Raw genomic sequence first — 144,179 nt, forward strand, 5'->3', positions numbered from 1 at the left:
TTTGATAACTGCTAGATATAGGCTTTGAACTGACAATGGTACCCGAAGACCCAAAATGTCAGTGGGATATACCAGTCACAGTGGGAGTTCCAGTAGGTCAGGTGAGCAGTAGAGGTCCATCTCATCTTGGGTCCGGTGTTTCTGAACCTGTTATTATCCCAGTTCTGAAATTCATAGTTAGAATAGATATATTCAGCAGCTCACAGAACTCCTATATGGTTCCCTGAATGGTGCAGGTTGGGCTATTATGTTGGCAAAGGCTAATTGAAAGTCAATAGAGCTGCCCCTGCCTTGGAAAAGATGAAACCAAAAGTAACACTGTAATCCTGGAGAGCTTGCAGAGATTCAATTTGGTTCAGTTCTGTCACTCAGTTGCATCCGACTCTTTGGGACCCCATGGACTGCAGCACACCAGGCCTCCCTATCCATCACCAACTGCCAGAATTTACTCAAACACATGCCCGATGAGTCAGTGATGCCAACCAACCATCTCATCCTCTGTCATCCCTTTCTCCTCCTGCCTTCAATCTTTCCCAGCATCAGGTTCTTTTCAAATGAGTCACCTCTTCATATCAGGTGGCCAAAGTATTGGAGCTTCAGGTTCAACATCAGTCCTTCCAATGAACACTCAGGACTGATCCCCTTTAGGATGGACTGAGTGGATCTCCTTGCAGTCCAAGGGACTCTCAAGAGTTTTCTCCAACACCACAGTTCAAAAGTATCAATTCTTCAGTGCTCAACTTTCTTTAGAGTCAAACTCTCACATCCATACATGACTACTGGAAAATCCATAGCCTTGACTAGAAGGACATTGGTTGGATAAGTAATGTCTCTGCTGTTTAATATGCTGTCTAGGTGGTCATAACTTTCCTTCCAAGGAGTAAGTGTCTTTTAATTTTATGGCTGCAGTCACCATCTGCAGTGATTTTGGAGCCCAAAAAAAATAGTCTGACACTGTTTCCACTGTTTCCCCATCTATTTCCCATGAGGTGATGGGACCAGATGCCATGATCTTAGTTTTCTGTATGTTGAGCTTTAAGCCAACTTTTTCACTTTCCTCTTTCACTTTCTTCAAGAGGCTCTTTAGTTCTTCACTTTCTGCCATCAGGGTGGTGTCATCTGCACATCTGAGGTTATTGATATTTCTCCTGGCAATCTTCATTTCAGCTTGTGCTTCTTTCAGCCCAGCGTTTCTCATGATGTACTCTGCATATAAGTTAAATAAACTGGGTGACAATATACAGCCTTGAAGTACTCCTTTTCCTGTTTGGAACCAGTCTGTTGTTCCATGTCCAGTTCTAACTGTTGCTTCCTGACCTGCATACAGGTTTCTCAAGAGGCAGGTCAGGTGGTCTGGTATTCTCATCTCTTTCAGAATTTTCCAGAGTTTGTTGTGATCCACACAGTCAAGGGCTTTGACATAGTCAATAAATCAGAAATAGATGTTTTTCTGAAACTCTCTTGCTTTTTCGATGATCCACCGGATATTGGCAATTTGATCTCTGGTTCCTCTGCCCTTTCTAAAACCAGCTTGAACATCTGGAAATTCATGTATTGCTGAAGCCTGGCTTGGAGAATTTTGAGCATTACTTTACTAGCATGTGAGGTGAGTGCAGTTGTGCAGTAGTTTGAGCATTCTTTGGCATTGCCTATCTTAGAGACTGCAAAGATTAGTGCTATCAAAAAAAGTTGAAGGATGGAGGTAGTGATGATTTCCACCACATCCCCCTTCAGCTCACCTGTTTGGTCTGTACAGAAGACAGATGGATCTTGAAGAATTACAGTGGATTGTCGTAGACTGAACCAGGTAGTGACTTCAGTTGCAGCAACTATAACAGATGTGGTATAATTGTTTGAGCCAGTGAACACACCCCTGATTACCTGGTGTATAGCCCTTGAGCTGACAAATGTCCTTTTCTCCATTCCTGTCACTGAGGTTCAGCAGTTTGTTTTCAGCTGGCAAAGTCAACCATACGGCTTCACTGTCTTGTCTCGGGAACGAATAAACTCTCCACCTTATGTCATAATTTAGTTTGCAGGAATCTTGATCACTTTTTCTTATATAAGATATCACACTGAAAAAAAAAAAAAAAAGATATCACACTGGTCAATTCCACTGATGTTGTTAGGCTGACTGGATCTAGTGAGCAAAAATAGGAATTACTAGAGACTCATTGGGAAGACATTTGAATTCTGGAGGGTGGGAAATAAATCTGACAAAAATTAATTGACCTTCTAATTCAGTTAAATTTCTAGGAGTCTAGAAGCATGGGTCATGCTGTGATATCTTTTCTAAGATAAAGAATAAGTTATCGCATCTAACCTCTACTACAACTAAGAGAGAGACCCATAGCCTAGTAGGCCTCTTTGGATTTTGGAGACAATATATTTTTTAATTTGGGTATGATATTCCATGCTGTTTACAGAATGTCTCAAAAAGCTGAGTGTCTCCTAGAGAAGGAAATGGTTCTGAAACAAGTTCAGGCTGTGGTACAAGCTGACCTTACACTTGGGCCCCTGTGTTGGTAGCAAAGACCAAGAGTGAGTCCCCAGTAAAGCACCATTTACTGGAGTGATCAGCCATCTACCTGGTGGCTGGTTGATTACATCGGACAGCTTCCATCATGGACGTGGCAGCATTTTTCTTACTGGAATACATACTCACTGTGGATATCAGTATGCCTTTTCTGAATGTAATGTGTCTGCCCAGCCTATTATCCAGGGACTTACAAAATGCTTTACACACTCATTGTGTTGCATAAAACATTGCTTTTTATATAGGAACTCACTTCAGAGCAAAGGAATTGTGGCAGTTGGCTCATGGATTTCACTGGTTTTGCTGTGTTCCCCTGAAGCAACTGGCTTCATAGAACAGTGGAAAAATCTTTTGAAGACTCATTACAGTGCTCGGTCTTGTTGTTCTTCAGTCACTTAGTTGTGTTTGACTATTTGTGACCCCATGGACTGCAGCACACCAGGCTTCCCTGTCCTTCACCATCTCTTGGAGCTTGCTCAAACTCATGTCCATTGAGTCAGTGATGCCATCCAACCATCTCATCATCTGTCACCCCCTTTTCCTCCTGCCTTCAATCTTCCCCAGCATCAGGGTCTTTTCCAATGAGTCGGCTCTTTGCATCAGGTGGCCAAAGTATTAGAGCTTCAGCTTCAGTATCAGTCCCTCCAATGAATATTCAGGGCTGATATCCTTTAGGATGGTCTGGTTGGATCTTCTTGCAGTCCACAGGACTCTCAAGAGTCTACTCCAGAACCGCAGTTTGAAAGCATCAATTTTTCAGTTCTCAGTTTTCTTTATGGTCCATCTCTCACATCAATACATGCCTACTGGAAAAGCCATAGCTTTGGCTACATGGATCTTTGTCAGCAAAGTGATGTCTCTGCTTTTTAGTACACTTTCTAGGTTTGTCATAGTTTTCTTTCCAATGAGCAAGCAGCTTTTAATTCCAGACCCATGTCTCATGTGCTCCTGTATTACAGGTGGATTTAAGCCCATTGTGGTTGTAGAGTACATAAATTTGGCCAAAAATCAATGCTGTCAAAGGAGGAGTTAAAGATGCCTCTGAGTCTGTCAACTTTGCAGACTACAAAAATCATGGTGTCATGAATGGGAGCAGAGAGTTCAGAAATGTAATTTGCTCAAGAAGGTAGAGATAATGGATTTTGTTTTAAGATCCAGTTGAATATATATCAAAGGCGAAGTACATTCAGAAGTTAGATTTTGGAGTTGGACCATGGGGCAGAGTTTTAGAATGAAGATAAACATTTGGAAATCCTCTATTAAATGTAATAATTATGCTTTTTTTTAAAAAAGACTGTGCAACATCCAGAAGAAGAGAAGTGAAAGGAGAATGGGAAAAAGAAACAAAAGACTAAGAAATTCTCTACAAAGAAATGTTATGCTTAGGGAGGGAAAACAGGAAGAGAAATAGGAGGAGAAGGAGGAATGGAAGGAGAAAAGGAGGTCTTTTTCATATGATAACTTAAACCTGAGATTGAAAACTTCCCCTTATGCCCGATATCCGAATCCCCGAGCGGGAAGAGAGAAGGCTTCCAAGACAATGCAACTCGCAGGAAGGGAAGTTTATTACTGACTCGAGCCAGGACTCTCCGCCCGCAACCAACGCAGTGGTGCGGGTCAGAGAGCCCCGAGCACAAGCTGTTACACAAATTTATAGGGTGAGAAGCAGATTGGTTACACATTTGCAAAGCAATTTCATTGGTCAATACTTTCCCACGCGCGGGACTTTCCTGGGGGTTTCCGCCCCGTTCCTAATTGGCAAACATCGGGTCAGTGTTAAGTGAAAGCTAATTGGTCCTAATTGGCAAACAGTGGTCATTGTTAAGCGAAGGCTGCCTGATCTAAGTTGCGTTACTTCTGCTCGCCTCACACCCCTCAGTGCTTAACTAATTATCACTAGTTACGCATTTTATGGAAAAATTAAATTTCTAGTATTTTCAGAAAAGTCAGGATACTTTCACTGAAGAGAATCTGACTGAAAGCTTTAATTCATAAAAGATGTCTTTAATCCAAATCCATCTATTCCTAATTTCAAAGCACCAGCTTTAATCTGTTAGTTTTTCCTTCTGAGTAAGCACTCATACAATGTAAATCTATTCTCTATAAATTCCTTACAAATATTTAAGGCAATTTTCTTTCTTTTTTTTTTTTTTTTTACTGTTTTTGGTTTTAACTTCATCTGCTCTTTCAGCACATTGCGTTTATTCATCATTCTTTGTACAGTTTTGCTTCCAGTTCATGCAGAGAATGTACGTAGCTCTCTGAAGCTTTGTCACTATTCCTCTCACTGTGATATTGGAAACCAGATATGTTCCAGAAAGTGCTAGGTTATAATAAGTTGTTTTTTTTTTTTTTCCCCTGCCTGACCATTATCTATTCTTTCTTTCTAGCAACAGAATTTTCCTGGGGAAATCTTCTCCCCTAAAATTATTATATATGATCTAGAGGTACTTGTACCAATTCCTGTCACCCAGGAGCTTGTTTGACATTGTTACAACCAGACATCAAATCACCTGTTAGTAGTCATTCATCCGAGAGGCACTGGATCTAGGCTGATCAAATGCAATCAATCCTGGAGCTCTTTGGAAATGTTGAGAGGAGAGAGGACGGAGCTGAATTCCATGAATTTTGGAGCTGTGTTGATTTAAATCTCAGTTGCTGGGAGGAAAACCATGTGGAGAAAGTCTGTCTGAAAATGAAACCAATACAAAGGAAAGCAGAGTCAAAAGAGACTAGTTAATGATGACATGTTTTGAGCCTTTGAGGCTCAAGAGGGCGTGGAGGCAGCTTAGCTATGGGAAATCATATATTTCCTGTTCCTACTTAAGCCAATTTTGGTTGAATTTCTTTTGTCCTAATTTAAACAATAGTTAGTGGAATCAGCATGGGGTAATGAGTTCTGGAGGCACAGAGCTGGAGTTCTGCTTTTAATCCTAAAAGTTTCAGGATGGTAAAATTCCAGTGAAGTTCGTTAATGTTGCTTTCCATCTACTCAATAGACTACTGTTACTCATAGTCCAGGCAGTGGTGCTCCGTTGCAGCACCAACCCCCTTACCTGGGAGGTTATTAGAAGTGCAAAACCTTAGCCCTCCCTCTCCCTATACCTACTGAATCAGAATCTGCATTTTGAGCAGAGATGCGTCAATGTGCATGCACATTGCCATTATTTGAGAAGCATCTTTGTTAGCTCTTGCCTGGCATGCTTCCACTTTGGGGACTTTACACTGTCCATTCATTCCACCTAGAATAATTTTCTCACAGATTCTTGCATGTTAAGCCTCTTACAAATCTTTCTCAAATTTCACCTTTTCAATGAAAGTTATTTTTTTCAGCCTCTCTATGTGAAAAATGTGAACTCCTTAAAGCAAAGAGTTTTGGGGTGTTCTCTTTTGTGACATATCAAATTCAGGTGCCCAGAACATAGTGTGTAGTATATATTTGTTGAATGAATTGATAAAATTCTAGTACTTACCACCATAACAGCCACCAAGATTGGCACCTACCTCTCAGGCATCATCTTCTCTTACTCTCCCCCTTTTTCATTCTGGTCCAGAATATACTGTTTTCTTCCTTCTTCTTTGAGGAAGAGCTGCCCTGGTAGCTTAGGTGAAAAAGAATCTGCCTGCAATGTAGGAGACCCAGGTTCTATCCCTGGGTTGGGAAAAATCCCATGGAGGAGAAAAGGGCAACCCAGTCCAGTATTTTTGCCTAAAATCCCATGGACAGAGGAGCCTGGTGGGCTACAGTCCATGGTGTTGTAAAGAGCTGGACATGACTGAGTGACCTTCACTTTTCTTTCTTCTTTAATATACCAAGTTAGTTCTGTTCAAGGCATTTGTGCTTGCTCTTTCCTACTCCTTGCACATTCTTTACCCAGACCATCACATATATTTCCTCATACAAATAACAGATCAAATTTCATCTCTTCAGAAATGTCTTCTCTGATAGACTCCAATTAAAGATACCATCTCCCCACATTACCACTATCTGATATGGAGTCACTATTGTAATAATTTTTGTTTTTTGTTTTCTAAAAGCTTTATTGAGATATACTCCACATATAGTAAATGCATCTCTTTAAATAAAATGTGAAATCTGGTGGTTGTTAGTGTGTTCACAGATGTGTGCAATGACTGCTATTAATTTTAGAACGTTGTCATTACTCTTAAGAAAAACCTGTACTCATTGGCAGTACCTCTCTATTTTCCTTTTGCCCCAGCTTCTGGCACGCATTAATCTACCTTCTGTCTATATCAATTTGCTTGTTATGGACATTTTATTTAAATGAAATCATGGAATATGTGACCTTTTGTGACTGGATTTTTAAATTTGCCATCACATTTTCAAAGTTCATTCATGTTGTGGCATATATAAGTGCCTCAGTTGTCTTTATGAACAATAATATTCCATTATATGCTTAGTGTACATTTTGTTTATCCATTTATCAGTTGGTCAGAATATAGGTTGTTTGTACTTTTTTACTTTTAAGACTAACACTGCTATAAAGATTCTTATGTGGGCATAGATTTTTTCATTCTTGTGGGTATTTATGTAGGAATAAAATTGCTGGGAACTGTGGTGTTGAAGAAGACTCTTGAGAGTCCCTTGGACTGCAAGGAGATCCAACCAGTTCATCCTAAAGGAGATCAGTCCTGGGTGTTCATTGGAAGGACTGATGCTGAAGCTGAAACTCTAATTCTTTGGCCACCTGATGCGGAGAGCTGACTCACTTGAAAAGACCCTGATGCTGGGAAAGATGGAGGGCAGGATGAGGAGCAGACGACAGAGGATGAGATGGTTGGATGGCATCACCAACACAATGGACATGGGTTTGGGTGGACTCCGGGAGTTGGTGATGGACAGGGAGGCCTGGCATACTGCAGTTCATGGGGTCGCAAAGAGTCGGACACGACTGAGCAACTGAACTGAACTGAAAATTGCTTGAATATATGGTAACTCTTAACAGCTTGAGGAACTATCAGACTATTTACCAAATTCTACAGACAATGTATGAGAGTCTGATTTCTCCACATTACCAATTTGGTTCAGTTCAGCTGCTCAGGCATGTCCAACTCTTTGAGATCCCATGAACTGCAGCATGCCAGGCCTCCCTGTCCATTACCAACTCCTGGAGCCTACTCAAACTCATGTCCATACAAGACAATATATGAGAGTCTGATTTCTCCACATTACCAATTTGGTTCAGTTCAGTTCAGCTGCTCAGGCATGTCCAACTCTTTGAGATCCCATAAACCGCAGCATGCCAGGCCTCCCTGTCCATTACCAACTCCTGGAGCCTACTCAAACATGTCAGTGATATCATCCAACCATCTCATCTTCTGTCATCCCCTTCTCCTCCCACCTTCAATCTTTCCCAGCATGAGGATCTTTCCCAGCATCAGGTTCTTTCCCAATGAGTCACTTCTTCACATCAGGTGGCCAAAGTATTGAACTTTCAGCTTCAGCATCAGTCCTTCCAGTGAATATTCAGGACTGATTTCCTTTAGATTGACTGGTTGGATCTCCTTGCTGTCCAAGGGACTCTCAAGAGTCTTCTCTAACACCACAGTTCAAAAGCGTCAATTCTTCTGCACTTAGCTTTCTTCACAGTCCAACTCTCACATCCATACATGACCACTGGAAAAACCATAGCTTTGACTAGACAGATCGTTGTTGGTTAAGTAATGTCTCTACTTTTTAATATGCTGTCTAAGTTGGTCATAGCTTTTCTTCCAAGGAGTAAAGTATCTTTTAATTCCATGGCTGCAGTCATCATCTGCACTTATTTTGGAGCCCAAGAAAATAAAATCTCTCACTGTTTCCATTGTTTCCCCATCTATTTGTCATGAAGTGATGGGATTGGATGCCATGATATTACCAATACCACTTACTATTCTCTTCTTAATTTTAGCCTTCCTAATGTGGATGAAATGCTTTCATTGTATTTTTCATTTTCCTCATGTCTAGTGATGTTTACCAACATTTTCATGTCTTCTTTGGAGAAATGGCTATTCAAATTTTGAAAATTTTTCAGTTGGGTTACTTGTACTGTTGAGTTCTAAAAATGCTTCATGTATTCTGATCAGATACATGATTTGAAGATATTTTCCTTATTATGTACATTGTCTTTCAAGTTCTTGGTGGTGTCTTTTGAAACACATAAGTTTTTACTTTATTTTTAGTTAAAAAATAAAATTGGCCACAGTGTGTGCCATGTGGGATCTTAGTTCCTGGACCAGGTATTGAACCATATCTCCTGCAGGGTACTAACCACTGGACCACCAAGGAATACATTTTCAAATTTGATGAAATCCAAAATTCGTGAACAGCAGAGTCTGGTAGGCTATGGTCCGTTGGGTTGCAAAGAACTGGACATGACTGAGCGACTAACAATTTCATGTATTTATTCTTCTGCCATTTAAATTTTTGATGTCATATCTAAAAGGCATTATTTATCCCTATATTTTCTTCTAGGAATTTTATAACTTCAGTTCTAACAATTAAGTCTATGATCCATTTTAACTTAGTATTTCTATATACTGTAAGTTAGGGATCAGACTTAATTGTTTTGCATATAAATATTAAATTGTTGCCAGTATCATTTGTCGAAGAGAATATTATTTTCCTATTGGTTTTGCTTTTATCCTAATTGAAAGTTAATTGATCATAAAGGTAAAGATTTACTTATGGGCTCTCAGTTCTATTCTGTTGATCCAATATGTCTTTTTTTTTCATATTGTCATATTATTGTAGCATGTAATGTGCTTGAAATTGTAATACAATAATGCTCCAACTTAATCCCTGTTTTAAAATTTTTTTTTGATTATTCTGGATCCTTGCATTTGCGTAAAATTGTAGCATAAATAAAACTCTACAATAATAGAGTTTTGCCAAGAAAACATACTGGTCATAGCAAACACCCTCTTCCAACAACACAAGAGAAAACTCTACACATGGACATCATCAGATGGTTAACACCGAAATCAGATTGATTATATTCTAGGCAGCCAAATGTGAAGAAGCTCTATACAGTCAGGAAAAACAAGACTGGAGCTGATGTGGCTCGGATCATGAACTCCTTATTGCCAAATTCACAGTTAAATTGAAGGAAGTAGGGAAAACCACTAGACCATTCAGGAATGACCTAAATCAAATACCTCATGACTATGCAGTAGAAGTGAGAAATAGATTTAAAGGACTAGATCTGATAGACAGATTGCCTGATGAACTAGGGATAGAGGTTCGTGACATTGTACAGGAGACAGGGATCAAGATCGTCCCCAAGAAAAAGAAATGCAAAAAAGCACAATGGCTGTCTGAGGAGGCCTTAACAAATAACTGTGAAAAGAAGATAAGTGTAAAGCAAAGGAGAAAAGGAGAGATATACTCATTTGAATGCAGAGTTCCAAAGAAAAGCAAGGAGATTTAAAAAAGCCTTCCATAGTGATCAGTGCAAAGAAATAGAGGAAAACAATAGAATGGGAAAGATTAGAGATCTCTTCAAGAAAATTAGAGAATCTGAGGGAACATTTTGTGCAAAGATGAGTTTGATAAAGGACAGAAATGGTATGGACCTAACATAAGCATAAGATATTTAGAAGAGGTGGCAAGAATACACAGAAAAACTATACAAAAAAGATCTTCACGACCCAGATAATCATGATGGTGTGATCACTCACTAGAGACAGACAAGTGTGAAGTCAAGTGGGCCTCAGTTAGGAATCATCACTATAAACAAAGCTAGTGGAGGTAATAAAATTCCAGTTGAGCTATTTCAAATCCTGAAAGATGATGCTATGGAAGTGATGAAATCAATATGCCAGCAAATTTGGAAAACTCAGCAGTGGCCACAGGACTGGAAAACGTGTTTTCATCCCAATCCCAAACAAAGGCAATGCCAAAGAATGCTCAAACTACTGCACAACGGCACTCATCTCATACACTAGTAATGCTCAAAATTCTCCAAGACAGGCTTCAGCAATATGGGAACCATGAACTTCCAAATGTTTAAGCTGGTTTTAGAAAAGGAAGAGGAGCCAATGATCAAATTGTCAACATCCATTGGATCATCGAAAAAGCAAGAGAGTTCCAGAAAAACATCTATTTCTGCTTTACTGACTATGCCAAAGCCTTTGACTGTGTGGATCACAAAAAACTGTGGAAAATTCTTAAAGAGGTGGCAATACCAGACCACTTGACTTGCCTCTTGAGAAAAATGAATGCAGGTCAGAAAGCAAGAGTTAGAACTGCATATGGAACAACAGACTGTTTCCAAATAGAAAAAGGAGTACACCAAGGTTGTATATTGCCTCCCTGGTCATTTAACTTATATGCAGAGTACAACATGGGAAACACTGGGCTGCATGAAGCACAAGCTGAAATCAAGATTACTGTGAGAAATATCATTAACCTCGGATATGAAGATGACACCACGTTTATGGCAGAAAGTGAAGAAGAACTAAAGAGCCTCTTGATGAAAGTGAAAGAGGAGAGTGAAAAAGTTGGCTTAAAGCTCAACATTCAGAAAACTAAGATCATGGCATCTGGCCCCATCACTTCATGGCAAATAGATGGGGAAACAATGGAAACAGTGGTGGACTTTTTTTTTTTTTTTTTTTTTGGACTCCAAAATCACTGCAGATGATGACTAGAGTAACGAAATTAAAAGATGGTTACTGCTTGGAAGGAAAGTTATGACCAACATAGACAGCATAAACAAAAAGCAGAGACATTACTTTGTCAACAAAGGTCTGTCTAGTCAAAGCTATTGTTTTTCCAGTAGTCATGTATGGATGTGAGAGTTGGACTATAAAGAAAGCTGAACACCAAAGAATTGATGCTTTTGAACTGTTGTGTTGGAGAAGACTCTTGGGAGTCCCTTGGACTGCAAGGAGGTCCAACCAGTCAACCCTAAAGGAAATCAGTCCCAAATATTCTTTGGAAGGACTGATGTTGAAGCTGAAACTCCAATACTTTGGCCACCTGATGCGAAGAGCTGACTCATTTGAAAAGAACCTGATGCTGGGAAAGATTGAAATTGAGGGGAAAAGGGGATGATAGAGGATGAGATGGTTGCATGGAATTATCGACTCAATGGGCATGTGTTTGAGTAAACTTCAGGAGTTGGTGATAGACAGGAAGGCCTGGCATGCTGCACTCCATGTGATCGCAAATAGTCAGACATGACTGAGCAAGGGAACTGAACTGAAGGATCAACTTGTGATTATAGTCATTTAGTATACTAAATATTTCAGTCCATAAACATGGGATTTGTTTCCATTCATTTAGGCTTTCTTCAATCTACTTCATTTTGAAAAATTTTTGTGTACCAATTTTTGGCTTCTTAATGTACCACTATATATATGCATATATTCTTACTGCCACTATCATAAATTGTGTAGTTTTCTTAATGTCAGGTTTTGAGTATTCATTGCTAGTGTCTAGAAATACAAGAGATATTTGTGTATGGATCTTGTTTCCTAGAATTTTGATATACTCACCAATTGGTTTTGATAGTTATTTGTGGACATGTACTCCATTGTGATTTGAGAACATTGTGATTATTTTTGTTGACAATTTGTTTCATGTAGTGTATTACTTTACTTTTCCTGTTTTTAGTAGTCTCTGTCTTGTCCTTAGAACAGTTTTGTGGTGAGGCATTTAGTATATTTCTCATTGAGTTTTTCCTACGTAGAGCTCATTGAGCTTGTTAGCTGCTGCTGCTGAGTTGCGTCCGTCGTGTCCGACTCTGTGTGACCCCCACAGACGGCAGCCCACCAGGCTCCTCTGTCCCTGGGATTCTCCAAGCAAGAATACTAGAGTGGGTTGCCATTTCCTTCTCCAAGCTTGTTAGATGGATAGCTAAATGCTATTCATTAGAATTGGGAAGTTTTTAGCTACTATTTCTTCAAATATCCTTTCTGTTCACCTCCTCCTTCTGTGATCATAGTGGTCCACTTGATTATGTACCATATCACTGAAAGGCTCTGTTCATTTTTCTTTTTCAAGGAGATGGGGACATGGTTTCTGTTCCTCAAACTGAATAATGGCAGCTGACTCTTCTTCAGGTTTACTGATTCATTCTTCAGCCAGCTGATACCAGCTTCTGCAACTCTTAAAATTTTGTTTTCTGTTGCTTTATTTTTACTCTTGTATTTTCATTTGTCTGTCTTTTATTGATATAACCTAAGTAATTCTTTTACTTTGCTTTAATTTTTTAGATATGACTTCCATTAAGTCTTTGAACATATTTGCTTTTCTGTGTATTATCCATGCTTTCCTACTTCTTTATAATTATAATATTTTAAAATAATTTAAATTAAAATAATGTGGCAACCTGAGAAAGAAAATTCTGTCCACTTCCCAGAACCTATTATTATTATTATTTGTTGTTGTTACTGCTCCTGTTACTTAGTGATTTTCCTGGTCTAATTTTTTAAAGTCTTATTCTTTATCATGTGTGACTGTTGAAGTCTGCTCAATTAGCCAAGTGATCTGTTAATGATTGGGCAGAGATTTTTCTTAAATGCATTGAACCAGTAATTCTTTGAAAATTTTCGAAGACATTCTATGTGTCTGTTGAAGCTCAATTTTAATGCTTCAGCAAATAATAACTGTGTCATAGCTTTAACTTCCTGCTCATTGTCAACCTGAGGTAACAGATTAAGCCTTATCAGATCTCTCCTAGGCATGGTAAACCTGTGGATATGTGTGTGGCCTTCTGGATTCTCAGGGACTGTTGAAACTTTCAGGAACTCCTGTAGACAACTCATTCCTAAGTTTTTCATTTTCAATTTTTTGGCCAGCTGATTGTTAACCACAACTAGTATCTTCACCTCAGGAAGTTGTGATATTATACAATTACTGCTAACTGTTTCCATCAAACATTCTGGAAATATGGATACTTGTTTAGCTTGAGCTCTGAGTTAAATCAAGCAGAGGCAAACTAATTTTCCAGGGAGTTGCCAGAGAGGTTAAGTACTGACAATTTTTCTGAGGTTGGGACTTTGTCAAAGATCAAACATGTCCAGATCTCCTTGTTGTAGTCTGTCACTTTCATGGTTTTTTATGGGTTTCATGTAGATGTTGCTTATTTTCTTGGTTACTTCAGAGCTGGGGAGAGGGGGATAATAATATTTCAAGTTAAAACATCACAAAATTTATTGGTCCTACTGAAATATAGCTGTTTTCCTTGAAGAAACACTCATCTGATTGTTGCAAATTTTAGTTAATTTACAGAGTTATAACAAAAAATTGATTTCAACTTTTTTTCACTTCCTTTTTTTTTATAGAGGAGTGGATATTTTCAGTTCTTTCCTCTACCATTCCCTGTCTATTTAAATTTATATTTAAAATAAGTATAATTAAAATTTCAGTTCCTGTGTCATCAGTTCAGTTCAGTTGCTCAGTCGTGTCCTACTTTTTGCAACCCCATCAACTGCAGAATGCCAGACCTTCCTCACCAACTCCCAGAGTTTACTCAAACTCATGCCCACTGAGTTGGTGATGCCATCCAACCATCTCATCCTCTATCATCCCCTTCTCCTCCTGCCTTCAGTCTTTCCCAGCATCAGGTTCTTTTCAAATGAGTCAACTCTTCGCATCAGGTGGTCAAAGTATTGGAGTTTCAGCTTCAACATTAGTCCTTGCGATGCATATTCAGGACTGATTTCCTTTATGATGGAATTGTTGAATCTCCTCAAAGTCCGAGGGACTCTCAAGAGTCTTCTCCAACACCACAGTTCAAAAGCGTCAATTCTTCACCGCTCAGCTTTCTTTCTAGTCCAACTCTCACATCCATACATGACTGGAAAAACCACAGCTTTGACTAGATGGACATTGGTTGGCAAAGTAATGTCTCTGCTGTTTAATATGCTGTCTAGGTTGGTCATAACTTTCCTTCCAAGGAGTAAACGTCTTTTAATTTCATGGCTGCAGTCACCATCTGCAGTGAGTTTGGAGCCCCCCAAAAATAAAGTCTGTCACTGTTTCCGCTGTTTCCCCATCTATTTGCCATGAAGTGATGGAACCGGATACCATCACTATGCATCTGGTCCCATCCTATGTCATACTGAATACTTTTAAACTATCCAACAGTTACATGAGGCTGGTGGTTATTTTATTGGACAGTGAAGATATAGATCATTTTTTATTACCACAGAACCTTTTATTAGAGCTGTTTGTTGTGCATTAAGTGATTGCATAGTAAATAGTAGTTACTTATCCTTTATGAGTAGTTACTTATTATCCTGATCTGCCAGGTCTACTAATAGCTGCGTTTCTAACTTCACCGGTCAGGGCAACCACACAACTAACTTTGTTTCTGAGGAGCTGTAAAGATAGAATGGAACCAAAAATTGCTTTGTTAAGTAACTTGACTATTGTAGTCTTGAAAGAAAAGTCCATGGAAACCTGATTTTTAAAAGAACTTGAAGTCAAAAATTCCAAGTTCAGGCCTGGTATTTTCATTTGCAAGTTCATAATAATGGGTAATTGTTAATGGTCAACTATTGTGTTATGTTCAAAGAGCATCCCATGCTACATTAAAGCTTTATAGAATATTCCAGGATTCATAGATATTTTCTTTGTTCATGGGAAGAGTAAATGGTGTGATATTTGATACTTGATAGTTATATTCAAAGTCTGATATACACAGTTGGGAGAAATTGCAGGGTTCTCCTAAATTTTCAAAGGCTTTTGATATTAATGATCTCATTTTATCTTCATAGCAACTTTAATACTGGTTGTATTTTCACACTGACAGAGAGGTTAATTAGCTGGCCCATAAATGTAGAATTACATATGGGGAAGTTGTTTTGTAGCATATGTTTGCTAGCTTCCAGCCTTTTAGATATAAAATACAGCACCTTGCATAATGTAGCTCAGAACAATATGTCATAATTCCTTGATTCTAGGTTGACATGTACTCAAATATCCATCATTATTTTAACAACAATTTCTGTCAAGTTCACTATTATTTAGAAATGTATAATCCTTGTCCACATCACTTGGAAGATACATCTGGATTTCAGAAACAGTAAATACAAAAGAAATGTGAAAACACAATCTAAAATATTGCAATTTTCAAAGTCAAGGAGATGACTAAAAAACAAATGTTGTTTTACTTTTTTCTGATCACAATCAAAATTGTATTCATGTTATGCCAATTGAATTTTCTGGGAAGCAGATGGAAATATTTTTTAGGAGTTCAAAACTTTTGTTGGTTAGTAACACCTATGAAAGAAGGGCAATTAGGCAGGAAGAGTTATGCCATTTCATAGATATGATGAAGTGTCTGCCAACCCATGAGGGAGCTCTAGAACAGGAATTATCTGTTAGTCTTGCTTTGGGTAGAAATGACCAGGCCTTTGTGGTACTACCTTTCTCAGTCATTAATTGGGGGTCATCCTTGAGAGAACATAACCTTAGCTTAAAAAAAAAAAAAAAAAATGAGGCCACCCATGAAGGAGCAACTGATAGCAACAGAGACTAGAGACTGCCTGATAGCCACACCCCTGGAAACTGGACAGTGAAAGAGAACCTTGAAGGAGGACCTGAGTGATGCATCTGCATGTCTGCCACACACATCTATCACAAAATTAGAGTTAAGCACACAGATATCATCATGTTGTAGAATTTTTATATTCTGTATAAATATAAATATCCAAGAAAGTCATCGCAGTGAATACTTCTGTTATTACAAATAATATAAAAATGATCAGTCTCTGGTAGGAGTTTTTTTATAAACTCAAAATAAAATAGATAGATATTTATGTATTTGCAACCTGATGTTAATTACTTACATGTCTGAATCTTCTCAATTTTGGTCAGAGAATTTAATTTATATTTAGTAGGCCATATTCCCTAATAAAAACTGCAGACAAAATAGCAGACATTAACATATTTCAATAAATCTAAGCCATTACTATTTGTAAGATGCACCATTTTTTGCTACTAAAGAAAGCAATCAGTTAAGCAATGATGCAGTTGTATTTCGTGACAGCCATCATAAGATGTAATAAGATTTCAGAGATGTCAAAATGTGAAAAACATGTATGATGCAGAATCATAGAAATGTGATTCTTATATTTCCGTTGGTGACTTTGTCTCCTAGAGAAGCCAGTAATCATTCATTCTTCTGCCTAGAAAAAACTCAATGATGTATTGGAGAGTCTGGCTTATTATATACATTCCAGAACTACAGAATCTTCTCTTATCCTCCTACTACACTTTCCCTGGCTCTTTTCTTATTTTCCTGCCTTTAATTTGTTGCTAAATCCTCTGTTATTAGCATAAGCTAACATCTCAGTAACTATTGTCGTTTGGTTTCTAAATCATGTCCAACTCTGCAATCCTATGAATTGTGGCATGCCAGGGTCCTCTGTCCTCCACTATCTCCCAGAGTTTGCTCAAATTCATGTCCATTGAGTTGGTGATGCTATCTAACCATCTCATCATCCGCTGCTGCCCCCTTCTCCTTTTGCCATCAGTCTTTTCCAGCATCAGGGTCTTTTCCAGTGAGTTGGCTCTTCATGTCAGGTGGCCAAAGTATTGAAGCTTCAGCTTTAGCAACAGTCCTTCCAGTGACTACTCAGAGTTGATTTCCTTTAGGATTGGCTGGTTTGATGTCCTTGCAGTCCAAGGGACTCTTAAGAGTATTCTCTAGCACCACAATTTGAAAGCATCAAATCAGTGTTCAACCTTCTTTGTGGTCCAAATCTCACGTCTGTACTTGACTACTGGAAAAACCATAGCTTTCAGTATATAGACCTTTGTGGGAAAAGTAATGTCTCTGCATTTTAATAACTTTATAGATAAAGATTTACTTTTCACTCACTCATAAGTATCTATGACATGAGTAGGCCTATGTGTTCAACATAAGTCGTTTAAGGACCCAGATAGTTAGAGATGCTCCCAAAACCCAAAAACAGATGGGTTTTTCTCTTCTGTCTTGGCCAAGAAGACAAATATTAACTTCAATTTACATATGATTCTTGAAACTATCACATGGATGCACCTAACAGCAAAGGGCCTAGTCATCATACGTTTTTGTGTGTCCAGTAAGGGAAGAAGAATTGGAAGAGGTATACTTGCAACCTCTACCACAATCAGTCACATCATTGTAACTCCTTTCCATCTCATTATAATTATTGAACAGTGTCTTTCAGAAGCTTCATGCCTCAGAAGATGTGGATGACATAGATTCCACACAACTGTCTTCTCGAAATGCATGGCTATTTCGTCCATTTGAAACACAACACTGAAATCTGCTCTCACATTGTTTTGTTGATCCATACTTTCAGTTTTTGGTAAAGTTCCTATGCTTTCATAACTATCTCACTTGTAGTTTCCTCAAGTAACCTGGAAAGGACAAAAAGCATACCCACACATACATAAATATGTATAAATAATTTACAAATAATAATATTAATAGATGTCAACTTCTCCAATACTTACTAAAGTTATTGAAGTAAAAAAAAAGACTATAGGTTGATATCTTTTCACAAAATAGTTAAAATACTTAAGTCTTTATCAATACTTTGGTCTTTATATATATTCTTATATTGTTGTCATATTCATAATTGTTAATGCTACAGTTACTGACATTGCTCCCATATCTAATTTAATCTTTCCTAATAGTCTCCTTGTTGAAGCTGAATCTAGTGCACAATTATATTCTTATTTTAAGAAACAAAAACACTTAAACTCTTTTATGTCTCTATCCAAACTCAACTTCCTAATTAAAGTGGTTACATTTGGTTTTTGACCAAATCTTGAGTGTAATGCTTACATGATTCAGGTTGTTCAGTACAAAATATACCATTTTGATTATACTGTGTTACATGATCCTTCTCTGACATATTAAACAAATAATTAAAAATTGGTCTTAATTCAGTGGCCATAATGGACTCACTACTTTATCACTAATTCTGTGACCCATACGTTATGATTGTCTTGAAATGATATATATTCCACTGTTATTCCCAATGTTTTCTATTGTATCCCTCAATTTCTAAAATATAATTTTGTACCTCTAACTCTTGATGGGTTAGTGAACAGGAAAACTGGCAATATGTTAATCTGACCTTTCCACCATACTTATGCCTTAAACAGTGGACCAAATTCTATCTTACTGCATTATCTTTTGTGGCCTGGTTGACTGACTTTAAAAAGATGAGGGCAATAAATTAAATATAGACAGGTAAGTCTCTCTGAACTGATAATAAAACTCCTATATTTCCTTTAGCAAAAATACAAAACGTTTATACCAAATTGTGGTGAACAAATCATTTGAATTTGAGAATGAAGTGAAAATTTCATTTACCTTTTAACTTGTAAGCACCAGTGACTGAAACTTCAACCACTAAAGAAAACAAAAGTAATAATTAGAAATATTAAATCTTCATTCATTTGCACTAACAGTCTTAAAATGAAAGCTTTTGAAAGTAATGAGACTTTTATTTGAATGCTTTGCTTTCTGGTATTGGTGAATTGAAACATAATGAATTATGAGGCTGGGCATATTTACATAGTTTTAAACCCAGTTGCCAGAAGTGAATGTTTTAGGAAAGCTACTTAATCTTCTTTTTTTCCTCTCCCCTACATTTCTATACCTTTTAATGTATAGTGGGGAAAGGTCTGCTTTAAAGAGTTTTCGTGAAGATTATTTTGGACATTTTTTTTTTTAAAGTACAGACACAGTGGCACAGAATCAGTTTTAGAGAAATGCCTTTGTTTGCCTTTGCATTCTATCCCAAATCCTAAGGTTTGGAATTTATCCTTAAATTCTTAATCCTGTAACAACTCTATCTGGAACACTTTAGAGAAAGAAAAGACGGGGTAGACCTTTGGACATAGAGTAATAGACAAAAGTTGGCACAAGTTGAATGCAAAGAGGAATCATGTTGAAAAAGAAGTCTTAAAAATTGAGCACCTATGAAAAGATGCAGAAGTTGAGATCTCATTATTTAATTTTAACTTTACTGATTATTACTTGTTTGTTGGTATTTTCATAGAAATGCTCCTATATACAATTGTAATGATATATTCATAAAACTGTAAAATTTTGTCAAAATATACAAAACTTTTGAACTGTTAGGCAGAAATACCCATTCTGTAGTTCATGAATTCATCATTGAGCATTGCTGTTCCATGTAAATCACATAAATATTACAATGATGTGTTAGGAGGTTGAGCAATATTATTTTAAGACTATCCATCAGTGATGTCATGGGTACTCCCAAAATAGCTTATCATTTTCCTTTTCAATTTATTTTATTGAAAATAGTGTTATTATACCATTGCTGCATGCTTACATTCTACATATCCATTTTATGAGCATTAGACAAGTGGCAAATCTTTTGTTTCTCTAGTTAGTGTGATTGTTTATGAAGTGTCTCTTCAAGTTTCTACTATCCATGTATCTAGTGGGGTATAAAAATCAGATAGTAACCTGACCCATTTAAAACTTGTTGAATTGTGGTTTTCCTCAACCTGGAAATTAAGTTAAACACTTCAGAAATATTTTCATTACACCAGATGAAATAAAATAGTCTAAGTAATTATCCAGGAAGAACATCAGTTGAAAAGCTGTCATTCTTCAGTGTCAAGTAGTTGAAATATTTGCTTATTTAGAAAAGATATTATATTTACAACGATCTCACTTTATTGTGTTCAAAAAGCCTTATAGCACAGTTTTTGAGAGCATAGTTATTAATTTAGCTTGATAGACCAGAATTCAATTCCTTATTGAATGAATTGGAGCATACTGTTTAAATTATTTGCATATTTGTTTCTCATCTTTAAAACACAAATATTAAAAGGGTTTTTTTGTGGGAATCAAATTATATAATTAATTTAAAGTATATAACACATTGTTAGAAAACATTTGGTAAGGGTTTGATAAGCATTCACTATTGATTCTTTTATATTATCAAGTACTTTTTATTAGCAGTTTAGTTTTCAACACATTTAATGGGCCACAATCCTGATCCTGAATTAGTTTTAAATGGCTTCTGTGAATGAGTAAAGGTGATGATAATCATTCTAATAAATTCTTAAATTTCATATGTCCATTGACCTTAAATGAAACAGACTTATCTTTCCTGTTTGTTCACTTTTTTTTACAAGTGGTAAACTTTATTAGATGTAGTGGTTCATGCCTTTATAGGACAAGATTTGAAAGGACTGTATTCATCTTTATACAAAGAAAGGGAAAATTCTCAATCATTTTGCCTCTATTTGTTTATAGTGTTTTTGTGACCTCATAAGCTTTTATTTCATGAGAAAAGAGATTATAAAACAGTGCATACTCCTTAGAATAATGCTCAGAGGCCTATGACCTCCTGTTCTGCACTGCTGAACTTTAGGGCCCTCTTTTATCGAAAGAGTCTCATTCTTCCTCCTTTGAAGTTCACTGGAAATTATCTCAGCTTTCCGTCCAGAGAGGTACCTTAGATTCCCTAGCCTAGATGACTCTACCTGCCACATCTATGTCTTGGCATTTAGGAGACCTGAAGCAGTAATGTCACTCTGTCCACTGGATCAGCTGACACTCAAGATAAGAAAAGATTGTGATTAGGTGCTAAAAGTAATGAATTCATCTTATGGTATTTAACTTCACGATAGGAAGGCAAGAACTCTGGCAGTCAGAATATATGAGTTGTTACAGAATTTATTTTCTATAGTTATAAATTATCTTGAGTCCTAATTCCAGATATTTTTGAAGTGTTGAGGTTATCTCGATGAATGCTATGCAGCCACTGTGTGATATGAATAAGTTTGTAAAACAATGTTTTTGAATGAACACATTAAATATTAAGTTTTGGAAGGCTTTTAACAGGAAAATCCATGCTGTTGCATAACAAAAATGAGAAATGCATGAAAAAATGTATTATGAACTAATTTCCACACAGAGTAATATTATTTGTCAATATTACAAAATAAAATTGTCCTTAGAAAGAGATCTCTGCATCATCTTTATTATTTTGACAGTATTTTATTTTGTAAGTAATGATTATTACCCTTAGACTATTAACCATGTCCCACTGTGTAAGAATCAAAAAGAGAAAAGAGATCTTGTTCTTTGAAATATGTAGTGGAATAATGATATTTCTCAATTTCTATTTTATTCATCCAAGATGATAAATGTTACCTATTACAGATAAATCTATAGAAAACTAAGAAAGAATGAGCTCATGGGGTCTATGATGGTTACTTTGAGAATAAAAAAGATTCTTGCTTTCACAATGTTTAAAAAAGGAGAAATATTTGCCTAGAGGAAGGACACTCAGTTCAGTTCAATTCAGTTCAGTCGCTCAGTCGTGTCCGACTTTTTGCCACCCCATGAATCGCAGCACGCCTGGCCTCCCTGTCCATCACAAAGCCCTGGAGTCTACTCAAACTCATGCCCATCGAGTCGGTGATACCATCCAGCCACTAGGGTAGATTAAAAAAAGACAAGAAATTTTGAATCCTACATCAAAATATCTGAAAAGGCTAACATAGTTTTTCAGTTATAAAATAAGCTTCGAGAGCTATCTAGTAGTACTTATTACTACTAGAAAGAAAATTAAACAAAGAGCTGGATAGGTTTACTTAAAATTATTTCTTTTATACTGTTCATTTATTTACAAATGATAGCTTTTTTATAGATATTAACTATCATAGTAATTTTGAACAAATGCAAGTTTTTAATCATTTCTTACATTTTTAGTTGTGTTGCCTTTTCATGAATCAGAAGATAGAATATATAAGTAGGTGAGCCAAGAAAAAAACAATCCTGGAAGGATTTTCAAACTACTACTACCATGATACCATTTTCTAGATTCCATATATATATATTTTATTTGCAGGGCAAGAATAGGGACAAAGACATGGAGAACAAATATGTGAACACTGTGGGTGGGAAAAGGAGAGGATGAGACAAGTTGGGAGGCTAGCATTGACATATGTACACTATCATGTGGAAAATGGATAGCTTGTGGAGAACTGCTGTATAGCCCAGGGAGCTCAGCTCAGGGTTCTGTGATGACGTAGAGGAGTGGAGTGGGTTTTGGGCAGGAGGCTCAAGAGGGCAAGAATATATGTATACATATAGCTGATCCACTTTGTGTACAGCAGAAAGTAATACAACATTGCAAGGCAATTATATTCCAATTTAAAAATTAAAAAACCCAACAACACACAAAAAAACCAAAAAACATACTATTGCCAAATATGGTGGAACAGGTACAGCATAGAAATGGGTCAAAGTAACATTAGTCTAGGATGGATATTAAAAGTTACAGGTTTCTTGAAAAATTAAAGTCATCCTCATGATTATAAATGCAATTAGTTAATATAGAGATCAATTGGACTAAGTAAATCAAAGGAAGTGTTATTAATGCCATGCTTCATGCTGGTTGCATGGATGTATGTATATTGCAATTTCACAAATCCAACTTTCAAAATAGCCTTCCACAAAAGTGTATATAAACTAAGATTCCTTTTATACTTTATTATATTTTATAATTCCCAGTGTAGATTTTTCCCTTTTCCATAATAATTCTGATATGAGAGTGTTGCAGGAGAGAAAGCATGCGTTGGTGTTTGTTATCAAGGATGTCATATAGAGATCCAAATTTTCTCTCCTGAACCTTTCTCTGGACCTGGTCAAGACATCTAAGAAGGTGCCCCATGAGGGTGGGGGAAACAGACCCTGCTTAATGTCCTAACTTCCAAAACCTACATCTTTCCATTAATGATGAGTCAGACACGAGTTTAACAAAATCCTATCTAGCAAATATGCAGAAGGTAACAATTTCCAGTTTGAATTATCTTACTAAGAGGCATCCCCTAAAATGAAAATAAAATGCTAGTATTCTAAGGAACAAGAGGATTCAGATTATGTTAGATAAAATCATAAATAATGGATGTGAGAAAATAATAACAATATAAAAGGCATCATACATAAAAATCAAGTAAAGAAGTGTAGGTCAAGATAGTGAGCCACATGTATGGGTTTTCCATTTGGTCTAGGCTGCTAGACAGTTTACCCTAATTCTATGATATGATTAAAATTCGTTTACCCTAATTTATGAAGATACATTTTAAAATATCCCCAACAAATTTGTTCTTTAAGCATGAAGAAAAGTCAATTTATCTATGAAGAAAAGCCAATTTATAAGTATGGTGCAAAATGTTGTTTGAACATTAAAATGTTTGACAACACGATTATTTGCCTTGGTCTCTGCAGAAGAAATAACAGGACAGTCCCACTGTGAAATTATTAAAACATATTAAAGATTCCTAGATAGAGACATAATTAGATAATACCAGACTTGTGACCAATACATAGAGAGAGCTGTGGTACCTTAGCCAAGTTGCTTTATAAGCTTATTTGACAGGTTATATGTAGATAAATTGTTGGGAGTATATGGCACTTCCCTAAGATTTTTGAATGCATGCCAAGGAGAAACTGTGTAGCTATTAGTAAATTGCTACAGATGGTGACTGCAGCCGTGAAATTAAAAGATGCTTGCTCCTTGGAAGAAAAGCTATGACCAACCTAGACAGATTATTAAAAAACAGAGACATTACTTTGTCAACAAAGATCTGTCTAGTCAAAACTATGGTTTTTCCAGTAATCATGTATGGATGTGAGAGTTGGACTATAAAGAAGGCTGAGCGCCAAGAAAGGTGATTTTGAACTGTGTTGGTGGAGAAGACTCTTGAGAATCCCTTGGACTGCAAGGAAATCAAACCAGTTAATCCTAAAGGAAATCAATCCTGAATACTCATTGGAAGGACTGATGCTGAAGCTCTAATACTTTGGCCACATGATGGGAAGAGCTGACTCATTAGAAAAGACCCTAATGCTGGGAAAGATTGAAGGCAGGAGGAGAAGGGGATGACAGAAGACGAGATGGTTGGATGGCATCACTAACTCCATGGACATAAGTATGAGCACGTTTTGGGAGATGGTGAAAGACAGGGAAGCCTGGTGTACTGCAGTCCATGGGGTCACAAAGAGTCAAACACAACTGAGCGACTGAACAACAATAAGTTAGTAAATTATGTAATGTGTTAGTGCATCATGTGGCATGTTTGGTGGACTGATTGCCTTATGATTTCTATTGAAAAAGATTCTATAAGACCCATAATCTTTATTCATGTGTAGAAGCTTATTGTTACTGTCATAAGATATAGATTCCTCCTTTGTAGGAAGTTGAGGGTGGGAGTTGGGGTTGAGGTATCCATTCAGGGAAGTCATCTGTGAGTAGACTGTCATTCTGCGAGGATTGTGTTGGGATTAAAGGAGCAAGTAGAAAAGATATCCCCACTTCTTACAAAAATATATGTATATATATTATTTTTTATAACAAAACTTAATTTAAAAATTAAGGATTCATTAATTAGAACTTCTTTTTCCAGATTTACATGGTATGGATTTGTTCAATCAATATTTATTAAGCATACTATTATGTTCTTGGCATTGTTTTAGACACGGAATATATATATATATAAAATAAGACTTAATGTCTTATCCTCAATAACCTCTCAGTTTTTTTAAAGTAAAGATGAAAAGAAATAACAGAGTATGTCAAGTGCTATAATTATGATGTATACAGAATTACTAAAGGAAAACAAAAGTGGTGGTTGTTCATACCCTATTCTAGACAAGGAACAGTTTCACAGAGATGGTGAAATTGGGAAGAGGAATGACCTTCTCCAGATAGAATTTTAAAAGAACAGATATTAAAAGCAGAGTAAACAGTATATACAAATAATATGAAGAGTCTAGAAAAAGGTAATTGTATTTAGTTGTAGTATATAATTAAGACGGGAAGACTGTCAGGACAGAGTTTATAGGAATCTGAGGTTCTTAAATGCTACACTATACTGTTTTTTTTTTTTTTTTTATGCTATCACTCAGTGATGAGCCTTTGAAAGCTTTAAATAAAGTAATATGATAAGATTTATGTTTTAAAAGGATAAGACTTGACCAGGATAAACTGTAGACATGTGGCAGAGTTATGCGAAGGAGTGTAGACAGACCTGGAAAATGAGAGTGAAGAGACTAACAGCTGTTTTAATGTGAAGGAGAGGGAGGAGTTAAGACCACCTTCTTAATGAGTAGCTGATGATCATGAGAGGTTACAAAACCTAGAGGTAATAAAAGTGATTCTGAGTGTCTTACATGTGTGTTCACTGAATCCCATGGCAGTAAAGATGATATGGGAAAAGATGAGAAATTTGGTTTTCATAATAAGTAGACATGGAAAAATATGTTAAATATTCAGTATGGAGGTTAAATTGGAAGCACAGCACACATATCCAGTGATCAAGGACAGTTCTTGGCTGTGCTGTATGCCTAGTCGCTCAGTTGCGGCAGAATCTTTGGGACCCCATAGACTATAACCCGCTCGGCTCCTCTGTCCATGGGGATTCTCCAGGCAAGAATACTGGAGTGGGTTGCCATGCCATCCTCCAGGGGATCTTCCCAACCTAGGGTAGAACCCAGGTCTTCCAGTTGCAGATGGATTCTTTACCTTCTGAGCCACCAAGTAAGCCCAACTAGCAGTCTAGGACTCACCTAACATTTATATTATGCTTTTTCAACAGAAATCCAAGGTGAACCACTACTAAAACAGGTTATAATATTATCTGGATGTTGGATGAGTTGGTCTGCTGAACTCTAGACTTCCACAGAAGGAATTAAAACTTTGAATTTGTTGTTTAACAAAATTCTGCACTGTGCTAGTTCTGGGCAGATATCATGAATTAAATAATTTTATTGATTTACTGAATTCATTTGAGTAAGAAAATTCATTTTAAAATGTCTGTACAGACAAAAACACTCAAGTCTATTAAATGAGAAGGAGATTTGTCTTACATAACAAGAAGTCAGAAATTAGTGATGCTATGGTGAAGTGAAGTGAAGTTGCTCAGTCGTGTCCAACTCTGCGACCCCATGGACTGTAGCCTACCAGGCTCCTCCCTCCATGAGATTCTCCAGGCAAGAGTACTGGAATGGGTTGCTATTTCCTTCTCCAGTGGATCTTCCTGACCCAGGGATTGAACCCATGTCTCCTGCTTCTCCTACTTTGACAGGTGATTATTTACCACTGATCCTCCTGGTAAGCCCAGAATGCTTGATAAAAGTGAAAGAAAAAGTGAAAGTGTTAGTGCTCAGTTGTATCTGATTCTTTGCGGCCCCATGTACTGTAACCCACCAGGCTCCTATGTCCATGGGATTCTGCAGACAAGGCTACTAGTGTGGGTAACCATTCCCTTCTCCAAGGGATTTTCCTGACTCAGGGATCAAACTTAGGTCTCCTGCAGTGCAGGCAGATTCTTTACCATTTGAGTCACCAGGGGGATACTTGGTAGACAACTATTAATAACAATGCTTACTGTACGTGAGGGAATTCAAGCTTTGTTGAAAGAAACCTCAACAGTATGAAATTAAAGAATATGCAGAGGGGACTGAATGCCTTAGGCAATACTGAAAAGAAAAATCAGAAATTGTTCAGGGGAATATGGGAAATGAGAGGAACCTAATGGAGAAGAGGTATTTTATGAGAATAAATGCAATAATTTTTAAGACTTTTGATCTAAAGCTGGGATTATAATTATTCAATGTCTCAAAATATCTACTTAAGGTATATGTAGTTTGTGGCTCAGATGGTAAAGAATCTGCCTGTAACACCAGAAACCTGGATTCAATCTCTGAGTCATGAAGACCTGCTAGAGAAGGAAATGGCTCCTCACTCCAGTATTCTTGCCTGAATAATTCCATGGACAGAGGAGCTTGGCAGGCTATAGTCCATGAGGTCCTAAAAACTCAGACATGACTGAGTGACTAACACTTTTACCAATGATCATACAAACCAAGATCACAATTTATTTCAAAATCCGGTGTTTCTAAAACAACTAATAACTAAAACCATGTAAGGTGTTTGTTGAAGCGTCGATCCTCTGTCTCTGGAGATTATGGTTCAGCAGTTCTCTGTGAGACCTGGGAACCTGTAGCTGTAATTCACCCACAGAGTTTCAATTGATTACTCAAGTTTTGAACACACTGTCCTATACCATGGAGATTTATTATTTATTGAGTGTGTGCTTAGTCACTCAGTCATGTCCAACTGTTTGAGACCCCATGGACTGTAGCCCACCAGGCTCCTCTGTCCATGAAATTTTCTAGGCAAGAATCCTGAAGTGGCTTGACCTTTCCTCCTCCAGGGGATCGTCCCAACCCAGGTATCAAACCCACGTCTCCTGTGTCTTTTGCATTGGCAGGCAGATTCTTTACCACTGAGCCACCTAGGAAGCCCTTTTATATAATAGTATTTCTATTTTAATAATTATTAAAAATGTTTCTGCATTACCTCTTATCCCCCATTTATGGTGACTTGGCAAAAGTCCAATACATTGAAAACATCCAATTCAAAGTGCTAGTGTATTTAAAAAGAAAAAAAAAGAGGATGGCAGTCAAGAACATACTGAAAATATGCACAAGGTTATTTTGTTTAAACTGTGTGATATCAGGATGCAGCTCCACTTGGAATTATTTAGATCTTATCAGTCAGTGTATAGAATGGCACTGGAATGTATACAGAGATGATAAGCTAAAATCAAGAAAGGTGTAGTAAAGATGAGAAAGAGCATGGCTGTCCAATGAGGACAGGGTGAAAAGATGAGGACTCTAGTCTCTGAAACAGTGCAACAGACATGTGGTTGAGTCCTATAATACAGAAGAATTAAGAGACAGGATCTCAAACCATGAGAGGCTAATTTAAGACCCCAAACTGAAAGCACTATATTACACAGCAGGAAGTAAATTCAGAAAAGCATTTCCTCAGGAGAATGGTGTGCATGAAGTTATAGTTACAGGAAGGCAGCTTTAGATACATTTGAGGGTGAAAGATTTACAGAGTAAATTCACTCTGCTAATATGGAGAAAAAAACTTGTTTTCCTTCCTAAAACCAAGCTGTCTATTTGTCTCAGATCCCATTTCGTTATTCTCTCAGGTCAGGGGCAATACAGCATTTCTCCTCCTTTCTCCTGCCTCATTTTTTCCTATGCATATTTTATTCCCAGCACTACATGACCATGTATTTTGAAAATCCACTTTTCTGAAAATTAACTTCTTTTGGAATATTTCATTTCTCTATGTCCCATAATAGAAACTTTCTTGAGAAAAAATAGTAATAAATGAGGAGGCTGAAAGGAAACTTCCAGAGGTGATGTAGATGTTTATGCTGTCGGTTGTGGTGACAGTTTCAAGGGTATATACTTACTTCAAAATTCATCATTTTATACATTAAATATGTAAAGCTTTTTGTATGCCAATCATACTTCAATAGAGTGGGTTTAAACTAAGGAAAAAATGGAGTTATTATTTTCATCCTTTTCTCAATTTAAAAATAAATAGAAAACTCTGTGTTTTCATGATTGTTCCGCCCAGTGTATTGTAACCATTTCCCAGATTAGAAAACAAAACAAAACAAAACTGTGCCCTGGCACCATCCCAGTAGAATCCACCCTGCCTTTCCTTAAGGTAACTTTGTATTCCATGAATAAGCTTTTCTGTTTTTAAATATTAGATACATGAAATATTGCAATGCAATATATTTTAAAAAAAAAGTTTAGCCTTTCTTTATGTGTGTGATGATATCTCACTATGGTTTAGTTTTTATCTCCATGTGACTAATGTGGTCTAGCAGCTTTTCATAATTGTATCAAATATAATTTAACTGTATAGTTATTATATATAATTCAATTATACAATTCGTAATTGTATCCAAATTTGTGAAGTCCTTAAGTACTATATGTCTTTACTTATTTGTAATGGCAGCTTCTTTCTTTTTCTTGATTAATAGGCATTTCTCTATATTCTGGATGCAAGTCCTTTGTTAATGATCTGTATATACTTTCTTTAATCTGTGACTTGCCTTTGAATAATTTAACAACATCTTTGGATAAAATTTTTAGTTAGACACATTGAGAAAATATTTATAATCTTCTCTTTTAAAATCATCACAAAGGTATTGTCTATGTTATCTTTTAGAAATCTTTATTGTTTTACCTGTCGTATCAGTCAGTCAGTTCAGTCGCTCAGTCATGTCCTACTCTTTGTGACCCCATTAACCGCAGCACGGCAGGCCCCCCTGTCCATCACCAACTCCTGGAGTTTACTCAAACCCATGCCGATCGAGTCAGTGATGCCATCCAGCCATCTCATCCTCTGTCGTCCCCTTCTCCTCCTGCCCCCAATCCCTCCCAGCATCAGGGTCTTTTCCAATGAGTCAACTCTTCGCACGAGGTGGCCAAAGTACTGGAGTTTCAGCTTCAGCATCAGTCCTTCCAATGAACACCCAGGACTGATCTCCTTTAGGAAGGACTGTTTGGCTCTCCTTGCAGTAGAAGGGACTCTCAAGATTCTTCTCCAACACCACAGTTCAAAAGCATCAATTCTTTGGTGCTCAGCTTTCTTCACCGTCCAACTCTCACATCCATACATGACCACCGGAAAAACAATAGCCTTGACCAGACGGACCTTTGTTGGCAAAGTAATGTCTCTGCTTTTTAATATGCTATCTAGGTTGGTCATAACTTTCCTTCCAAGGAGTAAGTATCTTTTAATTTCATGGCTGCAATTACCATCTGCAGTGATTTTGGAGCCCCAAAAAATAAAGTCTGACACTGTTTCCACTGTCTCCCCATCTATTTCCCATGAGGTGATGGGACCAGATGCCATGATCTTAGTTTTCTGAATGTTAAGCTTTAAGCCAACTTTTTCACTCTCCTCTTTCACTTTCTTCAAGAGGCTTTTTAAGTTCCTCTTCACTCTCTGCTGTAAGGGTGGTGTCATCTGCATATGTGAGGTTATTGATATTTCTCCCGGCAATCTTGATTCCAGCTTGTGCTTCTTCCAGCCCAGCATTTCTCATGATGTACTCTGCATATAAGTTAAATAAGCAGGGTGACAATATACAACCTTGACGTACTCCTTTTCCTGTTTGGAACCAGTCTGTTGTTCCATGTCCAGTTCTAACTGTTGCTTCCTGACTTGCATATGGGTTTCTCAAGAGGCAGGTCAGGTGTTCTGGTATTCCCACCTCTTTCAGAATTTTCCACAGTTTATTATGATCCACACAGTAAGAGGCTTTGGCATAGTCAATAAAGTAGAGATAGATGTTTTTCTGGAACTCTCTTGCCTTTTCGATGATACAGCGGACATTGGCAATTTGATTTCTGGTTCCTCGTCCTTTTCTAAAACCAGCTTGAACATCTGGAAGTTCACGGTTCACATATTGCTGAAGCCTGGCTTGGAGAATTTTGAGCATTACTTTACTAACACCCAAAAAAGATGTCCTTTTCATTACAGGGGACTGGAATGCAAAAGTAGGAAGTCAAGAAACACCTGGAGTAACAGGCAAATTTGGTCTTAGAGTACAGAATGAAGCAGGGCAAAGGCTAATAGAGTTTTGCCAAGAGATCACACTGGTCATAGCAAACACCCTCTTCCAACAACACAAGAGAAGACTACACATGGACATCACCAGATGGTCAACACCGAAATCAGATTAATTATGTTCTTTGCAGCCAAAGATGGAGAAGCTCTATACAGTCAGCAAAAACAGGACCAGGAGCTGATTGTGGCTCAGATCATGAACTCCTTATTGCCAAATTCAGACTTAAACTGAAGAAAGTAGGGAAAACCACTAGACCATTCAGGTATGACCTAAATCAAATCCCTTATGACTATACAGTGGAAGTGAGAAACAGATTTAAGGGACTAGATTTTATAGACAGAGTGCCTGATGAGCTATGGACAGCGGTTCAGGAAATTGTACAGGAGACAGGGATCAAGACCATCCCCAAGGAAAAGAAATGCAAAAAGGCAAAATGGTTGTCTGAGGAGGCATTACAAATAGCTGTGAAAAGAAGAGAAGCAAAAAGCAAAGGAGAAAAGGAAAGATATTCCCATTTGAATGCACATTTCCAAAGAATAGCCAGGAGAAATAAGAGAGCCTTCCTCAGCGATCAATGCAAAGAAATAGAGGAAAACAACAAAATGGGAAAGACTAGAGATCTCTTCAAGAAAATTAGAGATATCAAGGGAACATTTCAGGCATAGATGGGTTCGATAAAGGATCGAAATGGTATGGACCTAACAGAAGCAGAAGATATTAAGAAGAGGTGGCAAGAATACACAGAAGAACTGTACAAAAAAGATCTTGATGATCCAGATAATCACAATGGTGTGATCACTCACCTAGAGCCACACATCCTGGAATGTGAAGTCAAGTGGGCCTCAGGAAGCATCACTACAAACAGAGCTAGTGGAGGTGATGGAATTCCAGTTGAGCTATTTCAAATCCTGAAAGATGATGCTGTGAAAGTGCTGCAATCAATATGCCAGCAAATTTGGAAAACTCAGCAGTGGCCACAGGACTGGAAAAGGTCAGTTTTCATTCCAATCCCTAAGAAAGGCAATCCCAAAGAATGCTCAAACTACCACACAATTGCACTCATCTTACACCTGTCATATATCAATCTATAATCCACCTGGAGGTGATGTTTTTTGTGGACTGTGGGAGGAGGAAATCAAGATTATTTCTTTAATGACTGTTTAACTCAGTTTAATTTATTGAAATGACTGTCATTCTCCCACTGTTTTATGGAACCAAGTTTGTCAGAAACCCAGTGTTCATAAATGTGTGGTTTCTGAACTTTCCATGCTGTTTATAACTCTGTATAGCCTTGTGACATTACAAAGGTACTTTAGTGAGAATTTTATAAGAAATCTTGATGTCTTGTTAGAAAAGTTTTCAAGTGTTGTTCTTTTTCTTCAGTATCCTGTTGTCTCGTCTAGGCCTATTGTATTTTGCATATACATTTTCAATTCAACTTGCTAGTTTCTTTTTAAAAAATCTAAAAGTGAGTTTAAAATTATATTTATCTACAGGTCAATTTGAGAGGATTTGATATCTTTACACAATTGAGTCTTCAATGCAGGAACATCAACTATTTATACCTTCTTAAATTTTTTTCAGTAATGTAGTGCAGTTTTCTAAGTAGCTATGTATACAGCTTTCATTATATGCCTATCCACATAATGTATGATTTTTCAATGGTATATTTGTTAATAAATTTTATTCCCTAACTGCTTGTTGATAGTAAACAGAAGCGCACAATGTTTATGTAGTTTGTTTTATGTAATGGCATAAGCCTCTTGGAGGCTAAGGTTTTTATGAGCCTACAGTAATGACAGTAATATATATGTCTGTGGGCGGAAAATGTATCTTGGAGGAGACAGATTTCATCCACAGAGAAACCAGCTGTTGTTTCATCATTTTCTTCTCTGAGTCTTCTTTTCATTGCCCATTTCTTCAGAAGTCAGTTCACTACATTGTTGTCAACATTAAGAACAATTCTGTGTTTGGGCCCGTAGCAGACCCTCTTATAGACATCAACAGCAGGGGAAAAAAGTGATTTTGCATTTGATGCTGCCAGTGGTTAATCTTTATGAATAGCTCATGCTTGTTTTTCCTTAATGCATAACAGAGACTCAATGTCTATGAAACTGTGCAAGAAACAGCTCAGGTGGCAATGGAACAGTATTTACTAATGAAAGATCTCTGACAAAGGAGACTCCTCAATGTGTCATTCAAAGATGACTGCTGAAAATTGCTCTGTTTTGTGAGATGAATACTTAAAGCCCAAATTAGGCTATCATCTTCTGGTTATGCATGACATTATTTCATGCATATGTTTTCATGGATTTAAAGATGGCATAGAAAAATATATAAAATTATACATAAAGTGGGAGAAAAATCTGATTTCTCGGAGCAGGAAAAACAGGATGCTCTATAGTCACTGCTGGTGGTATTGTAATAGCCTGGGAAGATCCCTGGTAGTCTAGCAAGAACTGAAGAGGTTGCTATTAAAAATTGAGTGTGGACCCCCTTCAAGATGAAACAGTCTAATTCAGTCTCTGGTGGCCTCCACAAAAGAGGAGGCAGATAATTACAAAGGAAACCAGAAAGGAAAATAAAAGAACCATGGAAGAATTAAAATACTTTGGAGACACAATTGGAACAACAATGTCTTATTCCTGCTTTGAAAATAAAGTTCTATAATAAAAGACCCTTTTATAGATATGCAGATATAGTTTTACCAAATTATATCAGTTGCTTTCAATCTCTAACACTTGTTTAGGATGTGTACCTAATTACCTACTGTGGGGTACAAAAGTATAAGAAATGCTAAGTTTGAATATAGTGATACATTTGGGATTTTATAGAAGAAAAGTGAGAAGTTTGAGTGGAAACAATAGGATTTTGTTAATACACCACTGTAATTGTGTACTTAGTATGTGCCTAGCTCTTAGATAGGTCGCTCATTAAACCTCCACCCAAATTGTTTGAGTTATGTGTTTCATCCTCATTCTACATATCAGCATACCTATACTCAAGGGTGTTATGTGAGGATCATGCACATTAGGTACCAGAGTCAGAGTCAACTCATCTTGTCTGAATTCATACGTCCATCTTCCACAATACAAAAAAAAAAAGTATTCATCTACTTTTGATTATATTTACATGTTAGATAATAGCCTTTGAATCCCTGTTGTATCGACACACATTCTTATTCCAAGTGCTCACCTTTTCCTTTCCTTTTTCTCCTTCCCTCAAAAGATATGGATCAGTGTATAAACAATAGTACCTAATGCTTTTAACCTGTTAAAAACAACCAGTTAAAAGAGTACAATTTGATGGAGGAAGATTATTATTAACATGGGCATATTACATTGATAGTGAAGTCCTAATCTATTTAGTTCTTTTATTCAATGTACATGAAGGGTCTCATGTATCAGATGGGAAAAAATCAAGAATGAAATGTTTCCTCGAGTCACTTCTGGAAGTGGTACTGGCACTAAGATGAAATATTTCATAAATGAAGAGAGATATCATTTTTAGAATGCTTTGCAGTAGTGATTATTAGCTTGACATAGAAAAGACACGTGGCTTTCCCTTTGATTGTGCTTATTTTCCTATAACTCTTGTGTCAAACATTTTTAAATTCACCTTTGCAAATCAGGTCACAAATGAATTTAAGAAATGTCCAAGATTGGTTATGAGTGTTGAATGCTGAAAAGTATTTTCCTCCACTATTATTATTTTCATATCAAATAATAGTGATCATAAAACTATGTAGTAACTATTAGAAACTTTCATATGAATAGAATTTTATTCCTTGATTCTAAAACTAATTGCTTAACCATATAGATGTGTAGTCCTAATCTCTTACCGTAAAAGCCAGTAGAATAAGGTGCCAGTCTGATTGCTTTGATATTAATCTTGGAATCTCACTGACCCACTGACTTTTTTTAATATTGAGAGGAGAAGAGGGTTGATTTAACCACAGTAGATCACAGTGATTGCTTGTTAAGCCCTTTGATATTTTAAAAACTATGATTTATTATAAGGAATCATATGAAAAAGAAAACAGATTTCTTGGATCATCTCCAGTGTCCTGGATGTAATTAGTGAGGTGGAGACTGACCTCAACAGCTAGAGCAATATTTCTTTCTTCAGGTCTTCCAGTCTCCTCTCTTCTGAAACATCAGAGAAGTTATAAATTTTAGTCCTCATAATTCGAGTGTCTAATGGATTACTTCAAACCTAAGCCTCAATTCTCTGATGCTAGTGAAATCAATTAATAGTTTAAAAAATAATACAGAGGAAAATGTGATAAATGTTACAGAAAGAACAACAAAATTCAGGATACTATGTAACCGGTTAGTCTAGATTTTTTAGATATATCACTAATGATAAAACAGTAACATTGTTTTTCTCTCCTGACCCTTTCTGGAAATTTTTTTTTTTACCTTATGTAAAATCCTTATGTCTATATTTGTTCTTTAGTGAGTATAATGTTATATCACAAAATTCACAGATTAATAAAATGCAAAATCCTAGCTTTTATAAATCCTTTTAATTCTTTGGCCTAAGAAACATTTACTAATAAAACCAGACAGTACAAATTACTTGTGATAGGATTCTAAAACTTGGAAGCTCAGCATCTTGAGAGCATGTCTGTGTTGAATAAATGTTGCACTTTGACCTTAAAGACAGTTAATGAGGAAGGACTAGACTGAGAGAGTGAAGTAATCTGGTTAGAGGGCTATATAACTTTCTGTAACATAAATCCTTTCTTAAAATAACAGAGACTTTGTTTAGTGTCCCATGTGAACATGATGTATAAACACAATTAGTTTTGCATATAGCCCACTATTTGGACCCTATTGATTTAATACAATCCATTTTTCATTAAGAAAGTTGAAACAAATTCAAAGTTCTCAAGTTACATATCTAGGTAATGGTAGACTTTGAACTGGAATATTTACTTTCCAAAAACTGTTTTCATGTTATTTCATCTTTATTTTGTAGACTAGGTACAATATAACATGAAACACATTCATGTGTTGTTACTTAAAGTAACATAATTATCTCTAGTCTATAATGCACTAGTGTATTTAAAGATAAAGATGGGAATGAAGTAAGATGAATTTTATAGTAATTCATGGTAAATGTGATAGTGGCTTAAAATAGAGAAGTGGCAGTGGAAAAGCAATTCTGAAGTTTAACAGTGCACATTATATTGGATACAGATAACAGTTATGGGGATGAAGAAACTATATTGGTATTCCAGTTTCTAACGTGGGCAGTTGGGGCACTGCTAGGATGATTACTGTAGATTTAGTATACGGGAGAAAGTTTGGTAAGAAGCAATTCATTTTGTATTTTCCTTTGAGTTATGCATGTGCATATCCAAGTACATTTGGATATCTAGTTTTAAGCTCATGGAAAAAAATTTAGACTTGTGATTTAAATTCATATTTATTGGTATATCAATTGTAATTGAGTACAGAAATTAGAAGGGATGAGATAATAACCATCTGAGACACATCAACTGCAGTCATCCCATGCTATCCATAGAATGGGGAAGTGTTGCCCTCAGATACCAAAATCCACTCCACAGATGGTAAAGTGCTTTATGCAAAATGGCATAGTATTTACATATAACCTATACATATCTGCCTATATACTTTAAATCATCTCTAGACTATTTTTAATACCTAGTCTTAATGTAAATTCTATATAAATAGTTACTAAGTACATTGCTTTTTGAAACTTTCTGGAATTTAAAAAGAAGATGGTTTCAGCTGTAGTTGGCAGAGTCCACAGATGCAGAACCTGTAGATACAGAGTATGGAATGTATAAAGTTCAGTAAGAAAAGGTAAAGTGTTAGTTGCTCAGTTGTATCTGACTCTTTTGTGACCCCATGGACTGTAGCACGACAGGCTACTCTGCCATGGAATTCCTCAGGCAAGAATACTGGAGTGGGTAGCCATTTCCTTCTCCAGGGAATCTCCCGACCCAGTGATTGAACCCAGGTCTCTTGCATTGCAGGCAGGTTCTTTACTGTCTGAGCCACCACGGAAACCCTCAGTAAGAAGCAGATATCAACAAAAATGATCATGCATTTTATAGATCAAAACAAGCAAAGAATGAAACATCTTTTTCAGGAAGATTGTATTCTACAGTTTTCAGCTTAGAGAATGAATAAAAGAACTACAAATTATGCATTGTCTTGATGCCAAATATATATATATCAGTGAATTTATTGAGAAAATATTTGTGGTTATAGAGAAGAAACCAGAATGAGGTAGAGGTATTAGCATGAGGTAAAGAACAAGAGAAATGAACAAAGAAACCTTGTTCAAAAAGTGTGGGCATGAAGAAAGGAAGAAGGTGGTAGCTGACTGATAACGGAGACCTGAGTGGGACAGCTGTGGTAATGCACCTTGTGTTCCTCCTGTTACTTGCAGCATAATTGATAAATGGCCCCAGGTTCTGAGCCTTAAAAGCCATCATAGCATTCACAGAGCCACTCCTCATGTAAGCTTCACCTCCTCAACATGAGTGAGTCAGAAATACCAAAGTAGACCTTTCTGGGGAGACAGGGGCAGACTTGGGCTCAAGGACTCCCTGATGACCTTGTTGAATGTTTCTTAGATTGCACAACTTCCACCTAGCCTTCTCTTCTCTTTTTCAGTTCAGTTCAGTTCAGTCGCTCAGTTGTGTCCGACTCTTCGCGACCCCATGAATCGCAGCACGCCAGGACTCCCTGTCCATCACCAACTCCCGGGGTTTACTCAAACCCATGTCGATCGAGTCGGTGATGCCATCCAGCCATCTCATCCTTTGTCGTCCCCTTCTCCTCCTGCCCCCAATCCCTCCCAGCATTATGATCTTTACCAATGAGTCAAATCTTCGCATGAGGTGGCCCAAGTATTGGAGTTTCAGCGTCAGCATCAGTCCCTCCAATGAACACCCAGGACTGATCTCCTTTAGGATGGACTGGTTGGATTTCCTTGCTGTCCAAGGGACTCTCAAGATTCTTCTCTAACACCACAGTTCAAAAGCATCAATTCTTCGGTGCTCAGCTTTCTTCACCGTCCAACTCTCACATCCATACATGACTACTGGAAAAACCACAGCCTTGACTAGATGGACCTTTGCTGACAAAGTAATGTCTCTGCTTTTTAATATGCTGTCTAGGTTGGTCATAACTTTACTTCCAAGGAGTAAGCGTCTTTTAATTTCATGGCTGCAATCACCATCTGCAGTGATTTTGGAGCCCAGAAAAATAAAGTCAGCCACTGTACTGTTTCCACATCTATTTGCCATGAGGTGATGGGACCGGATGCCATGATCTTAGTTTTCTGAATGTTGAGCTTTAAGCCAATTTTTTCACTCTCCTCTTTCACTTTCATCAAGAGGTTTTTTAGTTCTTCTTCACTCTCTGCCATTAGGGTGGTGTCATCTGCATATCTGAGGTTATTGATATTTCTCCCAGCAATTGTGATTCCAGCTTGTGCTTCTTCCAGCCCAGCGTTTCTCATGATGTACTCTGCATGTAAGTTAAATAAGCAGATTGACAATATACAGCCTTGATGTACTCCTTTTCCTATTTGGAACCAGTCTGTTGTTCCATGTCCAGTTCTACTGCCTGATTGGTTCTCTCAGCAGTCTTCCATGCCTCTTTCCCTCTTTCCTTTCACATAGTCTTGCCTTTAATAAAATCTCTTCATGCAAGAGACTTCCTTGCTCGTTTAAATAGTAAAGAATCCACCTGCAATGCAGGAGACCTGGGTTTGATTCCTGGTAAGGAAGATCCCCTGGAGAAGAGAACGGCTACCTACTCTAGTATTCTTGCCTGGAGAACTCCATGGACAGGAGCCTGGTGTATTATAGTCCAAAGTTGACTCAGCGGCTTTCACTTTTTTTTTTTTTTTGCATGCTTATTTCTTTGTGTCTGCATCTCAGAGCATCTGACAAACATATCAAGCCAGGGATATTTTTTTATGGTGAGTTTCAAATTAATTTGGAGGTAGACTTTTCAGTGGGGAAAAAAAAAAAGAATAAGAACATAGGACATCTCTGTATCATGGACTGAGAGTTACAGAAAACATTTAAGCTGCAAGTTTGTTTGTTTTTTTGTTTTTTTTTTAAGCTGCAAGTTTTGAGGAGGTAGGAAGCTAGGGAAGGAAGCAGAGTCATGTTTGTGAGAAGACGCGTTGTAATCCGTATGGTGAGAAACCTCTAAGAGAGAAGAGTAAGCAAAAGGTTTTACTTATTTGCCTGTGATGAAGGAGAGGAACCTTGCATGGTTTTTTTTTGTTTTTGTTTTGTTTTTTGCTTTTAATTGTGCAAGAGCACTTAGAGTGAAATGTACCTTCTCAACAACATTTTCAGTCTCACTGCCGTACTGTTAACTGTAGGCACAGCATTGTACAGCCGCTCCCTAGGACTTCCTCATCTTGCATAACTGAATCTATGTTGTCGAAAAGCAACCTCCCATTTCTCCCTCCCTCTAGCCTGTGGCAACCACCATTGTACTGTCTGTCCCTGTGAGTCTGACTGTTTAGGTACCTCATACGTGGAGGCTCATATAGCACTTTCTCTGTGACTGGCTTATTTCACTTAGCATGCGTCCTCCAGTTTCATCCATCCTGTTGTGTATGGCATTAGATTTTGAAAGAACTGTCTCTAGCTGTCTCCTAGTGGATGTTGGTTAGTAGGAATCAGGGCACCAGTGCTCAGATGCTGGCTGTCTCACCATTCTGCCAAAGATCCTGCTTATCAGTTTCCCTCAAGTGTAAAACAGAGGCTGCTGTGGTCAGATGCCTGGTCCAGGATCCATAGAGGTATGGAAATGGCCATGATAGACTCTGGGCATGAGGAGAGAAGGCTGGGCAGAGTCCTGATGGTAGAGAGAGAGCCTCATGTTTAGGCGAAAGCAGAAATCCTACTCGTCAGAAGCACTTCAAATGCAGATCTGTGTCTGTAGTTTCATGAAATATTTTAACCCATAGGCATTAATGTCAAGAAAATTTAATAAATAATTTAAAGTATATAAAAGGAGGCCTTGTCTTATTTGTGTGGATTAGAAAGAAAACAGCAAAATATTCTAACTTGGATTAAAATATAGTTGAAAATCTTTCAAGCAAATGATATTCATATTTTGCGGGAAATTTTAGAATCGCTTTGTCAGAATAGATACTTAGGGCATTAAATTTTTTGTCAAAAACCCTCTTGTTATCAGGTTGTGATGAATCAGCTGCTTTACCATGACTAGCAGTGATCCAAGTTTAGAAAAATCAATATATAAAAACTCCAGACTTTGTCATTTTAAAGCAAATATTTATGTTGAACTTTGTGCCAGCGGCAGTCGGGCTGTAGCAGGCATTGTAGAAGCATGTGCCTATAGATTCTAGGTCTACAAGAGGAAAATGATGAAAAAACTGGTGAAAGTAAAGTGTAATTTCATATCATAAATGAGCATTTAAATCATCAACCCTAAAGTATCTCTTGGTGACAGGAAGTAATGACTCTGCATTTGGGATGAGTGAAGAATTGAAATGAATAGTTATATCCAACTTTCTGTATGAATAATAAACTAGAAATGTATATGAAAGGGTGAGTTAATTTCAATTAAAAAAGTTTGTGGGAGCCTAATGAAAAAGAAAAGTACCCTTATTTGACTCTTAATACCATAAGATGTAAGTCTAATTCCTTATTAGCTCTATGCTTAAAAATGAGACCTTGTCTGATTTGTGTCGTTTTGGAAGAAAACAGAAAAAACATTCTAACCTGGAGTAAAATAGATCTGAAAATAATCCTTTAAATAATATTCATGTTTTTTGAGGAAAATTTTGAGAAACTCCTCCGTAATTTTTGTCAAAGTCTCCTGCAAAGTTCTACTGTGAAGCAGGGGCTTGGGAGAGGACCTAAAGGAATTTAGTGTTTTTTTTTTTTTTTTTAATGCACTTATAGTTATTGTAAAGTTTCAACATTTTCTGACTTTAGAGTTGCAAAGGGGTGGCTTCTGTGTAGTTATTTTTTGCTTGTTTTTGGAAGAGTTTTTATTAAATGTGAAAACAAGTAGCCACATTGTCTTCCCTCTTCCATTTCATTTTATTGTCAGTTATTTTTAGAATGTAGGACATCTTTAGATTTTTCTATGTTGGACATATCTAGCAACTTAGTTTCTAAATAAATAAAACTAGTTTTTATCTTGTTTATGTCTTAATAATAGTGTATATAGTTAGAAAGTGTAACCACTTGATCTCTGCCCTTGCAGATTCACTTATGGTTTGATGCAAAGCCATATACTTCCATTTAGAAAGAGTTGATAGCTTCTGCATAAACAACCACACATTGTTAAGTGTAAATTTATTAAATGTATATATAATAATTAAAGTTATGAAATTCAGTTTTTTTTTACATGAAAGCCATTTATTGTATAGCGTACTGGGAACTGGCCAAAAATTAGAAAGTCAAGGAAATCATTTAATCTTCATTTGTGAAAAATATACTCTGAGTCTAAGTAACCAAGGAATCATTGAGCCAACAAAATACAAGTGAACAAAGCATAAATTCTCTAATGAATGAAGTGCTTGCCATAGTTTTCCACTTAAACTATCTTTCTTATGTAAAGATAGTTCTCACATGAAATATAGAACCTAAACAGTAGTAATCAATATTGTGCAGCTTCCTTGGGCAATGTAAACCTAAAATCAGATGAACAAAGATAAAAGCCATTATAGTTTTGCTTCAGAAGGAAAAACAACGAAAAAACAATGCCCCTTTCATACCCACAGAATATTGACACAAAAATTGCAAAAGCTTCCTATATGTTGAATGAGGTATTTTTACCTCATAACAAATTGAAAAGATATGCTCCTTCTGCTTATATTTTTATGCAGTGCTTTTTAGTTCTACAGAGATAAAAGTTACACTGAGTTTTAAACTTTCACTGGATAATCTAATATGAATTGCATAATATCCTTTCTAGGATATTGTTTTGTTTCTAGGATATTGATCCACCTTTTGTGAAACTCATTTTTTCTTAAATATTTAACATTTCACTGTCTTGATTATATTCCCTCAGATTTATACTGCAATTATGATATCACACAACTGATTTCTTAAAAAATTCAAACATTTCATTCAGAACACAAAGCATACATAAATAAAAACATTATGGAGCTCATTATTAAAAGTTAGTTTAAACATAACATTATTTAATAAAGTTAATAAATATTTGCGTTATTCTTGGTGATGCTTAGGATTTTTGTCATTTCTACTTTTATTATGTATTCCTAATGTTTTAATATGTCACTTTGCTATCTTACAGTGTTTGCAGCTAATTTATCAGATCTAAAATTAAAAGACTATTAGTTCACTGAAATTCACAGCGTAGCAATTTTCAACTGATTGCTTCTTAAAATAATTACAGGTTTGATCCTTTATGTAAAAGCAATTTAAACCTAAACCATTGAACTCAGGCTTAGCTTTCCTTTGATAGATAAACTTCATATCACTGAAAGTAGCACACCTCACTACCACCAACATTTCATCATCTAGTCTCAGTTATCCAGTCTCAGAAACCTGTATGAGAATGTGAAAAATATAGTATAGCTCTGTGATCAAGAGGAATAGAAAATAGGTTTGCTGAATACACGGCAGTCTCTACCCACTATTCTTCCCAAGTTTTTGCTATTTTATATGCTTCCTGAGAGGGACCCATTACCAACTCCAAATGACAGATTTTTCAAATTCTTGTAATTCTTTCCATATTTCCTGTATTGTATAAGGGACATTCCCCAAAAATGCTCGTTGTCATGACTAGCCCTTAGCTGGCTCTTAGATGATGAACTCTGAGCCTTGGAATATTCTCCCTGATAAAGAGGATTTTTGTATGCCTGAAACTTTGGTTCATGCTGTTCCCTTTGACCAGGTAAGTTTGGCTAACAATGTAATCTATGATGAGTGCTTGTTTTTTTATTCCTGAGAACATGGGTCATGCTGTACCAGTTTGATCCTATAGTTTATGTTAACAATGTAATTTACAGTTAACACCTGTTTTCACTCTGCAGGGACTGGAGTCTGAGTAACTGAGACCAGTCATTCAAGTGCTGCATGGCTGCATGACTGACCCCATTAAAAACCCTGGAGATGAGGAACCTCTTTGGTTGGCAACACTTAACATGAGTTGTTACATACCATTGCTGGGAGAATTAAGTATGTCCATCATGAGACTCCACTGGGAGAGGACACCTGGAAGCTTGTGCCTCATCTCTCCTGGGCTTCACCCAGATGTCTTTCCCTATGCTGATTTGAGTCGGTATTGTTTTCCTGTAATGCAACTTTGTCTTGTGAATCCTTCTTGTGAGTCATCGAGCCTGAGAGACCCTGGTGCAGGACCTTAATGATGAATAGACAGGAAGACAGAACGTTGTGCTCAGTCGTGTCCTACTCTCTGCAACCCCATGCAGCCTGCAGAAGGCGGGCCCAGGTGCCCTGCTAGGCTCCTTCATCCATGGGATTTTTCAGGCAAGAATACTGGAGTGGGTGGCATTTCCTGCTCCAGGGGATCTTCCCATCCCAGGGGTCAAGCCTGGGTCTCCTGCACTGCAGAAGGATTCTTTACCAACTGAGCCACCAGCGAACCCCTCCTAATTAGTGATCAATATTATTATATTTAAAAAAAGACATCTTCAATCCTTATCTTGATTTAATTTTCAGTTTATAGATTTTTATTCTATTTATAGATCCTCTTACTATATGGCTCAACCCTCCATCAGGGTGTCTTCTTGTTGTTCAGTCACTAAGTCGTGTCTGACTTTTGTGACACCATGGACTACAGCATACCAGGCTTCCCTGTCCTTCACTATCTCCCAGAGTTTGCTCAAACTCCTTGTCCATTGAGTCAGTGATGCTATCCAGCCATCTCATCCTCTGCCCCCTCTTCTCCTCCTGCCCTCAGTCTTTTCCAGAATCCGGGTCTTTTCCAGTGAGTTTGCTCTTTGCACCAAACAAAGTATTGAAGCTTCAGTTTCAGCATCAGTCCTTCGAATGAATAAGTCAGGGTTGATTTATTTTAGGATTGACTGGCTTGATCTCCTTGCAATCCAAGTGAGTCTCAACAGTCTTTTCCAGCACCAAGTTTGAAAGCATCAGTTCTTTAATACTCAGCTTTCTTTATGGTCCAACTCTCACATCTCTACTTGACTACTGAAAAAACAATAGCTTTGACATGACAGACCTTTGTTGGCAAAATTATGTCGCTGTTTTTTAATCTGCTATCTACGTTTGTCATAGCTTTTCTTCCAAGGAGCAAGCATCTTTTAATTTCATGGCTGCAGGCACCATCCACAGAGATTTTGGAGCCTAAGAGTACAAAATCTGCCAATGTTTCTACTTTTTCCCCATTTATTTGCCATGAAGTCATGCGACCAGATGCCAAGATTTTAGTTTTTTGAATATTGAGTTTTAAGCTAGCTTTTTCACTCTCTTTCACACTCATCAAGAGGCTTTTTAGTTTCTCTTTGCTTTTTGCCAATAGGGTGGTATTATCTGCATATCTGAAGTTGTTGATATTTCTCCCAGAAATCTTGATTCCAGCTTGTGATTCCTCCAACCCTGCATTTCTCATGATGCACTCTGCATATAAGTTAAATAAACAGGGTGACAATGTACGGCCTTGATGTACTCCTTTCCAAATTTTGAACCAGTCCATTGTTCCATGACCAGTTCAAACTGTTGCCTCTTGACCTGCATACAAGTTTTTCAGGAGGCTAAATGTGGTCTGGTATTGCCATCTCTTTAAGAATTTTCCACAGTTTGTTGTGATCCACACAGTCAAAGGCTTTAGCGTAGTCAATGAAACAGAAGTAGATGCTTTTCTGGAATTCCTTTGCTTTTTCTATGATCCAGTGGATGTAGGGAATTTGATCTCTGGTTCCTTTGCCTCTAAATCCTGCTTGTACATCTGGAAGTTCTTGTTTAACATACTGTTGAAGCCTGGCTTGAAGGATTTTAAGCATTACCTTGCTAGCATGTGAAAAGAGCTCAATTGTCTGGTAGTTTAGCATTCTTTTGACATTGCCTTTCTTTGGGATTAGAATGAAAACTGACCTTTTCCAGTCCTGTGGCCACTAATGAGTTTTCCAAGTGTGCTCGCATATTGGATGCAGCACTTTAACCGCATCATCTTTCAGAATTTGAAATAGCTCAGCTGGAATTCCATCACCTCCACTAGCTTTGTAGTAATGCCTCCTAAAGCCCACTTGACTTCATATTCCAGGATGTTTGGCTGTAGATGAGTGACACCATCTACACCATCGTGATTATCTGGGTCGTAAGACCTTTGTTGTAGAGTACTGTGTATTCTTGCCATCTCTTGTTAATCTCTTCAGCTTCTCTTAAGTCCTTGTCATTTCTGTCATTTATTGTGCCCATCTTTGCATGAAATGTTTCCTTTGATCTCCAATTTTCTTGAAGAAATCGCTCTACTTTTTCCCATTCCATTGTTTTCCTCTATTTCTTTGCACTATTCACTTAAGAAGACTTTCTTTTTTCTCCTTGCCATTGCTTATGATGTAATAATAGTTATTAATTTTTTTTTTGCTAATCACCATGCTTACCTTCTATTCTTCATCCTCAGCACACACCAGATGTACTCATCCAAGCACTCATTTTTTTAAATCTGAACCCAATAAATTTGGAATTAAGTTTACCCTTCAAACCTTCGAAAAGGAAAGAAAATCCCCACGTATCTTTGTAAGCAAAGAAATCTTATATTCCTGACACTTCCATCATTTGTTTCCCACCTGAAGTGTGACGTTTTTGTTTAAAAATCATTCAGTTATCAGAAAAATATTTGCTGATCCTGCTGCTATATTGTTGCTTTGATCAATACCTCAATGCTAAGTACATCAAGTGTAAGTTTTAACTTCCGGAAGTTTAAAATGTAGTAAAAGTTTTAATAGTATAAAATGAACAATAAGAGCTATAAGAAAGGTGCAAAAGGAGATCAGTGGGATACTTAAAGACACTACTTTCATTCAATGCCAATTCTGGGTTTTGTTGATTTTTAATTTTTGTTTTCTCAAAAAGTAGGCTTAAAGCTCAGCATTCAGAAAACTAAGATCATAGCATCCAGTCCCATCACTTCATGGCAAATAGATGGGGAAACAGTGGCTGACTTTATTTTTGGGGGCTCCAGAATCACTGCAGATGGTGATAGCAGCCATGAAATTAAAAGACACTTACTCCTTGGAAAGAAAGTTATGACCTACCTATACAGCATATTAAAAAGCAGAGACATTACTTTGTCAACAAAGGTCCATCTAGTCAAGGCTATGGTTTTTCCAGTAGTCATGTATGGATGTGAGAGTTGGACTACAAAGAAAGCTGAGCACCGAAGAATTGATTCTTTTGAACTGTGGTTTTGGAGAAGACTCTTGAGAGTCCCTTGGACTGCGAGGATATCCAATCAGTCCATCCTAAAGGAAATCAGTCCTGGGTGTTCATTGGAAGGACTGATGTTAAAGCTGAAGCACCAATACTTTGGTGACCTGATGCAAAGAGCTGACTCATTTGAAAAGACCCTGATGCTGGGAAAGATTGAGGGCAGGAGGAGAAGGGGACGACAGAGGATGAGATGGTTGGATGGCATCACCGACTCAATGGACATGGGTTTGGATGGACTCTGGGAGTTGGTGATGGACAGGGAGTCCTGGCATGCTGCAGCTCATGGGGTCGCATAGAGTCAGACACGACTGAGCGACTGAACTGAACTGAACATTAGTATTTCCAGCTATAATTTCAAATTCTTCAATAGCACAGTCATGCCTGCTCTTGTGAAATGTTATCATGCCTAGTTCAGTAAATTATAGAAATAGATAATGAATAGTTTAATAAAAATAGTTGTTTTTAGGTGTTTAAAGTGGAGTTATTTTACAGAAATATTTTTAAAAATAAATGTTAATTTAGAAAACTCAACATTACTGGGTAACATTATTAAAAGACTACTCATGCTTTTAACATTAGTTTCAAGGGGTTGTCTCAATTTTTAACATTACTTTTATGTCTGAATTATTAATTATAATATTAGCAAAAATACTAGTAACTATTATAAATTTTTTCTGCACATAAGAAGTAAACCTTTATGATAGTCAGAAAATGTATTGATCTCATAAAGTGGTAAAGAAATAGTTAAGTTTATTGAATGGAGAACATTAACATTCAACACCTTGATTCAGCTATCCCTATTTGCACATTTATATTTCTAGTTATTCAAAATCATGTTAGAGTTTGTCACCCACTAGCTAGTGCCCGAGGTTTATATCATTCTGTTAAAATGTAAAATATTTACAGCTTACGTTTTTGTTTTTTTTGTTGTTGTTGTTAGTCACTCAGGATAGATAATCAAAGAAAGCTGCCATTGAAAAGGTGCCTAGACTCCATTCCAGGTAGAGTAAGTTTTGAATCAGTCCTTTCCTCTGTCCATGGAATTCTCCAGACAAGAATACTGGAGAGGGTAGCCATTCCCTTCTCCAGGGGATCTTCCCAACCCAGGGATCGAACCCAGGTCTCCCACATGGAAGGTGGATTCTTTACCATTTGCAATATCAGAGAAGCCCAAGATGTTTATATAGTAATATAATTTCCCTCTACTCCGCCACCCACTGTAGCAGTATTAACTAAGAGTAGGGAAGTTAAGAGCCAGTGATTATAGTTCATCACTTGTGTCCAAATGGAAATGCTGTCATTTCAATTTAGTAGTTAACTGGTTGTTACTGTCCTTTTAACACTATCAAACACAAAAGGTATATCCTGATAAATTCAGAAAAAAATTCAGTTGCCTTTTCTATGTTTGAGTATTTTTCCCATTTAGACTTGCCTAGAGTTGTTTTGCTAATATATGCCTAACTTCAAGAAAAATTACTTTTACTTGGAGTAATTTGAATTTCTTTTTTTCACTGCTGTCTCAGAACTGAAACATTTTAAATGATGTGCTGCAGTTATTAGTTTTAAAGCTAGATATATACATTTGTGGATGCTATTACAATAAAATCTGTTCAGAATAACTAACCCTTTGGCACTGACTATTTCTTTCCGTTACTTACCATATTTGAGACTCTTTCCATAAAGCAATAAAAAGTTAAACCAAATTGATTCTTAATGGTGACAAATGACATTTAAAAAAAAATTAGTACTCAGATTTGAAAGGAAGGGACATATGAAAAATGAATGTGTAATACATTTCTTTTGAATGTAGGGGAAAGTACTGTTATTTCCTATACTAATTTAGATCAGCATCTTTATATCTTTTACTGTTTCTTCACCTAAATGATGGCCAAGGACATGTAAATGCATTTAACATCCCCAAGTACACACATATATTTGATTATTACAAGCATCTTGAGATTCAGATTTGCACCCAGAAGTGCTACTATACTATGACAAGACAAAATTTGCCTCCACGTTGTGAGACACAGTTTATTTCAGGTCAGATTGTTTTCTTTGGGTGTATATTGATTTGTATATCCATTTCATTGATTTCCTGCTACAACTGTAATGCAGTGCTGATACTAAATTTTGTGACTATAAAAGTAACTAGCTAAAAGCTCTATTAATTCCATTGTTAACCCCTTGACTTTTATTTTTATTTAGACTATAAAATGTTCATTTATTAATTCAGCAAGAATTTTTTTTTAATTTTTCAATTTAGTTGTTTACTTTAATTGAAGTATAGTTTATGTACAATATTATGTTAACTTCAAGTATTCAACTTAGTGATTCAACATTTATACATTACAAAATGATCCCCATGGTAAGTCTAGTAAACACATGTTCCTATACAAAGTTCTTGCATTATTATTGACCATATTTCTTATACTGGGCTTCCCTGGCGGCTCAGATGATAAAGAACCTGCCTGCACTGCGGAAGACCTGGGTTCAATCCCTGGGTCAGGAGGATCCCCTGGAGGAAGGCATGGCAACCCACTCCAGCATTCTTGCCTAGAGAATCCCTATGGACAGAGGAACCTGGCAGGCTACAGTCCACAGGGTCGCAAAGAGTCCGACAAAACTCAGCGACTAGGCACACACATGTTCCTTATACTATACAATATATCTTTGTGATTAATTCATTTTACAACTGGAAGTTCATACTTCTTAATCCCATTTAGCTATTTCACCCAACCTCTTATGCAACTCCTTTCTGACAACCAACAATTTCTGTGTGTATGAATCTACTTCTGAGTGCATTTATCTTTTCAAATTAGAATTATCATTTTCTTCACTTAAATACTGAGAAATGGAGTTGTTGAATCATATGACAGTTCTGTTTCTAATTTTTTGAAGAATGTCCATACACGTTTCTGTGGTAACTGTACAAATTTACATTTTCACCACAGTATATGAAGGTTCCTTTTTCTCTACACCATTACCCATGTCTGTTTTATTTGCTTTCTTTTTGATGATAGCCATTCTGACAGGTGCGAGATGATATGTCATTGTAGTTTTCATTTGTGTTTCCCTGATGATTAAGGATGTTGAGTACATTTTTGTGTGTCTGTTGGCCATCTGCACGTCTCACTTGGAAAAATGTGGTTTTTTACAGGTTCTTTTCCCATTTGTAATAATTTTTTTCAGGTTCTCTTCCCATTTTTAATCATTTTTTTGTTGTGGCATTATATAGGTTTTATATATATATATATATATATATATATATATATATGATATTAACCTCCTACAAGATGAATTATTTTGGAGTATCTTCTTTTATTCAGCAGGTTGCCTTTTTGTTTTGTTGGTGATTTCTTTAGCTGTGCAAAAACTTTTTAGTTTGATGTAGTCCCATTTGTTTGTTTTTATTTGTGTGTACATTACCAGAGGAGACATACCAGAAAAATACTGTGTAGTTATACCAGAGCACATACTGGCTATGTTTTCTTCTAGGAGTTTTATGATTCTAGGTCTTAAATTTAAGTCTTTAATCCATTTTGAGTTTATTTTTGTATATGGTGTAAGAAAGTGGCTTAGTTTCATTCTTTTTCATGTTGCTGTCCAGTTTCTCAACATCACTTACTGAAGAGGCTTCCTTTCCCTATTATATGTTCTTGCATCTTTCGTTATAGATCAATTGCCCATATAAGTATGAGTTCTTGTTGAGATTATCTCTTCTGTTCTGTGGCTTTCCAGGTGGCACTAGTGGTAAAGAACCCACCTGCCAGTGCAGGAGACATGAGACGTGGATTTGACCCCAGGGTCAAGTAGATCCCCTGGAGGAGGGCATGGCAACCCATTCCAGTATTGTTGCCTGGAGAATCCCCACGGACAGAGGAGCTTGAAGGATTACAGTCCACAGGTGTGCACAGAGCCGGACACAACTGAATTGACTTAACATGCATGCTCCCATTCTGTTCTGCTGTTCAATATGTCTGTCTCATGCCAGCACCATACTGTTTTGATTACTCTAGCTTTGTAGGATAGTTTTAAATGATGGCACGTGATACCTTCAGCTTTGTTCTTCTTTCTAAAGATAGCTTTGGCTATTTGGGGACTTTGGTGGTTCTGGTTCCAGACAAATTTTAGGATTATATGTTTTCAGTCTGTCAAAACTACCATTTGTATTTTGATAACAATAGCATTGAATCTGTAGATTGATTTGGGTAGTATGGGTATTTTAACAACATTAATTCTTCCAGCCCATAAGCATATTATATCTTTCCATTCATTTGTGCCTTTAATTTCTTTTACCGGGTTATATATTTTTCAGAGTCTGCGTCTTTCACCTCCTTGCTTAAATTTATTGCTTGGTACTCTATTAAATACACTTGTAAATAGATTATTTCCTTAATTCTCTTCCTGTTAATCCATTGTTAGTGTATAGAAATACAATATTTCTGCATACTACTTTTGCATCCTGCAACTTTACTGGACTTCTTTATTAGTTCTATTTTTTTTTTTTTGTAGAATATTTAGGGTGTTCTATAGATAGTATCATGCCATCTGCAAACTGTGACAGTTTTATTTATCCCTTTCCTATGTGGATGCCTTTTATTTCTTTTTCTTGTCTCATTGTTATGGCTGGGACTTTCAGCAATATATTGAATAAAAGAGGCAATATAGGTTACCTTGGTCTAGTTCCTGACCTTGTTAGCTGTGAGTTTGTCATATATAACCTTTATTATGTTGAGGTATGTTCCCTCTATATCCACTTTGTTGAAAGTTTTTATCATAAATAGATGTTGAATTTGGTCAAGAGTTTTTTTTTTCTTCATCTATTGAGACGATGATATGATTTTTAGCCTTTGTTTTGTTAATGTGGTTTTTCATATTTATCAGTTTGCTGATACTGATCCATTCTTGCATACCTGGATCCATCCCAGTTGACTGTGGTCTATGATATTTTTAATGTATTGTTGAATTCAGTTTGCTAATATGTTGCTGAGGATTTTTGCATTTAGGTTCATTAGAAATAGTGACCTGTAATTTTCCTTCTTATGTTCTTGTCTGATTTTGGTATCAAGGTAATGCTGGCCTCATAGAATAAATTTGGAAGCAGTCTTAAAAGAGGATATATTATGTATAGAATTTAAAAATGCATTATTAATTTCTGCTGCTAGGTAGTTATATATTTGTTACATGAAGCATTTAAATTATTTGTCCTAAGATAAACCTATCAAAGTGCAAATAACATTACAAATGAAAAAAGAGGTAGTCCAAATTATCTTCAAGTTTTTTATGATAATCAATACAGCAACTCAGATATTAAGATTTAAAAATAAAGGAAAGAAAAGATCAAAAGCCAAATGCATTAGTTTTTCAGGAGCATTGAGCATTGATTAATAAATACTACTATTACATGTGGCAATTGCATATATATTTATGTTTATTATTGTTGTTGTTCAGTCGCTAAGCTGTATCCAACTCTGCAACACCACAGAGGACAGCACACCAAGTTCCTCTGTCCTTCACTATCTCCCTGAGTTTGCTCAAACTCATGTCCTTTGAGTCGATGATGCCATTCAACCATCTCATCCTCTGCTGCACCCTTCTCCTCTTGCCCTCAATCTTTCCTAACATCAGGGTCTTTTCCAATGAGCTGGCTCTTCACATCAGGAAGCCAAAATATTGGGGCTTCACCTTTAGCGTCAGTCCTTCCAATGAATATTCAGGGCTGATTTCCTTTAGGATAAACTGGTTTGATCTCCTTGCTGTCCTAGGGACTCTCAAGAGTCTTCTCCATTACCACAGGTCAAAAACATCAATTCTGTGGTGCTCAGCATTCTGTATGGTCCCACTCCCACATCTGTATATGACTACTGAAAAAATGATAGCTTTGAATATATGTACCTTTGTTGGCAAAGTGATATCTCTGCTCTTTAATATGCTGTCTAGGTTGGTCATAGCTTTTCTTCCAAGGAGCAAGTATCTTTTAATTTCTTGGCTGCAGTTACCTTCTGAAGTGATTTTGGAGCCCAAGAAAACAAAACCTGCCACTGTTTCCATTGTTTCCCCATCTATTTGCCATGAAGTGATAGGACCAGATGCTGTGATCTTAGTTTTTTGAATGTTGAGTTTTAAGCCAGCTTTTTCACTCTCCTTTTTCACCATCATCAAGAGGGTCTTTATTTCCACTTAGCTTTCTGCCACTAGGGTGGTACTTTCTCCATATCTGAGGTTGTTGATATTTCTCCCATCAATCTTGATTCCAGCTTGTGATTCATCCACTTCAGTCATTAGCCCTAATATAGAGCCTGTAATCCTACCATAGAGCTACCAGATGGGTGACCCAAAAACTGGAGAGCAATTATACCAAAGCAGTTGTTGCACTGTTGCAAAGATTCTAGGACCCACATCTGACTTCCCAACCTGGATATCTGGCAAAGGGACTGGGAATCCTCAGGAAATCTAACTTTTGAATGTCAGTGGGATTTGATTACAGAACTTCTACAGGACTGTGGGAAACAGACATTTGGAAGGCACAAACAAAACATTATGTGTCCTATTACCCAGGGGAAAGGGACAGTGACTTTGCAGGAGACTGGGGCATACCTGCCTGTGAGTGTCTGAGGGTCTTCTGTGAAGTGTGGGTTGACAATGGTCTGCTGTGGGGACAGGGGCATTGACAGCAGCAGTCCTGGGTGACGCATGATGGCATAAGTCCTTTTGAAGGTCACCTTTAGCCCTACCATAGAGCCTGTAGACTCCAGGACTGGGCCACCTTAGGCCAAACAACTAATAGGAAGGGAGCACAACACCACTCATCAGCAGAAAACTGGATTAAAGTTTTACTGACCGTGTCCACCAGAGCAAGACCCAGTTTTTCCCACAACCAGCCTCTCCCATCAGGAAGTTTGCAGAAGCCTCTTTTCCCCATCCATCAGAAGACAGACAGAAGAAGAAAGAACTACAATCCCACGGTCTTCATAACAATAATCACATTCACAGAAAACTAACCAAAATTATCACATGGATCACAGCCTTGTGTAACTCAGTGAAGCTATGAACCATGCCATGCACGGCCACCCAAGATGGACAAGTCATGGTGGAGAGAGTTCTGACAAAACATGGTCCACTGGAGGAGGGAATGGCAAACCATTTCAGTATTCTTGCCTTGAGAACCCCCATGTGAAAAGGCAAAAAGATACAACACTGAAAGATCCACCCCCCAGGTTGTTAGGTGTCCAATATGCTACTGTGAAAGAACAGAGAAATAACTCCAGAAAGAATGAAGAGGCTGGGCCAAAGTGGAAACAGTGTGGATATATCTGGTGGTGAAAGTAAAGTCTATGCTATAAAGAACAATATTGCATAGGAACCTGGAATATTAGGTGCATGAATCAAAGTAAATTGGATGTGGTCAAACAAGAGATGGCAAGAGTGAACATCAGTATTTTAGGAATCAGTAAACTAAAATGAATGAGAATCAGTTCATTTCAGCCACTTAGTCGTGTCCAACTCTTTGTGACTCCATGGCCTGCAAAATGCCAGGCTTCCCTGTCCATCACCAACTTCTGAAGCTTGCTCAAACTCACGTCCATCGAGTCGGTGATGCCATCCAATCATCTCATCTTCTGTCGTCCCCTTCTCCTCCTGCTTTCAATCTTTCCCAGCATCGGGGTCTTTTCCAATGAGTCAGTTCTTCACATCAGGTGGCCAAAGTATTGGAGTTTCAGCTTCAGCATCAGCCCTTCCAATGAATATTCAGGACTGATTTCCTTTAGGATTGTTTGGTTTGATCTCCCTACAGTCCAAGGGACTCTCAAGAGTCTTCTCTAATACCACAGTTCAAAAGTATCAATTCTTCAGTGCTCAGCTTTCTTTATAGTCCAACTCTCGCATCCATAGATGACTACTGGAAAAACCATAGCTTTGACTGTATAGACCTTTGTTGGCAAATTAATGTCTCTGCTTTTTAATATGCTGTCTAGGTTTGCCATAGCTGAATAGGAATGGGTGAACTTAATTCAGATGACTTAATTCAGATTATATCTACTACTGTGGCCAAGAATCCCTTAGAAGAAATGGAGTAGCCCTCATAGTCCACAGAAGAGTTAAAAATGCAGTAGTACTTGGGTGCAATCTCAGAAACAACAGAATGTTATTGGTTCATTTTCAAGGCAACCCATTTATTATATATATATAATTATTAAAGTCCTTCCTAAAATTTAACTTCTGTAAGAGAAATATAGAATTCTCTAAATGACTTTCTAGGTGACCCAGTGAACCATATATTTGCTTTCCAGTTGGTCAGAAAATTTGAGTTGGTAATACAGATCATCCTTAAATTATAATGGGATGACATCATGGTAAGCCCATTGTAAGTTGAAAATATTATTAAGTGGAAAGTGCGTTTAATACATCCAGCCTAGTAAATATCATAGCTTAGTGCAGCTTACCTTAAATATTCTCAGAATAATTATGTTAGCCTACAGTTGGACAAAATCATCTATCAAAAGGCCTATTTTGTAAGAAAGTATTGAATACCTTGTTTAATTCATTGGATACTGTACAGAAAGTGAAAAATGGAATGGCCATATGGGTGTGTATAGTGGTTATATGAGTTGTTTGTTTACCCTTGTGATCTTATGGCTGACTGGGAGCTGTGGCTTAAAGCTGCCTTGCATCACAAGAGAGAATTGTACTGCATATTTCCAGCCCAGAAAAAGATCAGAATTCAAACGCTGAATAAATCTTTGTATTTTAAAATCAAAACATTGAACACCAGGAGTTGTCTTATGTAGAAAGTGCTGTATTAAGCTGTATGCAATGAATGACTTTAATGTAGGTAGAATGAAAAAGCATTTTTAAAACAGAGTGTGTTGAACTTGATCAATGGATACTGTGGGAGCATAAAAGATAATGATGTGGTTCAGCTTTGGGAGTGTGAAAGGGTCAGCAAAATATCAAACTCGAGAGAAGAGAAAAAGGTGGGTCTTAGGCCTAAGCAGAGGTAACAGTAGAATATTCATTGCAGGCACTAATGCTGAAGCTCCAATACTTTGACCACCTGATGCGAACAGTCGACTCATTGGAAAAGACCCTGATGCTGGGAAAGATTGAACGCTGGAGGAGAAGGGGAGACAGTGAAGGACAGGGAGGCCTGGTGTGCTACAGCCCATGGGGTCACAAAGAATCGGACACGACTGAGCGACTGAACAACAGAAAAGAGGTAACAGAAGTTGGGAAGGAGCTGGCTTGGTGCGTGTAAGCACAGCTAGAAGCTTGGTATTACTGGAACTTGGGTATAACATTTAGAGGTAAGATGAGAGGGGGTAAGCCAGAGAGGGAGGCAGTGGCATGATCTTGAAGAGCTTTCATTTAAGTTTAAATTAGAATTTTTAGCAAAGATGTGGCCTCATGAAATTATTTTAAGTGAAAATGAGAAAGGCTATGTTTTTCTGGAATGGCTATACCAGAAGCTATGTGGAAATGTATTCACTGTGAGGGGATTTATATCATCTTTTATCCTTTGCTGTCATCATGCTATTTTCTTACTAGTTATTTTATTCTCACCAAAATCTTTACCTACTAAGCCATAATGCATAACTCTTTCCCACACCCTTTGCTGGCATGGAAGTGTTCTCACTTTGCATATTTGTATGAGGAGAGTGACTCCTACTAGTAAGGCAGTTAATATATGCATACCCCTCCCTTCTCCTTTTCCTACTGTCTCATTTTTTCCTGCAATATCAAATACAGTGGTACACTAAATATGCCTCTCTTTATATATATTTTAACATGATTATTCAATTAAATATTGCTTGTTCTTCTATGGACAGTGTTCTCATTTCTCTTTTGAGACTAAATCATTTGAAGAAACACTACATTTGTGACAGTGTTTACACTTTGCATTTTGTATTGGTGTTAATGAGAAACTGGGATCATTAGATTCTTTAAAATGTGAGGGTGGGCTAACATTTTAGTTATATGTTAAAAGTCCTACATGATTTTCCTGCTGACTTGTGCCAGGAGTCTGTATAAAGAATAAGAGACAAAGAGAATTATAGGTTCTTGCTAAAGAAATACATTGAAGTTGAAAGAATACTTTACCAAGTTGATATGTGCAAAAAAAAAAAGAAAAGAAAACAATTGAAATAGTCAAAAGCTCAGTTGACCAAATGTGAAGGATAGAGGAATAGGTTGAGAACAATGCAAAGAGAAAAGATCTATACATGACTTAGAAGAGCTGGCCAATCTATAACTCATCTAGGACTATAACCTGTCTAGCCTATCTCCAATATTAGAAGTAAAGGGTCAGAACTTCCAAATCAATAGGTTAGGCACTGCTGTGGAAGAGTCAGAAGGTTCCAACTGAAATACAACCCATCTCTTTGATGACAATTGGTCCAAAGTATCCTTCACTGTGTGATCATATCGCTGCCTCTTCCATCAAAAGGTCCTTACACTTGCACAGTTCTTACTATCTACAAAAAATAGCTTATCCTTGCAGCAAAGAAGCAGAAGTGTATACTGTTTGAAGTTGCTTCAACACCACTCTGAAACTGAGCTTCTTTTTCAGTCTAACCCATTGGATAAATATGTACATGAACCCCTTTCTTGGACGAAATGTCTCCTTGTCTTCTCTATTTCAGATCCAAGGACTATCTGACAAAAGTAAATCATCTGTCTTAGATTTTTTCCCAGTGTTTCCTGTTTCACAAGCTTTACTTCTATTAACAGTTTTCTGAATTTCAACTCTGTTCTAATTATAAAACCCTCTGAATAGGAACCCTAGAGCCCCTCCTTATTAGCATGTTATCAGATTTCAGTATACGTGTTAGTAATGTTAAATAAGAACTCCAGCTATGCATTTGAAAGTCTCTTAACCTGAAATAAGGTACAACAGTTAATAAAATCTAAACTAGTTTTGGAGACTATTCTATATGAACTGAAATCTAGCAAAAACATGCAAATAAATACTTATAGAGCCATCACTGAAGTTATTATGAATTGATCATTTCTACTGTTTAGCTGTATGCAGTATGCATAGAAAAATTGACTTTGTCTTGTTTTTTGTATAATGTGAGCAATACAAATTCTCAAAGAAGCTGAACACACACATATACACACACGTGTGTCACACACATGCACACAGATTAGTAATAAATGCTCATATGTTTGAGCTAAACCTGTGAACAGCTTTATTCCAATCAAGTCCCTTTGAAAATTTGGTTCATACTTGCAGATTGGTTCCAGGTTAAATGTTGTGAAACACAATTTCAGAAGAAAAAAAAAACTGGTAACATTATTTCTTTTCTTAAAGTTTGGTTTTCTTTTCTGTGGTCATACCTCTTTGAGCCATGTAATCATTTCTCTTTTTTTTTTTCCTCCCCTTTTTGAGTAAAGACATATAAATAGACATACCTCCTCAACCTCACTCTAATACAAAGGATAGCTAAGCTTCTGATTTTACTTCTTGCATGTCAAGTCAACATTTGGGGTCCTGATCATTTTACATTTTCTCCAGTGAATTACTCCCCCTTTCTCTTTATCTTGTGTGTGTGTGGGTATGCATGTGCTCAGTGAGGCTTAGAATTAAAGACTCTATTCTGCACAATGCATCCGCTCTATCAAGAGCCAAATTTTTATCTTGCTTTGAACCCTCAGGGATCATTGACTTCAAAAGAATATATTATGTTCCAAAGTGGCTCCATACAGCTGTAGAGGAAGGCATAAAATTGGTCCCGAGAGACTAGTTTCTCAATTCAGTGTGATATTATTCCGCTGCATACATAAGCAGCTCTGTCTTTCTCTCTGGTTGCATGAATGTTTACGTGTGTTTTTGATCAGGCACACTTGAATAAGACAGAAGTCTGAATTCTTTCTGTAATTATTCTCAGGCAGTAGTAGAGACGGTATTATCAAAATAAAAACTTATTAATATTTTAAACAGAAGGCTGTTCTGTGATTTATGCTCCCTTTGAAGTACAAATAAGCAGTAAGTCAGATAAAAAACATATCCACAGTGAATAAACCGCCAGTTCTCTAGGTGCCCTCCAAACCAAAAGGTTTCTAGAATATCAGTTTACTTTTTAATTGTGGTAATTATATGGGGGTCTCAGATGTAAAGTAAAGATCACATTACAGAAAACAAAAGGAAAGTGTATGATCACTGTGTATGACTACCTGATCCGCTTATATACACAGGTAGTGGATACATAACATTCAGCCTAATGTCAAAGAAATATGAATTTCTAGGTACTGATGCAACTCTTTTAGACTTTCCCCTACACAGTCTAACTATACAAATTAATTTGGGATTCACATTTGCCTGTATTCATTTTTTACAAAAGGTGTTTTATGGTAAAAAAAAAAAAGTTACTAAGCAAAAAGATAAAACGAAGTTTGAAGGTCAATGTCTTGGGAAATTGGGAGATAAAAAATGTCAATCAAATTTATTTTGTTAGTAATAAAGTACTTTGTAGAGCCTTCATTTTGCCATATTGTCCTGCAAAAGTAGAATATAGAATAATTATCATCCCCAAAGTATATTTGACACCAAAGCAAAGCCATTCTGCTATTCCATCCCTGACTCAATATCAAATTGACATTTTGCAGGATTTTTTATGCAATATATATTTGTATTTAGTAAAGAGCATTTCATTTTTTTCCTCTACATATCCCCTTACACATTTTTTAATCTTTTTTTTAATTTCTCAAAAATAAGGACCACTCCTTACAGTCAAATGCACTAACAATTTTGCAATATTTGACAGTTTGAATTTGTACCGGTGCATGAATTTGGTGTTTTAACCAGTGGTTAAGGTAGAAGGTTTTCTAGCTCTAGACATTCAAATTGTTCTGGAGTATTATCTATAGGCATAGCTTCTGAGGCTAAAAGGTGGCAGTCTTTAATAGTAAATATTAATATAAGAGCAATATTCCCTGACATATTGAAAGATATTGATGTTTTCAGTTCAGTTCAGTTCAGTCACTCAGGCATGTCTGCCTCTTTGCAACCCCATGGACTGAAGCACGCCAGGCCTCCCTGTCCATCACTAACTACCGGAGTTTACTTAAACTCATGTCCATTGAGTCGGTGATGCCATCCAACCATCTCAACCTCTGTCGTCCCCTTCTCCTCCCACCTTCAGTCTTTCCCCGCATCAGGGTCTTTTCCAATGAGTCTGTTTTTCGCATCAGGTGGCAAAAGTATTGGAATTTAGCTTCAGCATCAGTCCTTCCAATGAATATTCAGGACTGATTTCCTTTAGGATAGACTGGTTGGATCTCCTTGAAGTCCAAGGGACTCTCAAGAGTCTTCTCCACCACCATAGTTCAAAAGGAGATGATCCAGTGGATGTTGGCAATATGATCTCTGTTTCCTGTGCCTTTTCTAAAACCAGTTTGAACATCTGGAAGTTCACGGTTCACATATTGCTGAAGCCTGGCTTGGAGAATTTTGCACATTACTTTACTAGCGTGTGCTGCTGCTGCTGCTAAGTCACTTCAGTCGTGTCTGACTCTGTGCGACCCCATCCCTGGGATTCTCCAGGCAAGAACACTAGCGTGTGAGATGAGTGCAATTGTGTGGTAGTTTGAGCATTCTTTGCCATTGCCTATCTTTAGGATTGGAATGAAAACTGACCTTTTCCAGTCGTGTGGCCACTGCTGCATTTTCCAAATTTGCTGGCATATTGAGTGCAGCACCTTCACAGCATCATCTTTTAGGATTTGAAATAGCTCAACTGCAATTTCATCACCTCTACTAGCTTTGTGCATAGTGATGCTTCCTAAGGCCCACTTGACTTCACATTGCAGGATGTCTGTCTCTAGGTGAGTGATCATACCATTGTGATTATCTGGGTCGTGAAGATCTTCTTTGTATCATTCTTCTGTGTATTCTTGCCACCTCTTCTCAATATCTTCTGCTTCTATTAGGTCCATACCATTTCTGTCCTTTATTGTGCCTATCTTTGCATGAAATGTTCCCTTGGTTTTCATTTATACCCTTATAAGTACATGTTAATGATCATTACCCGTTTTTTCTGTTGGCAATATGTACTAGTATCCCATTAAATATTGCTGATTGGAAGATTATAATCTTATTCTCCAATCATGCTGGAAATTTGCAGTAAATAAAACAATCATATTTTGACACACAGTGGATTGATATATAGACAAAAACACATTGCACTGAGACAAAGAGAATCTTTAACCTCAAGTTTCTTCAACCTTATGAAGTAGGCATTAGTTGTATCATTGTTGCTTTTTATCTGTGTTTTTATAAAGAACCCAAGAAATAATAGGATAACAGAACAAAGTTCTTTTAGTGGGTCAAATCTACTCATAATTAGGAGATTTATGCCTCTCATTTCTGAATGTATGCTGCATAATTTTCTGAATTCACACAATGTGAGCAGGGAAATAGTTTTATGTTTCTTTCTGGAAAAATTAACCCAATATAAAACACCATGTGAAAATAACTTGTATATTAGTTTTCCTACCTTGTGATTCATAAGAAAAGTTACATAAGCATTAATATATGATGGAAAGAATAAAATCCTATTTATTATTAAATTATATAACTAGGTAGGAAATGTGAAAAAAAAAAGTCATAATCCTGAATCTAGGCATTTTGTGAATGATGTGGGCAGAAATTTTACTCATATCCAATCAAATTTTTATCTACATTTAATAATTTATATTTTATTATTACAGTGTTTCAGGTCTGAAACTATTAAATTATTTAGGTTATAACTTGAAAGAGGACTCACTAGTTTCATCAGGAAAGTAAAATAGATAAAAACAAGCCTACATTTATTTGTCCCCTTGTATACTTCTCTATTCTCTATTTCTGTTTCTATTATAAGCTCATCATAAACTGGACATGGAACAACAGATTGGTTCCAAATAGGGAAAGGAGTACGTCAAGGCTGTATATTGTCACCCTGCTTATTTAAATTATATGCAGAGTACATCATGAGAAACGCTGGGCTGGATGAAGCACAAGCTGGAATCAAGATTACCGGGAGAAATATCAATAACCTCACATATGCAGATGACACCACCCTTATGGCAGAAAGTGAAGAGGAACTAAAAAGCCTCTTGATGAAAGTGAAAGAGGAGAGTGAAAAAGTTGGCTTAAAGCTTAATATTCAGAAAATTAAGATCATGGCATCTGGTCCCATCACTTCATGGGAAAGAGACAGGGAGACAGTGGAAACAGTGTCAGGCTTTATTTTTTGGGGCTCCAAAATCACTGCAGATGGTGATTGCAGCCATGAAATTAAAAGACACTTCCTCCTTGGAAGGAAAGTTATGACCAACCTAGATAGCATATTAAAAAGCAGATACATTACTTTGCCAACAAAGGTCTGTCTGGTCAAGGCTATGGTTTTTCCAGTGGTCATGTATGGATGTGAGAGTTGGACTGTGAAGAAAGCTGAGCGCTGAAAAATTAATGCTTTTGAACTGTGATGTTGGAGAAGACTCTTGAGAGTCCCTTGTACTGCAAGGAGATCCAACCAGTCCATCCTGAAGGAGATCAGTCCTGGGTGTTCATTGGAAGGACTGATGCTGAAGCTGAAACTACAGTACTTTGGCCACCTCATGCAAAGAGTTGATTCATTGGAAAAGACCCTAATGCTGGGAAGGATTGGGGGCAGAAGGAGAAGGGGCTGACAGAGGATGAGATGGTTGGATGGCATCACTGATTCAATGGACATGGGTTTGAGTAAACTCCGGGAGTTGGTGATGGACAGAGAGGCCTGGCATGCTGTGATTCATGGGGTTGCAAAGAGTCGGACATGACTGAGTGACTGAATTGAACTGAACTGATACTTCTCTATAGCTGCAAATACATAATTGCACAATGGATGTAATTTCCGTCGATGCAATAAGTTATGTTAACAGGTACCCAGGAATCCATAAACCAGATAAAGATAAAATTGGATATTGTAGTGGCCTACAGATACAACTTAAGATTAGGAGAGATGGCTTCCAAATATATGATGTTTTTCAAAATGTGTATTTTGCTACTTTCTACATGTATTTCTTTTTAAAGATGAGCACATGCTTGGATTTTCCATTTCTGGTTCACATTTTCATCAGGAGAATAATGGTAATACATGAAAGTATACTTCAAAATTTGTTGAAAGAACCTTAGAGATTACAGTCAAATTACCTGAATTAGAAATTGGTGAAATTAAATTGGAAAAAAGCTCTTAGCAGAGCATGTCATAATAAATGCTGATGTGCTTCTATGAATGTCTGTTTATATCATTTAAAGACTAAGATGAATATTTTCCACTGATGTCTATAGCTTGAAACTTTCTGCAAAATAACTTTATCATTGTTACTATCATAGTGATTCAGTAGGAAGTAGTGGCGGCAGTAGTGGTGATAGTGGCAGTGACAGAAGACATTTAATATCGGCTCTGTCCCCTTTATTTCCCATAAAACTTCTGTGAGAATTCCTTTGAAGATTGGAGGCTGTCTTTCAACATTAGGACCCATACATCCAAATTAAGAGACATTTAAAATGACCATATTTGGAATCTAGTTAGTTTATGACTTAGTTATGTGTATATTCTCACAGGTTAAGATCTCTTCAGCCATACCAGCCATCATGGCTGCAAAAGTCTACTATTACAAAATGAATTAGGCAAGAAATAGTTAAAAATACAGCAGGATCTTCTCGTTAAATCCCTTCCACCAGAAGATATCATGAACCTACCTGAATAAATTCTTTTTTCTTGTATGGTTGCTGAATAGAGGAATTCAATAATACCACAATTGATTCTATGTAAATTATCTTGTAGTTAATTTCCATTTTAAGAACTAGGGTTTTTCCTTTGAAGATCTTTGCACCTCACGGGATATGCCAATAGCTATTTTTCACTATTTTGTCTTGATCTGCAAATATATATTTAAGCTCTCATTAATTTGCATAAACTCAGAGATTAAAAACAGGATTTTGTCTTAGAAATATATAACTGTCATGGTTTCCTTAAAGAAGGTAACTGCAGTCTGTAGAAAATACAAAGTGTGCTATTTTCTCAAAGTTCTCAATAATATGATAAAAATAAGAAGGAACGCTCTTGAGGAAAATACATGTTTTCACAAAACTACCATCAAGAGGATAACTCTTAAAGTTTACAATAATTCTTTTCTAATGAGAGAAATTTTCTTTGGTTGATTACTGTTAATAACAACCAAAATAGAGAATTCAAAATATAACTATGTTAATAAAATGTTAATTTATAAAAATCATCACAATACCTAATGTATTAATAGACATTGGTAGGGGGCAGCAAATGATCATTTGACCTGATTCACATTGTTTAAAAAAAACTGAAAGAAAATATAAATGATTAGTAAGGAATTGTTATATGTTTCTTATAAAACCAAATGAGTTGAAAAAAGATCTTTTTAAGAAAAGCTAACTGATTCTCAGACCTAGAAACAACTTCTTCTACTCAGTATCATATGTTACATGAATATAACCCACTATGAAAAATATATATATGTAAAAGCAAAAAGAATGGGACTAGATTTGAGCAGCAATTCCCAGCCAGATGAGAACCTTATTGTTGATATTTTGTGCCTTGTCATAAAGTTAACATAAAGAAAACATGTGGAAACCCATTCTGCGACCCATAATATTATCTTCTTCACTGAGCTGGAACCTCAGCGCAATCTCACAAGATAAAGTACATATTGTTACTCAACAAATGGACTTTTGTTTCATGCTTCCTGTATGTGCATACCCTTACCCCATCCAGTGCTGGAGTCTGTTTTTCCCTACTTGGGATATAACTTGATTGATTAATAGAATGGATGAAAGAGACATCCTGGTACTTCTGACATTTCACTATTAGAAACCTTGAGTCTTTCACCTGGGCTTCCCAGGTGGCGTTAGTGGTGAAGAACCCACCTGCTAATGCAGGAGACATATGAGATGAGGCTTCAATCCCAGAGTCAGGAAGATCCCCTGGGGAAGGGCATGGCAACCCACTTCTGTATTCTTGCTTGGAAAATATCATTAGCAGAGGAGCCTGGCTGGCTGTAGTCTATTGGGTTGCAAAGAGTTGGACTTGACTGAAGTGACTTAACACACACATACTCTCTTTCTCTCTCTATCTGGGCTTCCCAGGTAGCCAGTGGTAAAGAATCTGTCTGTGAATGCAGGAGACACAGGAGATGCAGGTTTGATCCCTGTGTCGGGACGATCCTCTGGAGTAGGAAATGGCAACTCACTCCAGTATTCTTGCCTGGAGAATTCCAGGGACAGAGGAGCCATGTGGGCACAATCTATGGGTTTGCAGAGAATCAACACGACTTAGCGACTGAGCATGCATGTACGTTTCACCTAGACGTATTGCAGCACTCACTCTGGAGAAAGCAAATCAATGTGTAAGAGGGCCAACCACCCTGAGACCACCACATGGTGAGAAGCACAGCCACATGGATAGATCCGGGATATGCCTTGTGGAGAACAAGAGACCAAGGGAAATTGGGGCACCAGACATCTGAAGAATGAGGTCATTATGGAGTTGTGTGCTCCAGCCCCAGATAGCCAACTGTCAGTGCCCTGGTCAGAGACAAACCACCTAATCAGAGTATTCCTGAATTCCCACACAAACCATAAGCGAATAAAATAATTATTTTGAGTCTTAAATTATTTGAGTCTTGAGGTAGTGTGTTACCCAGAACTAGTTAAATGGGGCCATTTCCAATATCATTTCTAGGTGGTAGAGAAACCAGTTCGGTGAGCTTTTAATACAGAAGAGAAGGGAGCATTTGTTTCAGGTGAAATTATGCTGTATGTGCTAACTAGACTGGGATTTTTGACACACATTTAACTGAAACTTTTCTGGTTCAAAGGGTAAACTACAAAGAAACATGACTGAAATATTTTGACTGTTGGGTCAGAGAATACGTCAGGGAATCAGATACTGCTTTGACATGTATTTTTATCTTGTTGCCTTGTTTTCCTGCATCATTTAGGTATAATAATCATAAAAGAAACCCAATGCCCTGCACTGACTCTGCTAATGTTTTATTTATAATGTGAAGGTCTCTCTCTGCCTTTTAGCTGGGCCCTGCAGGGATATTTCAATGAATTCTCAATCTTCGTTGTAACCCTCCTTTAAAGCCGAGCTACAAGTGTGTCTCACAGAAGGCTAGGCTGAGCAACCAGGTATTTGTCAGGCTGCCCCATGAGTCATTTTTTTTCAATGACAAAGCAGGTGGCTGCCCTGGAGGAGAACATAAAAGAAATCTCAGTAATCATGTCCTACTTGAGTTGCCTACGCACTGCTGACTCAACAGCTGGCTCTAGTGAGAAGACGAGGCAGGAGATAAAATATAAACTAAAAACAAACAAACAAAAAGAATAAATGCAATGAAACCACTGGTGAAACAATAACCATTTTTTCTTTTGAAGAAGAATGATTTCTTGTCAGGCATGGTTTAAATGAAAATGCATAAAACAAATTATAAACAGAATATCTTTACCTTTTATAGGACATTGGATATGGTGTTTCTTCAGCAAAATATGATAGGAAAATTACAATCACAAGATTCTCAATTCCTTTCTTGTTTGCAAAATGAAATATCTAAGCCCAGAGGAATTCTAGAAGTCCTAAATATGATCTCAGGCCAAGAATTGAGTCAGGAATTTCCAGGTCACATTACCACATGATTTGCTGCCAGCATCATTGCATAACAGTAGGAGATGTAATTTCTGAAAATACCTGAGAATACATGTTGAATGGAGGCATGTCTTTGTCTTTTTTAATCTAGTAGTGGATCAGCAGAGTCCCTCTAGTGGCATGGGAGTCTTTTAAACAATCACAAGGGCCTGTGAACATTGTAAGTAGGCTTCTTAGACATGATAGTAAGTTGAGACATACATTCTTCTTTTAAAAAGGTGTGAAATTGTGTGAAAATAAAGGAATTTCTGGCTAGATAATAAAAAAGAATACAGAGAGGATCAGAAAACCACAGTCCCCTGAATCACCTTACAGTAGAGGAAAAAGAACCATTTGTGTTGGTGGAGGCCATTGATGGGATTACATCCCCACCTGAGAGTAGGAATGTGCCTAAGTCTGTGTTAAAGACCTTCGAGGTGGGAGTGAGGGTAGGTAAGCCCAGGGAGCACAGGTAAATCGGTATGGAAGAGCAGCAGGACCACGAGTAAAAGGCAGAATGGGTCAACAAATTTCTGCCACTGACAGTCTAAAAGCAAAACGACAGAAGACATTCCCGAAATAATTGTTTTAATGTTTCCATGTTATAGATACCCTTTCCTGACAAAACAATTTTGCAGATCTGATCAGGAACTTTTAATCTTCAAATTATTCCATTTTTAAAATTGTATAGATTTAAGATTTGATATGCATCGCGATGTAGTCACTACCATCAAGCTGATTAACATGTACAGCATTTCACCTGGTTAATTTCTGCCCCCTCCCTGGCCCTACCCACTGCCGCTAAGAACACTTAGGATCTATTCTTTTAGCAAATTTGAAATATAAGTACAGTATGATTACCTGTAGTCACCATGTTATACATTAGATCTTCCAAACATATTCATCTTGCACAACTGAAATTTTGTATGTTTAGACTTTCATCTTCCTGTTTCCTCCTGCCCCAGCCTCTGACAGGGGCTTCCCAGGTAGTTCTAGTGATAAAGAACCTGCCTGCCAATGTAGGAGACTTAAGAGACAGCGGTTTGATCCCTGGGTCGGGAAGATCCCTTGGAGGAAGGCATGGCAATCCCATATTCTTGCCTGGAGAATCCCATGGACAGAGGAAGCTGACAGGTGTCCACAGGGTCCCACAGAGTGGGACATGACTGAAGTGACTTACCGCGCACGCACGTACAGCCTCTGAAAATAACCTTTCTCCTCTCTCCTTCTGTCAGTTTGATAGTCTGTCATCACTTCTAAAACCAAATCAACCCATCCTGCTGAGATAAAACCTTGTGTGACTGTTTCCTGCCTTTCTTTACCCTGCCACCTTCTACTATTTTTCCTCCAAACCAGCCATTCTGGCCACCCACCAGCAGCTGATTTTCTCTCTTTCTGCTCACTGTCTATATATACATTTACTATTCATTCCACCTAGAATGCCCATCCAGTGTCCCATCACTGCTTCCTCTTGTAGGTGCCCAATATATACAATCTTACCTGTGTAACTTATTTTCATTTCCATTTCAAAGCATCAGGTATAGTCACTCTCTGGAGGAAAACTTCACCAACCCTCTCAGAATAGGTTAGTAACCTCCTTCTCCCAACACTCACGAGATGCTATTTTTTCTTATGACTTGTGTAAAAATCAACTTAATGTCTATTTCATTCCTGCTAGATTATAACTCCCATGAGGGTAGGGCTCATATCTGTCATGTCCTAATTATTGTATCCGAAAGCCTGACATGAAGTCTGGAATAATAACTTAATAAACATTGGTTAAATAGTGAATGGTCAAAGTGCACATCTTAAAATATATGTTTCCAAGACAACAGCAAAAGATAAAAGAAGCCACTAAAGAAACATGTTTCATCTCTATAACCAATCTTAATTGTTTATAGCTGTAAAAATACAGTTTTCTTTCTTCCTATTTAATTATGGTCATATGTGTTGTACTTTTCGTAAAATGTTAAAGATAGCCCAGTAGAACTTTTGCCATAATATAAATAGGCTATGTTTGCACTACTGAACATTTGAAATGTGGTTAATGAGACCAAAAACTTTGCTTTTAAATTGTATTACTATTTATTACTATTTAAATTAATCATAGTCACATAAGGATAGTGGGTATAATATTGGACAGCATACTTAAACAATACAGAAGTGTGTCTAATAAGTGCCACTTATCAGTTGCCTCTCTGAAGAGTGGAAGACAGAATTTAGAATGTTTGGAAACATAGCAAGGAAGACCAGGAAAGTGAAAAGTGTTCCCTCTCACTCTGAGAAAAACCTTTGAGTTTAACGGCAGAAATAGTTGTATGGCCCCTTCACTGGGGCTTGTTGCTCTCCATCTATAATATGTTTAGACGGTTCAGTTCAGTTCAATTCAGTTGCTCAGTTGTGTCTGACTCTTTGCAACCCCGTGGACTGCAGCATGCCAGGCCTCCCTGTCCATCACCAACTCCTGCAGTCTACCCAGACACGTCCATTGATTGAGTCGGCGATGCCATCCAACCATCTCATCCTCTGTCGTCCCCTTCTCTTCCCTCCTTCAATCTTTTCCAGCACCAGGTCTTTTCAAATGAGTCAGTTCTTCACATCAGGTGACCAAAGTATTGGAGTTTCAGCTTCAGCATCAGCATCAGTCCTTCCAGTGAATACTCAGGACTGATCTCCTTTAGGATGGACTGGTTGGATCGCCTTGCAGTCCAAGGAACTCTCAAGAGTAGGGTGTATATATAGGACTTCCCTGGTGGCTCAGCAGTAAAGAATCCACCTGCAATGTGGGAGACTTGCAGGAGACACAGGTTCGATCCCTGGGTCAGGTAGATCTTCTGGAGGAGGAAATGGCAAGCCACTCCAATTTACTTTCCTGGAACATCCTATGGCTAGAGGAACGTGGTGGGTTGCAGTCGATGGGGTCGCAAAGAGTCAAGACAATTATATGTTACTATAATAGGTATTAGATTTTGGTAGAAATTCATCAGAGTTTCTGCATATAATTACTAATAATTTCATTTAAGTGTATATTGGGCCATTCAAAAGTGTATATTCCAATTCTTGGCTGTTCATTACTTTTCTCATGTGCGGCCAGCTCCCTCCTATGTACTGTATGACCAGATTCCTTCATTTGGGGGGCAAATGTCTGAATATAGCACTCTGTGCATCTGTGTGTATTTTTAAACTTTGTCAACATACCATTGACTAGGGACAATTGTAGCTCTGCATTAGGGCACATTAAAATTCAATACAGCACATGTTTACTCATGTAAAAATGTAGAAGTAATATCCACCTACCGAACCTGAATGCTATGCTCAATTAAATGCCAAGCACATTCCCCATGCATCTGCTCGATGCGTGCTCTGGTCACAGCCTAATAGTCAATTGTGCAGTGACAAATAAATGCATGACATATCATGTTAAGATAATTCTGTGTTCTTAGGAAGTCTTAGCAGTTTTGAATTTTGAGCCTTTGTGCTTGAATCTTTATAGTGAAAAGTAAGCAGTTCCTTTGGTATCATTAGTGATCTAACTTAAAACAAAAATGTCTTATTCTTTCAAGATGCTTTATCAGTCTAATTGAAGAGTGCAAACAAGACATTAAAAATAAAACTTCTTAGCCTTGTGAGTCAGAATTTTCTCCATGGTTTACAAATCCAAAAAGGTCAATCAATTATATTACTTTTTCCATCATCTGAAGTCCAGATCTACATGTTTATGAATAGCTAAAGAATCTAATTTCTCATAGCAAACTCTTTAATGTATAAATGTTGTGCCTTTCAATTTACAAACCCAATTTATTCCAGTTCAGTTCAGTTCACTTCAGTCGCTCAGCCATGTCTGACTCTTTGCGACCTCATGAACCGCAGCACGCCAGGCCTCCCTGTCCATCACCAACTCCCGAGTTTACCCAAACTCATGTCCATTAAGTCAGTGATGCCATCCAACCATCTCATCCTCTGTCGTCCCCTTCTCCTCCCACCCTCAATCTTTCCCAGCATCAGAGACCTTTCAAATGAGTCTGCTCTTCGCATTAGGTGGCCAAAGTATTGGAGTCTCATCTTCAACATCAGTCCTTCCAAGGAACACCCAGGACTGATTTCCTTTAGGATGGACTGGTTGGATCTTCTTGCAGTCCAAGGGACTCTCAAGAGTCTTCTCCAACACCACAGTTCAAAAGCATCAATTCTTCAGCACTCAGCTTTCTTTATAGTCCGACTCTCACATCCATACATGAATACTGGAAAACCATAGCCTTTACTAGATGGACCTTTGTTGGCAAAGTAATGTCTCTGCTTTTTAATATGCTGTCTAGGTTGGTCATAACTTTCCTTCCAAGGAGTAAACGTCTTTTAATTTCACTGCTGCAATCACCATCTGCAGTGATTTTGGAGCCCCCAAATATAAAGTCAGCCACTGTTTCTACTGTTTCCCCATCTATTTGCCATGAAGTGATGGGACCGGATGCCGTGATCTTAGTTTTCTGAATGTTGAGCTTTAAGTCAACTTTTTCACTCTCCTCTTTTACTTTCATCAAGAGGCTCTGTAGTTCTTCTTCACTTTCTGCCATAAAGGTGGTGTCATCTGCATACCTGAGGTTATTGATATTTCTCCCAGTAAATATAACTTTAAATGTATAAAGTTTACTTATCTCAACAAAACCTCACTTTTGTATTTAGTAATTCCTATTTGTAGTGGGTATGAATAAACTTTATCCTCCAACCTGGGGTAGAAAAATGACAACCTGTCTAGAAAATATTTCCACATTATGTATATGATGAAGTATGTGTAACCAAAATATACAGAGAAATGCTTCAGCTCAGTAAGAAGATGACAGGCAAGTCAATTAAAAAAAATGGGCAAATTGTTTTCTTACTCATTTGAGCAGATATCCACTGTTATCATAAAAAAGTTACCAAAAACAAAATGCCTGATGATACCAAGTGTTGGCAATCGTGTAAAAAAATTTAACCTTTATATAATGCTGGTAGGAATGCAAACTAGTACAGTTGCTTTAGAAAAGACTGTGACAGTTTCTTAAAAAGTTAAGTATGCATTTAATCCCATTCTTAAGTCCATGAGAAATCCAAACATTTATTTACACAAAGATGACTATGCAAATGCTTTTGGCAGCATTATTCAGAATGTCTGTAAACTGGAAACAATCTGAAAATCTATCAACTAGTGACTAGATAAAAAATTAAATTTCACAATAAAAAGAACAAATTATGATAAATGTTGCAACATGAGTGAACCACAAAAACTTTATGCTCAGTGATAGAAGCCAGGCACAAAAGACTATGTATTATATGGTTCCACTTATATCCAGAAAAGGTGATTGCATAGAAATACAAAGGATATCTTTGAGTGATGGAGTGCTCTGTAACTATTTTGAAGCAATGGTTGGACCTATTAATTTCCTTACAATATATCAAATTGTGCACTTGAAATGGATGTATAAAATAGAATATGAGTTATAGTTTAAAATATCTGAGTAAAAGAGACCTAACATCCACTTCTCAGTTGTTCTTTAGAAAAACAATGCTTGAGTCTTTTAACAATATTGTTAGAATTTTCTAACTTTCTCATTTCATGTTGTTATATTTATGTGAACTTGCTTGTGCTATTTTTTTAAAAGCTTGGAAATTTACAAAATTAGTTATAATGTCTTTCTCAGTCTACATGTATAAACCTATTCATACTCCTCTGTATTCAAGAGATATATTTTTGAAAAGTAGAAATATTTTTGTTCTTGAAAAATTAAGTAAATCATTAGGAAAACCTTCAAAAAAAAGGATTTTCTATGTCTGTTGTGTAACTGACACTTAAAATTAATTTTTGTTGTTTGTTTTTAGTGGATTAAATCATCCAAACTTCCTGTTTTCTTCAACTCATAAGTGAAAACTTTTAACATAAATTGTAAGTGTATTTTTTAAATAAAATGAATACAACTATTATTGTCCTAGAATTCTCCAAATTGAGAGTATATGAATTAGTCCGGATCATCTAACTGCAGGCACATCAGATCACTAGCTCTCCCTTCCAGGCTTCTGGTGGCAATGAGGTCATCTCACTTGTACTAATGATGTCCTCTTACCTATTTGAAACTTCTGTCCCTGCATCTTTCCTGTGATGGTCACACAGATCTTTGGTCATGATGCAGCATTACCTGCTTTTCTTACATAAGCACCTTGACCTGGAGCTATACTGTTGTTTTACCCAATCTCTAAAATTCACCTTGAACTACCGTTATGATGCCCAAAATATTCTGATGATCTGTTTTCCATCCATGACTATACTAAAATAAAGAAGTTACAATCCGTTTCTTTTACCCAAGTTTTTACTAGGTCACAGGGCTTCCTAGGTGGTGCAATGGGGGAGAATCTGCCTGCCACTTCAGGAGATGCAGGAGACGTGGGTTCGATCCTAGGTTGGGAAGATCCTCAGGATGAAGATATGGCAACCCACCCCGATATTCTTGCCTGGGAAGTCTGACTGATAGAGAAACCTGGTGGGCTGCAGTCCATGGGGTCATAAACAGTCAGATGCAACTGAGCTAGGTCACATAGTAGTATTACCTTCCTTGTTTGTTGTTTTATAAGATGTTCAGTATTAGAACACTGAACCTAAAGCTAGCAGGCCATAAAAACAGCCCACAGCATGTTGTTCTCAATATCATACCTTACCTTTATTAGTCATTTTTTTCTGAATAACAAATTACCCATATACTCAGAGACTTAGAATTTATATATAATTTGTCTTGCTCATAGATCCAGTAGGTTAGATGGAGTGACTTTGCTTCAAGCTTTCAATGTTTGTTCAGGTCTGCTTTGTGTCTTTTTGATTCTGGATCAGTGGTTACTGTGGAACATGTTTTTAATTAATCATAAGAGAGCAGAAGGGAAAACCCAACCAAGAAAGCATTCTTAAAATGAAGAGCTAACTCCTATCTTACTCAAACTCTTCCAGAAAATTGCAGAGGAAGGTAAACTTCCAAACTCATTCTATGAGGCCACCATCACCCTAATTCCAAAAACAGACAAAGATGCCACAAAAAAAGAAAACTACAGGCCAATATCACTGATGAACATGGATGCAAAAATCCTTAACAAAATTCTAGCAAACAGAATCCAACAACATATTAAAAAAATCATACACCATGACCAAGTGGGCTTTATCCCAGGAATGCAAGGATTCTTTAATATCCGCAAATCAATCAATGTAATACACCACATTAACAAATTGAAGATAAAAACCATATGATTATCTCAATAGATGCAGAGAAAGCCTTTGACAAAATTCAACACCCATTTATGATTAAAACTCTCCAGAAAGCAGGAATAGAAGGAAAATACCTCACATAATAAAAGCTATATATGACAAACCCACAGCAAGCATCACCCTCAATGGTGAAAAATTGAAAGCATTTCCCCTGAAGTCAGGAACAAGACAAGGGTGCCCACTCTCACCACTACTATTCAACATAGTGTTGGAAGTTTTGGCCACAGCAATCAGAGCAGAAAAAGAAGTAAAAGGAATCCAGATAGGAAAAGAAGAAGTGAAACTCAAGCTGTTTGCAGATGACATGATCCTCTACATAGAAAACCATAAAGACTCTTCCAGAAAATTACTAAAACTAATCAATGAATATAGTAAAGTTGCACGATATAAAATTAACACACAAAAATCCCTTGCATTCCTATATACTAACAATGAAAAAACAGAAAGAGAAATTAAGGAAACAATAACATTCACCATTGCAACAAAAAGAATAAAATACTTAGGAGTATATCTACCTAAAGAAACAAAAGACCTATACATAGAAAACTATAAAACACTGATGAAAGAAATCAAAGAGAACACAAACAGATGGAGAAACATACCATGCTCATGGATTGGAAGAATCAATATTGTCAAAATGGCTATTCTACCCAAAGCAATCTATAGATTCAATGCAATCCCTATCAAGCTACCAATGGTATTTTTCACAGAACTAGACCAAAGAATTTCACAATTTGTATGGAAATACAAAAAACCTCGAATAGCCAAAGTAATCTTGAGAAAGAAGAATGGAACTGGAGGAATCAACCTGCCTGACTTCAGACTCTACTACAAAGCCACAGTCATCAAGACAGTATGGTACTGGCACAAAGACAGAAATATAGATCAATGGAACAGAATAGAAAGCCCAGAGATAAATCCACGAACTTATGGACACCTTATCTTTGACAAAGGAGGCAAGGATATACAATGGAAAAAAGACAACCTCTTTAACAAGTGGTGCTGGGAAAACTGGTCAACCACTTGTAAAAGAATGAAACTAGAACACTTTCTAACACCATACACAAAAATAAACTCAAAATGGATTAAAGATCTAAATGTAAGACCAGAAACTATAAAACTCCTAGAGGAGAACATAGGCAAAACACTCTCCGACATAAATCACAGCAGGATCCTCTATGACCCACCTCCCAGAATATTGGAAATAAAAGCAAAAATAAACAAATGGGACCTAATGAAACTTAAAAGCTTTTGCACAACAAAGGAAACTATAAGTAAGGTGAAAAGACAGCCCTCAGATTGGGAGAAAATAATAGCAAATGAAGAAACAGACAAAGGATTAATCTCAAAAATATACAAGCAACTCCTGCAGCTCAATTCCAGAAAAATAAATGACCCAATCAAAAAATGGGCCAAAGAACTAAACAGACATTTCTCCAAAGAAGACATACAGATGGCTAACAAACACATGAAAAGATGCTCAACATCACTCATTATCAGAGAAATGCAAATCAAAACCACAATGAGGTACCATTACACGCCAGTCAGGATGGCTGCTATCCAAAAGTCTACAAGCAATAAATGCTGGAGAGGGTGTGGAGAAAAGGGAACCCTCTTACACTGTTGGTGGGAAGCAAACTAGTACAGCCGCTATGGAAAACAGTGTGGAGATTTCTTAAAAAACTGGAAATAGAACTGCCATATGACCAGCAATCCCATTCTGGGCATACACACTGAGGACAACCAGATCTGAAAGAGACACGTGCACCCCAATGTTCATCGCAGCACTGTTTATAATAGCCAGGACATGGAAGCAACCTAGATGCCCATCAGCAGATGAATGGATAAGGAAGCTGTGGTACATATACACCATGGAATATTACTCAGCCATTAAAAAGAATTCATTTGAATCAGTCCTAATGAGATGGATGAAACTGGAGCCCATTATACAGAGTGAAGTAAGCCAGAAAGATAAAGAACATTACAGCATACTAACACATATATATGGAATTTAGAAAGATGGTAACGATAACCCTATATGCAAAACAGAAAAAGAGACACAGAAGTACAGAACAGACTTTTGAACTCTGTGGGAGAAGGTGAGGGTGGGATGTTTCGAAAGAACAGCATGTATATTATCTATGGTGAAACAGATCACCAGCCCAGGTGGGATGCATGAGACAAGTGCTCGGGCCTGGCCTGGTGTCCAGAGGGAACGAGTTGAGCGATGGGGAATACGTGTAATCTATGGCTGATACATATCAATGTATGACAAAAACCCACTGAAAAAAATAAATATATAAATAAAGGGAAAAAAAAAAAATCTCTCCCTGTATCTTATAAACTGAACAAACCCAACTCAATAAAGTGGATACATATTTTTATCCAGATGAGATAATATGTATTTCTAGGACTGAAAAATCTATGTGTAACATAGAAGTGATAATTAGAACAGCAATGCAGTCTGTCAAAAATCCCTTCCATGAGAATCTATTCATTCAAAACAAAGTGTGTGTATTTTGACCTTCTTCCTACTCCTTTTCCTAGAAGTTTCTATCTATGAAAATATTCCTCTTTCAGGCCCATTCCATCAATCAGCTTTTTCTGCTTCATGTTCTAGGCATAGTCACAGAAATCTGAGTACCATGCAATAGTAAACATGTGTTTCTAGCTCACATGTTTACAGTTGGCTGGGACAGCGAGTCTATCTGTCTGTGATATTTCATTCTTGAGTCAAGGGTGAGAGAAGTGTCTATCTTCATTGTATTTTTCTCATGGCAAAGGCAGGTACACAAAAAAGCAGCCAAACTGCATAGGCAATACATCTCTGCCCATAGTACACCTGCTAACATCTCATTCGTAAAGCATCACATAGCCAAACCTGGAGTAAAAGGGAGGAGAAGTACTCTCTATACCCTATGAGACCACCAGTTGGCCATTTTAGTCACTATGAGTCATTTCCCTCCCACATATTTTAAAGCTATGTCACCTACCTTTGATTTAATGAGTTATCACTTTATTTAAAAACATTGCTATTTTTAGACTCTATATTCCCTCTGCATTCTCCTTAAACTGGCCAGATAATGTTATACCTATCATGGCAGCTAGTTCACACTTTTAAATCTCTGCATCGCGTCTCTGCTGCCTTCTTGGTGGTGAGCAAGATGTGTCGGGCATTCACGCTTGCCCTTTGGGAGCTGAGACTGCTGACATTACCCAGGAATCATGACCAGGGTAGGCCCTGGTAGATTTTCAAACTGCTTTGACTTCAGGGTGATTTCTTCCCTTTTTATTTAGCCACAGAAACAACAGAACTGATCAGGTAATATTTTGTGTGGATTCTCTGCCTCCACAGGTACTTTACAGCTGGCTTAGAGTTGACCTTCGACCAATTTGGGCTTAGGAACCCTGACCCTCTGTGCAGTCTAAAATCCGAGTATAACATGTAGTTGGCCCTCTGTATTTGCAATTTCTCTCTAGCTATACTTCCACACCTGTGAATTCAACCCACTGGGGATCCTGTAATACTGTGGTGTTTACAATTAAAAAAAAAAAAATCTGTGTGTAAATGGACTTCTGCTGTTCGAACCTATGTTGTTCAAGGGCCAGCTCTACTTTAAAAAATATGTGATGTTTATTTTCTGAGTTGCATGTATGGTATTTAAAAAGCTTATATAATTGGATTAGAAAATTGTTTTGAAATAATAATAGGTCCATAGAGGTTGCAAAATAAAATGTGCCCTGTGCCCTTTACCCAAAAAAAAAAAAAAAATTAAATAAATAAATAAATAAATAAATCTCTGCATCAAAGCTTTCTTGCCCAGGGTGGCAAGTTCATTAAGGTACATTGTCTAATGTGTAATTTTACCAGATGTTGTATGACTACAGAATATAGTTTATGGTTCTTGCAGCCTCTGATGAAAGTTTTCTTGCCAAAATCCAATGTGCATATTTTAAGGGTTTGTTTTAACACAACCTCTATCCTCATATTAAAATCGATATCAGACAAGGTATGTTCAGGAAAATAGAAACCACTGTATATGTGGTAGTTTAGTCACCAAGTCGTGTCTGACCCTTGTGATCCCACAGACCATTGTCTGCCAGGCTCTTCTGTCCATAGGATTTTCTAGGCAAGAGTACTGGAGTGGGTTGCCATTCCCTTCTCCAGGGGATCTTCCTGACCCAGGGATCAAATCTGGGTTTCCTGCACTGCAGGCAGATTATTTTACCAACTGAGCTACCGGAGAAGCCCCAAAGCAAAACTTACTACAGAATTAAGCAGAAAACTGATTCCCTGGTGGCTTAGACGATAAAGAATCTGCCTGCAATGCGGGAAACCTGGATTCAATCCCTGGGTCAGGAAGACCTGTTGGAGAAGGGAATGGCAACCCACTCCAGTATTCTTGCCTGGAGAATTCCATGGACAGAGGAGCCTGGCAGACTACAGTCCATAGAGTCTCAAAGAGTTGGACACGACTAACACTTTCACTTTGCTTCCCCTGTGGCTCAGCTGGTAAAGAATCCACCTACAATGTGGGAGACCTGGGTTCGATCCCTGGGTTGGGAAGATCCCCTGGAGAAGGGAAAGGCTACCCACTCCAATATTCTGACCTGGAGAATTCCATGGGCTGTGTAGTCCATGGGGTCTCAAAGAGTTGGACACGACTGAGCGACTTTCACTTTCAAGCAGATAGAGCCAGAGATCAGCGAGGCTGCATTGTGGATCAGAGGATTTGACTCTGAAACAGTTGAGAGGTGGTTCTCAGGAGCTTGCTAGACAGTGGCTGTAGATCTTTGTCTCCCTACAAGTCAAACTGTAGCCCCATCTGGAGAATAATAGTTTCTCCTTTTCATTTGCCTGACTAATCTTACATGTACTCTTCTTTTGGGCAAAGAAATTAATCAAGTGAAGAGGATTCTGGGAAAGATAATAATCAGCCTTCAAACATGGTGGAACTGGGTTAGCAACAGAAAATCCAGCATGGTTGTCTTTCAATCAATGGGTTAGTTGAGGTTTAACAATGCATCCCTGAATCTGAGATCCCTATGCATCTTGAATTAAATCAAAATGCTTTTAAATGTATATCAAAGAATAGAACATCAGTGTGGAGGGAAACGGAGTTTAGAAGAAGTTGTGAAACACATTAACAGACACATTTTAGAGAGACTAGCATCTCTCTTGAGAAGAATTTAACTGAAATCATTTCATAAATTGCCTAAAATGAACATATGATCCCAGTCTTTTAATAAGAGTGAAAAAATCAAATATATTACCACTAATGTAGCAAAAATATTTTGAATGAGTATTTTTCCTGTTCTGTCTCTATCTCATTTTTCTTTTCATTTTGCTCTACTTCCATGTGCTATGTTTCTTTACCTATATGATAGATACACACAAATAATATTTAAAGTGAAGAGCTATGTAAAAGCATGTATTATTTGGAATAAGTATAGCTGTAGTCAGCATAAAGCATACTGACTTGTATAAAGCTGAAGGTAAATCCTAATGAGAAAAACTTAATGATTAAATTCCTATAGGAAAGTGTACTTCCACAGAGTTAGTATTAATAGTCTTGAAAATCGTAAGTTGTAGGTTGGGATACAAGAGTGAAAAATGGAAATTTAAGGACTTAATGAGTATCTTCTATATTTCATGCTTCTTGTGGTTTAGTTGCTAAGTTGTATCCCACTCTGTGACCCTATGAACTACACCACGCCATGCTTCTCTGTCCTTCACCATCTCCCATAGTTTGCTCAAACTCAGTCTATCGGTCTGTGATGCCATCCAACCATCTCATCCTCTGTTAGCCCCCTTCTCCTCTTGCCCTCAGTCTTTCCCAGCATCAGGGTCTTTTCCAGTGAGTTGGTTCCTCTCATCAGGTGGCCAAAGTTTTGGAGCTTCAGGATCAATCCTTCCAATGAATATTCAGGGTTGATTTCCTTTAGGGATGTCTCCTTTGATCTCCTTGCTGTCCATGGGAATCTCAGGAGTCTTCTCCAGCACTATAATTCAAAAGCATCATACTTCTTAGTGACAAAGAAAAATGATTGTAGAAATTAAATGTTGATTTACAGTGTGGGAAAGGAGAAACAGTTTCAAACTAAAAATCAGGATATGCAGTTTTTTCACTCCCTCCCCCCGCCGCCCTAATCCATGATTTTGGTCAGCTGATTAAGCTAAGACTTGTTTTCCTGAATTACAGTAACAGATTGAGATTCAGTTTTCTCTCAGATAATGTCAAATCCAGGATCTATTATTATGTAATATTGAAGACACATTAAGCATATTTTGAACTGTATTTAATCTCCTTGGTGAAATTTCTAATGATAAAATTCGGATATTTGCTTTTGAAGTTACTTGCTTCTAGCCTAGTATGCCCCATTGTATATGTATGTGGCTCAGTTCAGTACCCAGTAACACCTATAAAGCTTTGACCAACTTTGCACTTGGAGATCATTCCTGTGAGAGTGGAATTATAAATGCCCTTTCTTTAAGATGAACTCTTTAGATTGGTCAAGATATCATGTAATATGTTTTTTCCTAAAAGCAGAACTTTTTGTTAAACCCATTTTAATACCAAAGATGATTTTGATGCAGCCGCTTCATGACTTTGGTGCTGGCAGTTTTATGCTAAAGCATCACTCTTTGATCTGTTATTTGGATTTCTAACCTTTGTCAGTAATGCCTTTTATGTAGCAGTCTTGCTGTGGCTAGATAAGAGAGGACTGATAGTGGCATATTTGGGGGATGGCAGATGGAAAGTAGTGTGTGGAGCTTGATCATTGCTGATGGGTAAAGGTTGATATGCCGACTTCAAAAAATAGAGTGAAGTTGTTTTGGGCAATATCAGAATGCTCTGAATGGTTTTAACACTTATTTCACATCTTCTCTGATACTTAAAAAAAAAAGAAAATATTTTCATTCCACTATTGCTTATCTTTTCCTCTATTCTTCTTAAATTATTACAGATTTTCACTCTTGCTGTTTATAAACTTAAAAATTGTTTGAGAAAATATCTTGGTTCTTCTTCAATTATATATTTTCACTATATAAGTTTTAGAACCTATTTGATAATTTTATGACAAATAGGATTATGTACCATATTTATCCTTTTCTTATATTCTTTATAAGATATATGAATTTCCTGTTTCCATAAAATTTAAACTCTCATGTGGAAGAGAATAAACATTCAAATTGGGTTTGAGATGTAAACACTGGTTTGATCAAAAATAAATATGCCAATGATGAAAATAAGATGTTTCAATTCATATTTAATTTAAAATGCCCTTATATTTTCTTTCATTTTCATGTGTAAAAATTTCATATTTTTAAAATCAAAACTGGACAAATTTGAGTTAAATTTTCTTCAGCTTCATCCCAGTGATGAGGTACAGAAATGATTAAAACTAGTGGCGGAAACTAACACCATATTGTAAAGCAAATATCCTCCAATTGGGAAAAAAAAAAAAGCTACTATGTATAAAATAAATAAGCAACAAAGATATATTGTACAGCACAAGAAAATGTAAACTTTATTTTGAAATACTGTACAAAAAAGATCTTCACGACCCAGATAATCACAAAGGTGATAACTCACACTCACCTACAGCCAGACATCCTGAAATGTGAAGTCAGGTGGGCCTTAGGAAGCATCACTATGAACAAAGCTAGTGGAGACAATGGAATTCAGTTGAGCTATTTCAAATTCTAAAAGATGATGTTGTGAAACTGTTGCACTCAATATGCCAGCAAATTTTGAAAACTCAGCAGTGGCCACAGGACTGGAAAAGGTCAGTTTTCATTCTAATCCCAAAGAAAGGTAATGCCAAAGAATGCTCAAACTACCACACAATTGCACTCATCTCACACTCTAGTAAAGTAATGCTCAAAATTCTCCAACCCAGGCTTCAGTAATATGTGAACTGTGAACTTCCAGATGTTCAAGCTGGTTTTAGAAAAGGCAGAGGAACCAGAGATCAAATTGCCAACATCTGCTGGATCATCAAAAAAGCAAGAGAGTTCCAGAAAACCATCTATTTCCGCTTTATTGACTATGCCAAAGCCTCTGACTGTGTGGATCACAATAAACTGTTGAAAATTCTGAAAGAGCTGGGAATACCAGACCACCTGACCTGCCTCTTGAGAAACCTGTATGCAGGTCAGGAAGCAACAGTTAGAACTGGACATGGAACAACACACTGGTTCCAAATAGGAAAAGGATTATGTCAAGGCTGTACACTTGTCACCCTGCTTATTTAACTTATATGCAGAGTACATCATGAGAAATGCTGGGCTGGAAGAAACACACAAGCTGGAATCAAGATTGCCAGGAGAAATATCAATAACCTCAGATGCAGATGACACCACCCTTATGGCAGAAAGTGAAGAAGAACTAAAGAGCCTCTCGATGAAACTGAAAGAGGAGAGTGAAAAAGTTGGCTTAAAGCTCAACATTCAGAAAACTAAGATCATGGCATCTGGTCCCATCACTTCATGGCAAATAGATGGGGAAACAGTAGAAACAGTGGCTGATTTTATATTTTGGAGCTCCGGAATTCACTGCAGATGGTGATTGCAGCCATGAAATTAAAAGACGCTTACTCCTTGGAAGGAAAGTTATGACCAACCTAGACAGCATATTAAAAAGCAGAGACATTACTTTGCCAACAAAGGTCTGTCAAGTCAAGGCTATGGTTTTCCAGTGGTCATGTATGGATGTGAGAGTTGGACTATAAAGAAAGCTGAGTGCCGAAGAATTGATGCTTTTGAACTGTGGTGTTGGAGAAGACTCTTGAGAGTCCCTTGGACTGCAAGGAGTCCATCCTAAAGGAGATCAGTCCTGGGTGTTCATTGGAGGGACTGATGCTGAGGCTGAAACTCCAATACTTTGGCCACCTGATGTGGTGAGCTGACTCATTGGAAAAGATCCTGATGCTCGGAAAGATTGAGGGCAGGAGGAGAAGGGGACAACCGAGGATGGGATGGTTAGATGGCATCACCGACACAATGGACATCGGTTTGGGTGGTCTCCGGGAGCTGGTGATGGACAGGGAGGCCTGGCATGCCACGGTTCATGGGGTTGCAAAGAGTCAGACACAACTGAGTGACTCAACTGAACCGAAATAAAATTTACTTCAATTAAAAGAAAAGTAAAAATAAGAAGAAAAGGAATAATGGACTGTAAACAATAAGCAAAGTTTTTAAAATTCAATTTTATTGACTTTTTAAAATAGAATGAAAAGTGATGTCAAGTAGTTAAAAAAAACTAATGAAATTTATGTATTAATTTAAGACATCTATCATAACTGAAAGTCTGAAATTTAAAGTTAAATAAAGGTAAGATATCCATTACAAAAAAAATAAATAAAAAGCTCCTTATTCATTAGAAGAATATTTTCCTGAATATACTCCTTTAAAAAAAAGTTAGGGAAATGTTAATTTGAAATTAGTAGAAAGGATGAGCAAATATTCAGAATCTCTTTAAAGTAAGCATATGGTTATGGTTTTAAGATGACTTAACTATTAGAGGATTTATTTACTATTTGTAAATAGTCTTTCTGAATTAAATTAAGTATGTTTAATATCGCTTCTGCCTACATGCAAGTATAAGTAAACAAACACACAGACACATACTGCATGGAGGACTAAAAGTAACTAGAAAACATGTCAACATCCTTAAGTTTGTAACATCTCACAGTCACATGCTTTGATGTCAAAAATGTATGAGGATTTGATGCAGATTTAAATGAAGTATCAAGCTGTATGGAACTTGATCTAGTCTTTGGCTTATTTGGCTACTAAGCCAGTGTAAGAAAAAGAAATGAAAGGGAATAAAGAGAAAGAAATGATATATTAATAGAAAGGAAAGGGAAGGAAAAAAGGGAAAAGAAATGATAGGCTAGCAAAGGAAATGAATTGGTAAAGAGAATGTAAGTCATTGAGATAAGACTAAAGATTTAGAAATTTGAGGTATATATATGTATTACATATTGGTATATTTTGTGTTGCTATATATTTTGCCTTTTATTTTTATGTTTAACAATGCATTGTTCATTTTTATGAATTATATTCAATAACAGGATGAAAGATTATTCATAGCATTTCTCATACCTATTTAAAATTTAGTTCTAGCAACTAAACACAAGGTAGACTTCTACATCAACTACAGAAGTACAGTGATTACAGAAATGTTACCAGGATAATTCCGTCTCAAAGTGCACATCTTCCAAAGTAAATAATAAGATGCAGTTCAGTTCTGTTTAGTCGTTCAGCAGTGTCCAACTCTTTGTGACCCCATGGACTGCAGCATGCCAGGCTTCCCTGTCCATCACCAACTCTTGGAGCTCGCTTAAACTCATGTCCATCCCATCAGTGATGCCATCAAACCATCTCATCCTCTGTCATCTCCTTCTCCTGTCTTCAATCTTTCCCAGCAGCAGTCTTTTCCAATGAGTCAGTTCTTTGCATCAGGTGACCAAAGTTTTGGAACTTCAGCTTCAGCATCAGTCCTTCCAGTGAATATTCAGGACTGATTTCCTTTAGAATTGACTGATTTGATCTGCAGTAGCAAATGTCAAAATAAAGGCAAAGAGAGATTGTTTGCATGTAGAAAATAAGGTTATAATGTAACCACTGTATGTTCTGTAAAGAATCCTTTATTATTGAAGTCAAATCCCCTTAGGGATTATCTCTGTGTCCCCCTATAGTAAGAAACATAAAAATTCATATTCTTAAGGGAACAAAGATTCTAACAAATTGCTGGACTTGCTTCAGTAGTTTTCTTTATATCTTTTGCATTTGTGGAAGTCAGTTCTGATGCCTCTGAAGTAATCACACAAGGAAAAGTCTCATCTGTTTGTAGTCAGCCACAATTCAAGAAGACACTTTGTATAATCTTATTTCAGGATGGCAGAGTTTCCACATAACATATTTTAGAAAATGTCCTAAAAGGCAGCTTAGCAATAGCCACCAGCAGTAAGTCAATACAACAGTCAGCAAAGAAAGTACAAGCTGTCGGGTGGAATTCTTGTTTGATAGAGAGATTTGAAATACTTTTTGTCTTGTTTCTCTAGAGTAAACTTTTTTACTTAGTTTTATGCATTCAGGTGTCACCAGAAATGCCATGGTAAACTTTCTCAGTACTCTTTGAGATCAGAGAGTATAACTTCAGAGAGTCCATAATCAAATTATATGTAGTTATTGCAAGAATAATTTTCTTTCAGTATGATTATATAATTCTAAATCAGGTATCAATATATGTGATTGTACAACCTTAGCTTATTATACCCTCTTAAATATAAAGTCAGGCTTCCCAGTTGGTGCTAGTGGTAAAGAACCTGCCTGCCAGTGCAGGAGACGGGAGATGTGGATTCAATTCCTCCGTTGGGAAGATTCCCTGGAGGAGGGATAGGCAACCCACTCCAATATTTTTGCCTGGAGAATCCCAGGGACAGAGGAGCCTGGCGGGCTACAGTCCACAGGGTTGCACAGAATCGGACATGACTGAAGTGACTTAGCATGCAAGCAATGTAAACTGATTAAATAGAAACATTGAGTAAAAATAGTAACTCAGATAAAGAAGTCCTATAAGTAATTGGGTTCTTCAATAAACTTGAGTTCCTAACATTTGAACAAAAAGAAGAATGCCTTCTAAATAAATTATTTTATTTTAATTTCCTTGCATATAACTATCTACATAATGTATAATGGTCCTATTTATGAGAGTATGCTTACTATGTTAATTTTATTTTATAAAATACATTGAAAGCATCTTTTAATTGAAATAAAGTTCTAGTTGATATTTAATATACTCTGTGGTTAAATTTAGAAGATGGAATGGAGCTGTTTTATAATACTTGGTACTGGATAGCACTTACATTCAGTTCAGTTCAGTACTTGCTCAGTACTGTCCGACTCTTTGTGACCCCATGGACTGCAGCATGCCAGGCTTCCCTGTCCATCACCAACTCCCGGAGCCTACTCAAACTCATGTCCATCGCATTGGTGATGCCATCCAACCATCTCATCCTCTGTTGTCCCCTTCTCCTCCCGCCTTCAATTTTTCCCAGCATCAGGGTCTTTTCCAATGTGTCAGTGGCCAAAGTACTGGAGTTCAGCTTCAGCATCAGTCCTTCTAATGAATATTCAAGACTGATTTCCTTTAGGATGGACTGGTTGGATCTCCTTGCAGTCCAAGGGACTCTCAAAGGTCTTCTCCAGCACCACAGTTCAAAAGCATCAATTCTTCGGCCCTCAACTTTCCTTATAGTCCAACCCTCACATCCATACATGACTACTGGAAAAACCATAGCTTTGACCAGATGGACCTTTGTTGGTAAAGTAATGTCTCTGTTTTTTAATATGCTGTCTAGGTTACATTAAAGGATAACAATTTTAATTATTTTATTTATAATAGTATATATTCTTTCCTCATGTAATTTTCTGCTTTTAAGAATTTCTGATTGCACTATGATATGTTGTACTAGTCACAGAGTTTATGATGAGCTTCTATGCTATTTCGCATCCTAGGGTAAAATAATTTATCCATAATGAATAGCTAAATACTTAAATGCTATTCAACTGTCAATGGATTTTATGCACAGCTCTGTAGTGTTGCTGTGATTCAGGGCCATGCATCATTGCCTATTCTCTCACTGCCCAGAGTACCCTAAGATGTTAGGCTTTCAATTAATTTCATAATTTACTGATCAAACAGAAATTTTATTTGTTAATTTTCCTGCTTAGGGTAATTGAGAAGAGTATTTGTATTAAGTTAAAATTGTTTAACTACTCTGTTCTCAAATAAAAGAAAAAAAACCTTGGAACAGTTGAGATTTGTGTTTACGTCTTTAGATGATGTGGCTCCAAGGAAGAGTGGAATCAGTGGTGTGGTGTGGGTGTTGGATGGATGGGAGGGAAGAATGGTCAATCAGCAATAGCATTGAAAATGATACAGGTGTCCAATTTAAGAATATGTCAGATACAGTTATCCAGTTTGGAGTACAGAAAAATAATCACTTGTATCTTCATTTGAATGTCAGTGATTTTCCACTGAATACATTAATAGATGTTGAGCACATCTCAGGATTCTGGTGCCTTAAGTTAATAAAGCAATGACATTTTCTCAAGGTGTAGCTGTGTTCCATTGAATAACACAGGCATACTAGATTATGACACTTTCAGAAAAATCTACTGCATTGGTTGTTTTATGTTTTTTAATACCTCAATCATGATTTCAAAGTAGCATTTTAATTGTACTGTACACCCTGTGTGTGTGCTCAGTCGCCCACCCCTGTCTGACTTTCTTGAGACCACATGGACTGTGGCCTGCAAGTCTCCTCTGTCCATGGGATTCTCCAGGCAAGAAGAGTGGAGCTGGTTGCCATTTCCTTCTCCAGGGGGTTTTCTGGACCCAGGGATCGAACCCAGGGCTCCTGCATTGGTAGGCAGATTCTTTACCACTGAGCCACCTGGGAATCCAACTTGAGAACATTTAAAGATGTGTATATGAAGTGTTTATTGATGTATATTAAGAGAGAGAGAGATGGGAAGTGGCAATGTGAAAACAGTATAAAGCATGAAAATACTCAGGGGATGCTTGAGAGTTTTGTATAATATGATGAGTAGCCACTTAGACAAGCTTGGAAGCTATCACCATGCTTACTTACATTTAAATACTAATGAAATCCTATCAATTTAAATTCACTCTGGGATTGCAAATGTGAAAAAAAAATCCCTATGTGCAGTTTAGAAAATTGCTGAAATGGATTTTGAAAGAATTCCATCTTTTGGTTTTTAAGGAATCATAAAATATTCTTAGTTCTTTCCTGGTTTTGATGTAATTTGTCCCTTATACATCTCTATAGACCATGGACCATTCATAGGCGTAAAAGGCCACACACTCTCAACAGTGATTCAGTTGTTATTGTTGTTTAGTTGCCCAGTCGAGCCCAACTCTTTGTGACTCCGTGGACTGCAGTATGCCAGGCTACCCTGTCCTTGACCATCTCCGGGAGTTTGCTCAAACTCATGTCAATTGAGTCTGTGTTGTCATCCAACCATCTCATCCTCTGTTGCCCCCTTTTCCTCATGCCTTCAGATCTTTGTAACATCAAGGTCTTTTCCAGTGAGTTGGCTCTTCTCATCAGGTGGCCAAAGTATTGGGAGCTTCAGCTTCAGCATCAGTCATTCCAATGAATATTCAAGATTGATTTCCTTTAGGATTGACTGGTTTGATCTCTTTTCAGTTCAAGAGTCTTCTCCAGCACCACAGTTCAGAAGCATCAGTTCTTTGGTGCTCAGCCTTCCTTCTGGTCCAACTCTCACATCTGTACAGGACTACTGGAAAAACCATAGCTTTGACTATATGGAATCTTGTTGGCAAAGTGATGTCTCTGATTTTTAATATTCTGTCTAGGTTTGTGATTCAGTGGTTTGTTTAAAATGAAGTTTCACTCACTGAATGCCACAGTCTTAGCACTTCCCTCTCCCCATCACTCCATGAATATTCAGCCAAAGGCAGGGAGGTAAAACACAAGAGTTACTTCACAATCAAACAATGGGGAAAATTATATTCTTCAACTTGTGAAATTTTAAAAGCTTAGGAGAGAAAGGGGGATTATATAAGCATATGGGGCACAAAGAACGTTTCTAAAACAGACTACTTCTACTGCCACTGTTCTCAGCAAATAAATTAACTATTACATTAAAGTGGTGTTTGTAAAAATCTGTATATGATATACTATTTGATGTTTTACAAATGCTTTTTCCTGGTAAGGATATTCTTTTATGAATTAAAAATAAACTTCCTAAAATGTAAAAATTTTTACTATGTATACAATTGTATACAAAGGTAATGAATAAAACAAAATAATCTCCCATGTAACCATCTCCAGTGTAAACAATTATTGTGCAATGGGCAATCCTATTGCATTGACACTCTACTCAATAAAACCTTTGGAACATTGGAAATAAAGGACTGTTATCATTTAAATTTAATCCTAAATGCTTCAATGTTTATCTCTAAAAGACACAGATTCTTTTTTCTTAACTAATACCAAATTCCTCAGAAAGTAAGAATAATCCTTTAATGTCATTAAATATTCAGTCAGTGTTGGCAGGTCCCCAGTTGTCCTAAAGAGATTTTTGCCCTGCTTTATTGTTGGATTTTAGTGTCTTGACTTATATAAGGCTTACATATTGTTATGTCTAACTTTTTTTTAACATTTAGGTTCTCTCCCATTTGAGAGTAAGTTAAAACACGATGCTCCATTCCTACTTCTTAGTTCCACTTCTTAGTATCCTCTAAGAGTATACTTCCTTAGAGCCAAAGAGTGTAATTTAAAATAAAAGAAAGAAAGAAAATCAATATTGAGAGAATACTATGATATAATGTATCCAAACTCAATATCAATAACAGTCTTTTCTTTATATGAATACCAAAATTTGGTTCAGAATCAAATCCAGCAGAACATACTGCATCTAGTTTTCATAGCCTTCATTCTTTTTTAATTTGGAGTATTCTTCCTTTGTCCATGATGCATTTGTAACTTGGAAAAGGACAGACTAGGTTTTACTCTTCTTTTTTTTTTGGTAAAAAATACTGTTTTGGTTTGTGTGATGTTTCCTACTGAATAGAAAAAAATTCATTCTTAGTAGAAATACAGAGATGATGGTTTATGCTTTCTTAGTGCATCATTTTGGAAAAGAAGATTTTTGAATTGTCTCCTGACTTATTATAACTTTGATCATTTGGTTAACATGGTATCTGATATTCTTTCCATTATAGCATTACTGTTTTTCACTTTTCAGTCAAAGCCTTTAAGAAAAGGTACTTGAGACTATGCAAGATGTTTCAGATCAAACATACCTCACTAGATTTATCATCATTAGTGATTCTTGTGTGAATCAATTATTATTGTGATGATTTAAAAATAGTGTTTTTCACTTCTTCACAAAGAGTGAAGTTTGTTGTCATTCAGTCACTCAGTCGTATCTGACTCTGTGACCCCATGGACTGCAGCATGCTAGGCTTCCCTGTCCTTCACCATCTCCTGGAGCTTACTCAAACTCAAGTCCATCAAATCGGTGATGCCATCCAACCATCTCATCCTTTGTCATCCCCTTCTCCTCCTGCCTTCCATCTTTCCCAGCAGTGAAGTTCTCTTTGTGACCCCATGCACTATATAGTCCACAGAATTCTCCAGGCCAGAATACTGGAGTGGGTAGCCTTTCCCTTCTCCAGGGGATCTTCCCAACCCAGGGATCAAACCCAGGTCTCCAGCATTGCAGGCAGATTCCTTCCCAGCTAAGCCACAAGGGAAGCCCCAGTGAAGTTAAAGATGCTGATCATCAATATCTTTGACATAGGTTGACATTTTATTACAAATAAGAACTTACATTCCACATCCCTGAGTAATTTACAAACAATTTTTAGTTTTTTTGAATTTCCCTTTTCTTTATATTGAAATAGACATCTCAATATACTTAATTATTAGTAACCTTAAATACAGAGAAACTATCTCAAACCTGCTAGCCAACATGACTCAATCTAAAACAAAACCAACCTACTGTTGAGAGTTCAATATTTGTTTATACAATGTTTTCCTTTTTTCTTTGATCCACAGGTGATTTGCAGTCAAAATACATTGTTCATAAGTAACTTGGGTTTCTGAAGTCTATCGTTTTTCACCTTCTTGAGGACTGCTCTTGCAGTTATACTTTTGTATTTGTGTTTATCCATTTTACCTTGTCCATTTCCATCAGCATACAAGGTCACTTTATTTCTCTCTAATCTTAAAGATGAAAAATAGCAACAATTTTATTTCTTCCCTTCCAATATAGATGTCTTTGTTTCTTATCACTGTGGCTCATATTCTATTCAATACTACGTTAAATAAAAATTGAGAAAGTAGGCATAATTTTCTTGTTCCTGATTTTATCAGGAAAGCTTTCAGCTCTTCAACATTGAGTGTGTTGTTAGCTATGGATTTGTCATATATGGTTTTTATTATGGTGACATATGCTCCTTCCATAAGAACTTTTATGGGAGTTTTTACAGTGAGTGGATGCTGAATTTTATCAAATGATTTTTCTGTGTTTATTGAGATGACCATGTGATTTTTATCTTTCCTTTTGTTAGTATGGTATATCACATTAATTTGTGGATGTTGGACCATCCTTGCATCCCTGGAATAAATCCTACTTGACTATGATGTACGATCCTTTTTATCTGGTGTTGAATTTGGTTTGCTAATATTTGTTGAGGATTTTTACATTTATATTAATCAGAGCTATTAGCTTTTAATTACCTATTTTTGTAGTGTCTTTGTCTGGTTTTGATATCAGACTAATGATGGACTCATAGAATTAATTTGAGAGTATTCCTTGATTCTTTTTTACTGTATCATTATGACAGTTAAACATTACTGTATCTAAATATGTCAGTGCTCACCTGAAAACTTTGCATGTAATGTTTTTTTTCCTGTTTATGTGCCAATTTGCTTCCTATTTTAGTGAACTATAGTCTTTGATGCTTTCTTTATGAATGATCTAGGACATTATTCAAGTAAATTTTTAGGAATGAAATATTTGAAACATATGTGTGACCATTGTTCCTCCAAATTAATGAAGTCAGTTGGATTGGATTTGTAAGAAATTCCTCCACGTCTTCCAGTACTTTATTACTCTCTTAGGAAGGCAAAAAGTATAAGAATTCTTAGTGTCCATCACCATTTTTTTTCAGTCTGTACATTGTTTAGCAAATATTTTTCTCAGTCATGGTCAGCATTATTTCTACTTATTTTATTTCAGCACTAATTGAGGCCAGTCAGTGATCCCATCTGAAATTCTGATTTAGTCATTTTAGCCAGTTTCTAATTGTTGAGTTGGAAGCATACTTGATTCTACTTTATTTTCCAAAGCTCTATCTTTACTTTTTTTTTTTTTTAATCTTAAGTTTAAATTGGAACTGTATTTGGAGGTCTGTATTATGGTTACTTTACTTCCCATAAGCCTGCAAACAACTGATATAAAATAGGCTGTATACACACATACCAAATTGACTATTTAATTGAAATGAACACATTTTTAAAAAAAAAAAAAGAAGAAAAACAATTCTTGTTAGAAAAAAAAATCAGTCAAATATATGTATTTTTTGCTTCTTCAAAAAAGTCACTTTGCAGCCTACCATGGTTTTAATCTCAATGTAACTGAAATGGTTAGTCTATATTGTGAATGAGCATGTCTTATTTCTTTATACATCTATATCCTTGTAGTTTTATGTTTTGGTTTTCTTTATAGCCTTATTTGTTCTAGGTCCATTATGAAGTTGTTTTACTTTGTTTCACCATTATAGAGAAATGCAGCTACTCTTCTCTGCAGTTAGCTTTTTTTTTTTCCCCCAGTCTGCCAGCACAGAGGCTTACATTCTTCAGGAAACATTGTTAGAAGCAGATATATAATTATAAAAGAAATGCCAACAAGCTCATAAATGTGTGAAGTTCCGAGATGGCCAGAAACACAAAGGTCAAAGGAATGGCCTTCAAGAAAATTCATTTGCAAATATTGACAGGTGTCCTTTCAAAGCTGATTTTTTAATTCATTCATAGAGATGAAAATAGGTGATATTCATGAGTTAGACAACAGTATCAGTATCCAAACCATTACACCCTAGAAAAGAAAGAAATTTTCTTGGGATATGGGTATGCAAAAAAAAAAAAAATAGAAGGTACAGGATCTGTGTCAAGAAAATATTTGAACTCTGTAAGCCTCTTTTTTTGTAATTAATGCATAGGTCAAAAATGAGATAATGTGAAACTGTTAAACAGATATACATTAGAGCAGTTGATAGAATGCAGTCAACAAGCAAATATTTTCATTTAACTTTTAATCTTCAACACATCAAACCTGGACTCAGGCACTATTTTGAACATTTCAGATTTGTATATATTATAGACGTTTGATAAAAACCTAGATGATAGGATACACTGATCTGTAATATTAATTTTAGATAATCTTAAATTTCTCCACTTAATGTTAGAGGATCTAATTTTGAGAATTTTGGAGAAAGAAAAAATACTTTCAAAAATGCAATAATTTAAAATTCCTAAAGAAGTGTTATGGAAGAAATTTCATTTTAATGGAACTCAGTTGCTTTTAATATTTGAAATCATTTGTTTGATGCTTCTATAAGCCGTTTACTAAACATTTAAGCAAATTTGACCTTAGAAAGAAGTGCTGTAAGATTGGAAATGAGTGAACAGTTTTAAAGACATCAACAATATATTAGAAAGATTTTATTAAAATCAAATTTTAAACATTTAAATATTGGTATCCCAAACACCTGAACACACATATTGCTTTTAACTCTCAGATACTGGAGATGGTTGCTAGATATTTATTTAAAAGAATTCAAAGATAAAAATATGGCTGAATGAATGTCAGCCTGTAACTTGAATGCTGCTGGACATGCCACATCTAATTCTAACAAAATGATCATTCAGGGAGAGAGTTGAGTACTGCAAAACAGATTCATCAGTGTCCATCTTTGGTGTTTGCAATATGATATAGTATCGGTTAAGAAATCATCATATCAGGCCACAGGAGGGGAAAAGAGAGCTTCTGACTCAAGTCCAGGACAAATACATATTTAAATGAAGCACCTAGAAGTCTGAGCTGAGAATTAATTTTAAACCCAAAATGAAACAAACTTAGAAAATGCCACTGTGTTTTTATGGTTTTCTTTGCCAGGCATGTGAATTAGAGGAATTGTCGTTTAAGTATCATTGTCCTCAACTATCTCGAAGAATGATGCTTCAGGTTCCTAGTCCAACTGGAGGGCTTGTCCTCCAGTGTCTCCTGAGGTTTATAAACCATGCGGCTAACTCTCATGAGATGCACTCATGAGTCCTGCCAGGGGATTAAGTCTGGACCACGGCTTCCCTGATGGCTCAATGGGTAAAGAATCCTCTTGCAGTGCAAGAGACATAGGAGACCTAAGTTCAATCCCTGGATAAAAAGATTCCTTGGAGGATGAAATGGCCACCCACTCCAGTATTCTTGCCTGAAAAAAATCCCATGATCATAGGGATCTGGCAGGCTGCAGCTCATGAGGTTGCAAAGAGTTGGACACAACTGAGTGACTAAACACACAACACAGTAACGTAGAAAGGTGGCCCAGCTTTGCATGCTGGGTGGGGTTGGGTGTGGTTGCAGGATGGGTATGCACATTTGACATGATGGCCTACTCAACCCCCTCAGACACTGGCTGCTATACTCTGGCCTTTGACAATGTTATTGTTTTTATTATTACATTACATAAAGTGAAATCTGGAAACTTAAATTCTAGATTTTACTCTATGTTAAATTTCTAACTTTTCCATTACAACAATAAAATAAGATAAACCTAGCATGCCCATGTAAACACATTTATGTATTATTCAATAGAAAGTCAAAGTACACTCTTCTTTTGAAGCTCAAAAGCTTTATCAGCTTTGTTTTTTAGAAAGGAACTTAAGGTTTCCAGATTGTTAGAATAGTTTGAGAGCAGCCTAAACATCACCTTGGAGATTTTAACACCATGTCATAGCAAGAAATGAAAAGTAGAGTGCTTAGTGAAGAGGCATACGTCCTGTCAACTCAGAAAGTGCTTCTTCTGAAACACCAGGCTTCAAGGAAGCATTTCCAAATGGGTTTGAGGAAAAAAAATCTTCCTGGGAATGTACTTGGGTAAATAAGCAAAGGCTATTTTAGTCAAAATCTTCTCTGAGAAACGTTCCTTTCTTCCCCTCTCTCAAAGAGATTTTTTTAATGCACCTTCCCTATTTGCATTTTTAGATACAAGCCAGAAAATAGGAGTAAATTGACATACCTAGTTTGAAAAGAAATTGCAAACACATAGTGACATCTCAAGTTAGATTTTGAAGAAGAAAAATGCAGGTTTAATTGTTTACCATGGTCTTCCAAATTAGGTGCTTTTATTTTAATTTGGAGAGTTCCAGAATGAATTTTATACTCCTTTATCAAATGAAATTCCTATGTGTAAAAATATGAAATACATTTGTCCTAGTCAATGATTAACTTTCTTAATCTTTTTAAGTTATGGCTCATAAAGTATACCTTTTTGTTGATGAAATTGTGCTACAATCCCTATGTTAATATTTTCATAAGGCAACTTTGTCTACCCGTCTCCCAATTCTACCATCTTTTGGAGACTGTAGACAATAAAATTACAAACAAATTAATATGAAATATTATACCAGGCAAAAGTGTGTGCTGCAAATAGAATACAGCAGGAAAAAGGCTGAGAGAGGGTTGGGCTGGGGGTGTGAATGTGCTTCATTAGTTATGGTGTCAGAGAAGACTTTTACGATTTTGGTGGCTGTTATAGACTGCATGTGGGTGCCCCCCCAAAATTCATTGAAATCTAATCCACAGTGTGATAGGATAGGATGTGGGGTCTTTCGGTGGTAATTAGGTCATGAAGATTAAACTTTCATAAGTAGGATTAGGACCCGTAGGGGGCAATTAGGTCATGAAGATGAAGTTCTCATAAATAGGATTAGTACCCTTAGAAAGGGGCTTCAGTGGTAAAGAATCCACCTGCAATTGCAGGAGACGCAAGAGATGAGGGTTCGATCTCTGGGTCAGGAAGATCCCCTGGAGAAGGAAATGGCAATTCACTCCAGTATTCTGGCCTGGGAAATCCCATGGAGAGAGGAGCCTGGTGGAAGGTCCATTGTGTTGCAAAGAGTCAGACACTGCTTAGCAACTGAACACAGCACAGAGCACCCCAAAAAAAGTGACCCCAGTGAGCTCCTTGTTCACTCTGTCACATGAAGACATAGTGAAAAGGCTACTGAGAGAACCAGGAAGCCAATTCTCACCACACTCCACCTCTGCTGTTGCCTTGATCTTAGGCTTCAAAAAGTCTCCAGAACTGTGAGAAATAAGTTTCTGTTGTGTATTAATCGCCTACTCTGTGGTAATTTTGTTACAGCAATCCAAATGAACTAAGACAGTGGTATTTTTATATATGTTACAAATATTTTCTCCCACTCTGCTTTTTTTCTTTCACTTTATCAGGAACTTTTATATAAACATACATTATCATTTTGATATTGCTTAAAAATCTGTATCAGCTTTTATAGGTTTGTTGTAAAGAATTTCTATGCCTCAATGCTGTTTTGAAAAATGTAAACCATACATATATTCTACTCTTTATATTTATATTTTTTGTGAATGGTAAAAAGAGATGGAACTTTATTTTTTTTTAGAATTGATCATTTTTTCCAAATTATTTTTTAATTAGTCCACATTTCCCCACATATTTTAAATTCTAACTTAACCATATTAATTCCTATTTGCACATCCATCTGTAATATATTCATTTTTTCAAACTGAGAATGAGGAATAGGAAGATATTGAATATGAAAAGTAGCCCTAAGTTTTCTGGACCCTGTTGTTTGAGGCCATGCAGTGTCATCAAAACTCTTTATTTAGTATGGTCTTTCTTAAGATGTACCCATGAGGCTTATAAATACTGAAAAAAAAAATGTTTTCTATCACTTAAATATGAAGCAATTGGACCATTAGAGCAAAGTATTTGTTTATGTTTTACTTTGTAATTATAAAATAAGATAGTCCCATTTTTCTTATATTTTATTAGTATATGCGAGTTAGTCTGATTATGTAGTGTAAGTCATTGCTAGTAATTACTCCCCTCAGCCCTACCTTCCACAAAAACAAAAGAATGATATTTCTGTACAACTAATAATATCTGTTCATTTAATTCAGTAGTAATCACTACTCTATATATAAAGTAGAGTTGAGTATCATTATAATGTCTCTTTTAAAATTAAGATTTGGGAAAAATGATATTTGTAGAGCCAATATGTTCCTTTTAAAAACTATCTTCCTAGTTGACAATGTAAATTTTTAATTAACATACACTTTTTGTCCTTTGCACACAAGAAAGCACTGAACCAAATGAGTAGTCTAATTTTAAAAGCTGTATTTGACTCATAGCTGGATATCCCCTTAATTCACACTCATGTTCCCCATGATAATAAATTCTTTTGCTCTGGTGTTTTTGCTCTATTGCATGTATTCTAAGGAAACTGCTTCAAATTTTCTGTGAAACGAATCTAAGTAAAGTTATATTTATGATATATAAATATATCATACACAAAGCTTAAACACAAACAGCACACTAGAAATAACTATGAATTATATTACCATGAAGTATATTAATGGTAAAAGAAATAAAATGAAGCCAAGAATAAAATTCATGCCATAAGGTTCTCCACACTTTTTAGAATGGGACCACAAATTTGCTCTGAACTTTCTGAGAATCACTAGCAAGGGAAAAATCTCAGTTACATTACTCAGAGTGCCCAGAGTTAAGATGAAGTTTGGAAAGTCTATCCCCATTTCTAAGACCTCAGTAAATCTTATCCCAGGAATCCTCATAAGGACCATACACTGTGATGTATAGAATACTTATCAATATGTCTACAGTAAACAACTCTAATTTCTCCTCTTTGGAAAATAACCACAGAGCAGAGATTTAACATTGCTAATTCAGGAAATTCTGTATGTTAAACAGTAAGCTAATTATATGTTAAACAGTAAGTAAACATGTGTGCTAAGTCACTTCAGTCATGTCCAACTCTTTGCAACCCTCTGGATGATAGCCTGCCAGGCTCCTCTGTCCATGAGATTCTCCAAGCAACAGTGCTGGAGTGGGTTGCCATGCCCTCCTCCAGGAATAGTGGATAGGGTTAATTCCTTATTGTAACGGCTGAGGACTCAAATGAAGATTTATGCCTGGGGCAGGCTGCTCTACCTACTCGTAATTAAAAGTGGATGACATAAATATACATACAAATGCATACTAATTAATTCAGGTCTTAGGAATAAGCACAGCATTCTCTTAAGAGAGGTTTCAGTGAGTTTACATGTGCATTGCCTTGCACAGTGGGATCACATGCAGTATATTATCACTCCACATACAGTAGAGCAAGAAGTTTTATAATAAGGTTTAGATATGATTTGAACTGAACAAGACACTTAAATTTCTCTAAAAGAAAAATGGAATTGATAGCACTTAACCTGCAGGAATACTATAAAAAATAAGTGCAGTGGGTATGTGAGAGACACTGTATATGTAACTTTGGTACACTGCAGAAACTATAAATTCTCTGCAGTGCATATATTCTGTGTATAGTGATAATATTGACAAAGTATTATACGATTGCAAAGTTCTGCTTAATTTCTCAGTTTCTGTATTACAATGCATATTTATTATGCTTTAAAACTGCAACTTGGGCTGTAATGCCTTTTCACCAGGCATTGTAAGTTATATAATAAAACTACAAAAATGCAATCATTCATAGAATTCACATATCAGTATAACACCATTTAAGAAGCAAATATGCCTTACTGTCCCCTTGCCTGAGTAGGCATTCATATGAGTGTATACTTTGCACAGTAAGTATTTAAAAATTTTCTCCAAAGTATAACTATCTTTGGACATAATATAGGGAATGAAATGATGTGAATGAAGAGGCACCTGTATATAAGATCTTTGAACTATGACTGTATCACCAGTAAACCAGCATACATGAATTTTGAGATGTTTTCATAGAATCTGTTTTTTTTATTTTTTTAGAGTTCAAGTTACTTGCACTTTATTTATTAATTAAATTTTTAGGGGAGTATAGTTGATACACAGTGCTGTATTCATTTCAGATGTACAGCAAAGTGAATCCATTATATATACATATATATACATATATATGTATATATATGTATATCACTCTTTTTTAGATTCTTTTCCCATATAGGCCATTACGGAGTATTGAGTAGAGTTCCCTGTGCTATACAGTAGGTTTTTATGTTTTGACCCAAACACTTCTTCCTCATGACTAATAGAACATATTGGCAAGTTCTCTAAGTTTGAATATGCACTCTGTGACCAAGGAAACAGGAATTAAAATGGCATCAAATGAGATAGTATATACTACTATCTTAGTTTGATTAAAAGTGTATTCTAATCAACTTATATAATCAAGAGAAGGATAAATATAACTTAAGTAGAGCTCTGCCAGGAAAAAAAATACTACTACATTTATTTTTATGGGAATTATGTAATTTACCATCATTTGCTTTAAAAGAATCTGTATTGCTTAATACTCAACAATATCCAAAGTTCAGTAAACATTATATTTAAGTCTATTCAGTGTGAACTTAATGACAAAATTAATTCAAAGTAAATTCAATATTATTGTTCTGATATAAAAATTTTCTGCTGTATTCCTACTTATATAAGTTCTATGTCATTTCTAGTTTTATTTCAAATGGGAGTATTTTATGAAAGGAGTTCTCTAGAATCATTTTTGATACAGTTCAAGAATCCTTATGTTTTTATGTAATGCAACTTATCAGGAAAGTAAAAGATATTTGAAATTTTCAATTTGGAAGAAAAATAGGGCCCAGCTTTTTTTAAGAATACAGTTTTTTAAATTTTCCTTCTTTTACAACTTAATAAACTCAATTTTAAAACAGCTTTATACAGTTTGCCCTTTGATTTCAGGGGTTCTGCATCTGTGGATTCAACCAACAACATATCAAAAATATTTGAAAAAATTGCAAAAAGTTCCAAAAAGCAGAATTTGCCTCATACCAGTAACTGTTTACATAGCATTTGCTTTGTATTTACAACTATTTACATGGCATTTCCAGTATGTTCAGAATTATAATTAATCTACAGATGATTTAAAGTATATAGGAGGATGTGCATAGGTTATATGCAAATACTGTGCCATTTTATATAAGGGACTTAAGTATCCATGAGTTTTATTATCTGCTGGGGGTCGAAGGGACAACTGTATCCATCTCCTCCACAATAAACATAGTTTAATCTGGTTTTAATCTTCTATAGATATGAGGAACTCAACTAGCAAAGCCAGTAATCCTTACTCAGAACATAAATGGATAAAGATATTTGTTTAAAGCTTAGAAATTTTCTAATTATTTCAGTGTGATTTTCATGTTAACTTTTTTTTTCCCCAAGAAAGATAAATACCAAGTGAAATTGCATGGAGGATTATCAACATTCTGTTGTCCAAGTCTGAAATGATCACAGAGAATTTGTGAATAAGGCATTGGAAGAAAAGAGAAAAGAATGCTGATAGTCTCACATTGGTCACTAGGAGAGTCTCAGGAAGGAAGATTTTGTCTCAGCTTGAGTTGATTAGAAACAAGTATTGTTCCAATAAAGTGCGAAAGTGTTAGTCGCTCAGTTGTGTCTGACGTTTTGCATCCCCGTGGACTGTGGCCCACCAGGCTCCTCTGTCCAAGGAATTCTCCAGGCCAGAATAATGGAGTTGGTTGCCATTCCCTTCTCCAGGGGATCTTTCCGACCCAGTGATTAAACCCAGAGTCTTCTGCATTGCAGGCGGATTCCTTACCTTCTGAGCCACTTTTTACTGTGTTTCAATTGTGTGTGTGTGTGTACATATAACATATATATATATATTTAAAGTAGTACCTAGTTTACCTTTGTCTCAACTAAAATCAACTCTGTAATCCACTGTCGGACCAAAGTCTGATGCATTGCTTTCAGTCTGCCAGGCCCTTAGACAAGAATGTGCAATGTCTCCCAAATAAGCATTTTAACAGGTTGAACTGATATTTATGTCATATAGTTTCATTAGGTGAGACTCCTCACTGTCCACTAACAAACTTCTATTTCATTTAAGTAATATTTTCTAAGTGAATAGTATATTCCAGGAATATAAAATGGAGCAGGTCATATAAAGTTATATTAATATATTAAAGAATATGTACACTATCCTAACTTCACTAAGAATCTGTTGATTTTTTTCTTGAGGAAAGTAATGAAGTTTTCATTTTAGAATGATCTTTCTGATTGAATAGGAAAAATGATTTGAAGAAGGATGAGTCCAGTTAAATGCTGGTTTTTATCAAATCATTCATTATTCATCTCATCTCATCTACAGTGTCCAATTTTCTGTTAAATCTATTCCTGGGGTTTTTAATTTAATATATGATAACTTTAGGGTATCTATGCAGTTCTTTTTTTATAGATTCCAATTCTGTATAGAATATCTTCATCTTCATATTTATTTGAGCCATTTTCCTTTTTTATTTACTATATTAATGCACTTATTTTGCAATCTTTGTATGAAAATTCCTACATCTGGATTATGTGTGTCTCCTTTTGTTTTTCTCTTGATTATCAATCAAATTTTCTTGCCTCTTTGTAAGTTTAATATTTTTTTGGACACTAGATATATGTAAATAAAAGGGCCATAAGACCATATGATTCCATCTTCTTACAAATCAGATAGTCTCTTTCCTCTGTTTCACAAATTAAACTGTGTCAGGTGTGGACTGCAATTTACAAGTTCACATTTTATCTATATTCATCCCTTTTCTCTGAATATAGTCTTCTTGGAATTGTGAGTGTGTATCTGATTAGGATCTTATTTGTAGCCTTAAAACATTGTAGCTTTTTTTTTTTTTTTTCCTGAAGTTTTCCAGCCTAGATGCCCAGCCTCCCATTCAATGTACTGGGAATTATTGGTGGCTCAGTGTTAAAGAATCTGCCTGCCAATGCAGGAGACCACCTGCAACGCAGGAGAAATGGGTTCTATCCTTGGGTTGGGAGGATCCCTTAGAGGAGGAAATTATAAACCGCTCCAGTATTCTTGCCTGGGAAATTCCATTGACAGACTTAGTCTGGCAATTCTATGTCCATGAGGTCACTGTCAGCCACAACTTGGTGACTAAACCCTGTGACCATCCAGTGTAGCTTCAGAACATAGCTTATGCTTTAACTGGATAGCTGGCCATGTGCTTGAAGTCCAGCCCTTTCTCGCAGCAGGTCTTTTTACTCGAACACCATGAGAAATGGTACTCAAATACCATGAGAAATGGTAATCTTCCAGATTTCACTTCCAAATCTTTGCCTTTAAAGATTTTAATGTAACTTGATGGTCTATACAACCTCAGGACCCAGCAAATATATAAATATATGTATACATATATGAATATATATGTGTGTGCGTGTATATATATATATATTAGCTTTCCTGGTGACTGAGGCAGTAAAGAATCTGCCTGCCAAGCAAGAGACCTGAGTTTGATCCCTGGGTCTGGAAGATCTCTTAGAAAACAGAATGGCTACCCACTCCAGTATTCTTGCCTGGAGAATTCCATGGACAGAGGAGCCTGGCAGGCTCTAGTTCACGGGTCGCAAAGAGTCAGATATAACAAAGGAACTAACATTTCACACTTTGGGCACGCAGCCATACATTTGGTGATTCCCAGTTCCCAATGCTCTTCACCTCATTTTCTCTCTTTCACAAAGAAGTTTGGGATTCTCTCTTTATCCCAGCAGAGGCTTTCTATATAGGCCAAGCCAGATTGTTAGTCCATGTGTGTGTGTTCATTTGACTCACTCTGCAACCCTATGGATTGTAGCCTGCCCTACCAAGAATTAACATGCACCCCCAAGAAGGGAAGTCTTGGATGGCAATTGTCAGCATTATCATTTCGCCTCAGAAAGTCTTGTCCAGCAAAAGAAAACGCAAACATAAATCATCCTTCTCATTTGGAGGATAGGATACTAAAAGTCACAGCATGTAGAATATCATGATTGCCTACATTATCAGCAGTGATAATGTAAGATGAAGTATAGATGAAGAAAAAGATACTGGGTGATCAAGGAGTATTGAGACTTAGTTGCGCTGGTGAAAATGGTGATTACAAAGATAGTGGCAGGTAGTGGTCACTTTTGATAGCACTGGAAAATTTATTTTGGGAAAAGAAAAATCAAAGTCTAGAATTCCTAACTAATATCTTAGTTGGACAAAAGGCAGTTTTCATTTCATATTTGAAGAAGTTTATATCTCTTTTAGCTTCAGGTCAGATAGGGCTTAGGATTGAGGCTAAAATAGAATTCTACACAGATTTAAAATAAAATACAAATGTTTTATGAACTGCTATGGGGTGACTTACAAAATGCCAAAATGTGTGTGTGTGTGTTTTTTTTTTATAGAATAAGAAAGTCATGATAAAATACATGGCTACATGTGTATTTGTATTGAGTGCATATATATAATATGCCATCATTTGCTTGAGTAAGACTAAGATTGCATATATATTTTCTTATTTTTGTAAAGAAAATTAACAATGCACCAAAAACTACTCAAATTGTATGTATGATGGATGAAACTGATATGAAATGAATAGGGCAGGAAGTTGGAGAAGGAAAATGGCAACCCTCTCCAGTACTCTTGCCTGGAAAATCCCATGGATGGAGGAGCCTGGTGGGCTGCCGTCTATGGGGTCGCACAGAGTCGGACACGACTGAAGCGACTTAGCAGCAGCAGCAGCAGCAGGGCAGGAAGTATGGTTTATCTGCCCATACCTTTTATTTTGCATATTTAATTAATAAACTTAATTCCATGAGGATTAAAAATAAGTACTTAGATGTGACTATCCCAGTACTGTACAGCTGAGAAGAGAAAGAGTGGTAGCAGGGGGAAAAATTACTTAACGGGCAGAAAGCAGACAATAATCCCAATAAGGAAACAAGGAGACCAACAGGAGAAAGTCAGAAAGGAATAGGACATTAGCAGAGTTCTGTGATGGAAATCAAGGGGGATGAGATGTTTTCCATTCAGTTCTACAGGGAGGGAAAATAATAAACAGTAGGATAATCCATTGGATTTGACAGTTAGGGGGAAGGATTAAAGAAAAAAAAGCTGGAAAGGAATTGGGGTGGGGAAAAAGGAAAAGAAAAAACTGTAAATCAAAGAAGGGGCTCAAGATGTCCCTCAAAGACAAATATTTCATGATCATTTTGCCCAGGGCTCACTCCAGAGTTAACGTATTTGATGAACTGGTTTAATTCAGTTCTTCAATGTCAATACAGATAAAGGAGGCAAATATAAAACAAAATAAAACAAAACAGGAAAGAAAGCAAACAAGAAATCCCCAGATGGTTGTTTAAATTAGTCTCTTAACAACAGGGTTTGTTTTAGTTTTTCTTTGTTTCTCTGTGTTCAAATCTGAGTCTTTTGCAGGAAAGCATGTATTGGGCTAGAGCAATTCTCCGAAGGCCCCCGACACTGGAAATCCTTTCAGGATGTTTTAGTCATTTTCCCATGCATGGCATACTTTGCCTCTGAGCCCATTGTTTGAAATGTCTATTGCTCTTCAGGTCACAGAGGAGGGAAATTGTTCAAAATGACCATGCTGGCTTAGCCCGTGGAGAGGGAAGTCAACATACAAGAAGTTCAATTACTGAATTTAAAACAGAAAAATGTCTTGCTAAAGTCACAGTTATGTTCAAATAGAATGTATCCACAACTAAAAAAATGGCATTTTCCTGTTTTAAATTTACAATCATTTCTATCCTACTGCTCTTCCTGGGGCTAAGCCAGTGCTGCCAGTTGTATTGCTCTGCTGGAACAGAATGGTCATGGTGACTTCACATGGGCTTGCCTGAAGTAAAGCCAGATCTGTTAAAAGAAAAAGCTTTTTATATATGAACCCCCAAGTAAAGTGCTGATGAGGATATGGAAATAGGTGATAGATAGAAAGATGGATACACATACACAGGTAGATGATCAGACAGAATAGAAAGGAAGTTAATGCTATTTGAAACTGCAGATGGTGATTGCAGCCATGAAATTAAAAGACGCTTACTCCTTGGAAGGAAAGTTATGACCAACCTAGACAGCATATTAAAAAGCAGAGACATTACTTTGCCAACAAAGGTCCATCTAGTCCATCTAGTCCAAAAGTCCATCTAGACTATGACTATAGTCATAGTCAAGGCTATGGTTTTTCCAGTGGTCATGTATAGATGTGAGAGTTGGACTATAAAGAAAGCTGAGTGCTGAAGAATTGATGCTTTTGAACTGTGGTGTTGGAGAAGACTCTTGAGAGTCCTTTGGACTGCAAGGAGATCCAACCAGTCCATCCTAAAGGAGATCAGTCCTGGGTGTTCATTGCAAGGACTGATGCTGACGCTGAAACTCCAGTATTTTGGCCACCTGATGTGAAGAGCTGACTCTTTTGAAAAGACCCTGATGCTGGGAAAGATTGAGGGCAAGAGGAAAAGGGGATGACAGAGGATTAGATGGTTGGATGGCATCACCGACTCGATGGACGTGGGTTTGGGTGGACTCCGGGAGTTTGTGATGGACAGGGAGGCCTGGCGTGCTGCGGTTCATGGGGTCGCAAAGAGTCGGATACAACTGAGCAACTGAACTGAACTGAGTTGAACTGAAACTGTCATAGGAGTGGAAATTATGTTTTTGTTCACCACAGAATCAGGAGTATCTCTTAACAGAGGGGATAAAATCTAACCCTGAAAGCAAAAAAGTCATATTCCTGTTGGAGCTTGGGTTTTGGCCCCACACTCATGACATTTTGAGAAGCAAAGAAATTTTTAGTTCCTAATGTCACTTTGTCAAACAGTTTTATTGTTCCAGGTCTAATCCTTTCTAGCATTGCCAAAGATCTTACCAGAGTCTCAGTTATGTCCAAAAAAAATCAAAAGGAATATATGTATAAAAGAGAGATTTTGGTTCAATCTGGCCTGAATATTAGTCATTCTGTACTAGTCTTGTGTGGTTTGAGCGCTCATGTAACTTTTCTCATAAGTTGAGCCACTTTTGAGGAAGGATAAACTGGAGGGAACACATGCTAAAATGTTGATTTCCTCTGTATTTTTCTTTCGAAACTACCAATTTTATTTCTATTTAATTTATATTTTCAAGTCTACAAAAATATTGAGTCTGCTTGCTATTGGGTTTCTATCTGCAAAATTAAGAGGTATACCTCAATAGTTTCCTGGCTCCCCACTCCTCGGGATAAGTCTAAGATATTATCTCTTTTCCTCTTTCAGTTGTGTTCTGGCCTCTGCCATTGCATAAGTCAGGACCACCATAGTAAATGGTTATCAGACTCCAATTAGGATAGTTAATAGCTAACAAAGGACTGCTTACAATATTTTGGGCACAAACTTCAAGGGACAGTGAAGTATCCAGGACTCGTAATGATAGACTGTTACCAATAACTTAAATCTAAATGGAGGAGGAGACAGGCTGATAAATAGTATCTAAAAAGGCTTAGAGTGGTGTTGCTAACACTCTGAAATTTGAATAGATGAAGACAGGAGCAGTTACCTAAACCCAGCAGAATCATATAGAAAGGGCCAACTTGAGAGGAGCCCTGACCTTCATTGAAAGGACATAGCCAACCTATGGAGAGCAAAAGAGAAAATATCATGATAGTATACGTCCCAGTATCACTCAGTAATGACTCTACTTCCCTCTAATCTCCTCATAGGACTCACCATTGGCTGAATCTAAACAAACCAGAAAACATGGGAGCCTTTTTGTATAACCCATATGAATCAGTTCTCTTAAGATACAGAGCAGGAACACTACTCCTGCTTTCTGTGGAGAGAGACTCTGAGAGATAAATGGAAGATAATTGCAATAGTCTATGGCTTTTAGCCTTCAGCAGCCACTCTGTCCTTTGTGTAGTAAAGCATTTGTGTCTCAGACACAGAAGACCCACAAATTACCATCAAGATATGACATCATCTCAGGGTGGTAGAAAATGTATTATACTCCCAAATTGAAATCTACAGCTTTAGTCACACATAGCATTTTCTTCTATTAAAAAGTCATGTCCTCTGGTTGAAGACAGTATTATAAGAGATGCCATGCTGTGTATAAAGCATTCAGCAAGTGAAAAAAATTCTAGTACAGACAAAACCACTACAAAAAGGGAAAGCAAATCCATACCTGGAATATATGTGTGTTCTAGTAACAATAAAGAGCCATGTGCTGTGAAAGGAAGGGTCCACCGTGGTGAACCAACCACTGGGAAGCCTGCTGACTTCCCCAGAGAATGGTGATGTACTCAAGATCAGCATCTGCCTCTGTGATTGGCAGGTTGGGTACTCAAGCCATCTCTTCTTTCACGTTAGGTGACCAAACAGATTCACCACCAAAGTTGTGACATCTGAGAAAATTTCCCTTCAGAGTATAAGGATGAGGTCACTGCTGAGTGAGGCAGTAGTGTAAGCCATCAACCTCAGTTAGAAAATCATGAAGGTTCTCCTATATTTAGGCTATTGCTTTTTTCTCTTAAGTTAATTGGCCATGGTTTGTGATGGACAGGGAGGCCTGGCGTGGTGCGAATCATGGGGTCGCAAAGAGTCAGACACGACTGAGCAACTGAACTGACTGACTGACTGACTGTGATAAAAGTAGTGAATTTGTTAACTCTGGGAGAGTCTGTGCTCAGATTCTTCGTTGGGATTTTCCAGCATCTCCTACAGTATAATTCTCTGCCTAGCATTTCCAATATGACCCTCTGGGGAGTCATATGATCTGAATGGTAGGGTATCTTGTAAGACTACAGCCTGGACCTGCTGCAGAAATTTGTGCCCTAAGTCTCAATCATGGTTGTATTCCATAGGGATTATCTTTAATACAAGATGGGCAGGCAGGAGCAATCAAGTGTAGAATATGCCACTCTAAAATCTGAGGGGTCTCACAGAGCACTGTGCCTCCTGCTCTTCACAGGTGGTGTGAAGTGAAGCAAGGTTGTTCTTATTTTAATAGGACTATCCCTAAATGCTCCATTCCACCGCATCCTTAGAAACTGCAGCAATAGGGTAGGCCTTAAGTTGCTGAGGGTTTATGTACCACATTCCTGGAAGCATATATAATAGTAAGGCTTCTGGTATTCTTACTGCTTATTAGATCCAGTATAAGTGAAAATACCCTAGATTTTCAGTGTAATTATCGGCAAGATTAATATTATGAGGGATATCAAGATGACCGTGACAACAGAGAGAAAAGCAGAGCAGTAAAGGTGTACTATTGTCCTCACTACATAGTTACAAACTGCTTCTGATTTGGCTCACTTATGGGAATGTAACCAATAGCATTTGGCAGGCCTGTAGCTGTATATCAGGTGCCAGAAGTAAGATTATTTTCCCCAGAAAAATACTCTATCCAGTACGGCGGCAGCTGCAATTGGCATTACCATCTCATTAAGTTTATGGAAACCTCCTATCACCTTCCCAAGCACATTACACATTGTGTATGCCAAGCAGGTGATACAAATTGAGAATGCGTCAGGACTTGCCATCCTTGCAGCTCTCCGATATTTGATGGCAGTTCTGTACCCTGTAAGCCATCCCTAATGGCTCAGATGGTAAAGAAGCTGAAATGCAAGAGACCCAGGTTTGATCCCTGGAAGATCAAAGAAGATCCCCTGGAGAAGGGAATGGCAACCCATTCTAGTATTCTTGCCTGGAAAATTCCATGGACAGAGGAGCCTGGCAGGCTGCAGTCCATGGGATCACAAAGAGTTGGACATGATTGAGTGACTTACACTGTACTCTGTTTTGGCCCTAGTGAAGCTAGATGGTTCTTGATTCACTATTTTTATAGGAGTTGGTGGCATTTCCAGGACTTTTAGTTTCTCCTTCCTATCATAATGGCTCTCACTTCACAAGCTAGGAAACAATTCAAGGAATCTGTTCTTTAGTATCTATTTCCCCATCCAGTCCAAAATAGCCACAGGTTGGGTACAGAACGACACTGTCTCCTCTTAATGTTAGACATTTTTTCTTTCCAGGTAGGAACTGTGGTGAACACAGCCCAAAGTGACCACCAGTGAGCCATGCCCTTATGTTATTCCCTTCCCTCGAAAGGTGGTGGACTTTGCAACTTGCTTCCAACCAATTGAATACGGCAAAGGTGATAGGCTACTACTCTCATTGTTATCTCATGCTTTATGGCAAAGGAAGGGATTTTACAGATGTTATTAAGATCCCTAATGATTTATTGACTTACATTACCCCTAAAAAAAAGATTATCTAGAATGGGTTTGTTCTAACTGAGTGAACCATTTACAAAAGAGCACACACCTTCCTGAAAGAAGACTGTGTGTTGTTATCTGTTTGTCTCTCTTCAATTTGGCCATGGATTCTGCAGCCATCATAAAATGAATTCTGCCAACAACCTAAGGGAGATTGGAAGTGACTCCGTCCCCAGTTGAGCACCCTCTCGAGAATGCAACCAAGCCAGAACATTGATTTCAACCTTGTGAAACCCTGAGTACAGAGCTGAGAACTCAGCTAATCCTCATCCAGATGTCTAACCTATAGAAGATGTGAGTTCATGAACAGATATTTTTTAGGCCTCTGTTAGTGGTCATTTGTTTCACAGCATGGACAACATATATAAAAACTCTTACTATGGTCCTAAGAGCAGCATTTCTTAACTTAAACACTCTGAGATGTTGGGCCAAGATAATTCTTTCTTCTTAGGGATTGTCCGTGTAGGGTGTTTAGAAGAATCTCTAGCCAGTAGTCATAGACACCAGTAGCACCCACCTTCCCAGTTGTCACAATCAAAAATGTCTCTAGACACTGTCAGATGTCCCCTGGTGGGGGGCCAACATCACCCAGAGTCAGAACTCCTGCCGTGGAGGCAACAAGGAGTGGCAGGGATTGGTCCCTAATAGAATCAGCGTGTTTTTGTGAGGATATGCAACACACATCAGAAGTAACATTAAAAGGATTTTTTTGTTAGATGAGAAGATGGGTTTCCTCCATAACAAATAAGTGTCAGAGAAATTTACAATTTCAAAAATATTCATATCACCCTTATCTTTTCCACAGGTCTCCAGCCTTGAGAACCTACTCTCTCTCCAACAATACCCTTCAGTCAGGCTTAGAAGACTTCTGGTCTTCCTAACCTGTCAGACTTTATAGAGAATTTGGGGAAATTAAAAACAGTAGTGCCACAATCGACATCTTTCTTGAATTTTTTAATGCAAATTTCATGTCAAATTTCACTGACCTCTGAAAACTCAGATTGACACTGATCAATCAGAAATAACTGTTTTTCCTACTTCCAAACTGTAACAAAATATCACAAACACTTTGCATTTTAACATGTTGCCTGAGAAGTGGATTATCTGGGAATGACCTGAGTTATACTGCATGTAACCTGGAAAATGAGTCAGCTGTCACCGGGGGTCCACTTCTCCATGTGTGTACCCAGACTCTCTTCTTCTGGTGTCTAGTGCCTATCTTCTCCTTGCAGGAGGTGCTGTTCCTGAGGCCAACTTCCTATCAGTCCCAAAATTCTCCAGGTAATGGGCAGACATCTTTCCTAGACATCAGCTCAACAGCTGGAACGACAATTCAGACTACTTGATACCCAAGTCAGCTGCTTACCTCACTGCTGGAAAAGTTATCTTCTAAGAAGGTAAGGGTTGTAGAATATTCTGTTTTACTGTTTAAAATGAAATATGTTACTGCATATCCAGCAATTTCCTTGATTCTGCTTGCTTCTCCATGAGATTAATGAAAGGAAGGGGAGTGAAAAAAAATGTACCTTCTCTTCTTGTTGAACACCTGCCCTGTACATTTCCCCTGATAAAATCCTTTTGTTAGTTCATGCCTTGTGTTGTGGAATTGGCCTGATGTGGAACTAGACTGACAGGTGGTGACCACAAAAGGATTTACGTTATTTAGGTATATGTCCAAAATAATTCCCAGTACTTTTTAACCAGATAGAAGCAAATAAATCCCTCTTTATTCAGATTGGAAAATATGACTTCAGTTCAACAGATTCTCAGTGTATATATTTTCAGTGATCAAACTTCAAGCAAATTCTTATGGCTTTTATTCAGTTGAAAGTTCTCCAATGATAATGTATAAAGTATTAACAAAGAAAAGAACATAGTATATAATACTAATGAATGCTACATAGATTATATGTGTATATGTACTATATTATATAATACATTTTACTCAGAAGATACTTTATGTAGAAACCTTAAAAGACTAAGCTGTGGAGACATCTTAATTTTGCTGGCATATTATTTACAAATCAGAAATATAATTGCCTTTTTACAGTTTCTAACCTTAAGCAACTTAAAAATAAATTGTTCTTTATTCAGTGATGGAAAACAAGCACTAATAAATGAATTGCACAGGTATTAAAGATTGAAAAAAAGCAAATATGGTTCTTGCAATGTCAACTCTATTCTGTGCCTTTGTATAAATAGCCAGAGGCAGGGTTGAATATCTTACTTGCATTTGAAATCAGCCAGCAATTTCAGATGTTATTCCTTCCCTGATATCACTACATTTATGTATATATAAATTTAAACTTTGTATCTTTAACCTAGTAGGAAGCACAAGGTTCTCACAAACTATAGCAGTGTTTCACAATTTAATGTATGATTATCTCCTTTAAAGCATGACTTATAAATAGAAAAAAGTAGAGGTAAATCAGAACTACCCTACAAAACAACTTCATAATTCCTATCATAACCCTAAACCTTAGGTTCCTGAAAATTCCACTACTAAATTACTATTATTTCTTTCTCAATATATACCAAGTATTTACCCTGTATACCTACACAGAAGTCTCATTATACAGTTTGTATACAGTTATTATTTTCATATGGTCCATCAATTAAGGAATGAAGGAACATCGATGACAATATGTTTATGTTTGTAAAAGTATTTTGGGTATCTGCTACATTTTTGTCCTCTCCACCTCTTTTCTCTGGGCACTGGCCTTCCTGAATGAGTACTGAAGTATTTGACTCATACTAGACAATAAGAGGACTATATTTGGTGTATGTGGTGTGCGTGAATTGGGAATCTTTTGAGGTGACTAATGGAAGAGATGGGAAATAAGTCTGTCTCTTCCCTTTTGAGCAGGCAAACTGTAATGGTCATGTAAAGCCTGAATGGCTGAAGAATTATTTCTGGCCATAGGCAGAGATCTCACTAGGGACTGAAGCCAAATAACTGAAAGCAGAGGTAAAAATGTGAGTAAGAAACAAGTGACACCATTTTATAACTGAAAGAGTCAATACTTTTTGTTTGTTTTATTGTGGTTTTAAAAGTCATCTTGAGTTGTGAAGTTTGGAACTTAAAGATTTCTGATTAATATTAACTGACCTGTATAATTTAGTATAAATTTCATCCCTACAGATCATAATTACATTTTGGCCTAGTTCACTTTTTTAAGAGATAAAGAGTACAATAGTTAGGCTCCTAATAGGAAATACACTTGGCATTCTCAGTGGATAAATTGAAAGTAATTATTGAAGAGACTACTCATAGAGGTGTGGCAGGGTGTAAGGAACCAGTAAACTGTGATGAATCTGAATAATATAGTTCACAATATTTTAATAGTTAACATATGCTTAATGTATACACAAACTATTTGTATTTTTGGATATTACCTCTCACTAGTGGAAATTCTATAGAAAAAATACATAATTATAAGGATATATGCTTAGAAACAAGAAAAAACACAATTACATTATATATGTTTTCTAAACATGTAAAATATATTAGATTCACATTTTAATCATTTTAAGGGCACTACTTTTGCATTATTAGAATAACTTGATTGGCTTCCTTTGCTTCATTCCCTCAATTCTCTTAATCTAATAATAACAAAAACTAATGAATATGCAAAAATGTAGTTCAGTGTATTGGAGCGTTGCTGTTTTACAGTTGTTATTGTGTTAATGTCAAAGTGGACTCACTGCAGCTGCGTCTACAGTTAGTCCTGAGTTCTATGTCAAAATTAGGACTGGATAATATTAGAGTTAACTGAACACTGGGAGACTGTCTTATTTTAATATTATTAATGTGAAGTTCAGCTAGCTTAAGAAACCTGTTTAAGAGCACATCGCTCCAGGAGTAAATCCAGGACCATACACCAGATGTGAATTAGGAGTGTGTTTTTGAATGCTTGTTGGAGAATTTACAAAAAAAAAATATCTATCTATATCTATCTATCTATATATATATATTTAGCTATTATAGTGCAAACTGACTGGTCCCTATTGTTAGCAATAGGCTAAGAATCATTTGGTTACTGTCGTTTCTCTTGTACATTTTATCACTTGTGTTAGCCTCAGCATGCTAGTTTTAAGAATGTGCCATGCATAGTGCAAATCCAGGATCCCTCTAGTACTTATGATGGTGGCTTGTACTTCATAAATATTGAATAAGAAGCTATACTTCGCATCAGTATAAGCCTTCCCCAAGTTCAGAAGTCTTGACTGTAACTGTTGGTTCCATTTTTACCATAAATCTCTATCACTGCTGCTGCTGCTCTATCACTAAATCACAGCTATTAAACCTTAAAGTTGATTCTCCCCAGTCAACTACCCAGTGGCCTTTTCCCTAAATGAGGATACCTTCACATGTTGGTAATAATTTCTCTTGTTAGGACATTGATCACTTACTACTTTGAACCATGATTTCCTAGCTGATAGTAGTGAGTATATATTTTTAATGACAAGGGAAATATAGCTATGTTTATGAGACAGACTTCATTCACAGTAGTTATAAAATGAGATTGTCTATTTCAAAACGATAGCTAAAAATTTTGGTCAAGTCAGTGTGGAATTCAGATTGCTAAAAATTCTGAAATGATAGCTAGAACAAAACTTCACTTTTCCTATAAAAAACACTTTGGAAGTTGGGGAACTAAAATTCCCCATTAACCCAGTCATATTTATGTAGTAGGAAATTGGGTTGCATTAAACTTTCTTCTTCCATGAAAGGAGAATAGAAATTCAAGTAGACTTGTAAAATAGAAATCTATTTCCTACTTTTGCTAGATTCTAGAGAGCAGAGGATTCCCTAGAGAAGATTCATTATGAAAATATTTTTGGAAAAAGCTTCTCAGTCATGATAAGGAAATTGTTGAATTATCATCTAAACTGCATAGGATAAAGATGCAAAAGCAAAACAGATATTATAGCACACAAAAATAGTTTAGTGAGTATTGGGACATCAAGAAATGTTTCAAGCAAAGATAAGCTTGAAGCTGTTATAATTTGAACTTGGTTTGGTTTAAGATATCTTGGATGCAAAGATATTTATTGATATTCCTTTTAGTGCCCTTAGAACAACCATGCATTTTATAGCTGTTTTTTTAATTTGAGGATTATTTAGCCATTATCAGTGGAAAATAGATTAAGCAACACTTATTTAAGCAATGGGCTTCCTTTGTGGCTCAGCTGGTAAAGAATCTGCCTGCAGTGAGGGACACCTGGGTTTCATTCCTGGGTTGGGAAGATCTCCTGGAGAAGGGAAAGGCTACCCACCCCAGTATTCTGGCCTAGAGAGTTCCATGGACTGTATATTCCACAGCTATATAGTTCATGGGGTCTCAAAGAGTTGGACTCAACTGAGTGACTTTCATTTTCACTTTATTTAAGAATAAACAGTTGTGTGTGTGTGCGTCTGTGTGTATTTACCACTAAACATAGCTTGAAGGATTTTGACCCAAAGCACTTCCTAAGTCCTGAAAGTGGTAATATGAAAGAATAGCTTCTGGACTAGTTGTATGTAATGAACTATTCCAGCAGGTATCATATTTTGGCTCTTAGATTAAAATCAGAATGATTTTGTGTCACTAAGAGAATAAGATTTTAAGAGCCCATGGAACATGCCCAAGGACATCTACTGTGTTATCTATTTCTGTCAAGTGGGGAAATCCACTTAATTGGTTTATATTGCAGCATATTAAAAAAAAAAAACAAAAACAAAAAAACGAGCAAATGACTAAATTAGCTGGCTTCTGTGAAGAGAAGCTAATGTAAGTCTCTAAATAAGGAATATCTTTGCTTAGAGGATTGAAACCTTGTTTATCTCTAATGGCAACACTCAGCTAAGAATTAATGATGCTTTCCAACTCCATTTTAGGAGGTGGATAGAGTTGTGACTGATGTATTTGATTCTCTCCATAATGTTTCTAATAAATATGACATGCTCAAAAGCAGCTGAGCCTAAGCCTGCCACTGAAGCTAGGGAACAATCATGTGATTCCATCATTCTTAAAAGGCATGGTAACTTTTGTAAATCTCTAGAGCCCTCAACAGGGTTTCATTTCATATTCTTTTCTGTTTGTACTGGTCTCAGCTTGAAGCAGTTCCAAAAAAACATTAGAACTGTGAGATTCAGGAAACCTTTGGATCCAATAATTACCATTTCCTTCATTATATATTAATTCAGGATGGTTTCCCTTTTGTTTCTTAAGCATAAATGGTTCTGCATTTTTTTCTGAAACAGTTGGAATATGCTTTTATTCAGGGTAATCTGCAGCTGCTTCAGCAAACAATTCATTTTTTTTTCCCTGAATAAATGTGGAAGGACATTATTTGGGAGTGAGAAGACAAAAAGGGGTGGGTAATTTCCAAATAATCTTCTGTTCAAGAATGTCATGTATTATTTAAGCATATTTCTAGAAAATAGGTATGCAGTACTCCACTTTTCACATAATGTTCCCAGAAGGTCAAAATAATATAATAAAACATGTGTATGCATACACACAGTGCTCATGAGGACAATAGAACAAAATCCTACACAATTGCAGGTCATATTTTATCATGGTAATTTTTCACCAAAAATACAATTTATAATTTAAGATTTAAGCAGTCAACTGACAAGCCTGATTGTATAGTATAACCTGTTATTGTGCTCTGTGTGAAGTAATTGGGAAAGGATATGAAGTAGAAAGGCACAATGCTTGCTCTTGAGCAGGATACAATCCAGTGTGTGAGAAAGATAAGCAGACACAATCATAACACAACGAGGCAAATGCTGTAGTGGAGGCAGGTAGTGAAGCTGGCATTCCAAGAGACAAGTGGATCATAGTTAAACTACACTTTGCAGAACTTGTAAGGATTCCTTTATCCAACAAGAAGAGGTATTTTAGATAAAACTACCAGAACATGCAAAGTTCTATAGACCTGAGAAAAATGAGCATGCAAGTAACAGAAGGACATTCCTTTAAAAAGAAAACCCAAATACTATTGTGAATAGACCACACAAGATAATAATGATGAGAGAACCACAGAAAGTGAATAGATCAGACGGCCCCAAAAGGTTCAGGATCTATATGCTAGGAGATTGTATCAAGGATGTTAAGCATATTTTAAGGAATATTCTGTGTCCTGAATTTTCTATAACTGTGTCATCTATTGTATTCAATTATTAGGATCAACTTATACAAAGTTGGAATAATATTACCTATTGAATTTGCATGCTAAACAATTGTGGGTACCTGACAAGTCATAAGTATAGCATACATACCAGTTAACAGTCATATATCTTCATATATGTAAACTTAGTTTTAATAAAGTGGGTGTCTCTATGTAATCAGCACCTATGTTTTAAAAAGAATATTGCTAACACCCCCAAAAATTCACCTCTGTTCCCTTCCAGGCACTACTCCTACCTAAAAAACAACCATTATCCTAACCTGTTTTTAGGATAACCTGAGAGATCAGGATTGTCTGTTTTTGAATCAGAGTACAACTCTTTTATATCTGATTGATTTGCTTAAATAAATATTAATATAATTTATCTCTGTTATTGAATATAGCAGTGGTTTATTCATGTTCATTTTTTATATTGAATTCCATAGTATAAGTAAATATTTGAAATATATTAATCTTCACTGTGGACTGACATTTGGGTTGTTTTCAATTGGAAGCTGGAGGAAAGCTCTGCTATGAATATTCTTGCTTATGAATGTTAGTGAATATAACTAACACTTCCACTGGGTATAACTATAGCTAGCAGTGGAATTGCTGGGTTATAAAATAGCTACATATCATACTGATTATATTGTTCTCAGATTTAAAAATTCACTTCTGGATGACACACATCACTTTATGGACACACTGAAGCAATATTAAGTGATGGCATGGCAGAACGCTGTTTCTAAGATTTTTCCTAAAAACATAAGCAAGGTGCCTCCATGTTCACACCTTCAGTAATCAAGACCAATTCTGATAGAATTCTGACTTTCATCTAATGTGAGAAGTATTCTTAGATTCTCTGTTCCATTCTTTTAGTGACAGATACTGGAATATGTTAATTAGCTTGACTGCAGTGATCATTTCATAGTATATACATATATCAAAATATCAAGTTGTACAATTTAAATATATCTAATTTTGCTATGCCAGTGGTATTGCTCAATAAAACTGTTTTAAAACATAAAAAAAGTCTCATCAAATCCTAACATTTTCCTAGCAAATGAATGGCTAAATTATCTAAGTCAGAGAGTTGTCATTCTCTGCTTAATGAGTTCCAGGTATGGGTCCCCTCAAGCTCTCTCAGTAGAACTTCCAGGCTTTTATTTCTCTTATCTTCTCATATGCTTTTCCTAACATTTCACCTAATTGATGTTGACTATAATGTGAAATTTCATAGTTGTAGTTACATTTGCATGAAAATGTCTTCTTTTACTTGTATCCACCAATTAAGTCAGCCCATTGTATTTTAAATGTTTTCCTTCCTTTATTCTAGATAGGTCTACATACTGTGCTCTTTCCTCATAATATGTGAATTCCATTCACTTGGTCATTTTACTTTTTAGTGTTTGGGAATCATCATCATTATCTTTTCTGAATTAATGACAACATTTTTATTTAATTCTATAACCCGTTGGTTTTCTCTAGAACTTGAAAAAACTCTGTTACACCAGGAGTTTAAAAAATGCAATTCTAGTAAAAAGAATAGTACTCATACTCAACACTCCCCTGTCATTCCCCATAATGTGACTTAGGTTTTGTCATCATCAGTGTTCAGCTAGGCTCTCAACATTCATTCTTCTCATTTTCAGTAGAGGTCAAACTTCCAACTCATCTAAATTGAATTTAACTCTTTAAAATGATGAATTTTGATAAATGGAATGTATATCTGAACACCAATGCTTTATTTTCAAGTTTGATGACTTTGAAAAAAGATACTGAAAATGATTATGCAAGGGTCAGGAGTCAAAATGCTCTGCGTGTGGTCTGAAATGATCCTCACTCGTCAAGTCTTACACTTTTTACCAATGTTAAAAAAAAATAAATAAAGTTCCAAGAATTCTCTGTTCCTGGATTCAAGACACAGCTCAAGGAGCTCTAGACAAGTTTCCCGTAACCAGGTCTCTGGACATTTAGGCCTGTTCCATCTTGACAATCTTCATACCCCATGTCAAAAACATTACACCTGCTACCTCCTCCTCATGTAAGCTCAACTTCACAGCAACCAAAAACACCTGTGATGCTAAGGACTGTTGTTAGGGGAACTCTCTGCACACCCCAACACGACAAGAATCCCCACTATTTGACCCTCATTCTCTAATTTTAATCTATATAAGTCAATGTTGGGAGTGAACAAATAACCTTCACATCATACCCCACCATAATTCCCTCCTTTATTTCTATAAATAGCACTATCACCATGATAATTACATGTTTTACTTAATTCTTTTTCTCCCTTCACTTGAATGTAAGCTCTAGAAGGGCAATATTTTTGTCTCTTTTATTCACTGATATATCCCAATTACCATGGTGCCAGACACTCTGTAGGTAAATGTATGTTAAAGGAATATATAAATATAAGTTAATTAACAATAATCATTTAAATATGTACAAATATATGAAAGACTCATAAGGCTCAGTTATTTATATTGTCCATGCACATTATATATTAACAAATAATCAGGCCTATTGATTTCCCCGTATTAATTTGTTATGCAGCAATACCAGTACAGCTATGATGTCCTTAAGAACTAAATTATTGCATGTATCAGCAAAAAAAAAAAAAAGTGAATATATGTGTGCCCAAAATATATGAATATCAAAGTAATTCTTTGCCTAAATGCAAATGTATCACAATATATTAATAGTAATTTTTTTTTTCCATAGAACAAGCTGTCTTACCTCATATTAGGAACACTTAAGCCTCCTGTTAACATTGCTTGCCAGCTTTATCACAGTCAAGAGTTCTGCCTTTTTTCTGGGAATTTTTTTTTTTTTTTCATTTTATTTATTTATTTTTTTTTCAGAAATGATTTTATTTTATTTTTTTTTCAGCTTCTAAAATGATATTATTAATGATAAACATAAAGAAAACAAGCATTTGAAATAATACATATGAGAGACTTTTTGTAGTTGTTGTTTAAATAATTCATGGTGGTTAGATTTAAAAAGTAGCCTCTACTCCAGTATGCCAAAGGAACTAAGTATTAGATCTCTATGAAGTTTTTCCTTTAAAAGAGCTTACATGATTAGTACAAAAACATAGAAATATTCAGTAATTAAATGAATTCTTGACTGGGTTGAGTGACAAGTAAATTTACTAACACTGGTAATTTACATGGAAATCAGAGAAATTGCATTCCACTAAGTTTTTTTTAGACAGAAATGATTAAACATGTAAATTCAAATTTAAATTATTCATAGCTACAGTAGTTGCAGTATTTTTTTTTTAATTTTTTTATTAGTTGGAGGCTAATTACTTCACAACATTTCAGTGGGTTTTGTCATACATTGATATGAATCAGCCATAGATTTACACTTTTTTTCATTTTAAAATGCCTCCGTAACTGGGAATATTTCTGCTTGAGCAATGCTAGTTGATAGAACCATCCCAGACTTGCTGTCTTAGATCCTCATATTGAAAGAAAAAGAGTAGTAGGAGAAGATGAAATGGAGAGGGAGGGAAGGAAGGAGAGAAGAGGAGAAGGAGAAGGAGGAGGGGGGAAGACAAGGGAAGAGGGGGAATAAGGAAAAGCTTTGGTTGGATGATTAGAGCCAGATTATAGGAGGCCTGAAAAGTAAAGTAAATAAACTTTAAAGAATAAGATAATAACATAAAAGAATAAACATTAAAGAATGATAGAAGAAATCTGGTAGTTTTTACTCAAATAGAGTGCTCTGTTTATCAGAAGAACACAAAGAGAAGCCTGGATTTACTGGAGACCCAGGAGGTGAAGGAGATGGTAGAATAAGACGGGTGAAAGAGAACAGAAATGAGTAGATAGAAAGTGGAAGAAATGTGGAATGTAAAGGTGACTAGATAACATAAATAGAGAGCCACATAATTCACATTAAGCCTTTTTGAAACACTACTGAATGGTGTGAAGTGAAGTCACTCAGTCGTGTCCGACTCTTTGCGACCCCGTGGACTGTAGCCTCCCAGGCTCCTCCCTCCATGGGATTTTCCAGGCAACAGTACTGGAGTGGGTTGGCATTGCCTCTCTAGGGGATCTTCCTGACTCAGGGATCAAACCCGGGTCTCCCGCATTGTAGGCAGATTCTTTACCGTCTGAGACACCAGAAAAGTCCACTAAATGGTGTAGTGAAAATGTAAAACAATCTGATGTGCGTTTTCTTAAGACTATCTGACAGCAGGGAGATGATGGATAGGAGAATGCAAATATATACTAGTAGATGAGTTTTGAGATTCTGGAAGTAAGAAGCCTTATTTGACCATAATAAAATAATATCAAAAATAATAGTCTTATCCTACTATATTGTGATTTAGTCACATTGTCATGGTTTTATCATTGCTTTCATATGCTAAAACTCAAGAATAAATTGATCCTAAGTAACTATATTATAAATGTTTGTATTTTTAAGTTTGTTGCCAGCTCTCTAATACCAGGGTATAAAAATACCAATTCCCAATTTCCAAACAAATCTCTTTGGCAGAGTGAAAGCATAGTACATATGCTAGAAATTCAATTGTTCTGCCTTTATTTTTGCAAGAAGACAGTAAAAAATATCAGTATGAATATCCTTGGAATTATTATTCATTGTCTTCATTCAGGTGAATAATACACCATTTTTAAAGGACACGGTGCATATTTTATGATAGCATTTTATAAGCTTTCACAGGGCAAAACTGTTTTATTATTTATTAGTTTTATCCACCCCTTCACAAATTCTGGATAGCATTCTTCTCCACCTCTTTAAGCACTACCCTTTTCCTATTTCCCTCATGTGTCAAGAAAACAGAACAAGAAAAACAAACTTGCATTCAATCCAATGACCACTTATGCAGCTGATCTCATGTGCAAGGTGATGTGATAAATTAGAAGCCCTTTATTTATTCCTGGCTGAATGTAACATACAGGCAAAATGCCAGTGTGTAAGTTTGGGGTCAGAATGTGACAAGAGTTGGATTGTGATGCAAAATGCTTTGAGATTACTTAAAGAAGATAGGTATTATATTTATTGTGAGGAATGTGATAAAACTTCCCGGAAGAGAGGGCATTTCCATTTATCTTAAAAACTGCATCAACATGGGAAAGCCAGATTACTACATCATGAAAACAAACTGTTTCCTCTCTAAGTGGAGAGGACAATAAAAAATAAAAACAAAGGCAAAAGTAGGGAAATGTTAAGCATGGGGAGAATACTGAAAGCAGCTCCATGGGGGTTAAAAAAAGAAAACCTATGGGTTTTCACACTACAGTGATTTGGAAATATAAATATTCCCAAATATTTTAGAAACTAGATTTTGCAGTACCTTCAAACTGAAGTCAGTATAATTTCTAGGATGAAAAATTTCCAAGTTCATTTTAGTTTTATAAAATCATCAAAACATTTTTCAAGGAAAAAAAAGTGCAAATGTGAGTAAAACCAAGGAAAGTGAAGTTGCCCTATTTGTTATAGAGGTAGAAGAAATACTAATAGAATTGCTAGAAGTACATCTGTGATTAGATGTAGTAGTGGGGATACAGGAGAAAAGTACAGATGGGATGAGTTTTAAGTTTTGAACCAAGTTGTAAGCTGCAATTTGGAAGGACTGACTTTGTATGCATGGTGGGTGTGTATGTAAAAAGAATGAATTTAACCTCAGTTGTGTTGTGTTTGAAGTTCCTAAGGCCAGGGAGGAAGTCTATCTCAGGAAGGAAGAATATCTCAGGAGAGATATTTTGGGGAGAGTTATATAAAGAAGTACTTACTGTAAGCCAGCACTTGGTATTGTGCTTTCTTCATTGTAGCCTTTCTACTAGACATGTAGTGGTACTGTTATCTCCTTTTGATTTGAATTTCAGTTTTCTTATTGAATAATTGGGTTGAACATCTTTCCTGAACATATTTGTCATCTGCATATCTTCTTTGATGAAGTTAACAATTCATATTTTTACCCATTTTTAAAATTGAATGGTTTGTTTCCTTATTGTTAGACTAAAGAAAAGTTCAGTCTTTCTTTAGTGGATTTTGCATTTGCACACATAAATGAGAACTTTTTGTATAACCCAAGGTCATTGAGGTTTGTTTGCTCCTATGTTCTATTTAAATGTTTAATAATTTTATATTACACCTTTGGATATGTAATTCATTTTATTTTGGAAAGGTGCGAAGAACAGATCAAGAATTCAAGTGTATGTCCAGTTGTTCAAACATCATTCGCTTAACACTATTCATTCTCCACTGACTTTCCTTTGCCACTTTTCAAAAATCAACTGGTGATATTTGTGTGGTTCTATTTCTAGATTGAATTTTTTCTCAGTAATCTTTGTTATAATACCACAAAGTCCTTGTTATTATAACTATAAAATATTCTTTAAAATCATATAGCACAAGCCCTCTCAATTTTGTTTTTCATTATCAAAATAGTTTTGACTGTTATTTTCATTCTCTTACATATTTTAGAGTAGCTTCTTCATATTCATAAAAAAAGGACTGCTGAAGTGATTTTGAGGGGATTATTTATTATTTAGTTGGTAATATGGTAATGTATTTTAATAAAATAAATTTAGTTGCTTTCCATATGTCAAAACATTTTTTTTTTCCTCCCTCAGTTCTTGTCTTGCTGCAGCAAAGAATTGAAATGACAGACCAGTTACAACTCAAGCAAACAGGATTTATTAGGCAGCAGACCATAAACCCTGGGGATGTGAAAGGGGACCAGTTCCTTTAGGAGTGGTCCCAACATGTCTTGGTTTCCTCTTCTATACTTTTTGTCTCTTCCCATTGGTGGTCCCTGGGTCTGTTTTGGCTATTCCCCATGCAGAATAGGGCTTGCACGAGAGACCACTAAGGGAAAGAAATGTGTTTCCACTCAGTGAAAGGAGTGTGTTAGGTGTCTTTTCCCACCAAAGGTTCTCACACCAGGCCACGGTTTCCCTTTTCCTAGGCTTTTTCCTTGCCTTTTTCCTTAGCGAAGTTCTAGTCGTCGCTTCCTCTGACCACTATCTTGGAGCCTGTTTCACTATTCTAACTACATAACTCATATATTTCTATTTTATGAAAATATTGTGTAACATGACAATTATCTGTTCCTTAAAATTTTTAGTAAGCCATTTGCCTTTAAGTCTTGCCCTGGAGGAAATGTTTTGGTTGCATCTCTGCCTTCTTTTAATTGCATTAAATCTGCACATAAATTTAGAGGATTTTCATCAGAATTGTGGTAGGTCTTCCAATTCATGAGATTGGTAATATCTTCTTTGATTGTAAACATTTGATTCTTTTTATCTGCATTTTGTGTCATTAGCATAAAGATATTCATATGTTTTATTAGTTTTATGCGTTAGTATTGCAGTATTTTATAGATGTGAATTTTCTACTTTTAGTTTGTTTTAACTAGGATATGTCACAAATTTAATTTTACTTATATGCATTTCTCTGTCCTACCATTAGAATATAAGCATTTGAAAGCATGAATTCTATATGACCTTTTTCAAAACCATTTTGTGTACTGTATTTATATCCTAATATTTGGCAAAGACTTGGTGTTCACACATTTCTGAGAGAAGGGAAGAAAGAAAGAAAAAAGAAAGCAAGGAAATTCGTGTTTCAATGACAATATATCTTTAGTCAGCATTGTGATTAATATTCTGTTCTCTAAATTACATGTAAATATTACCTACTAAAAGCCAAGTTAAAGTTCAGTCAGTTTAAGCAATTAATTAAAATTATGGTATCTAATAATACAACAATATTTGAATATCACATATAGCCATATTCTAAGACATCAAAAAAATCTTAGGAAAAATGTCATACACATTTTTGAGAACAATACTCAATGTAGTAAAAATGTGAAATGAGAATAATAATCTTTCTTTTCTCAATTAGGGTAAAAATATGGCAGAATGAATTGAGTTGTTAATAAAATATAATGCATTATTAATTCCTCAATGAAGGGTTATGTAACATTATTATAAAAAAATCTATGTCAAATCAACTGATTCACATGAACATTACACACATATATTACATATATAGTGTTTGTGAATGTAACTATGAAATTCAACTATATAAATGTTGTTTATTAATCATTCAGTTCAGTTCAGTTCAGTCGCTCAGTCATGTCCAATTATTTGTGACCCCATGAATCGCAGCACGCCAGGCCTCCCTGTCCATCACCAACTCCTGAGTTTACTCAAACTCATGTCCATCAAGTCGGTGATGCCATCGAACCATCTCATCCTCTGTTTTCCCCTTCTCCTCCTGCCCCCAATCCCTCCCAGCATCAGGGTCTTTTTCCAATGAGTCAACTCTTCGCATGAGGTGGCCAAAGTACTGGAGTTTCAGCTTCAGCATCAGTTCTTCCAATGAACACCCAGGACTGATCTCCTTTAGGATGGACTTGTTGGATCTCCTTGCCGTCCAAGGGACTCTCAAGAGTCTTCTCTAACACCACAGTTCAAAAGCATCAATTTTTTGGTGCTCAGCTTTCTTCACAGTCCAACTCTCACATTCATACATGACCAATTAATCATTAGTGATTAGTTATTATAAACATATTATTTTTGTAAATTTATCTTATAAATCATAGGTTCATACTACCACTCCATTTCATGATTACTTAAAATGTGGAAATATTCTGACAATGAAAAACTATTCCCCATCTTATATGATAGTGATATGTACCTTGCATCCAGTTTCATATAATCTCCATTCCCGCCTGATTAGCCTTTATCATAAAAGATAAACCTACTGTCTATTATTAAAGAACAGTTTTTCCTTAATGCAGAGTCACCATAATTAAGAATCATCATTATTCTTACCATCAGAAGCACAGTAATCACCTGAATGAATGAACACAAATGACATTTAGTTAAATTATTTTGAGGATTTGTAGGATTGAATGAACCTAACATTTTTTAAAACTTTGAACATAGGATCTGTATAAGTGGAAATATTTTATATTTGGAAACAGCACAGCTAGAATTTTATTTCTTTGGTTATAGGCTCTATCTTTCTGTTAGTGAAAACAGTAAAAAATAATAAAATAAAATGCATTGAATGTTTTTGAACATTTATACAACAGAATAGTGTATAAAACCTCCACCTAAAGGAAATATGATCAAAATTGGAAAGGAGCAGAGAATTATTGCTGTAAAATGAGTCTGGAACTTTCTAAGTTTAACTTTTTCTATGTTAATATTTGGTCTTATCTAGATGGCAGGTAGCACAAATGTTTATAATTGGGAAAAAACTGAAATTGACCATCTCTAGAATTTTAGTGGAATTCCTTTGTGAAGTGTTAAAATTCACATTTAAGAATCCTTTCATTGCGATTTTTAGATGAAAAGTTCTGGGTGACTTTGCTATTTCCTCTTGGGTCCAGATGGAATAGTATGCACTTTTTCAAACCATCTGTCATGCAGCACCTTAATCTTCTTATATCAACTACAGGAGAATAAGAACATCTGACTTTGTAGAGATAAAGTTAACATGACAGGATGTCAACCAGACTCTTTCATATGGTGCTTCCAACATTTTGTTGAGTCACTTTGAGATCTTTTCACTTGGCTGTTTTATGGGCTTAAGAAAGCAGAGAACATAATGCCTATTTTAGAAGCTGGTAAATGTCATTGTTTTCTTGCCAATATATGTATTTTTTAATTCATCAAATTCTCCAGAAGGTCAACCTGAACAGAATTTTCCCTCCTTGGAAGTGACATTGCATAAATTATGTTTATTTAAGCATCACCAACTATAAAGCTTACCACAAATAATGTACTGATATTAAGTATGGATGTTTTCTTTGAAAAGAAACATAGGCAAGACTAAGTGTTGAAGAGGTAGATTATAGTCATTTTTTCATCCTTTGCTTAAAGGATGTGTCATTTAGGGTCTGCAAAGAAAATAGGTAGTACAATAGAGTAATTGAGGGCACTTTGATGAAGGGACACATTTATTTATAAAGACTAGAGTAGAAGGCAATGCAAAGGTAGCAAGAGCTGAGAAGGTTCACCACTCTAGTCCCAATTATACCAAGAAAGAGATAGGCATCTAGAATGCAGGGAGAAGTAGAGCTGAATTAAATGGGCCTTTTGACCCTAAAAGGGATCTGCGCTTTAGGGATAGAAAACTAGCTACTTTCAGTTTAAACCCATCAGGAGAGGAACTAAGGGCAAATATGCTCTTGACCTGCCCTTTCCCCCATTTCTTATGGCTAAAACGACACATACCCTATAGGACATGAAGCCTAATTGATGCAAGATGAGATAAGTCAGTTCTTGAAGCATATTCAATTATAAGAAATAATAGGGAGTGGATTGCAGTGAGAATTAGAAAATATCTAGCACAATAATTTATTTTATGTGTTGACTAAAACATTATTAGAAAGGAATGGCAACCCATGCCAGTAATCTTGCCTGGAGAATTCCATGGACAGAGGAGCCTGGTGGGTTACAGTCCATGGGATCACAAAGAGTTGGGCATGACTGAGTGACTAAACAACAGCAACAAATAATTCAGTCTAAAAGTAGAGAGTTATGTTTTATTTGCCAGTAATTTTTATGATTTCAGGCCTGGGAGTCAGCATCTCAAGTAACCCTGAGAGAACTGCTCCAAGCGGGTAATGGGAGAAGTCAGGTTATATAGAAGATTGCCCCAAAGGGCAAGTAGTCTGAATGTCAAAATACTATTTTTAATTAAAGAAAATCAGATATTCCAAGTTAAGGAATTTAGCACTTTTCTACATATGGGAAGAAACAAGAGTTGATATGCACCTCAGATGTCTGGGGCCAGTATCCTGTGTTTTTACATCCTGAGTTTCCACAGAGTTCACCGTAGGAAATGGCTGCAGTCTGGTGGCTGCTAGATGGCAAGTATTCTTTTCTTCATGAGTTCCTCTGGGCACATCTGCTCATGTTGGAGGGCTGCAAGCCTTGATTATTGTGACATCCTTTGTTTACAGATATGAAAAGCAGTATTTCATTTGTCACAGGCATTATATTCCCTTTTTTATCATCTTTACACTCACCAAAATATTGAGGACAGATTGTGAGGATTTACACAATCGGATAACAGCTGGAATACAGAAAAACTTTAATCTTATGGAAATTTGCCAAGAATAGCCGTCAACTCATTTGAGGATACTGCTACTGAAATTTTTAAACAAAATGTATGTGTTCATTAGGTTTATCCTGGAACACAAATATGCTCTGTATTTTGATGATACAGGAGGTGTAAGACATAATACCTATCCTTAAGAAGCTTATTATCAGATTCAAGGAAAAGAACAAACATACATCTAAAGTAACTAAGGATACAAAAACAAATACAGAACAGTCTTTTTCTGTATAGCCTACTTTATTATAAATATGAAGAAGAGAATAATATAGCAGTAGAAAAAACTTGCTGTAACATCTATATCTCTAACTGAATTTAGACCATGTAGAAAAGACAGGACATTCAAGAAAAAAAAAAGTAAGCATTAAATATATTATTAAAGAAAGTGAAAGTGTTAGTCATGCAATTGTGTCTGACTTTTTGCAACCCCAAGGACTGTGACCCCCCAGGCTCCTCTGTTCGTGGAATTCTCCAGCCAAGAGTAATGGAGGGGTAGCCATTCCCTTCTCCAGGGGATCTTCCTGACCCAGAGATTAGACCTGAGTCTCCTGCATTACAGGCATATTCTTTACCATTTGAGCCTCCAGAGGATTAGAAATTGGCATAGACTGGATCAAATCCGTTGAGGAATTTTGGAAAAATAGCATTTGTGTAAGTTGTTTTGGGTCATATATCAGGGGAAAATAGCAGATTTATATTTTTTATTGCTACTTACCTAGAAATATTTATCTCTTGATGGCACATATAAAAAGCCTAATAAATATTAATGAAGAAGGAAGCCAAAAGAAAATTTGTCAAAGTAGAGAAAAATACTATTTCCCTGACCATGGAAGTTCTACACGAAAGCAAATACATCACAAAACTAATGCAAACATTATTTTTTATAAGTTTACTTCATTCCCAGGAGATCTATATCTGAGCCTATGTCAAGTATTCAAAGATATCCTTCAGGAAAATCTAAATTAAGCAATGAAAATCCATATGACTACCTCACTCGACTATCTATCATCAAGTCTGTCTTCTTGATAAAGTAGTGAATCAGTTATGCTGCGTCAGATAGTGATTCTGCATAAATGAGAATTATTTTCTTATGGCCAGACTGACCCTGCAGCTATGGAAGCACCCATTTATGTATTAACCAAAATTTCCATTAAAGGAATCCAGAAATCTGTAATCCCCAAATCTTAAATATAAGTCTGCTTCATGATTTAATTTTAATCTTCAGTGAGGTTTTGTTGTTGTTCGGTTGCTCAGTCGTGTCCGACTCTTTGTGACCCCATGGACTGCAGAACACCAGGCTTCCCTGTCCTTTACCGTCTCCCAGAGCTTGCTCAAACTTATGTCCATGGAGTCAGTGATACCATCCAACCATCTCATCCTCTGTTATCCCCTTCTCCTCCTGGCCTCAATCATTTCCAGCATCAGGGTCTTTCCTAATGAGTCAGCTGTTCACATCAGGTGGCCAAAGTATTGGAGTTTCAGCTTCAGCATCAGTACTTCCAATGAATGTTCAGGACTGATTTCCTTTAGGATGGACTGATTTGATGTCCTTGCAGTCCAAGGGACTCTCAAGAGTCTTCTCCAACACCACAGCATAAAAGCATCAATTCTTCAGTGGTCATCCTCCTTTCTGGTCCGACTCTCACATCTTAAGCATTTCTTGGGTCTGGTAAGCAATGTCATTCAAGAGTCTATGTGCTCCATCGCTACACTATGTCAGTTGCAGCAAAAGTTATAGATAAGCCTTAGAGGATTGCATTACACATGTGATGCGACTTAGAGCATCTAAACTATCCTTAATTTCTAATATGTTAGAAATTAAAATCATATTAAGATGGCAAGGTGCCCCATCAATAGAAACATACAGATTGATGGATTGTAATGAAGACATGCATATCCCCATTGGAAAGAACTGTCAGGATCTCTCCCCACAATCAGGCCTTTATTTTTCTTTGATTTTAGCGAGTTTTAGTACTGACATAAACCTCTGTGAAAGACCAACAAGAAATGAACCTCCAGTCTAGAAAGTAACTGTAAGGAGAAGCTGTTCTTTTGTACTTTTTGTAATAGCTGTTTATATTAGCCTTTATTATCTTCTACTGTTTTAATGGAAGCATTTCTGATGAACCAGACACTTATGTTTGTATATTTGTCTTGATTACCGAATCTATACTTTGAACTGAAAGCAGAGATCATCCCACAGATTCTCAGGAGTAAAATAGTAGTCTTAAAATATTCAGAAGAAACAGAGAGATTTCATCCTGAGCATATGCAAAGATTGTACAGAATGTAGAGCTGTATTTAAATTCTGACATCTAATTTTGTGAGGTATAATTATTTTATAATAATCAACAATAATTTACATCTTTTCTTCTGGGGAAGTGATAGTCAAGATCAACTGGTTATATAGTTCTGAAATACTAACTCGAATTATGAGTTTCAAATAAGCTGATAAAACAAATTTTAAAAAGTAAAAAAAAAAAAAAAAAAAAAAACTGTTTCAATCCATAAGTTGACAGGCACAGGGTAACTGATTAATACCGATATTTACAGAGACCACCGATTACTCCACATTCCAGTTCTTCAGTGAAATGTATGAAGCCTGGAAGGCTTTTCAAGAAAGTCTGCTTTTCTTGTATTATTTTTTTCTCCCATGTCTTCAGAGAAAAATATGTGAAAAAGGGATAATGAATAAAAATAAGGGCAGAAACTCCTGGGAAAATAAGTCATGGGAGAGATCCCACAGGGTACATTCAAATATAATTAGGCTTCTAGCTTTAGTTTTGTGGTTGGATTTTATGCATTATCTGAAATTTTGTTCTCCAGCAAGTTGATAATGGCTTTGATTGGAATAGTTTGGTAAATTCTACTATAACTGTATTTTCCTTCCAGTTATTTCTCATTTAGTCTGTCATGATAATGACACATTTGTTCCTTATTTTAAGCAACTTAAAAAAAAAGTTAAAAATATTTCTGAACCTAAGGAGACTTTCCTAGTGGCATGTTTCATTGAGGAGAATAATCATTTAATTATACAAATATTGATTGTATTTTGTTTTACTATTTTTAGGTTTCAGAAGAAAAATTCTCTTGATACAAGACACAAAAGAAAGCCTTTAATAAAACAAATACACACAAAATCCTCCAAATTACAACCAGAAAAACAGTATTAGCAGTGTTGACTTCAGAAGAATCTAATCAATGATTCACTTTATTCTCAGCAAAGAATTCTACTTACACAGCCTGTGTCTGATGATTTTAAGCTCATCTCTTGTTTAGTTCCACTGCATAATTATGTAGCAAAGTCAGAAGTGCTATGAGGAACTGAACTCTGCTTACTACCATTGGTCTGGAATACACTGTACACTTAGCCCCCTGTTTCTGGCTCTTTCACATACAGTGAAAATCATATCTTTTTTAGAAATCATAAGATAAAAGATCTTCTTTAACATCCAATAATCCAATAATAATAAGACAGAAACAACAACATGAAACAGATAAACATTTTACTGATGAGTCATTGTGCAGTGAAAGAGGAAGTAAATTAACCCTCAACCTGTTCCATTGCTAAACATTCACGATGAGGATTTGACATCTGGACTAAGGAAACCGGATGGTTACAGAGAGAAAATTAGGCAACTTAAAGTCTTCAGAAAACTAAGAGCTCCCAAGTAGGGGGAAAATAATCAAGGTTGATTGAGCTTGTTGTTCATTCACTAAGTTGTGTCTGACTCTTTGTGACGCCATGGACTGCAGCATACCAGGCTCCCCTGTTCTTTGCTATCTCCCAGAGTTTGCTCAAATTCACGCCCATTGAATGGTGATGCTGTCTAACCATCTCATCCTCTGCCACCTCCTTCTCCTTATGCCTTCAGTCTTTCCCAGTGTCAGAGTCTTTGCCAATGAGTTTTCTATTTGCATCAGGTGGCCAGAATATTAGAGCTTCAGCCTCAGCATCAGTCCTTTCAATGAATATTCAGGATTGACTGGTTTCATCTCCTTGCAGTCCAAGGGACTCTCAAGAGCCTTTCCCAACACCGCAGTACAAAAGCAGCAAGTGTTTCCTCCAGCACCACAGTTCGAAGGCATCGATTCTATACTGCTTGGCTTTCTTTATGGTCCTACTCTGATACATATACATGACTACTGGAAAAACTGTAGTTTTGTAATAAATTCACCTAAAACTATAAAGAGTCACAGTTTTCTTTTATAAGGACAACTAACATTATGGGTGACATCAAGAGGCATATGAATCACATTATATGGAGAGAGTTGGCCATTTTATTTTCTGTATTAATGGTAGATTACCAAACTGTAAACTCCATAAAGTTTGCAATCTTCTAACCCTCGACTAGCAGAGTATATCCCACAAAGCCACTTTTAAGTATATACTTGATCAATGCAAGAATGAATGAATACACTGATAGAAATACTTGCATTTACAGATTTTTAAAAGTACATATTATTCTCACAATCACTATGTTCATGTTACAAGAGAAGCAAACTATTAATCATCTTCCCTTTGTCAAAGGTATAGAAATTTTTTCTCACTTCATATTTCAGTAGAAACTTTATTTCTTCAGTTCTTCTATACATTTATCTCTTTTCAAAATCTATACATGTTCAAAAAGTGTTCTGTAATTCTCAAGTTGTTCAAAGTATTCATTCCTCAGGTTGCCTAATGCCAATCTTCAGAAGTAAAAAGTGAGAACCTGCATTGATATCAGTGAAATATTGTTCAATGTAGGGCTAAGTGTAGAAGTAGAGGCAAAGACACATCCCTCCCATGCTGAAATTCTCAAAGGAGGAGGAGAATTCCCAGGATCTTGCTGCATGCAGCCTCATTGCCATATACTTAAACAAATATTTAACTTCATCACAACCTGGCTACCTAATGAGATCTTCTTTAAAAAGCAAGTTATTTTGTATGTAAAAAGCCTTTCCTCCATAATTTTAAATGGAGAATTCCATAATAATGTATTTATAGTAATGCTTGCACCAACAGTATGATGATAAAGACCACTGTTGAGTTTAGCAATCCTAGGGGAAATATGTAAGTGATCTGTTTGACTTTATTGGAAGATTAAAAGGATTTTGCTTTGTTTTCCTCAGTTGTATTTTGTTCAGGACCCTCAGCAGATATCCAGTTGTCAGAAATGTGTGCATAAATTATTTGACCCTGAGAAATATTTTTATTTCATATTATCTTCAGTTGTTATAAATCATATAATTTAATTTCACTTATTTTTAATATTTCCTAAAAATGCAAAAAAAAATCATGTTATTTGCTTGCCAATAAGGGAGCAAGAGTCTTTGAAATATCAAGAGAAGTAGTAAACCATGGTGATTCTAACATAACTTAGACTATTAGCATTCATGTACTGGAATGCCCATGATATGTCTTTGAAAAGGTTTGTAAATAAAGTAGTAAAATTCATGTCTGGCTGGTATTCCACCTCTGTTATGATTTATAGTAAGCATTGGCTAATATGTGTCTCTCAAAGTCTTACCTCAGATCTGGTTTAAGCAAGTAGAATGTGCCTTGAACAGTGTAAAGAAAATCATTTAAAAAAAAAAAAAAAAAAAAGATATGGCTTGCCTAATAATTACATTTTATGGGCTAAATTTCAATAAATACCTTAATAATAGCAATTCTTTCCACACATATGAGGCTGCTTTTCAATCATTTCAGAGCCCCAAACTACATAATAATAAACATGACTCACCTTTCTAATGTAAATATTCCATTTAGATGTCTGATATTGCTGATCCTATCACTGTCATAGGATCAAACCTGGGTCTCCCACATTGCAGGCAGATTCTTTACTATCTGAGCCACCAGAGAATCCCTGTAATAGGTATACCAATGTTTTAATCTTGCAGTAACAGGTATTCAGCTAGAATGCATAGCTGTGGTTGTTAAAGCTAGTTCTATAATATTACATGTAATGACAATTTTTTGTAATGGTTATTTTATTAGTTTGCTAGAGCTATCATAGCAAAGAACCACAGATGAGGCTCCTTGAACAACAAAAATTTGTTGTCACAATTCTGAAGGCTAGAAGTCCAATATCACGGTGTCAGCAGAGTTGGTTCCTTTAAAGGGCGGTGAGGAAAGGAGCTGTTTCAGGCCTCTCTTCTTGGCTTGTTAATGGTCATCTCTGTGTCTATTCGTGTTGTCTTCTCTCTTGATGTGTCACAGCCTCTGCTGGCTCAGATGATAAGGGATCTGCCTACAGTGCAGAAGACCTGAGATTGATCCCTGGATCAGGAAGATCCCCTGGAGAAGGGAACGGCTACCCACTCCAGTATTCTTGCCTAGAGAATCCCATGGACAGAGGAGCCTAGCAGGCTGCAGTCCTTGGGGTTGCAAAGAGTCAAACACAGCTGTGTGACTAACACTTTCACTTTGAGCTTCCCAGGTGGTGCTAGTGGTAAATAGCCCGCCTGACAATGCAGGAGACTTAAAGGGGTGTGAGTTCAATCCCTGTGTTGGGAAGATCCCCTGGAGAAGGGAAGGGCAACCTATTCCAGTATTCTTGTCTGGAGAACCCTATGGATAGAGGAAGCTGGTGGCCTACAGTCCATAGGGTTGCAAAGAGTTGGACACAATCAAAGCAACAGCACACACGCACACATGTGTCTAAATTACTCCTTTTTATAAGGACATCCTCAGAGAGGCAATGGCACCCCACTCCAGTACTCTTGCCTGGAAAATCCCATGGAAGGAGGAGCCTGGGAGGCTGCAATCCATGGGGTCGCCAAGAGTCAGACACGATTGAGCGACTTCACTTTCACTTTTCACTTTCATGCATTGGAGAAGGAAATGGCAACCCACTCCAGTGTTCTTGCCTGGAGAATCCCAGGCACGGGGGAACCTGGGGCTCCATCTATGGGGTGGCACAGAGTCGGACACGACTGAAGCGACTTAGCAGCAGCAGCATGAGGACGTCCTAGGTGGTGCTAGTGGTAAAGAACCTGTCTGCCAATATAGGAGATGTGGATGTGACTGGTGATAGAAGCAAGGTCCGATGCTGTAAAGAACAATATTGCATAGGAACCTGGAATGTTAGGTCCATGGATCAAGGCAAATTGGAAGTGGTCAAACAGGAGATGGCAAGAGTGAATGTCAACATTCTAGGAATCAGTGAACTAAAATGGACTGGAATGGGTGAATTTAACTCAGATGACCATTATATCTGCTACTGTGGGCAGGAATCCCTTAGAAGAAATGGAGTAGGCATCATGGTCAACAAAAGAGTCCAAGGTGACCTGCCACCTGACCTGCAGTACTTGGATGCAATCTCAAAAATGACAGAATGAACTCTGTTCGTTTTCAAGGCAGACCATTCAATATCACAGTAATCTAAGCCTATGCCCCAACCAGTAATGCTGAAGAAGCTGAAGTTGAATGGTTCTATGAAGACCTACAAGACCTTTTAGAACTAACACCGAAAAAAGATGTCCTTTTCATTATAGGGGACTGGTATGCAGAAGTAGGAAGTCAAGAAACACCTGGAGTAACAGGCAAATTTGGCCTTGGAGTACAGAATGAAGCAGGGCAAAGGCTAATAGAGTTTTGCCAAGAGAACACACCAGTCATAGCAAACACTCTCTTCCAACAACACAAGAGAAAACTCTACACATGGATATCACCAGATGGTCAACACCAAAATCATATTAATTATGTTCTTTGCAGCCAAAGATGGAGAAGCTCTATATAGTCAGCAAAAACAAGACCAGGAGTTGACTGTGGCTCAGATCATGAGCTCCTTATTGCCAAATTCAGACTTAAACTGAAGAAAGTAGGGAAAACGACTAGACTATTCAGGTATGACCTAAATCAAATCCCTTGTGATTATACAGTGGAAGTGAGAAATAGAGTTAAGGGACTAGATCTGATAGACAGAGTGCCTGATGAGCTATGGACGGAGGTTCATGACATTGTACAGGAGACAGGGATCAAGACCATCCCCAAGGAAAAGAAATGCAAAAAAGCAAAATGGCTGTCTGAGGAGGCCTTACAAATAGCTGTGAAAAGAAGAGAAGCAAAAAGCAAAGGAGAAAAGGAAAGATATTCCCATTTGAATGGAGAGTTCCAAAGAATAGCAAGGAGAGATAAGAAAGCCTTCCTCAGTGATCAATGTAAAGAAATAGAGGAAAACAACAGAATGGGAAAGACTAGAGATCTCTTCAAGAAAATTAGAGATACCAAGGGAACATTTCAAGCAAAGATGGGTTCAATAAAGGACAGAAATGGTATGGACCTAACAGAAGCAGAAGGTATTAAGAAGAGGTGGCAAGAATACACAGAAGAACTGTACAAAGAAGATCTTCATGACCCAGATAATCACAATGGTGTGATCACTCACCTAGAGCCAGACATCCTGGAATGTGAAGTCAAGTGGGCCTTAGGAAGCATCACTACGAACAAAGCTAGTGTAGGTGATGGCATTCCAGTTGAGCTGTTTCAAATCCTAAAAGATGATGCTGTGAAAGTGCTGTAATCAATATGCCAGCAAATTTGGAAAACTCAGCAGTGGCCACAGGACTGGAAAAGGTCAGTTTTCATTCCAATCCCTAAGAAAGGCAATCCCAAAGAATGCTCAAACTACTGCACAATTGCACTCATCTCACACTCTAGTAAAGTAATGCTCAAAATTCTCCAACCCAGGCTTCAGCAATACGTGAACTGTGAACTTCCAGATGTTCAAGCTGGTTTTAGAAAAGGCAGAGGAACCAGAGATGAAATTGCCAACATCTGCTGGATCATCAAAAAAGCAAGAGAGTTCCAGAAAACCATCTATTTCCGCTTTATTGACTATGCCAAAGCCTCTGACTGTGTGGATCACAATAAACTGTGGAAAATTCTTCAAGAGATGGGAATACCAGACGACCTGACCTGCCTCTTGAGAAATCTGTATTCAGGTGAGGAAGCAACAGTTAGAACCAGACATGGAACAACAGACTAGTTCCAAATAGGAAAAGGAGTAGGTCAAAGCTGTATATTGTCACCCTGCTTATTTAACTTATATGCAGAGTACATCATGAGAAATGCTGGGCTGGAGGAAGCACAAGCTGGAACCAAGATTGCCGGGAGAAATAGCTATTCAGGAGGATATGACATTCAAATTCAATCCTTTAAACCACTGCTTAAACAAAACTCATGTATTTTCAATTACTGGTAGAGTGCATAAAGAAGACTGATCTAGATACAAGCTGAAGAAGGCAATATAACTTACCAGTGTGAGAACATGAGCTTTGAGTAAAACAAATGTTTTCTCCACCCTCTCCTATTTTATCTTAGGCCAGTTACTTAACCTTTGAAGTCTCAGCTTTTCTCAGGCATAAATTTAAGTGAATAAAACTAATAAATCATTAAATGATGAGCATTAAATGAGATAGCGTCTAAGGCATCTAGCAAATACTATGCCCCATTGTGAATTCTCAGTAAGTTGCTGTTACTTATATAAACTTGGATAAAATGCTGAATTTCTGACCAGGAAATCCCTAATGTGTAAAACTGGCATCTGACATCTTAGGTTTTCATTACGCTAAAAGTTTATAATTTTTTAAATTTATGAAGCAGTCTTAGGCACTATAAAACTCAGTGAAAATTGTAAATTTTTTCTCATTCAAACAATATCATTAAATTCTTACTTTAAATATATACTATTTATCTTTTGTTGACTAACATTTCACTTAGTGTAATGTGCTCAGGGTTCATCCATATACAGGATTTTCTTTCTTTTATATGTGTACTGTAAATAATATTTCACAGTATGTATATAACACATTTTGATTATTCATCCATCCATCAGAGGACACTTGGGTTGCTTCTGTCTCTTGACTATTGTGAGTAATACTGCTATAACCATAGGTATACAGATATCTCTTTGAGGCTCTGTCAGATGATTAAGTTGGTAAATTTTATGTGTTTTTTCCACAATTCAAAATAAAAAAAGATATATAGCCTGCATTAAGATGTATTCTCTAACTCTGTGCATGCTTTGTTCAAAATAGTCAAAAGTTTGTTAATCAAAAACTAAGTTTGTGAACATAAGGAACTCACCAATGAATTTTTCTACATACTTAAAAATATTTTAAAATTTAAAATTTCAGAAATATTATTTTATACTTTTCCTTAATATTTAATTCCAGGAACTCAATATTCTAGGATGATTCCTTACATTTAAAATATCAGTCAAAATCTGTGCTTTAAAATATAATGTGATAGTCAAACATTGTTGTAGCTCTCTCTTGATCGGCACTATGACATGTTGGAGATAAGGACTTAGGAGAAATATTGCTACTTTCTTGTTTAAGTTTAGATATTTATAGGTACACAACTTTTGAATGATGAAAGTGTCTAAAATTAAATAAATTCTGCTATCCAAAGTGTTATTTATGAAAAGTGAAATACCCACAGGTTGATGTAAGGTGTTATTTTCTTTTTTAAAGTTCTTTATTGAATATTTTTTTTTCTTGATTCCATAGTAAGGTTGAATGTATATGTGAGAATTAAGTTCAATTATCAATATATAATATAACAGCAAAACCTGTAGGACATTAAAGAAATTTTAATAAAAAGACGGTCCATTTCTCCTAGAAATCAGCTCTCTGTAGAATAAATGTAAAAGCCTCATTGGGTTAAAGACCCATGAAATCTGGGTTTTTACTTTTGTTTCAGTTCAGTTGCTCAGTTGTGTCTGACTCTTTGTGACCCCATGGACTGCAGCAGGTCAGACTTCCCTATCCATCATCAACTCCTGGAGTTTACCCAAACCCATGTCCATTGAATCGGTTATGCCATCCAACCACCTCATCCTCTGTTGTCCACGTCTCCTCCTGCCTTCAATCTTTCCCAGCATCAGGGTCTTTTCAAATGAGTCAGCTTTTCGCATCAGGTGCCAAAGTATTGAATTTTCGGCTTTAGCATCAGTCCTTCCGATGAACACTCAGGACTGATCTCCTTTAGGATGGACTGGTTGGATCTCTTCGCAGTCCAAGGGGCTCTCAAGAGTCTTCTCCAACACCACAGTTCAAAAGCATCAATTCTTCGGCACTCAGCTTTCTTTATAGTCCAACTCTCACATCCATAGATGACCACTGGAAAAACCATAGCCTTGATTAGACAGACCTTTGTTGACAAAGTAATATCTCTGATTTTTAATATGCTGTCTAGGTTGGTCATAACTTTCCTTCCAAGGAGTAAGCGGCTTCTAATTTCATGGCTGCAATCACCATCTGCAGTGATTTTAGAGCCCAAAAATATAAAGTCTGCCACTGTTTCCACATCTATTTCTCATGAAGTGATGTTTAGCCAGTCATTAAAATATATTGTGACAGGCAACAAATCACATGTAGCCCTGAGCTTCAGTTTCACCTTTTGTTGTCATATTTCACCAAAAGGATTGATAATCAGAATAAGAAATTGAAAAGAATTTTTAAACTTAAAATGTTAGAAATGTTAGGGAAAATGAAGCTCATACGATGTTTTATTTCATGATTCATTTGATTATATTTTCCTTGTTGAGTAAGATATTCCATTAAGTAATGAGTCACTAAACTATTTAAGAGAGTGGTGAATTAATTTTTCATAATGTCTTATGATTCTGGTACTTCTACAGTTAAGTTCATCATTAGCAAATTCTAAATTAGTCAAAAGCATAAACCAGAACCACTGTAATTTACTGTAATTATAATAATGCTTGAACATTGTGGACCCTCTATAAGTGTTTGCTGGACCAATATTAATTAGAAATATGAAGCACTTTTACAATTTGCAAATATATGTCTTTGTGAGAAAATAATTATGCAGCTGTTTTGCTTTAGTAGACATAGCAGTGATGTAAAATAGTGTTCTAGAGAAAGCACAGGATTCAATATCATACAGACCTATTTGACTCTCTTACTTCCCCAGACCTGTAAGAGGAACAAATGATTTACTTCTAAATTCTCACTTACTGATGCACTAAAAGGTATACTAAATTATATACAAAAATAGAAAGGGTTGTAGATGTAGTGTTATCAAAGCTACATATTGAAATCTGGCATGAGTTTTTTACAGCAATTGAAGAAAAATACTATGAAGATAATGGATATGTTAATTTGAATTTTATCAGTGAACAGGATGTTTTCCACAGAAAATTTTTGATAATACTGATAATCTGATATTCTTAGGTATTAGAAATGAAATTTAATGTGAATGGCAGATTCAGGTAAATTTTAGCCTGCGAAAAAGTCCAAAACTAGAAAAGATCTTTTTTCCTATTTTAAAAATAACTTTTTTGAAACCACAAAACACCGCCGATAGACAAAGCAATTCTTGAGAAAGAAGAACAAACTAGAGACATCATGCTCTTTGATTTTAAACTATATTGCAAAGTTATAGTAATAAAAAGAGTACAATATTGGTATTGAAAACTGACTCATGAAGAATGGAAGTCATTCATATGTAGGAGTCTTACTGTCCCTGGTAAAAGGTGATTGATCATTGAACTTTGTAATACTTGCATTTGAGTGATAGATTTTGTTGTATTCCTCTAAATAGTGTTGGATTTTGCTTGGAATGCAGTTGAGCTATTCAGATCAATTGAATCTGAATACAATTGCTTGCTTTATGATTTGTTAGTATGAATACAGATCAGCTGTTATTATGGACATAATTAAGCCCCATTATTAATCACTTTCTCAAGTCTTGCATGATCTGTGGGTTAGGAGGTCTTTCTGTTCTGCTGATGGGAAAATAAATTCTCTCATCCCTGTGTGAGCTCCAGGAATTGATAATCCTTCAACTTCAAGTGATTTTCTTTATGCCTTTGTGTAATTTGTTTTTATATATAGCCATATTTATACTCAGCTAAAACTTGAAGGACCCCCTTTGAATATCTGTTAACTCCTTTTTTTTCCTAATATTATGTCCCCCCTGCTTTATCTGTATTAGCCTCCCCCTGAATTACAATATTGATCCCTTCAACAGATTAAGATCTCTGGATTCTATCTGCATTTCCCTCCCTGCACAAGCTCACCTCCTTTGTTTCCTTTACTCACAGATCACAGACCGGCCTTAGCTATTGTCACACATATGAAAGTCATTATTTCTCACCTTCTGTTCAGTTTTCTGGTGTTTGAAAGCATTGGGGACAATTCAGTCTTTGGTAATCCATCATGGTTGGAGGCAAAAGTCCTAGCATTAAATCTGTTATGCATTTCCTCTTCTGTTTTTGTATATCATCATTTATTATTGTAGGTAATCATTTCTTTGTGATGATTACTGTGCTACCAAGCCTATTTACTCCAGATAACTATAAATAGATATGGTCCTGAAACCTTTTTTTGTCTATGGTAAAATTCTGAAATAGAAAGTGGAGCCATTTACTGTCAAGTGAAACATTTCCTATGACTGTCTATGTATTTATATAATTGGCTGTCACAAACTGACATAAGCCAATTTTTCATTTTGTAAATGACAGGTCCTTTTGGTAAATATCAGGAGGCTTTGATGATTGGAGGCAGGTGGGATCTGAATGTAATTAAATGTGAATGCTGCTACTAGGTTGTGCATCACAACGAAAGCAAGTGTAGAGTTTGCAGTTCTGCCAAGAGATCAGGGAAACACAGTCTTGCATTTTGCCTGTAATTCAAGGTAATCTCTCTTCATTTGACTTCAAAATCACACACTAATACCTTGAACAATGTGACAATGTTTTTATATTAGGAACAACACTGTAGTTGAACTATTAATAGGTGACAAATCCTTGTGTGAAGTGGAGGCATTATAGACTAATGTGGTCTAGATCCCAGGTGCTAACATAGTAGAACCCTGAGGTTACCCACCACAACACACCAATCTTGGATCTCCTCAAACCCCACATGTGGCAGGGTCTGGAAGATTAGAGGCCACTATCTTGTCGTTCAGTCATTAAGTCATTCATGACTGGCACTTGCTATCCTATGGACTGCGGCCCTTCAGGCTTCCCTGTCCTTCACAATCTCCCAGAGTTTGTTCAAATTTATGTGCGTTGAGTTGGTGATGCTATCTAACCATCTCATCCGCTGCCACCCCCTTCTCCATTTGCCTTCAGTCTTTCCCAATACCAGGATCTTTTCCAGTGAGTTGGCTCTTCACATTAGGTAGCCAAAGTATTGGAGCTTCAGCTTCAGCATCAGTCCTTCCAATGATGTTCAGGGTTGATTTCTTTTAGGATTGATTGGTGGCTTTCATGGTGCCTCAGATGGTAAAGAATCCACCTGCAATGTGGGAGACCTGGGTTCGATCCCTGGGTTGGAAAAATCCCCTGAAGGAAGGGCATGGCAATCCACTTGAGTATGCTTGCCTGGAGAATCTCCATGGACAGAGGAGCCTAGAGAGCTACAGTCCATGGGGTCGCAAAGAGTTGGACATGACTGAGCACCTAAGCACAACACAGGATTGATTACTTTGATCTCCTCACACTTTAAGGGACCCTCACAAGTCTTCTCCAGCACCACAATTTGAAATCATCAGTTCTTTGACGCTCAGCCTTCTTTATGTTCCAGCTCTCACATCCATATAAGATGACTGGAAAAACCATAGTTTTGACTGTACAGATCTTTATTGATAAAATGAAGTCTCTGCTTTTTAATATGCTGACTAGGTTTGTCATAGCTTTCCTTCCAAGGAGCAAGTGTCCTTTAATTTCATGGCCGCAGTCACCATCCTCAATGATTTTTGAACCCAAGAAAATAAAATATGTCACTGTTTCCACTTTTTCCTCTTCCATTTGCCACAGAGTAACGGGACCAGACACCATGATCACAATTTCTCTAATGTTGAGTTTTAAGCCAGCTTTTTCACTCTCCTCTTATACCCTCATCAAGACGCTCTTTAGTTCCTCTTCACTTTCTGACATTAGGGTAATGTCATCTTCATATCTGAGGTTGTTGATGTTTCTCCCTGCAGTCTTGATTCGAGCTTGTGCTTCATCCAGGCTGGCATTTCACATGATGTACTCTACATAGAAGTTATATAAGTAGGGTGACAATATGCAGCCTTGACATAATCCTTTTGCAATTCTGAACAAGTTCATTGTTTTACTTCTGGTTCTAACTGTGGCTTCTTGATCTGCATACAGGTCTCTCAGGAGACAGGTAAGGTGGTCTGGTATTCCCATCTCTTTAAGAATTTTCCACAGTTTGTTGTGATCCACCAAGTCAAAGGTTTTAGCACAGTCAATAAAGCAGAAGTAGATGTTTTTCTAGCATTCTCTTGCCTTTTCTGTGATCCAAAAGATGTTGGCAATTTGGTCTCTGGTTCCTCTGCCTCCTCTTAATGCAATTTTTATATTTGGAAGTTTTTGGTTTGTATATTGACAAAGGCTAGCTTGAATGATTTTGATCATAATCTTACTAGCATTAGTGCAACTGTACAGTTTGAATAATCTTTGGCATTGCCCTTCTTTGGGATTGGAATGAAAATTGACCTTTTCGAATCCTGTGGCCGCTGCTGAGTTTTCCAAATTTGCTTGCATATTGAGTGTAGTACTTTAACAGCAATGTCTTTAGGATTTTAAATAGCTCAGCTGGAATTCCATCACCTACAGTAGTTTTGTACATAGTAATGCCTCCTAAGGCCCACTTGACTCCAAGCTCTAGGATGTCTAACTCTAGGTGATTAACTGCATCAGTTTGGTTATCTGAGTCATTAAGACTTTTTTTGTCTAGTTCTTCTGTGTATTCTTGCCACTTAGTCTCTTCTGCTTCTTTTAGGTCTTTACCATTTTGATCCTTTATTGTGCCCATTCTCACGTGAAATGTTCCCTTGATATCTTTAATTTTCTTGAAGAGATTTCTACTCTTTCTCATTCTATTGTTTTCCTATATTTCTTTGCATTGTTCACTTAAGAATGCTTTCTTATTTCTTCTTGCTGTTCTTTAGAACTCTGCATTCAGTTGGGTATATCTTTTCCCCTTTTCCTTCCTTTTTGCTTCTCTTCTTTTCTCAGCCTTGACATAATCCTTTTGCAATTCTGAACAAGTTCATTGTTTTACTTCTGCCTTTAGTATAACCTCCTTTTCTCAGCCTTTAGTATAACCTCCTCAGTCAACCACTTTGCCTTCTTACATTTCTTTCTTTGGTCACCACCTTCCGTACAATGTTACAAACCTCTGTCCATAGTTCTTCAGAACGATGTCCCTTTCATCATAAGGGATTAGAATGCAAAAGTAGGAAGTCAAGAGATACCTGGAGTAACCAGGAAATTTGGCCTTGGAGTATAAAATGAAGGAGGGCAAAAGCTAACAATTTTGTCAAGAGAATACAAGGTCATAGCAAACACCCTCTTCCAACAACACAAGTGATGACTGTACACATAGGCATCACCAGATGGTCAATACTGAAATCAGATTGATTATATTCTTTGCAGCCAAAGATGGCTCTATACAGTCAGCAAAAACAAGACTGGGAGCTGACTGTGGCTCAGATTATGAGCTCCTTATTGCAGAATTCAGGGTTACATTGAAGAAAGTAGGGAAAACCACTAGGCCATTCAGGTATGACCTACATCAAACCCCTTATTATTATACGGAAGCCACAAGGATATCCCATATTCCACCATGGGGTACATTGTTTCCAAGTCACTAGGATCTCCCATATGCCACCATGGGGTACATTCTTTCCAAGTCACTAGGATCTCCCATATTCCACCATGGAGTACATTCTTTCCAACAATGAGAGAATTACAGGAACCTGAGATTTTGTTTAGTTTCCTTGACACCCAGAAGCAGTGTGGGTCTTAGGGACCACCAGGATCACTCCTGAGTACAGAGGGCCTGTCTGCATCCCTGGAGCAGGTACCAAGCTCTGCTGGGCCTCCACCCTTACACTACCCCTTGTGGCAGATCTAGACTTTGTGAGGCCGTGGGACCGTGGGGAAAAAGGGACTTGGTAGTTTTCCAAGGAATCTGTCCTTATTGAGAGCTGGGACTGAGAGAGCAGGAGTCTCAGCCATCCCAATTCAAGCCCTAGATGAGAAATGGGGTAGTCCCTTCCTTGTGCATGGACTAGGCCTCTGAACAGAAGCCTCTGTTCCTGGAGGCACTGTTTCTGGGAGGATGAGTGGGAGCCTGATAGCCAGCCACCCTGTTAATAGCTGCCTGTCTGCAGCAGGGATAGTACCAACAGAGCCTGAACTATCCCCTGGGAAGGATGCAGAATTCCAGGCTAGAGCCTGTATTGCAGTTCCCAGCAATCCCCTATTTTGCTCCTGTGACACCCACCTACTGACTCCCCTGGTTCTTAAAAGTTGGGGCACTGTAGCAGCCTCTGCAGACTTAAGCCCCAGCTGCTTCACTCAGCGACAAGGTCACTGATACACACCAGGCCACCCCTACCAACTTCTACTCTGAGAACTGCTCTCTCTCCAGATACCAAGAAGATCAGCAAGTATTTAAATATAGCCTAAAATGGAGATGTAGCGAAGATGTAGCCTAAAACGAGAAAAAGGTTGCAAGGCATACATTTAGCTCCATCAACAAAAGTGTGCCCCCCAAAATATCCTCTTCGCCCATCATCAAGGAACTGCAC

The sequence above is a fragment of the Cervus canadensis genome, chromosome 3, assembly GCF_019320065.1.
Source record: "Cervus canadensis isolate Bull #8, Minnesota chromosome 3, ASM1932006v1, whole genome shotgun sequence".
NCBI classification, from domain to species: Eukaryota; Metazoa; Chordata; class Mammalia; order Artiodactyla; family Cervidae; genus Cervus; species Cervus canadensis.